We start from the raw sequence: 144,179 nt of genomic DNA, 5'->3' as shown, positions 1-144,179 counted from the left end.
CCATTATTAAGCAGGCCACAGGGAAAGAGTCTCTCTGCTGCCGAGACAAGGTAAGAAAACATTACATATTTCACAAAAACGTAAACGTGATCATCGTATCGTGGAGAGATTTGTGGCTGGTTCAGAGCACAGACGGGTTTGTGCAGATAAAGGCAGAATGAGGAAGGTTTCTGCCAGACACATACATCAGATTAAGAGAGCAGCCTCTTAAACACCATTACAAAGCAGCAAAGCTCTGAAGTTGCTGGAGCCTCTGGAGTCCTGAGAACCTCAATGTGTAGGCTCCTCCAGAAGCTGCATGTCACGCCCTGCCCTGTGAGAGGCCTGAGAAGATCTGACAGACTTGCTACACGTGAGTCTATCTGACAGATTGTTCTGTTTCTCTTTGTTGTGGTTTTGGGCAGGATCCCACCTCCCCAGAGGTTCTGCTCATTAGCTATTTAGTGGTGCTATTTATACCAGCCTCTCACTATAGCCTTTGCGGTTTATACTTGCTTCTGGAATTCTCAGCTGGTGTTTGGTGAATCTCCTGCTCTCCGTCCATCTTAAGCTAAGTCCTACTCCTTTCCTTTTGTTGTGTGTTCTGGCTAGGCCTCAGGAAGACGCTGGTTCCTGCACCTTGCACTAGGAACCGGTTGTCTTATCTCCAGCTCCTTAGCTTAGGGTTTGCTTCAGTTTCCGCTATGCTTAGGTTCCAGCACATGAGCACTTCCACCCTAAGGCAGTCAGGGAAAGGCTCAGGGATTGTCAGGTGGTGACCTTTCCCTGTCCCCAGTCAGGGAATCTTATTAGATTGTATTATTGTCTACGTCCGATCTCATCTGGAGATGAAAATCAAAGAGTGGGGATTATCATTTCTCTGCTAAAAGGTGATGCTCAGCCTTTTCTCTGCCGATCGGTTCGCAATCCCTACGATCGGTGGATGAATTTTTCAGAGCCCTGGGCCTGAGTTATGATGATCTAGACCGGGTCTCTCTGGCTGGAATCTAAGCTGCGTAGCTTGAGTCAGGGAGAACGTTCTGTTGAGCCATATTGTGCTAAATTTAGAAGATGGGCGACTGACTCGGAGTGGAATGACCCAGCTCTCCGTAGTCAGTTATGTCAGGGGCTGTCTGAGAGACTAAAAGACGACCTTGCATTTCATGAAAACCCCGATTCTTTGGAGGCGGCCATGTCCCTAGCCGTGCGGATTGATAGATGCTTAAGGGAGAGGTGCAAGGTTCCCCTCAACCAGGATGCACTGTCATGTGGGGAAACTGTTCCTTCTGTCCCTCAGGGCACAGTGCCACTTGAACCAGTGCCTGGGGATGAACCTATGCAGTTAGGTCAGGTCTCTTCTTGCCTTGGTAATAAGAACTCTAGAGGTCAGAGAAGATTCTGTTTCTTCTGTGGTAAATAAGGACATTTCAATAATGTGTGTCCTTTTAGGAAGCCTCAAAGTGAAAAAAAAGGGGGTTCTTTACAATAAAACGAGTTCCATTACCCTTGGTAACATGAATGGGGAGTCAGAAAAGGTATATTTGTATTCTACCTGCTGTACCCGATTCCTCCTGCCTGCCATGGTGGTGCTAGACTCTGAAAATATTGAGTTAGAAGTATTTGTGGACAGTGGTGCAGGGGTTAACCTTGTTGATGATCAATTTGTTCAGAGTCATGGTCTTATAACAAGCTCATTAAGCAAAGGGATATCAGTATTTGCTATTGATTCCGCTCCTTTCTCGCAAAAGTATCTAACTTATTTGAGGGTGGGTGATTCTCATGTTAAGTCCATTTCTTGTTTTGTTCTGAAAGGTTTGCCTGCTCCTCTGGTACTGGGTTTACCATGGTTGATCAAACATAACCCCACCATTGATTGGCAAACTAGACCAATCAGTAATTGGAGTGATTTTTGTATGGACAACTGTCTCGGCGCATCTATTTCTGTCTTTTCCACTAAGGCGTGACCTTAGTTTTTTTATGGTTTTGCTGACGTTTTCTCTGAGGGTGGAGATCAGGAGTTGCCCCCCCCCCCCCCCCACCCCCACCGAAAGTATGATTGTCCGATCAATCTTATTCCCGGAGCTAAATTGCCAAAATCTCGGCTATATAATCTTTCCCAACCCGAAAGAGCAGCTATGCAGGAGTATAATGCCGACAGTTTGACAAAAGGGCATATTAGGCCATCTAAGTCACCTATGGCAACTGGCTTCTTTTTTGTAAAAAAAAAAAAGACGGGACCCTTAGACCATGTCTAGATGTTCGGGAACTGAATCTTATTACTCTCTGTGATCCTTATCCTCTTCCCTTGATCCCGGATTTATTTTATCAGATTGTCGGAGCCAAGGTGTTTTCTAAGTTGGATTTAAGAGGGGCTTATAATCTGATAAGAATCAGGGAAGGGGGTGAATGGAAGACGGTCTTCAATACCCCTGAGGGTCACTTTGAGAGCCTGGTCATGCCCTTTGGTTTGACTAATGCCCCGGCAGTCTTCCAGCACTTTATCAATGAATTTTTTCATCATTTGGTGGGGAGGTTTGTTGTTATTTACCTCAGCGACATACTAATTTACTCACCCGATATGGAGACTCATCAGGATCATTTAAGATAAGTATTATCGATCCTTTGGGAGAATAAATTGTATGCTAAGTTGGAGAAATGTGTTTGCTGTCCATGAGCTGCAGTTTCTGGGTTACTTACTTTCTACCTCAGGTTTTCGCATGGATCCTGAAAAGGTCTGTGCGGTACTGGAATGGGATCGGCCGGAGAATCAGGAAGCTCTGATGCGGTTTTTGTGTTTTACTTATTACTACAGAAAATGTATCCTGAATTATTCCACTATTGTCAAGCCTTTGACTGATATGACTAGGAAGGGGGTGGACTTCTCAGTCTGGTTACATTACAGGCTTTTTCTGCTATATAGGAATGTTTTGCTTCCGCTCCCATTCTGATGCAACCCGAGGTGTCTCAACCCTTCATTGTGGAGGTTGACGCGTCAGAAGTGGGAATCGGAGCAGTTTTAAATTAAATTGGCCTTTGAGGAGTGGCGTCATTGGATAGAAGGAGCGATTTATCCGATTACGGTAATTGAATCTGGCTTACCTGCAATCAGCAAAGTGTCTGAACCTTAGGCAGGCCAGATGGTCATTGTTTTTTACCAGATTTAATTTTGTAGTCACCTATAGCCCTGGGGTCAAAAACGTCAAAGCGGATGCTTTGTCACGTACTGTAGTTTTCCTGGGGGGAAAAGTTTGGAGGATCCCGCTCCGTTTATGACTGATGGGGTGGTTTTATCCGCTCTTTATCCCGAACTGGAGGCGGAAGTGTTGGGGGAGTGTAAGGGCACCTGATTCCTGTCCTTCAGGGAAGTTGTTTGTTCATTCTGAACTTCGACACAAGGTGTTTAAGGAACATCATGATACTGTCCTTGCGGGACACCCTGGGAGTAGATCCACGGTGGATCTTATTTCCCAGAGATTATGGTGGCCAGGTTTGCGTAAATGTGTTGAGGACTATGTAGCAGCTTGTAAAAACCTGTGCATGTGCTAAGGTGGCTCACATTCGGCCTTCTGGATCTCTTCTTCCTTTGTCCATCCCATCTCGTCCTTGGACGCATTTGTCCATGGACTTCATCACTAATTTACCGAGTTCCTCTGGCAAAATTTAGATTTTAGTGGTGGTGGACCACTTCAGTAAGATGGCTTACTTTGTACTATTGTCAGGTCTGCCGAATGCTAAAACTCTCGCTCAGGTGTTTATTGATAACATTGTGAAATTACACGGCATCCCCTCTGATGTGGTGTCTGATAGGGGGACGCAATTTGTCTCCAGGTTTTGGAAGGCGTTTTGTACTCGTCTGGGTATTCCGCTTTCCATCCTCAGTCGAATGGACAAACTAAGCGCACTAACCAGAACCTGGAGACTTATTTGAGGTGTTTTGTCGCTGAGAATCAGGAAGAGTGGTCTTAGTTTTTGTCCTTGGCTGAGTTTGCCTTGAATAACCATAGACAGGAGTCCACTGATAAGTCACCATTTTTTGGCGCATATGGTTTTCACCCTCAGTTTGGTACTTTTTCTGAGACTTAATCTTCTGGTATATACCTGAAGAGGAGAGATTCTCTTCTTCGTTGTCTTCTATCTGGCGGAAGATTCAAACTAATTTGAAAAAAATGGGTGAAAGATATAATCTAATGGCTGACAAGAGACATATGACTGGTCCAGATCTGTGTGTGGGTGATTTGGTGTGGTTGTCCACTAAGAACATTAAGTTGAAAGTGCCTTCTTGGAAGTTGGGCCCAAGATTTATTAGTCCTTACAAAATCTCGGCCATTGTTAATCCGGTTGCATTTTGTCTGAAACTTCCACAGGCCTGAAAGATCCATAATGTGTTTCACAGGTCTTTGTTGAAGAAGTATGTTGAACCTGCTGAACCATCTCCTTTGCCACCTCCTCCTGTCTTGGTAGATGGTAATCTGGAGTTTCAGATCTCCAGAATACTCAACTTGCGTGTTCTTCGTGGCTCCCTTTAGTACCTTGTGCATTGGAGGGGATACGGCCCTGAGGAAAGAATATGGGTTCCGGCTACCAATGTCAATGCTAGTCACCTTGTGAAGGCCTTTCACAGGGCACACCCGGATAAGGTTGGTCCTGGGTGCCTGGAGGTCACCCGTAGAAGGGGGGTACTGTCACGCCCTGCCCTGTGAGAGGCCTGAAAAGATCTGACAGACTTGCTACACGTGAGTCTATCTGACAGATTGTTCTGTTTCTCTTTGTTGTGGTTTTGGGCAGGATCCCACCTCCCCACAGGTTCTGCTCATTAGATATTTAGTGGTGCTATTTATACCCGTCTTAAGCTAAGTCCTACTCCTTCCCTTTTGTTGTGTGTTCTGGCTAGGCCTCAGGAAGACGCTGGTTCCTGCACCTTGCGTTAGGAACCGGTTGTCTTATCTCCAGCTCCCTAGCTAAGGTTTGTTTCAGTTTCAGCTAGGCTTAGGTTCCAGCGCATTAGCACTTTCACCCTAAGGATTTGCTCATGTTGTCAGCAGTCAGGGAAAGGCTCGGGGATTGTCAGGTGGTGACCTTTCCCTGTTCCCTTGCTTTGGGGCTTAGCCTGGTGTTTAGTTGCTTTTGTTGTATTTGATATGCTTCCCTTCCCTCACCTACCGTGACACTGTAGTTGTGCATAAACCTACTATTCGGCCACCCCCAACCAGTACTCACAAGCAGAATGGCTGCAGTGGGCCCAGACATACATGAAGTCTCATTTTCAAACAGTATTGTTTACTAATGAGTGCCGTGAAACCCTGGATGGCCCAGACGGATGCAATAGTGGATGGTTGGTGGATGGCCCCCATGTCCCAACATCAGCAAGGAAGTGGCGGAGTCATGTTTTGGGACGGAATCATGGGGGGAGAGTCGGTAGGCCCCTTTAGGGTCCCTGAAGGTGTGAAAATGGCCTTGTCAAGGTACTGTATATAGAGTTTCTGACTGACAACTTCCTCCATGGTACAAAAAGAAGAACTATGCCTTCCGTAGCACATTCATCTTCATACTAACAATGTACCATCTCAGGCTGCAAAGATGATCTCTGAGACATTGGCTGCTATGGGCATAAAAGGAGAGAAACTCATGGGGTGGCCACCATCCTCCCCTGATCTCAACCCTATTGAGAATCTTTGGAGTCTCCTCAAGCAAAACCTCTATGAGGGTTGGAGGCAGTTCACATCTAGGAGGATATTCTGACATCCGACAAAGAATTTCAAACAGAAAGTCTCCAAAAACTCACAAACTGAATGGATGCCATAATTGTGAAGGTGATACCAAAGAAGGACTCCTATGTGAACATGTAACTTGGCCTGTTAAGATGTTTTTGATTGAAAAAGCTTTTGGTTTCAGTAAATGTGACCTCTTAATGCTGCAAATTAAACCAATGACCATTTTCAGTTCTTTACAAGCAATAAAATGTTTTGAAATTCTGTTGTGCAGAATAATTTGCATTTAGAGTTTTTTTTTAATCATTGGGAGGTTTGTTCAGTAAAATTTCATTTATACTCTAATTGTTAATGACTTGGAAATTATACTGACCGTCATCTGCATCGACCATTTATGAAAATCAGAGAAAAAGATAATTTGCATAATAATTTGCAGTGTATAGTATCCAAATAATTACTACCACATAGTGCCCACATAATACTGCCATATATTTTACATATACAGTAGTAGTGGCATTCAGTGCCCAAAAAAATCTGCCATTCAGTGTCAAAATACCACCATAATGCCTGTATAATTCTAAAAAGCACTTCTATTGTACTGCTTTTAATTACATATTAAAACAGTGGCTGTTGGAGGTCCAAGCACAGTCACCCCATATAAAGTTTGTCTAGAAGAAGGGTCCACGGCTCAGTTTCTGCATAGTGCCAGTGAAGAGAGGCACTGTGCCACTGAAGAGGGAGGCCACCGCACAGGATCATCTATGGCTGCAGCCTCTTTGCTGTAGATATGGAGGGGCTCCCAGAGGTCAGACCACCAGACATTGCTGGCATTTTGTACCAGAATGTGGTCAATATCTATACTGAGAAGAAACCTTTAACCCTTAGGATACCAGAGGTTTTTTCGTTTTTGCATTTTCATTTTTCTTCTGTCTTCCTGGAGCCATAACTCTTTTATTTTTCCATTGACATATCGATATAAGGGCTTGTTTATTGTGGGCCAAGTTGTACTTTCTAATGTCCCCATTTCATATGGTATACAATGTAGTGGAAAGCAGGAAAAAAATGCAATTCCTCCACAGTTTTACGGGTTTTGTCCTCATGGCATTCCCTAAAACTGACCCTAACCCTGTGCCCTTCATTCTCTGGATGAGGCCTCATGCACACGACCGTTGTGTGCATCCGTGGCCGTTGTTCCGTTTTCCGTGATTTTCTGCGGACCCATTGACTTTCAATGGGTCAGTTGAAAACTCGGAAAATGCACCGTTGTTCATCAGCGGCCGTGATCCGTGTTTCCTGTCCGTCAAAAAAATATGACCTGTCCTATTTTTTGGAAGACAACGGTTCACGGACCCATTCAAGTCAATGGGTCTGTGAAAGAACACGGATGCACACAAGATTGGCATCTGCGTCCGTGATCCGTGGCCGTAGGTTACTTTCATACAGACAGATCCGAAGATCCGTCTGCATAAAAGCTTTTTCAGAGCTGAGTTTTCACTTCGTGAAAACTCAGATCCGACAGTATATTCTAACACAGAGGCGTTCCCATAGTGATGGGGACGCTTCTAGTTAGAATATACTACGAACTGTGTACATGACTGCCCCCTGCTGCCTGGCAGCACCCGATCTCTTACAGGGGGCTGTGATACGCCCAGTTAACCCCTGAGGGGTTAATTGTGCATATCATAGCCCCCTATAAGAGATCAGGGGCTGCCAGGCAGCAGGGGGCAGACCCCCTCCCTCCCCAGTTTTAATTTCATTGGTGGCCAGTGCGGCCCCCCCCCGGCCCCCCCTCCCTCCCTTTATTGTATTAATTTCATTGGTGGCCAGTGCGGCCCCCCCCCCGGACCCCACTCCCTCCCTCTATTGTATTAGTTTCATTGGTGGCCAGTGTGCGGCCCCCCCTCCCTCCCTCTATTGTATTAATTTCATTGGTGGCTAGTGCGGCCCCCCCAGACCCCCCTCCCTCCCTCCCTCTATTGTATTAATTTCATTGGTGACCAGTGTGCGGCCATGTTGCCATTGTTACTTAGCAATATTAGAAGCATCATACTTACCTGCTGGCTGCTGCGATGTCTGTGACCGGCCAGGAGCTCCTCCTACTGGTAAGTGACAGATCATTAAGCAATGCGCCGCACAGACCTGTCACTTACCAGTAGGAGGAGCTCCCGGCCGGTCACAGACAGCGCAGCAGGTACGTATGATGCTTCTAATATTGCTAAGTAACCATGGCAACCAGGACTGCAGTAGCGTCCTGGTTGCCATGGTTACCGATCGGAGCCCCAGCGATTAAACTGGGACTCCAAACGGAACTCTCCGCTGCCACCAATGATCGGGGGGGGGGGGGAGAGAGGAGGCCACACACTGGCCAGCAATGAAACTAATACAATAGAGGGAGGGAGGGGGGGGCCGGGGGGGGGATCCGCACTCTGGCCACCAATGAAATTAATACAATAGAGGGAGGGAGGGGGGGCCGGGGGGGCCGCACACTGGCCACCAATGAAATTAATACAATAGAGGGAGGGAGGGGGGCCGGGGGGCCGCACACTGGCCACCAATGAAACTAATACAGTAGAGGGAGGGAGGGGGGCCGGGGGGGGCCACACTGGCCACCAATGAAATTAAAACTGGGGAGGGAGGGGGGTCTGCCCCCTGCTGCCTGGCAGGCCCTGATCTCTTACAGGGGACTATGATATGCACAATTAACCCCCCTCAGGTGCGGCACCTGAGGGGTTAATTGTGCTGATCACGGCCCCCTGTAAGAGATCGGGTGCTGCCAGGCAGCAGGGGGCAGTCATGTACACAGTTCTTAGTATATTCTAACTTGAAGCGTCCCCATTACCATGGGAACACCTCTGTGTTAGAATATACTGTCGGATCTGAGTTTCACGATATAACTCATATCCGACAGTATATTCTAACATAGAGGCGTTCCCATGGTGATGGGTACGCTTCAGTTAAAATATATCATTGGATTGGAGAAAACTCTGATCCGATGGTATAATAGGGACTCCTGACTTTACATTAAAAGTCAATGGGGGACGGATCCGTTTGCAATTGCACCATATTGTGTCAACGTCAAACGGATCCGTCCCCATTGACTTGCATTGTAAGTCAGGACGGATCCGTTTGGGTCCGCACAGCCAGGCGGACACCAAAACATTTTTTTCTTCATGTCCGTGGATCCTCCAAAAATCAAGGAAGACCCACGGAAAAAAAACGGACACGGATCACGGACCTACGGACCCCATTTTTGCAGACCTTAAAAAAAAAACGGTCGTGTGCATGAGGCCTCAGTATGATCACAACAATACCGCATATGTATAGGTTTCATATGTTTAAATACTGGGGGGGAAAAAATTTAACTTACATCACCATATTCTGACCCCCATAACTTTTTTTTATAGTTGTGCCTATTGAGCTGTGTTAGAGGCTCATTTTTTTGTGGGATGATCTGTAGTTTTTGCGGACCCATTCACTTCTATGGGGCCCTTTTCTTCCATTCCTCGGCTCCGCAAAACAAATGAAACGTCCTATACTTGTAATTGAAAATGAGGACATAGCCCCATTGCAGTCTATGGGTCCGCAAAAATATGGAATGCAATCCATTTTTTTTGCGGACATGCTGAACTGTCCGCAAGAAAAACGGATCTGCATTTTTGCGGACAGCATACGGCCATCTGAGTGAGCCCTTAATGTCAAGACCTTTGGTTGAAATGGGGAGAACAAGGATCCAACTGGTTTTCTTGTCTCATCCTTTTAGTTAATCCAGAGATCAGCAGCGCTGAGTGTCTAATTGCTGCTTATCCCCTCCCCCGATTGAAATGTCACATTTGTTCAAGTTCACATTAGTGCTGGAAATTAAGGCTACTTTCACATTAGCGTTTTTTGCGGATCCGTCAGTTGTCTGAAGTTTAGTTTATCGTCTCCATTGTGTGCAGAATAGTCAGCCATAGATGTAAATCAACCATGACCTCATCTATAAACATTGATCTGCTCATGGCGCGCACTACGAGCTGAGATGAGCCAGGACGTATAGTCCGGACCCATAAACCAGGCACTGGAGAATTATGGAGAATTGAAAGTATGCAGCAGGTTCCTATGGAAAATTCTTCAGCTCCCAGGTGCTTGGAATTCTTCACTGTGCTTGGCTCAGAAGTCTGGTATGACTCTAGCCTGCCACAGAACGCACACTGCCACGTAGAAACCTGCCATGATTAATGGGATGTTTTGCTGGTATCAAGGTGGGGGCAGACGTACAATGAGTCAGGATCATGGAGCTCAGGAAGATTCCTGGGATTTGTGACCTTCCCTGAGCTCACGGATGATCTAATATCTTTCTAGACGATTCACACATGGGGTGCACATTGGGCAGGTCTACCAACCCCCAGAAACTCTCCATTTGGTGCTGTCACACCCCCTAAGCCAAATGAGACACTGAGAAATGAGTCTCCACTAGGGGGAGCTTACAATATAGGAATTGATGCAGCTCCCACTGGGTACGTTCCTCATTATATACCACTATAGGCAGTGGGCTCCCTCTATTTTTTTAAAGTAAAAGAAGTACTGAGTCACCCTCTGGATCCCAACCTATGGCCCAGTTGGATGGTACCTGAGCTTTAGGTTCTCTAGCTTGCTAATTCTAAATGAAAGTGTGCTGTTTCTGTTTGTCTGCCCATGTACCAACCTCTGCCTGCTTTACCGATTCTAACCCTTCACTGCCTAATCCCACCACTGCCAGTTTACAATATTGACCCTTCGCTACCTGCCCCTGACCTTGGTTTAGTTACACTGATACACAAATATTCAGCCTGCCCTGATCTCGGCCTTGTTTCTTAACTATAATTAGTGCCTGACCCCTCGATGCTTCGCACCAGTGTCTCTGGCCTCCATGGATGAGCTGCCAACTGCACCAGGACTACTCCAAGAGGTAGGGGCCTGGTGGATCTCCTGTAGCGCAGTCCAGATCCCCATGTAGGGGTTAAAGAGCGAAGACCAGGGGACCACCAGGATAGCACCCTTAGAATAAGCCCAAAGTCAAACTGGTTGGTTGGCAGAGTGGTTCCAAACTCAAAGTCCATAACACGCAAATGTTCTCCAATCTCCTCCCCATTGTCTTCATGTCTTTCTTCTTCTTACAATCACTTCCTTCCTCACGCAGATCCGCAGAGAAGTTCAGCACAAGGAAAGCACTGAACGTCCTTCAGAAGAGGAAACACAATACTCGCTATTGATTTTGCTACTGACATTTGTTCCAAAGAAAAGTTTAGACTTTCGGACTAATTTCATGACCAAAACTTTTCATTAAAAACATGTGATATTGTGTTGTTGTTGTTTATGGCATCTAATTATTTTTCATAAAAACAAAACAGAAATAGCACAAGACATCCTGAAGAAACAATAGCTTACCGTCAGGGTAAGTGCTTGGGGGATTATGTGCCTTTATCTTAGTACTGAAAATATAGCAGTTGCCTCTGCACGATCCCCAGCGAGGCACATAAGGCATATGTGAGGGAAATCAGCAGAAATTGTTCAATATCTGACAGCTGTCAATGAATAGAGAGTTTACATTTAGAGGGTAAAAGTCATTTCTGAAAACACAGCTTGTTAACCCCTTATTTATACATTATATTAGTGCAGATTTCCCTGTGGTTACCCCACACTGTGAGCGTTCTGCAGAACAGAAATTAACGCCATGCAATGGATGACGCTGCTGTTCATCTGCAGGTACAAACCAAGGATTGCATTTCTATTAGCTGCTGACTTTATCCCTTTCCTCCATCAGGATTAGAGCAGAAAACTGTATTGTGGCGAAACCAACCTCGCCACTGGGTTTTGGAGGGGCCTGGCTACTAGCCTCTTGCCCCAGGATTATGGGCCCTCTCATCAGCCAGGCCTCCTTTGTTCACAAAGGACTTGGACTAACTTGAACCCCTGGTCTAATTCGTGCCATTTTGGGATGTTAAATGTCTATGTGTATTGAAAAGGGTGGGACATTGTATACGTTGAGTAGGGAGGTCTGTTCCATTGTCTCTCTGTGTGTATTGGCAATGTCCTTTGTCCTGAGAGATAATTGAATTACTTCTCGGTTGTCTCCAGGACAGAGGCTATTGTGTATTCGCCTGCCTGTGATGATTGCATCAACCCAGTGTGAGGTAATTCTATCACGGGCAGAGGGGAGGATTTTGTGTGGGAGTGTCTGTGTATTGTACGTGGTTATTGGCTGTTTTTACAAAACCCTGTGGGTGGTAGCCTTGTTGGAAGATGTGTATAAATGCTTGTGTGTTAAAATAAAGAGGCTGCTTTATACCTTCATGAAGTTTGGGCTCATGTTTGGGGAATGCGATAACTACACTCTTGGGGATTGCTATATCACAATACTCCCCTGAGTATAAGCTCTTGTAAGAGCTTGTTCATGGTTCCTGCTCTCTGGATGTAAGAGCTGGTTCACCCACTGGAAGCTGAAGCCCGGTCTTGGGTCCAGCGTGGGTGGAGGACGGTGAGACCCCAACCAAGCTTCGGCGGTTCGTGGGGTCTGCAGTGCGTACGGTGTCAAGTGGAGTGCTTGGAGTCCTCGGAAAGCACTAGGAGCATCTATCGACGGAGGTACCCGGTCGGGGTGCCAGGAGATCCGTTACATATATCATTCACCATTATAGGGCGATCTCTGGGGACATCAGCAATTCATAAACCCCTTTACATGGATCTAGCACATAAAACTTGTACAATAAATCTACAGTCTTTACAGCAGTCTACTCATATTTATATACAGCGCATCTTCCTCTACAGCACATCTTTCTACTTTACAGCACATTTACCTCCTTTACAGCTCATTTACCTCCTTTACAGCTCATTTATCTCCTTTACAGCTCATTTACCTCCTTTACAGCTCATTTATCTCCTTTACAGCGCATCTACCTCCTTTACAGCGCATCTTTCTACATTACAGCGCATCTACCTCCTTTACAGCGCATCTACCTCTACAGCGCATCTACCTCCTTTACAGCGCATCTACCTCCTTTACAGCACATCTTCCTCCTTTACAGCGCATCTACCTCCTTTACAGCACATCTTCCTCCTTTACAGCGCATCTACCTCCATTACAGCGCATCTACCTCCTTTACAGCGCATCTACCTCTACAGCGCATCTACCTCCTTTACAGCGCATCTACCTCCTTTACAGCACATCTTCCTCCTTTACAGCGCATCTACCTCCTTTACAGCACATCTTCCTCCTTTACAGCGCATCTACCTCCTTTACAGCGCATCTACCTCCTTTACAGCACATCTTCCTCCTTTACAGCGCATCTACCTCCTTTACAGCGCATCTTCCTACTTTACAGCACATCTACCCTCTTTACAGCGCATCTTCCTCCTTTACAGCGCATCTACCTCCTTTACAGCACATCTTCCTCCTTTACAGCGCATCTTCCTCCTTTACAGCGCAACTACCTCCTTTACAGCACATCTACCTCCTTTACAGCGCATCTTCCTCCTTTACAGAGCATCTACCTCCTTTACAGCACATCTTCCTCCTTTACAGCGCATCTTCCTCCTTTACAGCGCATCTACCTCCTTTACAGCGCATCTACCTCCTTTACAGCGCATCTTCCTCCTTTACAGCGCATCTTCCTCCTTTACAGCGCATCTACCTCCTTTACAGCACATCTTCCTCCTTTACAGCGCATCTTCCTCCTTTACAGCGCAACTACCTCCTTTACAGCACATCTTCCTCCTTTACAGCGCATCTTCCTCCTTTACAGCGCATCTACCTCCTTTACAGCGCATCTACCCTCTTTACAGCGCATCTACCCTCTTTACAGCGCATCTTCCTCCTTTACAGCGCATCTTCCTCCTTTACAGCGCATCTACCTCCTTTACAGCGCAACTACCTCCTTTACAGCGCATCTAACCTATGTACACAGTGCATTCAACCTGTTTACAGCACAGTTACATCTTTTACAGTACATCTACTCACATCCCCTCTGTAGCATACAATATTTACTCATTATTCTTACTCCATCTACTGTGCATCTACCCCCTTGGAGCATGTCTACTCATGGACACAGCACACCACATTGACTTCCGTTGTGCACTTTTACCCTCTTTGCAGATCACGCTCTGGATGCTGCATCTACCACCCTTTGAACATTAATCTTGGGCTCTTGGTCGCACATTTTCTGCACTTTTGCATCCATTTGCAAAACATCTCCCCCTCCATAGCACATCACCTCCCATTTTATAGCACATACCCCTTCTGGGGACCTAATTTCCCACATATATCAGTGCAGTATTGACTCCTGTGGTTTGCAGTTGTTTATCTAGCCTGAAGACTGCAGACCATTCTCTACATATTTTCTGATGCTTTTTGCAGAAAATATAATTCCTGTATTTACTGTGATTATGGGGTAAAATAGTATCCTTTTGGAACAGTTTCAATTAGTGCCCCTGTGGGTCTGTACGTGGAAGCTGCCGCAGGAATTTCTTGTAGGAATTGGCAGAATTGTGAGGGTCCGGCCACACAGTCAGATTTCTGCATGCATTGGGAGCCAAAACCAGGAGTGCATTCTGATAAAGAGAAGTTGTATGCGTCCTTCATACTTTCCCTCCTTTTATGAACCGCTCCTAATTTTAGCTTCCAAAACTGCATGCAGAAATCTAACTTTGTGGCCCTACCCTAAGCTATAAAGGAGATAGCTAGTTCAGTCATTTACTGTTCAGACATTAGGGGGATGTGATTGTGCAACCTTTTATGGCCCATAATGCATCTAAAATAAAAATAAGAAAAAAGCAGCTTTACAAATATTTTTAATACAAATGTATAAAGACCTATGAAAAGGGAGTTCAGACGACACAGAGTTTGTTTGCAGTCTGTTATTTTGGAGATACATAGCTCTGCATGAGAGCTGTATACCCAAAACGACTTTATGCAAAAGTTGCTTCATGTTTAACTGTAGCTATATTGAAGCAATGACAAAGTTTTAGCAAAAGTGTGCCTACCCTTTAAGCACGAGGCAAAAAATGTTATAAATGGATTTGGAATGGAAAGTATTTCCTACAGACAAATGTGCCACACGTGATCAGATAGATTAGATATTAGATATTATGTATAAACTGAAAGTGAAGACTGAAAACCTTTAATGAATTAATCAATACGTACGGCTCTTATCGTGTGTGATAAATGATAGAAAACTACTCAGTGCAGAATCCATAACACATGAAATCACAACCACAGTGCAGTGGCGGATTACAATAGGGACGTTCGGGTCGGCAGCCCCGGGCCCAGCACCGCTGGGGGGCCCAACGCTAACCCGAACGCCCGCATACTGCGGCGGGGGCACGGGAGCGCATAGCTCCCTGTCCCGTCGCCGATCACCGGCATTCACCGCATAGGCCTCAGGCCTTGTAGGCCTGAGGTCTATGCGGTAGTGAAATCCCGGCGCAGGCGTGCGTGATGACGTCATCGCGCGCCTGTGCCGGGACGCAGCACTGTGATGCGCCTTCCTCTGCGAGCAAGCGCCTGGCCCTGGACATAGGTGAGTATTTATCTTTTAATTTTTTGTTCATTTTTTATTTTTTTATTTCATTTGCCTACTTGGGGGGGGGGGGGGACGACACACAGGAGGACATATTAGGGAAGATAAATCGATTACATGGGGGGGAATGTGGGGGCTGTATGGGGCCAAATTATTATGGGAGGGAATACTATGTGGGGGCAAATTACTAGATGGGGCAGTGTGGGGGCAAATTACTAGATGGGGCAGTGTGGGGGCAAATTACTAGATGGGGCAGTGTGGGGGCAAATTATTATGGGAGGGACTACTACTATGTGGGGGCAAATTTCTATATGGGGGCAGTGTGGGGGAAACTATTGTGTGGGGTAATTTCTATGTGGGGGCAGTGTGGGGTAATTTCTATGTGGGGGCAGTGTGGGGTAATTTCTATGTGGGGGCAGTGTGGGGTAATTTCTATGTGGGGGCAGTGTGGGGTAATTTCTATGTGGGGACAGTGTGGGGTAATTGCTATGTGGGGGCAAATTATTATGTGGGGGCAGTGTGGGGAAAACTATTGTGTGGGGGCAAATTATTATGAGAGGGAATACTATGTGGGGGCAAATTACTAGATTGGGCAGTGTGGGGGCAAATTGCTATGTGGGGGCTGTGTGGGGGCAAATTATTATGAGGGAATACTATGAGGGGGCAAATTACTATGTGGGGGCAAATTATTATGAGAGGGACTACTATGTGGGGGCAAATTTCTATATGGGGCAGTGTGGGGGAAACTATTGTGTGGGGGAAGGGAAATTGCCATGTGGGGACAGTGTGGGGTAATTTCTATGTGGGGACAGTGTAAGGTAATTGCTATGGGGAAATTGCTATGTGGGGGCAGTGTGGGGAAATTGCTATGTGGGGCAAATTACTATGTGGGGGCAGTGTGGAGGAAATTACTATGTGGGGGCAGTGTGGGGCAAATTACTGTGTGGGGGCAAACTACTATATGGGGGCAGTTTGGGGGAAATTACTGTGTGGGGGCAAATTACTATGGGGGGATTACTATGGGGGGGCAGTGAGGTGGAAATTACTATATGGGGGTGTTGCTATTGGGAATGCACTGTAGGGGCAATTCTATTATTTCTGGGGACACTATACAGGGATTATTGCCTGGAGCACAATATAGGGTGGTAAAATTACTGGGGGTCTCTAGGGGACATTATAACTGCTGTAGACACTATAGGAACATTTGGGGTAATTTATCAAACTGGTGTAAAGTAGAACTGGCTTAGTTGCCCATAGCAGCCAATCAGATTCTACCTTTCATATTTGACAGCTCTTTTGGAAATCCAGTTCTACTTTACACCAGTTTGATAAATTACCCCAATTATATCTATCAGGGTCACTATTTTTTCAGCAGTATAGTTCCTGGGGCATTGGGGAGCACAACGGGCACAGTATTGGGGGTAGCTGGATGACACTGTGGGGACACCAAGATGGGGAGGTTGATGGAAAAATTGAGAAATCTAACGTGTCTGTGTTACAAACTGTAGAGACGAGATGCGGCTAAAAGAATTTGCCATGGTGGTCTGGGTCAAATGGAGGAGAAGAGGAAAGAGAAGGTCTACATGACAGGAGATGTCACTGGATGTAACAGGTATGTGGTGCTGTATTCTCCTCCATGTCCATTTTTTTAGTCTGAAGATGTCATATGGCCTAAGAAGAGACTGTGGCGCCCATGAAGCATCGCAGCCTCTTCATACAAAAAAAAAAAAAACTAAACTAAAATGGAGGGGGGGGGGCCCCAAGTTGGGTAGACAGCCCCGGGCCTATCATGCACTTAATCCGCCCCTGCCACAGTGTCTTCCCCATGGAACAAAAATGCTAAGAAATTCTGATGCAAGGTCACAGGAATTTTTTTCTCATGAGCAATAAAACGTAAGTAAATAAATCCCCATGTAAGACTAAATAGAATATTATAATGAGATAAAAAAACTTTAATAGAAAAAAATAATAGCAAAAATATATATGTTATATAGGAATCAAAGTGGATACTGCTACAGTAATACATAATATCACAATAATTTAAAAAAATCTGTGATAAGATTCTTTTGTATAAGCAATAGATTTTAGATACAAATAAATGTAGATAATATTGATGTCGATAATGATAGATAGATATGAGATATAGATAGATATGGGATATAGATAGATAGATAGATAGTAATCTTAAGAGCATGAGTTGTGAATTTGTAGCAGTACTATCTCTGTTAGATGCCGCAGAGCTGAGTTTGTCATTTATTTGTGGTGAGATCATGTTGAGTCTTTTCTGAGTTTTCCTAGAACTGCAGGTAAATTGACTCCATCATCTGGATCCTCGCTCTCCTATATCTGCATTGTATGGTAACTAATCAGCTTGTCGCATGCAGCAGCCAATGACCAAAGGATTTTGCAGTAAAATTGTGCACCCGCTGGCTGTTCCGGGTGGGCATGGCTTGGTCATACTCTTAGTCCCCTGAGTCAGCTCATCTGGTTGGGTTGTTTTATAGACAGAACGCCATAATTTAGTTGTGAGTGAACCAGCTGCTGCAGCGCATCTTCTCAGATCTGTCTGTAGAGAGCTATGGATATGTAGAGGAAACAATGAGCAGCTATTTCCAGGGTGTGACTCTGAAGCCTGATAACTTTCTGATACAGAGCTCCACATCTCCTGCTTGCCCTCAGACAGGCATAGTCATATGATAAAATCCTGGCTGCCACCAACCACTAGGTGGAGCTCCTTGCATACAGATACTGTATACACTGTAAGGCTCATGTGGGGACTGTAGAGGGCACAATCATTCATACTTCAGAGGTCCTATGCAGTCAGTAATGCAGGGGGCAGAGGTTATTTCATGTTAAATATTATGGGACTAGACATTAAGCCCGTTACAATAAAAGGCGCTAGAACAGTAGTGCATATACATTAGTAGGAACAGTCTATATTAAATGGCAAGGGAACTTGACCACACTGACTGGTGGCTGAGGCTGATACTGGTGGCTGAGACTGCTGGCACTGACTGGTGGCTGAGACTGCTGGCACTGACTAGAGGCTGTGGCTGAGACTGCTGGCACTGACTGGTGGCTGTGGCTGAGACTGCTGGAACTGACTTGTGGTTGTGGCTGGTGGCCGAGACTGATGGCTGTGGCTGAGACTGCTGACTGCGGCTGGTGGCTGAGACTGGTGGCACTGACTGGTGGATGTGGCTGAGACTGCTGGCACTGACTGGTGGATGTGGCTGAGACTTCTGGCACTGACTGGTGGCTGTGGCGGAGACTGCTGGCACTGACTGGTGGCTGTGGCGGAGACTGCTGGCTGCGGCTTGTGGCTGAGACTGCTGGAACTGAGTGCTGGCTTTGGCTGAGACTGCTGACTGCGGCTGGTGGCTCAGACTGCTGGCACTGACTTGTGGCTGAGACTGGTGGCTGTGGCTGTTGGCTGAGACTGGTGGCTGCGGCTGAGATTGCTGGCTGTGGCCTGCGGCTGGGACTGCTGGCACTGACTGGTGGCTGTGGCTGAGACTGCTGGCTGCGGCTTGTGACTGAGATTGCTGGCACTGAGTGCTGGCTGAGGCTGAGACTGTTGACTGCGGCTGGTGGCTGAGACTGCTGGCACTGACTGGTGGCTGAGACTGGTGGCTGTGGCACTGACTGGTGGCTGTGGCTGGTGGCACTGACTGGTGGCTGACACTGCTGGTACTGTGAATGGTGGCTGTACGAATGGCACTGACTGCTGGTGCTGAGACTGCTGGTAGCGACTGGTAGGTAAGACTGCTGACAGGGGCTCCTCTCTATATGGCTGATAGTGCAGGGACAGACGAACAGATATGGCGGTTGGGGCTGACGAACAGAAATGGTGGCGCTTCGACCTGCTTGCTGGCACGCAGGTGTGGGTGGTGCAGGGCGCATGTGGAGCGCCGTTCCTGATTGATCGGCGAGCTGGTGTGAGTGGTGTGGGGGGCGTGTTCTTATGAGGATTATTCCTGCAGTATATAAATCTTTTGCTAGAGGTAGTTGTGCATTGTGTGTGTGTATATACAGTCAGGTCCATAAATATTGGGACATCGACACAATTCTAACATTTTTGGCTCTATACATCACCACAATGGATTTGAAATGAAACGAACAAGATGTGCTTTACCTGCAGACTGTCAGCTGTAATTTGAGGGGATTTACATCCAAATCTGGTGAACGGTGCAGGAATTACAGCAGTTTGCATCTGTGCTTCCTACTTGTTAAGGGACCAAAAGTAATGGGACAATTGTCTTCTCAGCTGTTCCATGGCCGGGTGTGTGTTATTCCCTCATTATCCCAATTACAATGAGCAGATAAAAGCTCCAGAGGTCATTTCACGTCTGCTATTTGCCATTTGCATTTGGAATCTGTTGCTGTCAACTCTCAAGATGAGATCCAAAGAGCTGTCACTATCAGTGAAGCCATCATTAGGCTGAAAAAACACAACAAACCCATCAGAGAGATAGCAGAAACATTAGGCCTGGCCAAAACAACTGCTTGGAACATTCTTCAAAAGAAGGAACGCAGCGGTGAGCTCAGCAACACCAAAAGACCCGGAAGACCACGGAAAACAACTGTGGTGGATGACCAAATAATTATTTCCCTGGTGAAGAAAACACCCTTCACAAGAGTTGGCCAGATCAAGAACACTCTCCAGGAGGTAGGTGCATGTGTGTCAAAGTCAACAATCAAGAGAAGACTTCACCAGAGTGAATACAGAGGGTTCACCACAAGATGCAAACCATTGGTGAGCCTCAAAAACAGGGAGGCCAGATTAGAGTTTGCCAAACGACATCTAAAAAAAAAGCCTTCACAGTTCGGGAACAACATCCTATGGACAGATGAGACCAAGATCAACTTGTACCAGAGTGATGGGAATAGAAGAGTATGGAGAAGGAAAGGAACTGCTCATGATCCTAAGCTACCACCTCATCAGTGAAGCATGGTGGTGGTAGTGTCATGGCGTGGGCATGTATGATGCCAATGGAACTGCTTCTCTTGTATTTATTGATGATGTGACTGCTGACAAAAGCAGCAGGATGAATTCTGAAGTGTTTCGGGCAATATTATCTGCTCATATTCAGCCAAATGCTTCAGAACTCATTGGACGGCGCTTCACAGTGCAGATGGACAATGACCCAAAGCATACTGCAAAAGCCACAAAAGAGTTTTTTAAGGGAAAGAAGTGGAATGTTCTGCAATGGCCGAGTCAATCACCGGACCTGAAGCCGATTGAGCATTTCACTTGCTGAAGACAAAACTGAAGGGAAAATGCCCCAAAAACAAGTAGGAACTGCAGACAGTTGCAGTAGAGGCCTGGTAGAGCATCACCAGGGATGAAACCCAGCGTCTGGTGATGTCTATGCGTTCCAGACTTCAGGCTGTAATTGACTGCAAAGGATTTGCAACCAAGTATTAAAAAGTGAAAGTTTGATTTATGATTATTATTCTGTCCCATTACTTTTGGTCCCTTAACAAGTGGGAGGCACAGATGCAAACTGCTGTAATTCCTGCACCGTTCACCTGATTTGGATGTAAATCCCCTCAAATTAAAGCTGACAGTCGGCAGGTAAAGCACATCTTGTTCGTTTCATTTCAAATAAATTGTGGAGGTGTATAGAGCCAAAAATGTTAGAATTGTGTCGATGTCCCAATATTTATGGACCTAACTGTTTATATATATATTACTCTTTTTATGAGGCAAGGTAACAAAAAAATGGCTGTTCTAGCACAGTTTTTATTATTTGTTTTTTTACAATGTTCCCCTGACAGAGTAGATAATGTGATTTTTTTTATAGAGCAGGTCGTAACGATACGGCAATACCTAATAAGTCTATTTGTTTAATTTTACTTTGGATTTACACAATAACATTTTTTGGGGAAAAAATCATGTTTTTGTGTTTCCATTTTCTTAAAAGCCATATTTTTTTTATTTTTTGGGCTTAGGTAGGGTCTCAATTTTTGCTGGAAGAGATGATGGTTTGATTGGTACAATTTTGGGGCACATATTAATTTTTGATCGCTTTTGTGATGTAAGGTAATAAAAAATAGCTTTTTGGCACATTTTTTATTTTATTTTTTTAAGGCGTTCACTAGACGGGTTGGATCACATACTATTTTTATAGAGCAAGTTGTTACGGACACAGCGATGCCTAATATGTACAATTTTTTATTTTATTGTACACAATAAAATAATTTTTGAAAAAAATATCATGTTTTTGTGTTTCTATTTTATGAAAGCCATATGTTTTTAATTTTTTAGGCGATTGTCTTAGGTAGAGTCTCATTTTTTGCGGGATGAGATGACGGTTTGATTGGTACCATTATGGGGCACATATGACTTTTTGATTGCTTGGTATTACACTTTTTGTGATGTAAGGTGCTAAAAATTTTATTTTTTTGGAACATTTTTTTTTTATAGTGTTCACCAGATGGGTTGGATCACTATTTTTATAGAGCAGGTCGTTATGGACATGACGATACCTAATATGTGCATTTTTTCAACTTTATTTTATTCAATAAAAGCATGTTTGTGTCTCCATTTTCTGAAAGCCATATTTTTTTTATTTTTTGGATGATTGGCTTATGTAGGGGCTAATTTTTTGTGGAATGAGGTCACGGTTTGACTGGTGCTAATTTTGGATACATATGACTATTTTGATCACTTTTTATACCATTTTTTGGGAAGTGTGGTGGGCAAAATTGCAATTCCATTATAGTTTTTCATTTTTTTTTTATGGTGTTCACCATGCAGTAAAAGTAAGGCTACTTTCACACTTGCGGCAGTGTGATCCGGCAAGCAGTTCTGTCGTCGGAACTGCCCGCCGTATCCGCCGATCTGGATGTGACTGAAAGCATTTGTGAGACGGATCCAGCACCGATGTTGGCCGTTTCAAGCAGAGTGTTAGCTGTAAATTACAGCTAACACTCTACCAAGCTGCCACTCTGCCATCCTGAAAGGATGCCAGACGCTGGGTTTCATCCCTGGTGATGCTCTGCCCGGCCTCTACTGCAACTGTCTTCAGTTCCTGCTTGTTCTTGGGGCATTTTCCCTTCAGTTTTGTCTTCAGCAAGTGAAATCCATGCTCAATCGGATTCAGGTCTGGTGCTGCGTGCTTTGCATCTTGAAAGGGGGCGGGGGTGTTGTGTGCAGGGGGGGCATTTACCCTTCAAGCATCGGGCCGCTGCCAGGGCAGAGCAGAGGCCCGATGGTTAGCCACTTCCAGACCGCGGCATGGAAGGGATTAAACAGTTATTTGAAGGAGAGTGTCAGCGCCGTGTCCTGATTGGTCGGCGTGATGCTGTGGGCGGTGCGGCTGCATGTGGAGCGCTGTGTCCTGATTGGTTTCCCCGCCGCGCATGCCCAGTCCAAAACTGGTGACACACACATGGACAACAGCGCACTCACACTGCACTTTTATTATATAGGATATGCGGTATATGTACTGGCAGTAAAATCTCACTCTATAAATGAGGGCATCGTGGGTACAGGATGATGTCATCAGCTGTGGCGGAATGTGATGTCATCGAACGGTGAAAAGACTTGCACAATGGGGCCCTGGAGTTTTAGGCTTTCCTTCTGATTAACACCATGTCAAACATTACATAAATGTAGTGTCACTTTTGCAGTGATAGAGAGTGATGTCACCAATGTTGCTAAGACTTTTGCAGTGATAGAGGGTGATGTCACCAATGGTGCTAAGACTTTTGCAGTGATAGAGGGTGATGTCACCAATGGTGCTAAGACTTTTGCAGTGATGGAGAGTGATGTTACTGATGGTGCTAAGACTTTTGCTAGCCTTCTGATCTTCCATGAGCCCGTCCAGCAGTTCCCAGACATAGGCTTTTTTTTCTTGTCCTTTAAGGACGTCCTTATCCTAAACTTAGCAGAGGATGCAGAGGAGCGGCTGACGTCAATGCCAAAGTAAACGGAGGGCTGGATCCTGTATCCCTGGGCTTCTCGCAGACCGTCCTGTCATTTCATCTCCGAACATCTGTGGCCGGGACCGTCTGCACCTGCGGTAAGTGGAGGGAAGATGAGACATGATATCAACGGGTCATCAGTAGAGAGACTATCCTGTATCCTACTGTATCACTCATACAGAGCGGATGTATCTAAGCCTATCATGTATGATACTGTCTGATGAGCTGCTGTATCTAATCCTATCATGTGTGATACTGTCTGCTGAGCTGTGTATCTAATTTTATCATGTGTGATACTATCTGATAAGCCACTGTATCTAAGCCTACCATGTGTGATACCATTCGCTGAGCATTGTATCTAATCCTACCATGTGTGATACTGTCTGCTGAGCTGTGTATCTAATCCTCTCCTGTGTGATACTGTCTGCTGATCTGTGAATCTAAGTCTAGCATGTGTGATACTGACAAGTGGCTAATCCTTTCATACTGTATATGATACTTTCTGCTGAGCCAAAGCCTTTCATGTTTGATACTCACTGAAAAGCCACTGTATCTGAGCCTCTCATAAGTGATACTGTCCAGTGTATGTAAGGCTATCATCTGTCAATACAGTCTTTTGGGTTGGTGTATCTAAACATATCCTAAGTGATACAGAGCACTGACCGCTGTATACTCTGTACCAGCTGCATCCATTGTACAGGGACCTCACTGCTGTAGAGCACTGACCGCTGTATAATCAGCCCCGCTTGCATTGATTTTACAGGGACTGCACTGCTGTGGAGCACTGACCGCTGTATACTCAGCCCCGGCTGCATCCATTGTACAGGGACAGCACTGCTGTGGAGCACTGACCGCTGTATAGTCAGCCCCGGCTGCATCCATTTTACAGGGACTGCACTGCTGTGGAGCACTGACCGCTGTATACTCAGCCCCGGTTGCATCCATTGTACAGGGACAGCACTTCTGTAGAGCACTGACCGCTGTATTTTAAGCACCAGCTGCATCCATTGTACAGGGACCGCACTGCTGTGGAGCACTGACCGCTGTATACTCAGCCCTGGTTGCATTTATTGTACAAGGACTGCACTGCTGTAGAGCACTGACCACGGTATACTATGCACCAACTGCGTCCATTGTACAGGGACAGCACTGCTGTGGAGCACTGACCGCTGTATTTTAAGCACCAGCTGCATCCATTGTACAGGGACCTCACTGCTGTAGAGCACTGACCACGGTATACTATGCACCAATTGCGTCCATTGTACAGGACTGCACTGCTGTAGAGCACTGACCGCTGTATTTTAAACACCAGCTGCATCCATTGTACAGGGATTGCACTGCTGTGGAGCACTGACCGCTGTATTTTAAGCACCAGCTGCATCCATTGTACAGGGACCTCACTGCTGTAGAGCACTGACCGCTATATACTCAGCCCTGGTTGCATTCATTGTACAGGGACAGCACTGCTGTAGAGCACTGACCGCTGTATACTAAGCACCAGCTGCTTCCATTGTACAGGGACTGCACTGCTGTGGAGCACTGACCGCTGAATAGTCAGCACCGGCTGCATCCATTGTACAGGGACAGCACTGCTGTGGAGCACTGACCGCTGTATACTAAGCACCAGCTGCTTCCATTGTACAGGGACTGCACTGCTGTGGAGCACTGACCGCTGTATAGTCAGCAACGGGTGCATCCATTGTACAGGGACAGCACTGCTGTGGAGCACTGACCGCTATATTTTAAGCACCAGCTGCATCCATTGTACAGGGACCTCACTGCTGTAGAGCACTGACCGCTATATACTCAGCCCTGGTTGCATTCATTGTACAGGGACAGCACTGCTGTAGAGCACTGACCGCTGTATACTAAGCACCGGCTGCATCCATTGTACAGGGACCGCACTGCTGTGGAGCACTGACCGCTGTATACTAAGCACCGGCTGCTTCCATTGTACAGGGACTGCACTGCTGTGGAGCACTGACCGCTGTATAGTCAGCAGCGGCTGCATCCATTGTACAGGGACTGCACTGCTGTGGAGCACTGACTGCTGTATACTCAGCACCAGCTGCATCCATTGTAACGGGACTGCACTGCTGTGGAGCACTGACCGCTGTATACTCAGCACTGGCTGCATCCATTGTACAGGGACGACATCTGTCTACATCTATCTTTGTTCTATCTGACTGTATATCATGGCCACTGAGATGTAAAGTAGATCAGTAAGGTTTCTAGTAAATATAATTACGTCAGTGACGATCTCTACCTCTCTCTCTCTCTCCATTTATCCCCCAGGGATTCTCAAGTTTAAATGTCAAATATTTGGAGACAAGATCATAAGAATTCATGAACAGCTGGATGGGATTCACAGCCCTACATGTAAGGTACAAATTTCTGCAATTATACCTGAATTTAAAGAAAAATCTATATTTATATATATATATATAAAATATATGCAGTATATATGTATGCAGTAATCTCCTGAGCTCCCTCTAGTGGTGGCTGTATATATCTGTATGTAGTAATCTCCTGAGCTCCCTCTAGTGGTGGCTGTATATATCTGTATGTAGTAATCTCCTGAGCTCCCTCTAGTGGTGGCTGTATATCTGTATGTAGTAATCTCCTGAGCTCCCTCTAGTAGTGGCTGTATATATCTGTATGCAGTAATCTCCTGAGCTCCCTCTAGTGGTGGCTGTATATATCTGTATGTAGTAATCTCCTGAGCTCCCTCTAGTGATGGCTGTATATATCTGTATGTAGTAATCTCCTGAGCTCCCTCTAGTGGTGGCTGTATATATCTGTATGTAGTAATCTCCTGAGCTCCCTCTAGTGGTGGCTGTATATATCTGTATGCAGTAATCTCCTGAGCTCCCCTAGTGATGGCTGTATATATCTGTATGTAGTAATCTCCTGAGCTCCCTCTAGTGGTGGCAGTATATATCTGTATGCAGTAATCTCCTGAGCTCCCTCTAGTGGTGGCTGTATATATCTGTATGTAGTAATCTCCTGAGCTCCCTCTAGTGGTGGCTGTATATATCTGTATGCAGTAATCTCCTGAGCTCCCCTAGTGATGGCTGTATATATCTGTATGCAGTAATCTCCTGAGCTCCCCTAGTGATGGCTGTATATATCTGTATGTAGTAATCTCCTGAGCTCTCTCTAGTGGTGGCTGTATATATCTGTATGCAGTAATCTCCTGAGCTCCCCTAGTGATGGCTGTATATATCTGTATGTAGTAATCTCCTGAGCTCCCTCTAGTGGTGGCTGTATATATCTGTATGTAGTAATCTCCTGAGCTCTCTCTAGTGGTGGCTGTATATATCTGTATGTAGTAATCTCCTGAGCTCCCTCTAGTGGTGGCTGTATATATCTGTATGTAGTAATCTCCTGAGCTCCCTCTAGTGGTGGCTGTATATATCTGTATGTAGTAATCTCCTGAGCTCTCTCTAGTGGTGGCTGTATATATCTGTATGCAGTAATCTCCTGAGCTCCCCTAGTGATGGCTGTATATATCTGTATGTAGTAATCTCCTGAGCTCTCTCTAGTGGTGGCTGTATATATCTGTATGTAGTAATCTCCTGAGCTCCCTCTAGTGGTGGCTGTATATATCTGTATGTAGTAATCTCCTGAGCTCCCTCTAGTAGTGGCTGTATATATCTGTATGCAGTAATCTCCTGAGCTCCCCTAGTGATGGCTGTATATATCTGTATGTAGTCATCTCCTGAGCTCCCCTAGTGATGGCTGTATATATCTGTATGTAGTAATCTCCTGAGCTCCCTCTAGTAGTGGCTGTATATATCTGTATGCAGTAATCTCCTGAGCTCCCTCTAGTGGTGGCTGTATATATCTGTATGTAGTAATCTCCTGAGCTCCCTCTAGTGATGGCTGTATGAACAGTATGCAGTAATCTTCTGACCTCCCTCTAGTGGTGGCTGTATATATCTGTATGAAGTAGCTCCTGAGCTCCCTCTAGTGGTGGCTGTAAATATCTGTATACAGTAATCTCCTGAGCTCCCTCTAGTGGTGGCTGTATATATTTGTATGCAGAAATCTCCTGAGCTCCCTCTAGTGATGGCTGTATAAATCTGTATGTAGTAATTTCCGGAGCTCCCTCTACTGGTGGCTGTATATATCTGTATGTAGTAATCTCCTGAGCTTCCTCTAGTGGTGGCTGTATATATCTGTATGTAGTAATCTTCTGAGCTTCCTCTAGTGGAGGCTGTATATATCTGTATGTAGTAATCTCCTGAGCTCCCTCTAGTGATGGCTGTATATATCTGTATGCAGTAATCTCCTGAGCTCCCTCTAGTGGAGGCTGTATATATCTGTATGTAGTAATCTCCTGAGCTCCCTCTAGTGCTGGCTGTATATATCTGTATGTAGTAATCTCCTGAGCTCCCTCTAGTGGTGGCTGTATATATCTGTATGTAGTAATCTCCTGAGCTCCCTCTGGTGGTGGCTGTATATATCTGTATATAGTAATCTCCTGAGCTCCCGCTAGAGGTGGCTGTATATATCTGTAAGAAGTAAGATCCTGAGCCACCTCTACTGTATATTTCTGTATATGGTAAGCTCCAGAGTGCCCTCTAGTGGTGGTTGTATATATCTGTATGCTGTTAGCTCCTGAGCGTTCTCTAGTGGTGGCTGTATATATCTGTATGCAGTAATCTCCTGAGCTCCCTCTAGTAGTGGCTGTATAGAGCTGTATGTAGTAATCTCCTGAGCTCCCTCTAGTAGTGGCTGTATGAACAGTATGCAGTAATCTTCTGACCTCCCTCTAGTGGTGGCTGTATATACAGTATGCAGTAAGCTCCTGGGTGCCCTCTAGTGGTGGCTGTATATATCTGTATATGTTAGGCTCCTGAGCTCCCCCTAGTGGTGGTTGCATGCAGCTCAATTTGTATCATTATCTCTATGTCAATACATGGGATTTGGATTGCTGTATCTGAAAACCAGAGCTTAGACCCCTACGAAGATAAGAACTGTTAAGAACAGTTTTTTTGATTTTGATAAATACTATATTTCCTATTGGGGTAGTTTAACCCAATATGAACCTCTAATTAAGTTTCAGAGCTCCACAAGCGTAACTGAAAGCAACGGTCAAACTCTGATTGTGATAAATGTTCTCAGCTCCCCTGCAACACCAAAGATTTCAAGCATTTACTCCACAATTCACCAGCACATATCAGCTGATTGCAATGACTCTGATGCTTTGGTGCAATATATGTGTAGTATGTAGCAGATCTGAGTTTGTCATTCTGTATGACTAAACTGCCATTTACTTGACTTACTCATTCATGCATGGCCACTCCATTAATTTATTTGGGGGTTCCAGAGATAGCAGAGTACAGTGCTCAGCTATCTCTGGAATTTCCATAGAAAAATGTGGCTGCTCCGTTCATTTCAGGGTGGCTGCAGGGGGTGCAGGGCCCCTATTCTTGTGACCCCCCCCCCCCCCCCCCCCCCGATCTAATTGTTATCCCCTATTCTGTGGATAGGGGGTAACTGGAAACAACTGGAATACCCCTTTAAGGATTCTTTAAACATGGTCACTTATCTGTAGACAGATCTGTTGCTGCCTTTTGGACCTCATCAGCGTATTTATGTGAGATAGGTAGGCAATACTTTATGGCAAAGATAGGCAAACTGTTTGCAGCCACATATAGTAGGTGTCTTACACCAAAGGAGTCTTGTTACATGACTTGAGTGTCATCTAATCTAAGATTCCAAACCTGTTCCAGTCTACTTGAGCTCATCAGCACAGAGTAAGACTTTACTAGTCATGTATCAGCTAGATAAGCAAAGAATCACACATATTCTAGCTCCAATCACAAGGTAGGTATAAAGCTTCTTAGGTGACGAATAGGATCCCTGATCTAAGCTCCTGAGATCCAAAAAGTCAGAAACAGATCTGTCAGATAGGAGCCTGTGATTAGCTGATGCTAAAGTCTTGCTCTTCTAAGATTCCTACTGTGAAGGGGCTGGGAGCAGGATTTAGGATAATCTAGGATGGATAGTTTAGATGACGATGGTTTAGAAATGTCGCCAAGATGAAGCACAAAATATTTAAGACCTTGTGTATAGAAGCGTGGAGAGTAATATTGTATACTCTCATCATCCGTGTGAAGTTAATATAAATATTATTACATTTTTCCGGGTTGTAATAGTCTTGAGGATGGGTTCAGATTTATATTTGTTGTATCATTTCTTTTTCTGGTGGCGTTTAGTCTGCAGCTAGGCAATGACTGGTGTCTCCCAGTTCCTGCTCAGTATTTGCTCAGTTTTTCAGCTATACTCATATAGACAGCTTTTGGATGGAAGTCACATTGCAAAATATTTCTTGTGACAGTGGCACTTATAAAGGGGTTAGATGCTTTTTTATATTGATGACCCGTGTGGTTAAGCGCTGCAGTATCTTCAAGCAGCTGATGGGCAGGGGTGTCGGGGGTCGGCTCCCCGCAGATCTGATATAGATTAGCCTTTATGGCTGACATGTTACATTCAGAAGGGTTGGGATATTGTTATTGTATTTGTCGAAAGCATCATTGGCTATGTTTTTCCTCACTGGCGTCTGTATACTTAGAGAGAGAACGTATTATCTATACCTACATCATTTACATGGAGAGACAGGGAGGCAGTACTATCTGTACCTTGATCATTTACAGGGGGGGCTAGGGAGGCAGTACTATCTGTACCTACATCATTTACAGGGAGAGACAGTGAGGCAGTACTATCTGTACCTACATCATTTACATGGAGAGACAGGGAGGCAGTACTATCTGTACCTTGATCATTTACAGGGAGAGACAGTGAGGCAGTACTATCTATACCGACATCATTTACAGGGGGAGCTAGGGAGGCAGTACTATCTGTACCTACGTCATTTACAGGGAGAGACAGGGAGGCAGTACTATCTGTACTGACATCATTTACAGGGGGAGCTAGGGAGGCAGTACTATCTGTACCTACGTCATTTACAGGGAGAGACTGGGAGGCAGTACTATCTGTACCTACATCATTTACAGGGAGACACGGGGAGGCAGTACTATCTGTACTGACATCATTTACAGGGATAGACAGGGAGGCAGTACTATCTGTACCTACATCATTTACAGGTAGAGACAGGGAGGTAGTACTATCTGTACCTGGATCATTTACAGGGAGAGACAGGGAGGCAGTACTATCTGTACCTAAATTATTTATAGTGAGACAGTACTATATGTACCTACAGCATTTACATGGATAGACAGTGAGGCAGTGCTATCTGTACCGACATCATTTACAGGGGGAGACAGGGAGGCAGTACTATCTGTACCTGGATCATTTACAGGGAGAGACAGGGAGGCAGTACTATCTGTACCTAAATTATTTATAGTGAGACAGTACTATATGTACCTACAGCATTTACAGGGAGAGACAGGAAGGCAGTACTATCTGCACCTAAAGCATTTACAGGCGGAAACAGGGAGGCAGTACTATCTGTACCTACATCATGTACAGGAAGAGATGGGGAGGCAGTACTATCTGTACCTACATAATTTACAGGGAGAGACAGGGAGGCAGTACTATCTGCAAGACTGAAGACTCTTGTGTACTATTAGTACTAATAGTTCTAAGTTGCAGTTTTCTCTCAAGACGGTAATTGACAAAACGATTTCATGCTCAAAAAAAAGGTCTCTGATTCAAAACCTAGGAAGATGCTTTTAGGGAGACCACAATGATCTTTATAAAGTCAGAGTTGTCGAGCCAAGGATGTTGCACATAGGGGGTTGTCTGTCACTTTGAAGCCTCAAATGCTGAAACGTCTTTCAACCTCTGCACCCCCTGTAGTTATGACCCTTCCACAGCAGAAAAACCACAAAAAGATACAAGTCCCAATAGCTGCATTTACATGATATAGAGACCTTATTCACAAGGTTCTGAACACAGCAGGAGTGACATCTGCAGGCGGCCTGAGGTACTGCGCCAAGATACAAATTACATCCACCGAGGTTAATCTGGAGCCATAGGGCCTTAGGAGTGATTTTTTATTTATTTCTGCATCGCTCATAACTTTTCCTTATGTTGCATTCTATGTAGCTGTATAGTATATTGCATGGTACACCAGGTATACGGTTTTCACCTCTTTTTTTTTTAAGTGGCATTTTAAAGGGATGTGTAATCAGAAATGTTATCTTAAAAATATTTTACATTTTTTTTATATTTTTTTATTTCACTGTCTATATTAACCCTTTTTGACCAGTCAGCTTTATCCTTTCTGACAAAGACACATTTTCATATCTGACATGAGTTACTTTATGTGGTAATAATAACTTTGGAACCTTTTTAGTTATCTAAGTGATTCTGCAATTGTTCTTATGTGACACATTGTTCCTCACGTTAGTGGTAAAATTTGGATGATGTGTTTTATGCGCGTTTTATAGAAAAAAATGTTAATATTTAATATTTACTGCATGTCTACGTTAAATTTAATTGCACCCACGAGGAAAAAAACTGAACAACTAAACGCAATCGCAGAGAAAACTGAGTGAAGTTGCTTGCAAAATGGTGCGAGTTTCACTGAACGCACCCTGAACGAATCCATATAGTTTGACTGAAAGGGGCCTTAGCAATACCAGGGTCCCGCAGGCTGTTCTGGCAGGGGAACAGCCTTCCGGATCCGTACTAACGCTAGCCCATGTGTGCTGCCGGAAGTCCACTCCAGCCCCGTATACTATGATGGGGACAGGCGGGGGATGCATCCGCAACGCAGCAAACATGCCGAGAAACGACCGGACAAAAACTGAGCTTCTGTGCTGGAACCCTAAAACTGCACTGTTATTTCCAGATAGATAACACAATAGGTTACCCCCCCCCCCCCCCTAAAAAAGACCCTATTTCGGAAACTACACTCCTCAAGGAATTTATCTAGGGGTGTAGTGATCATTTTGACCCCTCAGCTGTTTCATAGAATTTAACAGTGGGCCGTGAAAATTAAAATTTAGATATTTTTCCAGTAATATGATGTTTTATTATGGTAACATTTCTAAGGCTGAAAGAAGCCCTCTGTCCATCCAGTTCGGCCTGTCATCCTGCAAGTTGATCCAGAGGAAGGCAAAAAAAAACGGAGGTAGAAGCCAATTTTCCCTACTTTAGGGGAATAAAAATTCCTTCCCGACTCCAATCAGGCATCAGAATAACTCCCTGGATCAGCGACCCCTCTCTAGTAGCTGTAGCCTGTAATATTATTACGCTCCAGAAATACATCCAGGCCCCTCCTGAATTCCTTTATTGTACTCCCCATCACCACCTCCTCAGGCAGAGAGCTCCATAGTCTCACTGCTCTTACCGTAAAGAATCCTCTTCTATGTTTGTGTACAAACCTTCTTTCCTCCAGACGCACTTACAACACCTTGTTTCGGAAACTACACCCCTCAAAGAATTCATCTAAGAATATAATGATTGTTTGTTTAACCCCCACAGGTGTAAATTATTCACAGTATAACAGGGCATAATATTATTTTGGGTGGAAATGGACATAAAGCAGCAGTTCCACCACTGTTGTTTGGATTTGACTTCTTCTTTATGGCGTTTGCAGCGGTAAAAATTGTGTTTTATTTATTTTTCTTATTTACGTTATTCTACAGGTTGGGACCGAATTTATATAGCTTTTTTTCACCTTTTACTCATTTTATACAATAAAAACATTTTTTTTTTAACTCCTACTTCTGTGTCACCATTTTCTGAAAACTATCATTTGTTTATCTTTCTGTTGATGGAGAGGTGACAGGGCTATGTTTTTGTTGGTTAAGTTGATGATTTCAGTGGCATTATTTTGGGGTGCATGCATCTTTTTGATCGTTGTTATTAATTTTATTTTTTTGAGAGGCGAGGAGAGCAAAAAATGACAGTTCTGTTTTTTTGCTTACTTTTTAAGGATTTCACCCTATGGGTTATATGTTAGATTTTAGAAACTTTTATAGTTCAAATTGTTATGGATGCAGCCATACCAGTTATATATAGTTTTTTGTTTTTTTTCACTATGATGAAAACAATGAAATATTTTTAATTGTAAATTAGTATTCTTTAATTTTTTTGTAATTTTTCTAAAATATCCTAATATTGTTTATTGTTATTTATTATTATTTTTCATTTATATTTTACATAATTCCCACCAGGGTATTCCATCATAAGATTTTGGACCACCCTTATACTGCATCATATTGTATATAATACAGGATAACATCATTTACAATAAGTAATGGCCAGAGCTGATGTAGTCCCCCTCACTGCACAGTGACCTCTGCCCACAGCACTCTTCCATAAATGTATATGTCATCTGCACATATCATTTCTGACAGAGAAGACAGGGAGCTTCGAAATTTAGCTGTCCTTTAAATCATGGAAAGGAAATAGAAAAAAAATCTACAATCATAAAACATAAACAGATTTTTTAGAAATATTTCTGTGTACAGATTTCATTATATAGACAATACATCCTCTGTATAGAGGTATAAATCTATATACGGTATTATTTTTACTAGTGGCAAAATGGTAAAAAATAAATAAATTTGCAATAGAGAACAGATTTACCTTAAATATTTTTTTCTTATTTTCACCAAACATTTACAAATATCTTTGTAACTTTATTGATTTTTATGGTTACATTGTATCAGACCCGTTTCTTTTTTGTATTATTTTGCCTCTTTTTTTTTTAGTGTTTTACAGATTTTTCCTTTTTTATATTGCTTTTCTGCTTTCATCAGTTACTATGACATAGAAAACACATCGATAGGTTCCCCTTTTCACCAGATTGAGGCAACCAAAAGAGTGGCCTTCGTCAAGGTCGCAATATAGTTTGGGGTTTTTGGGTTTCTTTTTTTGTCACAATGTCGAACTTAACAGTATGATAATACAGAGACATACATCAGGAAATCCTGCCTATCTATACGTCTGACATATAGATCAAATGAAATGCGAACCGAGATTTATACACATTCTTGTATATAGTGATATGGAGCATGCTGGTATAACCTGGGTATCTCCTGCATATAATTATATATGTACAGCCGGTATAAGTTATACATCTTCTTGTATATAGTGATATGGAGCATGCTGGTATAACCTGGGTATCTCCTGTATATAATTATATATGTACAGCTGGTATAAGTTATACATCTTCTGTATATAGTGATATGGAGCATGCTGGTATAACCTGGGTATCTTCTGTATATAATTATATATGTACAGCTGGTATAAGTTATACATCTTCTGTATATAGTGATATGGAGCATGCTGGTATAACCTGGGTATCTTCTGTATATAATTATATATGTACAGCTGGTATAAGTTATACATCTTCTGTATATAGTGATATGGAGCATGCTGGTATAACCTGGGTATCTTCTGTATATAATTATATATGTACAGCCGGTATAAGTTATACATCTTCTTGTATATAGTGATATGGAGCATGCTGGTATAACCTGGGCATCTCCTGTATATAACTATATATGTACAGCTGGTATAAGTTATACATCTTCTTGTATATAGTGATATGGACCATGCTGGTATAACCTGGGCATCTCCTGTATATAATTATATATGTACAGCTGGTATAAGTTATACATCTTCTTGTATATAGTGATATGGAGCATGCTGGTATAACCTGGGCATCTCCTGTATATAATTATATACGTACAGCTGGTATAAGTTATAAATCTTCTTGTATATAGTGATATGGACTATGCTGGTATAACCTGGGTATCTCCTGTATATAATTATATATGTACAGCTGGTATAAGTTATACATCTTCTTGTATATAGAGATATGGAGCATGCTGGTATAACGTGGGCATCTCCTGTATATAATTATATACAGTCAGGTCCATAAATATTGGGACATGGACACAATTCTAACATTTTTGGCTCTATACACCACCAGAATGGATTTGAAATGAAACGAACAAGATGTGCTTTACCTGCAGACTGTCAGCTGTAATCTGAGGGGATTTACATCCAAATCAGGTGAACGGTGCAGGAATTACAGCAGTTTGCATCTGTGCCTCCCACTTGTTAAGGGACCAAAAGTAATGGGACAGAATAATAATCATAAATCAAACTTTCACTCTTTAATACTTGGTTGCAAATCCTTTGCAGTCAATTACAGCCTGAAGTCTGGAACGCATAGACATCACCAGACGCTGGTCTCATCCCTGGTGATGCTCTGCCCGGCCTCTACTGCCACTGTCTTCAGTTCCTGCTTGTTCTTGGTGCATTTTCCCTTCAGTTTTGTCTTCAGCAAGTGAAATGCTCAATCGGATTCAGGTCCGGTGATTAACTCGGCCATTGCAGAACATTCCACTTCTTTCCCTTAAAAAACTCTTTGGTTGCTTTTGCAGTATGCTTTGGGTCATTGTCCATCTGCACTGTGAAGAGCCGTCCAATGAGTTCTGAAGCATTTGGCTGAATATGAGCAGATAATATTGCCCGAAACACTTCAGAATTCATCCTGCTGCTTTTGTCAGCAGTCACATCATCAATAAATACAAGAGAAGCAGTTCCATTGGCAGCCATACATGCCCACACCATGACACTACTACCCCCATGCTTCACTGATGAGGTGGTATGCTTAGGACCATGAGCAGTTCCCTTTCTTCTCCATACTCTTCTCTTCCCATCACTCTGGTACAAGTTGATCTTGGTCTCATCTGTCCATAGGATGTTGTTCCAGAACTGTGAAGGCTTTTTTAGATGTCGTTTGGCAAACTCTAATCTGGCCTTCCTGTTTTTGAGGCTCACCAATGGTTTACATCTTGTGGTGAACCCTCTGTATTCACTCTGGTGAAGTCTTCTCCTGATTGTTGACTTTGACACACATGCACCTACCTCCTGGAGAGTGTTCTTGATCTGGCCAACTGTTGTGAAGGATGTTTTCTTCACCAGGGAAAGAATTCTTCGGTCATCCTCCACAGTTGTTTTCCGTGGTCTTCCGGGTCTTTTGGTGTTGCTCAGCTCACCGGTGCGTTCCTTCTTTTTAGGAACGTTCCAAACAGTTGTTTTGGCCAGGCCTAATGTTTTTGCTATCTCTCTGATGGTTTTGTTGTGTTTTTCAGCCTAATGATGGCTTCACTGATAGTGACCGCTCTTTGGATCTCATCTTGAGAGTTGACAGCAACAGATTCCAAATGCAAATAGCAGACTGGAAATGACCTCTGGACCTTTTATCTGCTCATTGTAATTGGGATAATGAGGGAATAACACACACCGGCCATGGAACAGCTGAGAAGCCAATTGTCCCATTACATTTGGTCCCTTAACAAGTGGGAGGCACAGATGCAAACTGCTGTAATTCCTGCACCGTTCACCTGATGTGGATGTAAATACCTCAGATTACAGCTGACAGTCTGCAGGTAAAGCACATCTTGTTTGTTCCATTTCACATCCATTGTGGTGGTGTATAGAGCCAACAATGTTACCATTGTGTCCATGTCCCAATATTTATGGACCTGACTGTACAGCTGAATGAATAACTTATATAGCGCTACAATTGTGAACTAAATCACCTCAAGGTGCTTTTGCAGCCCTTGACCGCCTGTGCTTTCAGAAGAGGTGGGTCTTGAGCTTCTTCCTGAAGGCTGGTATAAGTTATACATTTTTTTGTATATAATAATATGGACCATGCTGGCATAACCTGGGTATCCCCTTAATATAATTCATTATATATGTACAGCTTATGGATCTTCTTCTATACGGTGATATGGAGAACGCTGGTATAACCTGGGCATCTCCTGTATATAATTATATATGTACAGCTGGTAGAAGTTATACATCTTCTTGTATATAGTGATATGGATGTTGCTGGTATAACCTGGATATCTCCTGTATATAATTATATATGTACAGCTGGTATAAGTTATACATCTTCCTGTATATAGTGATATGGAGCATGCTGGTATAACCTGGGTATCTCCTGTATATAATTATATGTGTACAGCTGGTATAAGTTATACATCTTCTTGTATGTAGTGATATGGAGCATGCTGGTATAACCTGGGCATCTCCTGTATATAATTATATATGTACAGCTGGTATAACGTATACATCTTCTTGTATATAGTGATATGGAGCATGCTGGTATAACCTGGGCATCTCCTGTATATAATTATATATGTGCAGCTGGTATAAGTTATACAACATCTTCTATATAATGATATGGATCATGCTGGTATAACCTGGGTATGTCCTGTATATAATTATATATGTACAGCTGGTATAAGTTATACATCATCTTGTATACAGTGATATGGACCATGCTGGTATAACCTGGGCATCTCCTGTATATAATTATATATGTACAGCTGGTATAAGTTATACATCTTCTTGTATACAGTGATATGGACCATGCTGGTATAACCTGAGTATCTCCTGTATATAATTATATATGTACAGCTGGTATACGTTATACATCTTCTTGTATACAGTGATATGGACCATGCTGGTATAACCTGGGCATCTCCTGTGTATAATTATATATGTACAGCTGGTATCAGTTATACATCTACTTGTATATAGTGATATGGACCATGCTGGTATAACCTGGGCATCTCCTGTATATAATTATATATGTACAGCTGGTATAACCTGGGCATCTCCTGTATATAATTATATATGTACAGCTGGTATACGTTATACATCTTCTTGTATATAGTGATATGGACAATGCTGGTATAACCTGGGCATCTCCTGTATATAATTATATATGTACAGCTGGTATAAGTTATACATCTTCTTGTATATAGTGATATGGAGCATGCTGGTATAACCTGGGTATCTCCTGTATATAATTATATATGTGCAGCTGGTATAAGTTATACATCTTCTTGTATATAGTGATATGGAGCATGCTGGTATAACCTGGGTATCTCCTGTATATAATTATATGTGTACAGCTGGTATAAGTTATACATCTTCTTGTATATAGTGATATGGACCATGCTGGTATAACCTGGGCATCCCCTGTATATAATTCTATAGACCAGTTACTCTGGGGTGACTGTTTGCTGAGTAGTACATTCTGTGTTTTTCTTATTATTTGCTTGTCCTCGGTTTACATTAGAGTTATTTTTATACCAGTCATTTTCCTGTAGCGTCTCTCTGCTCTATAGAACTTGTTACACTGGTTTCTTTGTATTGTTATTGTAAATTTTGTTTTGCACTGGTAGAGGATTATTTTTGACAGTTTTTTTCGGAGTACTTTTTATGTTTTTTCTGGTATGGTTGATGTGCACGATGCATCCTATTCTTTCTGTTTACAATTGGTCACATTTCATGGACTGTCTGTGGTGCATACCAGTGGAGAATTACGCTGTGTTACCTGTCACCATTAACGTCTTATAGTCACAGTAATAAATTAGAGAATGATACTCAATGTACTAAGCGATACCGCGCTCTCCCTACAAATATAAATGCGTGCAATACACCCCCCTGTTAGGAGATAGCCCTGGTGATCTGATCAGTCTGAGTTTTATTGATCATGTGGTTTTTAAATGGAAGGGGAGGAGAAAAATTATAGGAATTTTTTAAAGAGTTAAATAAAAATTAATTTTATCTAGAGTTTACACCAAACTACAGTAACAAAGAAATACAGTTTTTGGACTTAACAATATACATTGAGGATGGAAAAATATGTACGAAAACATATAATAAACCCACAGATGCGAATAGTTTCATCTCTAGGGAGAGCTGCTATCTACCCCGCTGGCTAGAAAACGTACCGAGGAGTCCATTTATGTGCATTTAAAGGAACTGTACAAAAACAGAAGATTATGAAAGGGAAGCAGAACTGATGCAAAAGAGATTTGAAACTAAGGGTTACGATCAGGAGAAATTAATACAACAAAAAACAGAAATAGGCCAAATTAACAGACAGATATTACTGGAAGATAGGGAAATTAAAGAAGATAAAATAGAGGAAGAGTTTATAATATCATTATACCATACAATAGTCAGGTATCGCACTTTAAGAAAATAGTTTGTAAGTATCGGGACACTTTAAAGGAGGATAAAATAGTAGTAGAATAGTAGATTTACTTATCGCAAAGCGGACATGCGATTGCATCCACTACTAAATGTATAGCTACTAGCACCACGCAGGCCAAACACCAAAAGAGAAAAGGGTAATTAAAAGGTTTATTCCAGTGCAAAAAATGTGTGGGGTGCAAAAAATCTCAAAAAAAATGGTGTCCAGACGCAAATAAAGAACACGGAGGGAACATATACACAAAATATTAAGGAATTCATGGGTCGGTGAGTAATATATGCTATAACATGCCCTTGTAATAAAACGTATATAGGTCGCACAAAAAAACTGTTGAAAAAAAGAATAGGGGAACATGTATATAATGTTGAAAGAAAATTTGAGGGACATCCATTATCGCGCCACTACAGGGAGAAACATGAAGGAAAATTCTTAGGATCAAAATTCTGTGGGGTAGAAGTGGTAAAGAAAAATAGAAGCGGAGGAGACTTCATTAAGGATATGTCCAGATGGGAAACCAAATATATCTTCAATATGAATACCTTGGTACCATCGGGTTTAAATACTGAGATAGAATTGTTTTGGTTTTTAATAAAATTAGCATAAATATTCAAAAGGATTATAATAAAAATGTGAATTAGTCTACCCCTATTAAACTGATTCTTATGGAATGGCACACAAGAGGTTAATTGGTGAAGGCAGGAGCAAAAGCATATAAGGAGGGTGCTTAGTAAGACCAACTAGTTTTCCTGACGAAGGACAGCGTACTGTCCGAAACGCGTCGTTAGGTATTGTGGTATCTGCAACTATCCGTAGTTGTAGAAGTGACTTCACTGGCCGCTCCGTGCGAGCGCAAACCACGATTTAGGACTAGCGGCAGCCGTGCCACCGGCCGGGGCGCGGCTCCCAAGTCTAGGCACCTAACTTTTATCCGCAATAACCCCATACCTGCGCAATGGAGAAAAGAGGATCCCAGAGGATTTGAAGATATCAGTAAGGTAACTCCGACTGATCAGATCACCAGGGCTATCTCCTAACAGGGGGGTGTTTTTAATGCGTTTATAGGGAGAGCGCGGTATCGCTTAGTACTACATTGTGTATCATTTACTTTAGTGCTGCAGTTTTGTGCAGTTCTGCTGCGATACTGCAGCTGGATCAAGAGGTATAGTGTGTTAGAGCTATTGGAGTTTTTAGAATTTTTGGTGAATAAATTAGAGAAGCAGACCAAGTGTTGGAAGTGATGCTGATCAATAAATATAGGCCAGTGTCAGAATATGTTGGGAGTTGTAGTTTCACAGCAGTTGGAGATACTGTAAACAGTTTGGCAACTACAATGTACTAACATTCCAAGTACAACAAAAGCACTGTCACCTACCAGTACCTACCTATACTGCCTATGGCTTCTCATCTTTCTATATTCTAAGTTGTTCTATGACTGCACGTCTATCTTTCCTGACACATATGCAAAGTATTCTTGAAGGAGTCCTTGAATAAAAAGGGACTCCCAGAAGCACAGAGTATTTCAGAAGAGGATTGTTCAAATTCTGTGGGAGGTCACATATGTTGTGTTACATAGTGGAACAAGCAGGCTACAGAGTATTTCAGGAGGCAAGTGCACTGATTGTCTCAGAGGTCACAGACTAATAGTCCTCCGACATGAGCTGTCACCAGACTGTTAAAATCAATCAAACCCCCAGACCAGAAACCCCTTAAATAAATCAGATCTTTAAACTAATTCTGACCCCCTGAATTACTCAGTCCCCCAATATTAATCTGACACCAGAACCTCAAAATTAAACAGACTCCAGACAGAACAACCTATCTTAAATGGAACCCAGAACCTCAAAGTTATTCAGACCCCAGACTAGAACCCCAAATCAGATATTGTAAGTTGAAAAGACTCTCTAAATTAATCAGATACCAGATTCTCAAAATTAAGCAGATCGCAGACCAGACACCCAAACTTAATCGAACCCCAAGGTTAACCAGAACCCAGGCTACATGAAAAAAGGCCTCCATATAATAACTGATCTTTCCTTCCCAGGTCTCCTCAGCTGCAGACACCATCTGCCACCATGTGTCCTGCCACCATCTAGCACACATTACATGCTGACTCTGGATGGTGTCAGGACACAATGCGGCAGGCAAGGCCTAAAGCGGATGAGGCCCAGGGAGCGAGGAGCACAGAGATATTGCAGATGGTCTCACTATTCCCTTAGTCCAATCTTGGTTTGGAGAGTCACTAAGGAATTCATTGTCTTCCCAAAGGATCCACCCTCCCTAGGCAGAGCCAAGGGGAGGATCCGCCAAAAAAGTGGAATATATTCATATTTTTTTACAATTGCCATTGCCGTTCTCCATATAGCCCCACCACAGGCATTGGACCTCCAGTGCCTAGGAAAAAATATGACCCTGATCATAAGTATTGTCAATATATGATGTGATGTTGTGCTTATTTGACGGTTCCTCAGTGGGCCGAGGAGTAGAGGGGCAGTACTTTTAGTTTTTTTTTGTGTTGTATTTTAAAGAGGTATTCTCATCTGAGACAATGGGGGCCTATCGGTAGGATATCTATATTGAGAACGAAGTGGGGAAAGTGGTGGCTGGAGGACTCCAGTCCGGTCACCACCAAGCACTCTACCCATAGAAGTGAATGGGAGTGCACTCGGCTATTTTCCGACGGGCCTATAGAAATGAATAGAGGGCGGCTGTGCATGCGCAGTGCGCCCTCAACCACTTTCAGGGCTGCGTTTAGGACCCGCACCTATCGGACAATGGGGGCATACCCTAACAATAGGCCCCCATTGTCTCAGATGAGACAACCCCTTTAACTTAAATCTTTCAAAAACATTCTAAAACCCAAAAAGTAACAATGTAACACTTGGCGTGTTAGTGGCTGTGTTCTCAGTGATCAGCCCCATGATATGTAACCGCACATTCTGTCCCTTCCCTGCTAATTACTGCAGTACCAGACACATGGGGTGGCACTGTCTTTTTTTAATTTCCTGAACCCTTTTTGCTTACGAGGCAGTTCCCTAATCTACAAACTAAGTCAACTCCCAACTGCAACTATACATAAAAAGGGTTTAGTGAATCTTAAAAATAGATGTTCTGAGCCTGTACACATTCTGGACAGGAAGGTGGAACAAAAACACCGGAGCTGTGATTGTTCTGTTTACTGCAATTTGCAAAAGAAAGAGAAAGGATTGATGTTCGGAGCTGCAGTATTTTTCCTTCCAGGGATATGTCGTCTCCCAGATAAGACACGAGTGCCCGGCCCATCCTGTGGGCAGCTCGCATCCCAGGGCAATGTTTAGAAGGATGAGAAATGTATCTGGTGGCTTCCGGCCAAAAATTCTTCACGGGAGCTGAGCCTTTGGGTAAAAAAAAATTATAATAAAATTGTGTTGGTTTTGAGAAGTCTCTAGTTTCCCGTGACATTGTCTGGAAAGATAGACTTAGACTGGAGCTTCTCAGCCCAGACATCAGTGCAAAGCTGACATTTGTCATATGGCTTCATTCTCATTTAAGATCAATGGAAAAAAAACAGCAACGTTCTGGGAGAAGATTGGGTGAAAAAAACTATAATCGGCCTGAAAACACTAAAAATATATTGGGGAGAGCAGAAGAGTCACATTCAGTCATGACAGGACTTTCTAGTTTCTCATACTACTACTAGGATGAGGTTTCCATCTACTTATCTTTCAGAAAGTCTTAAGAGCAAATTCCCATGTAATAAAGGGGACGTCAAAAATATCTGATGGGGGGACCAGCTCTTCTGATGAGAATGAGGGTTCACCTGGTGCATGGAGATGGGGCAATGCGTGTGTGCCTCTCTTTATTGGAGTCTATGGGAGCTATGGAAAGAAGTCATTTTTAATTGATCAAAATGACATAAAGAACCCCTGATGGCCGCAGGAAGGAGATTGGGGGGGTTTCTACATTCACTTTCTTCAGTTGTTTTTTTTTTGTTCTTTTCTCTTTTAATATTTTCTTTTTTTCCGTCTTTAATCATTATTATTATTATCATTTATTATATAAAATTAACACACCATAACATTTTAATAAATGCAATGATAATAATACAATTTCCTATTAATTATTTTAATATGTAATACAATATCAGCGATAGATAGATAGAAGGATAGATAATACACAGACAGTATTATTGCAGTTATATTCGTGTACACAGAAGATAGTATTATAGTAGTTATATTCTTGTACAAAGGAGGCAGTATTATAGTAGTTATATTTTTGTACATAGGAGCAGTATTATAGTAGTTATATTCTTGTACATAGGGGCAGTATTATAGTAGTTATATTCTTGTACATAGGAGGCAGTATTATAGTAGTTATATACTTGTACATAGGAGCAGTATTATAGTAGTTATATTCTTGTACATAGGAGGCAGTATTATAGTAGTTATATTCTTGTACATAGGAGGCAGTATTATAGTAGTTATATTCTTGTACATAGGAGGCAGTATTATAGTAGTTATATTCCTGTACATAGGAGCAGTATTATAGTAGTTATATTCTTGTACATAGGAGCAGTATTATAGTAGTTATATTCTTGTACAAAGGAGGCAGTATTATAGTAGTTATATTCTTGTACATAGCAGCAGTATTATAGTAGTTATATTCTTGTACATAGGAGCAGTATTATAGTAGTTATAGTCTTGTATATAGGAGCAGTTTATAGTAGTTTATATTCTTGTACTATAGGAGGCAGTATTATAGTAGTTTATATTCTTGTACAAGGAGCAGTATTATAGTAGTTATATTCTTGTACATAGGAGCAGTATTATAGTAGTATATTCTTGTATATAGGAGGCAGTATATAGTAGTTATATTCCTGTACATAGGAGCAGTATTATAGTAGTTATATTCCTTGTATATAGGAGCAGTATTATAGGTAGTTAGATTCTTGTACATAGAGCAGTATTATAGTAGTTATATTCTTGTACATAGGAGCAGTATTATAGTAGTTAGATTCTTGTACATAGGAGGCAGTATTATAGTAGTTATATTCGTGTACATAGGAGCAGTATTATAGTAGTTATATTCTTGTACATAGGAGCAGTATTATAGTAGTTTATATTCTGTACAAAGGAGGCAGTATTATAGTAGTTATATTCTTGTACATAGCAGCAGTATTATAGTAGTTATATTCTTGTACATAGGAGGCAGTATTATAGTAGTTATATTCCTTGTACATAGGAGCAGTATTATAGTAGTTATATTCTTGTACATAGGAGGCAGTATTATAGTAGTTATATTCTTGTACATAGGAGCAGTATTATAGTAGTTATATTCTTGTACATAGGAGCAGTATTATAGTAGTTATATTCTTGTACATAGGAGGCAGTATTATAGTAGTTATATTCTTGTACATAGGAGCAGTATTATAGTAGTTATATTCTTGTACATAGGAGCAGTATTATAGTAGTTATATTCTTGTACATAGGAGCAGTATTATAGTAGTTATATTCTTGTACATAGGAGGCAGTATTATAGTAGTTATATTCTTGTACATAGGAGCAGTATTATAGTAGTTATATTCTTGTACATAGGAGCAGTATTATAGTAGTTATATTCTGGTACATAGGAGCAGTATTATAGTAGTTATATTCTTGTACATAGGAGCAGTATTATAGTAGTTATATTCTTGTACATAGGAGCAGTATTATAGTAGTTATATTCTTGTACATAGGAGCAGTATTATAGTAGTTATATTCTTGTACATAGGAGCAGTATTATAGTAGTTATATTCTTGTACATAGGAGCAGTATTATAGTAGTTATATTCTTGTACATAGGAGCAGTATTATAGTAGTTATATTCTTGTACATAGGAGCAGTATTATAGTAGTTATATTCTTGTACATAGGAGCAGTATTATAGTAGTTATATTCTTGTACATAGGAGCAGTATTATAGTAGTTATATTCTTGTACATGAGCAGTATTATAGTAGTTATATTCTTGTACATAGGAGTATATTATAGTAGTTATATTCTTGTACATAGGAGCAGTATTATAGTAGTTATATTCTTGTACATAGGAGCAGTATTATAGTAGTTATATTCTTGTACATAGGAGCAGTATTATAGTAGTTATATTCTTGTACATAGGAGCAGTATTATAGTAGTTATATTCTTGTACATAGGAGCAGTATTATAGTAGTTATTATTCTTGTACATAGGAGGCAGTATTATAGTAGTTATATCCTTGTACATAGGAGGCAGTATTATAGTAGTTATATTCTTGTACATAGGAGCAGTATTATAGTAGTATATTCTTGTACATAGGAGCAGTATTATAGTAGTTATATTCTTGTACATAGGAGCAGTATTATAGTAGTTATATTTCTTGTACATAGGAGCAGTATTATAGTAGTTATATTCTTGTACATAGGAGCAGTATATTAGTAGTTATATTCTTGTACATAGGCGCAGTATTATAGTAGTTATATTCTTGTACATAGGAGCAGTATTATAGTAGTATATTCTTGTACCATAGGAGCAGTATTATAGTAGTTATATTCTTTGTACATAGGAGCAGTATTATAGTAGTATATTCTTGTACATAGGAGCAGTATTATAGTAGTATATTCTTGTACATAGGGCAGTATATAGTAGTTTATATTCTTGTACATAGGAGCAGTATTAAGTAGTTATATTCTTGTACATAGGAGCAGTATTATAGTAGTATATTCTTGTACATAGGAGCAGTATTTATAGTAGTTATATTCTTGTACATAGGAGCAGTATTATAGTAGCTATATCTTGTACATAGGAGCAGTATTATAGTAGTTATATTCTGTACATAGGAGCAGTATTATAGTAGTTATATTCTGTACATAGGAGCAGTATTATAGTAGTTATATTCTTGTACATAGGAGCAGTATTTTAGTAGTATATTCTTGTACATAGAGCAGTTATAGTAGTTATATTCTTGCACATAGGGCAGTATTATAGTAGTTATATTCTGTACATAGGAGCAGTATTTAGTAGTTATATTCTTGTACATAGGAGCAGTTTTATAGTAGTTATATTCTTGTACATAGGAGCAGTATTATAGTAGTTATATTCTTGTACATAGGAGCAAGTATTATAGGAGTTATATTCTTGCACATAGGAGCAGTATTATAGTAGTTATATTCTTGTACATAGGAGCAGTTTTATAGTAGTTATATTCTTGTACATAGGAGCAGTATTATAGTAGTATATTCTTGTACATAGGAGCGTATTATAGTAGGTATATTCTGTACATAGGAGCAGGTATTATAGTAGTTACTATTCTGTACATAGGAGCAGTATTATAGTAGTTATATTCTTGTACATAGGAGCAGTATTATAGTAGTTATATTCTTGTACATAGGAGCAGTATTATAGTAGTTATATTCTTGTACATAGGAGCAGTATTATAGTAGTTATATTCTTGTACATAGGAGCAGTATTATAGTAGTTATATTCTTGTACATAGGAGCAGTATTATAGTATTATTTTTACATAGGGCAGTATTATAGTAGTTATATTCTTGTACATAGGAGCAGTATTTAGTAGTTATATTCTTGTACATAGGAGCAGTATTATAGTAGTTATATTCTTGTACATAGGAGCAGTATTATAGTAGTTATATTCTTGTACATAGGAGCAGTATTATAGTAGTTATATTCTTGTACATAGGAGCAGTATTATAGTAGTTATATTCTTGTACATAGGAGCAGTATTATAGTAGTTATATCTTGTACATAGGAGCAGTATTATAGTAGTTATATTCTTGTACATAGGAGGCAGTATTATAGTAGTTATATTCTTGTACACAGGAGCAGTATTATAGTAGTTATATTCTTGTACATAGGAGGCAGTATTATAGTAGTTATATCTTGTACATAGGAGCAGTATTATAGTAGTTATATTCTTGTACATAGGATGTAGTATTATAGTAGTTATATTCTTGTACATAGGAGGCAGTATTATAGTAGTTATATTCTTGTACATAGGAGGCAGTATTATAGTAGTTATATTCTTGTACATAGGAGCAGTATTATAGTAGTTATATTCTTGTAAATAGGAGCAGTATTATAGTAGTTATATTCTTGTACATAGTAGACAGTATTATAGTAGTTATAGTCATATACATAAGAGCGGTATTATAGTATATTATAAAAGTGTAAATACAGGGTGATTTAAGGTTGGTGCAAAAGTAAAGGCCTGTAGTTAAGGTAAACAAAATCTGCTCTTGGAAAAAAGGAAAGCTGTACTGTTTTCTGCCCCTTTAGATTAGTTTAAACCTGTACACAAAGGGGCAGGTTTAATATGGTGACATCACAGCAAGAAAAAGTGTTTTACATGTTGGAATTTGCATGAACCACTCTTAAAAGGTCTAACATTGACTTATAGGATAGCTGCCTTACATCTGGTGGCATTAGACTAAAAGCTTGTTAATAGCTCCTTTGCATACCTTCTTACTCAGAAAACCCACATGTCCTGATCAAGGGACTCACTCAAAGTAAATGTGTTCTATGCAATGAGCAGGCGCAAAGTCTACGGTCCCTTCTTTTCTGCCGAGGATCCTGTCTACGGCTGCTACAACCTGGAGATGTTAAGGGATTGGCTTATAACACAGATAGAGGGAGATCTGCCAAACATGGATACTCCTCCTCATTTCTACTTGGATGTTCGCTGTTACCTGAATGAAACTATGAATGCAAGGCTAGAAGTTTTCACCATTCTTTTCGGATCACCCTGTATTACAGTCATTCAGACCGATGTATTACATGGGTTAGCCATGATTGATGTAAAAAATGAAAATCACACATCATACAGTAATACATTTCAAACAAATCTAGAACCAGTCCTGGGATACCAAATCAGACAAAAAATTTACCCTGACATATGTAAAGGCGCTTAAATGTATATGTACTGTGGGGACTCGCTCTGGTAGACAGGATTAGCGGACGCAGTATAGAGGCAACAACAAGTTCTTTGGATCAAACAGTTCAGTGTTTTATTCACACTTTAGGCAAGTGACAAAACAAGCAGTCATAATCAAACAAAAAGTCACCTTGCGGTGTGGGACGTGATTCACACCATGCGGCAATTCTGCCTCAAAGAATCCTTGCTGATAGCGGCACCAACCTGTTTTCACGCCAAACAGGTAGCAAGCCTTCATCCAGACACAAGGCTCCCAGCTCCCAACACAGAGACATGGATTCTGAGCCCAGCTGCATATTTAAGGACAGCCAGGTGCTGCCAAAACCTGGACCCGCACTTAAAATCCGGTCTGGTATTTGACCTCACCTGGCTCTAAATCAGCCCGGCAGCACATGCCTCTCACTGTGTCACAGTACATATAGTCCTCAGACTATTATTGCCTTATCTTAACACGTGTCTTATAACCCCATAAAATTTAACTTTTATTACAGCTTTAACAACTTTTGCTGACCATTAAACTATGACCTCCACTGCTACCCGTAGCGTACCAACGGTGACGTCACCAGCTCAGACGTGAGCTTTAATCCAAAACAGGTAACGGGCATATTTTGCTACCGGCCGGGGCGAATTATCGCCCAATACCTTAATAATAAAAAGCCGACGCCACAGCCATCCTTCCCTGGATCCACGTCCCCTGCCCTGCTTTAAACACAGAACAGACACGTGGACCATCACGGAACACCACATCGCGGCAGATACATCTGAGTAAAGGTAGGACGAACGCACAGATTTACTGCCTTTAGTGGAAAAGTACGTGATAAGGAGGAGGGCGCTCTGTTTAACTTTTGGCATCACTTCTACCATAGCGCGCGGTGTAACATTATTGTTTCTATGCATTAAAACCATCAGTTGTGTAGCCCATTTTTGTCATTGTGTCCTAAACGTCTTGCTCTCACACTACTGCTAAAGTATAATAAGGGTCTTGCAGCCGCGCGCTGGCTCCAGGCTCCCGACTGTCCTAACTATACCTAGCGGCCAGTTGCTCTTGAATTATTAGACATTTGGGCTACACTTCTGTCCTAAAATTCAACCCTCAATGACTGCCCCCGACATGTTTTGTCAGCTACCCTGGTGTCCTCAGGGGAGAGGGCTACACACCTGATGGTTTTAATGCATAGTTTAATAATAAACTATAATAAAAGTTAAGTTTTATGGGGTTATAAGACATACGTCAAGATAAGGCAATAATAGTCTGAGGACTCTATGTAGATATAAAAGTCCTGGGATACCACACATGGGTTGAGAGATTTCCATATTTACTGCTGCAATTGCTCTACTAATTTCTGTTCGGCCTGGAAGCTCAGAAGGCGTATCCTTTCTGCTGAATCTCTCTCCCTATCACAGTTCAGAGAGCGTGTCCTGTGTGCTACAGATCTCTCCCTATCACAGCTCAAGCGGCGGGGGGCCTTTCTGCTGCAGCTCTCTCCCTGTAACTGCAAGAAGGTTTAAACTGAGCACGTCCGACCAACTCAGTGAGGCGGACAAGAAACGAGAAAAAGAACAAACAGCAGGTGGCGCCATACAGATATATTTTATTGAATAACTCAGTGGCTACACTAAATGTTTTATTACATTCAATTACAAAAGTATTTAGATCCAGGATTGAAAAATGTAGAATATGTGTTGTGAAACATCCCCTTTAAAAATATCAAGAGATTATTATTATGTAGTATCTTGGCCTACAATATCCTGCTAATACATCTGTATAATCACTTGTGTTTTCTGCCATCTCTGAAGCCTCCCATACAGAAGCACTGAGAACTTACTATGGACTTGGTATTATAAAGTTTCCCCGGAATCTGTCGGTTACGCTGAGCCCCTCGTGTCTCATGAAACCCTGGACCTTCGCCATCGCTTATTAATTGCACAAGGAAAAGATATTAGAACAACATTTTCTCCTTAAGATCCTTGTTCCCAGACAGCCGCCTGCTCCTTTTATTGCTCTCTTGCCCTCAACCTTCCTCCACGCAACGTTTCTATTATTAAAAGACGAAGACAAGTGTTTTCCCAGAAAATAATTTTATTATCCTAATTTATGATATGTGGCTCATTCACAGCAGACAATCAACACTTGAAGATATGGCTGATTTTCGGTTGGTTTTCCTGCTCTTTTCCTTGAGGATGTACATTCCGGGTTCAGGGTATTTTTACTTAACAACATGAGAAACAATTTAAGGTTTTCCATTTGGCCAATCCTATAAAAACAAGCATTTATTTTTGGCCGGGACGTCTTGGTACAAATCATATTTGATCTACCACTAGGTCCTGGAGGCCACAGTTCTGTTTATCTTAGCAGGACCTTTCCCTCCAAACGATTTCATAGGGAAGATACAGTTCAGTTGTTTACATTGTAGCATGCTGAGTTACATAGTTTCAGCTGCGGTGCTACATGCTTCTTAAAGGGTTCAGAGGATAATACAGGTGAGTAGCCTGCGAGGGTGTGCTCTACAATGTGCCAAGCAATTTTAGTTTTTTTTGCAGGGATTGTCTGTCAAAATGTGCCTTAAAGGGGAGGGGCTAATGCAAAAATGGCTGAGTGGACATTTCTGTGTGGATTGAAAGCAGGACTAATAATTTCCTAAAAATTAGTAAAAATGCTGGGCGGTATGGTCATCTAGGATGGTCTGATATGCAAATTATTTCCTCCATCTCCTGTAAGCGCCCTGTTGGTGCAGGGTGGCAGAATCGGGACAAGGTGTATATTAGAAATAACTAATCTCTTTCAAAGCACTAGGGTATGAAAGGGGGTCATCAATTTTAGAAAACCCTTTGTCAAATGAATCAAAAAAAGTCAATGGAGGTGGGACATCTATTAGCCTTGGTGGAGACCACCCCCAAAGAACACTTTGTGATCTGGAGGAACCAGAATGTCTGTGTATTACCTGGAAAGCCCACTGATTTCAATGAGGATTATGTAATGCTTCACTTATCCTATGGGGGCACTGCAGAAAATTGAGCACTTTCTTCCAAGTTCCTGCAGAAATTACAGCAGAGGTTTAGTAGGAGACCAGACGAAAGGAGATTATACTGGTTACAATGTCTTTCTCCATTATTGTTTTATGGGTTCACTTTAGGATTACCTATACATCCATTTTATATTAGATCAGGGGTCTTTAAAGACTATGGACACCTTTGGGACAATTTTTCATGTTTGCATTTTACTCATTTTGGGATACAAATTATTTTTTCAGTTGGTCTGTAACAAAAATGTTCAGCCGTTTTTGAGATACAGGGGTTAAAATTCAGTCTGTTTACAAAATATCACCTTTCAGCCTATCAGGCTCCTGTGAAGCCTTATCTCTGATCTCCTGACCTCATAAACACTTACTTAAGTAATTTTCTTATCAGTTTGATAAGAGTTTAGCTATAATGAATGTTTATGACGTCAGGAGGTCAGAGATGAGGCTTCATATGAGCCTGATGGACTGAGATTTTAACCCCCGTCTCTCAAAAACATAAGTAAAAAGTAATCATAAAAAAATTGGCCAAAAGGTGTCCATAGCCTAAAGTTCTGCCAGGGCCAAATATAAATCATCCTAAATTTTCTTCACGAGAATGGGAAATCCTTACAGCTAAGCAGTTCTTATCAGGGAGGAAGAGGTATCAGTTGTACCACAACCCTGAGGACATGCTAAATATAAAAATATTGGATTTTCTTCGAGGAAGTATTGCTAGTTTTCCAAATATTGCTTGTTGCTTTTATCGCCGTTGGATCCGTCGCTCTACTTGTAAATGCAATAACATAAGACAACTTTTGACCCTCATCTGTGAGATTTCCGTATAAACATCTCATAATCACTATGTCTTATACTGAACATGACGGTTTGTGTTGGGAACGACTAAATATGACAATGAATCCCAACTTTCATCATATGGAGACTAACACAAAGTCTCATGTATCACAATGTATCTCATTCCCTAAATTACTGTGGTCTAGCAGAAAATAAATCAATATACTGCTTACATACTTCTTACAGAATTTGGCTTTGGGCTGTCCAGAGGTCCATAGTTACACGACCCAAAATCTAGATCATGACCTGATGGTGAGAGTTGCCACTTTCCCCAAGGCGACGATTATTAATGTGATTTGGAATAAACTCTTAAAGTGATATTGTCATTATTGGTGAGAAAGCAATAACGCTGAAGGGTGTTCTCTAATAATCAGTATGTTGAATCTAAGGGAAATCGGTGACAACAGAGATACCAGTAATGCAATGTTAGATTGAGACCATAAGCAATCAATATTGAAGTGTGAGTGGTTCCTATGTAGAAATAACTACCGGTACTTACATAGTATGATACGGAAATCCAGCTTTATTGTTTACTAAAATGTGAAAAACAGTAGTCTAAATGCCAGCCATAAGCAACGGCTTCAACTGTCTCCTTTTACATGTTTTACACTGAACCACTACTAATAAACATTCATGCACTTTAGGTAAACTAAGGTTTAGGTCACTTTCAAATCACACTGAACAGCTATCTCTGAATATTGTGTCTATATCAGTGCATACAACTACACTGCTGCCTCTACATACATGAATTACTATAATACTGCTCCTACAGCATGTACAAGAAAAAAACTACACTAATACTGCCTCCTATGTACAAGAATATAACTACTATAATACTGCCTCCTATGTACAAGAATATAACTACTATAATACTGCTCCTATGTACAAGAATATAACTACTATAATACTGCTCCTATGTACAAGAATATAACTACTATAATACTGCTCCTATGTACAAGAATATAACTACTATAATACTGCCTCCTATGTACAAGAATATAACTACTATAATACTGCTCCTATGTACAAGAATATAACTACTATAATACTGCTCCAATGTACAAGAATATAACTACTATAATACTGCTCCTATGTACAAGAATATAACTACTATAATACTGCTCCTATGTACAAGAATATAACTACTATAATACTGCTCCTATGTACAAGAATATAACTACTATAATACTACTCTTATGTACAAGAATATAACTACTATAATACTGCTCCTATGTACAACAATATAACTACTATAATACTGCTCCTATGTACAAGAATATAACTACTATAATACTGCTCCGATGTACAACAATCTAACTACTATAATACTGTTCCTATGCACAAGAATATAACTACTATAATACTGCCTCCTATGTACAAGAATATAACTACTATAATACTGCCTCCTATGTACAAGAATATAACTACTATAATACTGTTCCTATGCACAAGAATATAACTACTATAATACTGCTCCTATGTACAAGAATATAACTACTATAATACTACCTCCTATGTACAAGAATATAACTACTATAATACTGCCTCCTATGTACAAGAATATAACTACTATAATACTGCCTCCTATGTACAAGAATATAACTACTATAATACTGCCTCATATGTACAAGAATATAACTACTATAATACAGTTCCTATGCACAAGAACATAACTACTATAATACTGCCTCCTATGTACAAGAATATAATTACAATAATACTGCCTCCTATGTACAAGAATATAACTACTATAATACTACCTCCTATGTACAAGAATATAACTACTATAATACTGCCTCCTATGTACAAGAATATAACTACTATAATACTGCCTCCTATGTACAAGAATATAACTACTATAATACTGCTCCTATGTACAAGAATATAATTACTATAATACTGCTCCTATGTACAAGAATATAACTACTATAATACTGCCTCCTATGCACAAGAATATAACTACTATAATACTGCCTCCTATGCACAAGAATATAACTACTATAATACTGCTCCTATGTACAAGAATATAACTACTATAATACTGCCTCCTATGTATAAGAATATAACTACTATAATACTGCCTCCTATGTACAAGAATATAACTACTATAATACTGCCCCTTATAGACAAAAATACGGTACAGGAAAGCTGTTCCCCCCGATGTCACCTGTGTGAAGGTCAGTATATAGGAGATTTCTAATATTTATGTTATTTGTAGTTGTAACTTAAACTGAATTAGCAACTATGTACAGTATCAACTGTAAGATTTTAATTAATAAACTATTCCAACAAAAACATCCACCCCACTGTACAGGATATTGTATGATACAAGGTTTCCCATGGTCATATCTATAACCGGAACATTCCTGATTAGTTCCAGATAGCTATTTCATTCAGATACTATGTTGCCCCCTACCCACCCACTTGCTAACCAGAGGAAACATGATATTAATATTAAATGCTGCTGGTATACTCTTTGCCTGTTGTGACCGCTGATATAATCACAGTGTGAGTGCTTTTCTGGTATCATCCTTCTGTGATGTCATAATCATGTGTCGTACCATTGTACCATTGTGTGATGACACTTTTTCTTTCTACGATGTCTCTGTTGGTGCAATAATTAATGTCATTATTGAAGCAATCAATGTGAAATCCCCGCTGGCATAATCGGTGTATAATCCAATATAATCACGTTCATCATAATCATTTTGTGATGTCACCATGTAGACAGGTCTTGTGTGATGTCACTGCTGGTACATCATAATGTTGTGCCTCTTCACTTTGTGTTTACTTACTGTGTGATGTCACTATTACAGTCATCATTGCTACTACTGGTATAATTAGAGCTGGAAGGATTATTCAGTTATATCACTGCATATATAATAATTATGTCATCAGAGAGAGTAAAAAAAAAAGTAAAGAGGGAGTATAGGGCGCTGCACTGGATAGTAAAATAATGTATTAAAAATAAATAAAAACAAATATAGTTTATAAGCATGCTACGCGTTTCAGTGCCAGACAACTGGTACGTCCTGTGTATTTCCAATCACCGCCGCACGGCGGGCGTTGATCGGAACAAGGTGCCTGCTCAAATCATTGAGCAGGCACCTTTGCTAAATGCGCAGAGGGTCCTGTGACCCCGCCCCGTATCGGCGATCTCCGCAAACCGCAGGTCAATTCAGACCTGTGGTTTGCGGCTCTCATCTGGTGCGGCGGCAGCGGGCAGCGGTGCCATCGGGTCCCCATGCAGCTGTAGGGGGGACCCGATGGCATGGAAGGCAGCGCGCTGCCTTCCGGTGACGAGCCTGTGAGATCCAGCCACCTGGATCTCACAGGCCGGAAGCTGTATGAGTAATACACACAGTATTACTCATACAGCCAATGCATTCCAATACAGAAGTATTGGAATGCATTGTAAAGGATTAGACCCCCAAAAGTTGAAGTCCCAAAGTGGGACAAAAAATTAAGTGAAAAAAAGCAGAAAAAAATTTAAAGTAAAAATAAACAAAAACGTAATTTTCCCCAAATTAAGTAAAAAAAAATTGCTAAAAAATAGAGGGGAAAAAATTATTAGGTATCCATATTAGGTATCGCCGTGTCCGTATCGACCGGCTCCATAAACATATCACAAGACCTAACCCCTCAGGTGAACACTGTAAAAAATAAAAATTATGCTAAATAAACAATTTTTTTGTCACCTTACATCACAAAAAGTACAACAGCAAGCGATCAAAAAGGCATATGCCCACCAATATAGTGCCAATCTAACCGTCAACTCATCCCGCAAAAAATGAGCCCCTACCTGAGACAATCGCCCAAAAAATAAAAAAAACTATGGCTCAGAATATGGAGACACTAAAACATGATTTTTTTTTTGTTTCAAAAATGATATTATTGTGTAAAACTTACATAAATAAAAAATAAAGTATACATATTAGGTATCGCCACGTCCGTATTGACCGGCTCTATAAAAATATCACATTACCTAACCCCTCAGATGAACACCGTAAAAAAAAAACAAAAAAAAACTGTGCTAAATAAACCATTTTTTGTCACCTTACATCACAAAAAGTGTAATAGCAAGCGATCAAAAAGTCATACGCACCCCAAAATAGTTCCACTCAAACTGTCATCTCATCCCGCAAAAATCATACCCTATCGAAGATAATCGCCCAAAAACTGAAAAAAACTATGGCTCTCAGACTATTGAAACACTAAAACATGATTTTTTTTGTTTCAAAAAATAGAAATCATTGTGTAAAACTTACATAAATAAAAAAAAGTATACATATTAGGTATCAACACGTCCGTAAGAACTTGCTCTATAAAAATATCACATGACCTAACCCTTCAGGTGAATACCGTAAAAAAATATAAATAAAAACAGTGTAAAGAAAGCAATTATTTTGTCACCTTACATCACAAAAAGTGTAATAGCAAGCGATCAAAAAGCCAGACGCACCCCAAAATAGTGCCAATCAAACCATCATCTCATCCCGCAAAAATCATACCCTAGCCAAGATAATTGCCCAAAAACTGAAAAAAAAAAAACTATTGTTCTCAGACTATGGAAACACTAAAACATGATTTTTTTTGTTTCAAAAATGAAACCATTGTGTAAAACTTACATAAATAAAGAAAAAGTATACATATTAGGTATCGCCGCGTCCGTGACAACCTGGTCTATAAAAATACCACATGATCTAACCTGTCAGATGAATGTTGTAAAGAAAAAAAAGAAAAACGGTGCCAAAATAGCTATTCCTTGTTACCTTGCCTCACAAAAAGTGTAATAATATAGAGCAACCAAAAACCATATGTACCCTAAAATAGTACCAACAAAACTGCCACCCTATCCCGTAGTTTCAAAAATAGGGTCACTTTTTTGGAGTTTCTACTCTAGGGGTGCATCAGGGGGGCTTCAAATGGGACATGGTGTCAAAAAACCAGTCCAGCAAAATCTGCCTTCCAAAAACCGTATGGCATTCCTTTCCTTCTGCGCCCTGCCGTGTGCCCGTACAGCGGTTTACGACCACATATGGGGTGTTTCTGTAAACTAAAGAATCAGAGCCATAAATATTGAGTTTGGTTTGGCTGTTAACCCTTGCTTTGTAACTGGAAAAAAAAATATTAAAATGGAAAATCTGCCAAAAAAGTTAAATTTTAAAATTGTATCTCTATTTTCCACCTAAAGGGTTAACAAAGTTTGTAAAATTAGTTTTGAATACCCTGAGGGGTGTGGTTTCTAGAATGGGGTCATTTTTGAGTGGTTTATATTTTGTAAGCCTCACAAAGTGACTTCAGATCTGAACTGGTCCTTGAAAAGTGGGTTTTTTGAAAAATTTCTGAAAAATTTCAAGATTTGCTTCTAAACTTCTAAGCCTTGTAACATCCCCAAAAAATAAAATGTCATTCCCAAAATGATCTAAACATGAAGTAGACATATGGGAAATGTAAAGTAATAACTATTTTTGTAGGTATTACTATGTATTATACAAGTAGAGAAATTGAAAATTGGAGGTTAAGGTGAAAATGAGCCCTGTCCTTAAAGGGAACCTGTCATGTGGATATTTGATTATAATCTAACTAATTATATACAATCATTAACTACTAAAAAGTGCCTAAGATGTATTCACTTACTGGTGACAGATGGTTACCTCATAATATTCACACAAAGATGCCGCATGCTAATGAGCTGATTCGAGTCCAGCGTGATGTCATTGAGTCCAGCGTATATTTAATTCAGAGCTATAGCCACTCCCCTGCCCACCTGCTGCTGATTCATATGGAAACAAACTGTCATTCAGCAGCAGGTGGGCGGGGAGAGTCAGGAGCTCATGAATATTTATGACTCATCATTATCAGCTGGAGCTTTTCAATTCAAGATGTTGGCAGATTGACTGGGTCAATTAAAGAAAGTGACCCAGTATTTTGCGAAAAGAATCAGTCACTTATTTATGTTGCCCTTAGTTAGGACATCATAAAACTGGTGATTTAATGTGTGATTTCCCTATTGATATAACCATGCAGTGGTGTCACAAATGACTAGTATAATTATTGTGTGAGGTCACTGCAGGCTAAATCATTGTGTTATTTCACTGCAGGTATAATCATAGTGGAATCTCAGTACTTTTATAATCATTGAGTGATGTTGGTATTATTATTTGAAAAAAGCAAACTGTTTGGGGCACTAAGTGGTTAGAAAATTTTTGATTTCCATATTAGAAGGCTTCTTGACGGTAAAAGCAGCAAAATTCTGGTTTACAGTAGAAGATAGTTGTAGAAAAAGGTTACATTTGTGGATGAAGGAGACTGTCCACCTGCCTTGGTTAGATTATGAAGGAATTTCTTAAGGAAAGATGTCTGCCAGTTCCCAGCACTGAAGAGAGGGATACAAGCTTTATATAGATGGGGTTTTTTTGTTCCTTTTTTAGGGGGGTGGTATCTTCTCCACCGGATGGAAAGGAAGCTGATCAGAGAGACCTTATTCCCCTACCAGTGGTTTTCTGTAAAATACTGGAACAGTCACAGTAGGCTGGCATTTCGTATCTCATATTTATATAAAAATGAGTTTCTGTCTGTCTGTCTGTTCTTTATGCACGACCAAACGACTGGACCGATCTTCACCCAATTTGGCACACAGGTACATCAGGTGTCCGGGAAGGTTTTAGACCGGGTCTCAGCTCTCTAGGGCTTACCGTTCCTGAGATTAGAGATGGCTTAATGACCCGGCGGTCATTTCGCGGAGAACTTTGTGTGCTTGCGATTTGCTGAACATGCGAACATATGGAGAAATTCGCGCCCGCCATATTCTTTTACATGGTGAAGAACTTTGACCTATGACACATCCATCAGGTGGTACAGGACAGCCAACTGAGACGTTTCAGCACATGGACATACCCCCTACCTTATAAATAAACCTGATCTGGCCGCCATTTTACATTCAGTGTTTTGCCAGTGTAGGGAGAGGTTGCTGTGTGGAGCAGGGACAGGCTGTTAGGGACACCAAACGCTAGCTAATAGGGCCACAAAAGTCATTTTAAGCACTAGTATAGGTGTGCTATCGATATGTGTGATACCCAGAGGGGTGTGATATACTTATAATATACTTTTATAATGAGTCAAAAACACATAGCTCTATAAAGTGATCACCTGAATATTACAGGGCTATCCAGGGAGTGAGGTGTTTGGAATGGATTAGGAACTCAGAGAACAGACTGGATACCTTAGCAGAGGCAGGAGACTCGAGAATTCCTTTGAGGTCCTTTCTTCTCTCGCCCCCTAAAGATATGCCTCAACAGATCAGGTCACTTAGCGACATGACAAAAAATACATTGAAATTATGGCATTCTGAGCTTTCTAAAAGGCTGTTGTCAGACCACGAGGTGTCGCCTGTGATACAGGTGAGGGATGTTCTGTGGAGTTCTGGGGGAATCTTCGGATCTACCTTGCCCGTAGGAATTAGAGATCTGTCCCTTCCGTTAGTAGACTTAATGGACCCCTCGGGGATACTAAAAGAAGGGTGGGATAATCACCCTAAATTGCTAACTTTGTCTTTTATTCACAAACTATTCATTAAGCAATATTTGGGGAAAAAGACAGTCTCTCCAATAGCTTCTACGACGCAATTTGAAAAGATGACACTTTCCAAGGTGCCACCTAGGAAAAAAGTGGCACAACTATACTCTGTGCTTGTTTCCCAGACCAGACCTGACTCATATAGCTTCGTCCGTAAGTGGGAAAAGGAACTGGGAGTTCAGTTCTCAGGTAGGGAAGTGGCGCGCATATGCTCTAACGCTCCCAGGGTTTCTAGATGTGTGAAGTTGCAAGAAAACCTATACAAAGTCATCACTAGGTGGTACTACACGCCCCAGAAACTGCATCTTATTTACCCAAATAGTGACTCTTCATGCTGGAGGTGTCTTAAGGCTGAAGGATCCATGTTACATATATGGTGGACTTGCCCTACTATAGTTGAGTATTGGACACGGGTCTGTTTAATTTGCTCACAAGTCAGTGGGGTACACTTTACGCCCTCAGCTAAAAGTTGTCTATTAGGTTTATTGGAAAAGGATAACGGAAACAGATATATTATCTCCTTATTGAGTCAGCTACTCGCGGCTGCGAGAGTTCTGATAGCATTCTTGTGGAAAAGTCGTAGGGCCCCGACCGTCTCTCGGTGGATTACAAAGTGTGATGCACTTTATAGGTTGGAACAGATAGCAGGGTGGGAGTCCAAAAGAACACAGGTGTTTGAAGCCACATGGTCCCCATGGAAACAATATAGGAATTTCTCCTCATAATGGTGGATAGAACTTAGTAACTTAGTGTTTGGTAATAAAGGAGAAGTAGGACCCCCCCCCCCTCCCTTCTCTCTTCTTTTCTTCCCCCCCCCCTCTTCCTCATTACGGCAGGTACTTGAAAATGTTTGTATTTCATTGTACGAATTGGAAATGTGTACCCTGTTGTGGGGATATTTTATCTTCTGTATTTTCTGCTTAAGATTTGGAATAAAGTATTTTCAAAAAAAAAAAAAAAAAAAAAAAAAAATATATAAAGTGATCACCTGAAAGTCAGGGGCCTAGGGGCTAGGGGCTTGCCGCCGAGCACCTGATTTAGTGCCGCCTACCACATCTATGCTTTTTAGTTAACTTTAATAATTTAATATATTTTAATTTTGAGGGATATTTTTTCCATTCACATGTCTGCAAAATGGGTCCGCATCTGTTCCGCAATTTTGCCGAATGGGTGCAGACCCATTAATTTTCATGAATGCATTTGCGGATCCACATCTGCATTTGCGGATCCGCACTTCCGCATCTGTGCTTCCGTTTCCGTAATTGCAGACAAGATTAGGCATTTTCCATTATAGTGCCAGCGTTGTGTGGTCCACAAATTGCGGAATGCACATTGCCGATGTCCGTGTTTTGCGGATCCATCACTACCTGAGATATTCCCCCAAAATTTCCCACATTAGCCAATACAAGCCTGCAAAGTCTTTCTCTTCAAATCCCAACTGCCATAAACACAGTATTACTCCAGGTTTCCATAACAACCCTGCCATTTTTATTTACTGCTTAAAGGGGCGGGCAATGAGGAGGTCACTGTTTTTTAAGGGGCGGGCACAGTGGAGGTCACTGTTATTAAAGGGGTGGGCACAGTGGAGTTCACTGTTATTAAATGGGCGGGCACTGTGGAGGTCACTGTTATTAAAGGGATGGGCGCTATGAAGGTCCCTGTTAACCTCTTCAGGACACAGGGCATACCGGTACGCCCTGATGTCCTGGTACTTAAGGACACAGGGCGTACGGGTACATCCTGTGTATTTCCGATCACCGCCGCCCGGCGAGCGATGATCGGAACCCGGTGCCTGCTCAAATCATTGAGCAGGCACCTTGGCTAAATGCGCGGGGGGGGGGGGGTCACGTGGTGACCTGCGGTTTGCTGCGGCAATCGGCGGTGCCATCGGGTCCCCATGCGGCTGTAGGGGGGACCCGATGGCATGGAAGGCATCACGATGCCTTCCGGTGACGAGCCTGTGAGATCCAGCCACCTGGATCTCACAGGCCGGAAGCTGTATGAGTAATACACACTGTATTACTCATACAGCCAATGCATTCCAATACAGAAGTATTGGAATGCATTGTAAAGGATTAGACCCCCAAAAGGTCAAGTCCCAAAGTAGGAGAAAAAATAGTGAAAAAAAGTTGGAAAAATAAAGTTTTCCCCCCAAAAAATGTAAAGTTTCAAGTAAAAATAAACAAAAACGTCATTTTCCCCAAATAAAGCTAAAAATAATTGGTCAAAAATAGGGGGAAAGAAAAAAGTATACATATTAGGTATCGCCGCGTCCATATCGACCGGCTCTAAAAACATATCACATGACCTAACCCCTCAGATGAACACCGTAAAAAAATTAAAATAAATTTTTTTTTTGTCACCTTACATCACAAAAAGTACAACAGCAAGTGATCAAAAAGGCGTTTGCCCACCAAAATAGTACCAATCTAACTGTCACCTAATCCTGCAAAAAATGAGCCCCTGCCTGAGACAATCGCCCAAAAAGTAAAAAAAACTATGGAGACACTAAAACATATTTTTTTTTGTTTTAAAAAAGCTGTTATTGTGTAAAACTTACATAAATACCCTAAATAAAAAGTATACATATTAGGTATTGCCGCGTCCGTATCGACCGGCTCTATAAAAATATCACATGATCTAACCCCTCAGATAAACACCGTAAAAAAATAAAAAATAAAAACTGTGCTAAATAAACAATTTTTTGTCACCTTATATCACAAACAGTGTAATAGCAATCGATCAAAAAGTCCTATGCACCCCAAAATAGTGCCAATCAAACCGTCATCTCATCCTGCAAAAATCATACCCTACCCAAGGTAATCGCCTAAAAACTGAAAAAATTTGGGCTCTCAGACTATGGAAACACTAAAACATGTTTTCTTTTGCTTAAAAAAATGAAATCATTGTGTAAAACTTACATAAATAAAAAAAAGTATACATATTAGGTATTGCAGCGTCCGTAATAACTCGCTCTATAAAAATATCACATGACCTAACCCCTCAGGTGAATACCGTTAAAAAATTTAAATAAAAACTGTGTAAAAAAAGCTATTTTTTGTTACCTTACTTCACAAAAAGTATAATAGCAAGCGATCAAAAAGTCACACGCACCCCAAAATAGTGCCAAAAAAACCCGTCATCTCATCCTGCAAAAATTATACCCTACCCAAGGTAATCGCCAAAAAGCTGAAAAAATTATGGCTCTCAGACTATGGAAACACTAAAACATGATTTTTTTTGTTTAGAAAAAGAAATCATTGTGTAAAACTTACATAAATAAAAGAAAGTATACATATTAGGTATCGCCGTATCTGTGACAACCTGGTCTATAAAAATATCACATTATCTAACCTGTCAGATGAATGCTGTAAGTAACAAAAAATAAAAACGGTGCCAAAACAGCTATTTCTTGTTACCTTGCCTCACAAAAAGTGTAATATAGAGCAACCAAAAATCATATTTACCCTAAACTAGTACCAACAATACTGCCACCCTATCCCGTAGTTTCTAAAATGGGGTCTTTTTTTTGGAGTTTCTACTCTAGGGGTGCATCAGGGGGGGCTTCAAATGGGACATGGTGTAAAAAAAAACAGTCCAGCAAAATCTGCCTTCCAAAAACCGTATGGCATTCCTTTCCTTCTGCGCCCTGCCGTGTGCCCGTACAGCTGTTTACAACCACATATGGGGTGTTTCTGTAAACTACAGAATCAGGGCCATAAATATTGAGTTTTGTTTGGCTGTTAACCCTTGCTTTGTTACTGGGAAAAATTGATTAAAATTTGCAAAAAAGTTTAAATTCTGAAATTTCATCTCCATTTGCCAAAAACTCTTGCAGAACACCTAAAGGGTTAACCACATTTGTAAAATCTGCTTTGAATACCTTGAGGGGTGTAGTTTCTTAGATGTGGTCACTTTTATGGAGTTTATACTTTAGGGGTGCATCAGGGGGGCTTCAAATGGGACATGGTTTCAAAAAAAACAGTCCAGTAAAATCATATGGCATTCCTTTCCTTCTGCGCCCTGCCGTGTGCCCGTACAGCAGTTTACGACCATATATCGGGTGTTTCTGTAAACTACAGAATCAGGGCCATAAATATTGAGTTTTGTTTGGCTGTTAACCCTTGCTTTGTTACTGGCAAAAATGGATTAAAATGGAAAATTTTCCCAAAAATGTTAATTCTGAAATTTCATCTCCATTTGCCAAAAACTCTTGTGGAACACCTAAAGGGTTAACGACGTTTGTAAAATCTGTTTTGAATACCTTGAGGGGTGTAGTTTCTTAGATGGGGTCACTTGCCTTCCAAACACTGTATGGCATTCCTTTCCTTCTGCGCCCTGTCGTGTGCCTGTACAGCGGTTTACGACCACATATGGGGCGTTTCTGTAAACTACAGAATCAGGGCCATAAATATTGAGTTTGGTTTGGCTGTTAACCCTGTTATTAAAATGGAAAATCTGCCAAAAAAGTGAAATTTTGAAATTGTATTTCTATTTTCCATTAATTCTTGTGGAACTCCTAAAGGGTTAACAAAGTTTGTAAAATGAGTTTTGAATACCTTGAGGGGTGTAATTTATAGAATGGGGTCATTTTTGGATGGTTTCTATTATGTAAGCCTCGCAAATTTCAAGATTTGCTTCTAAATTTCTAAGCCTTATAACATCCCCAAAAAATAAAATATCATTCCCAAAATGATCCAAACATGAAGTAGACATATGAGGAATGTAAAGTAATAACTATTTTTGGAGGTATTACTATGTATTATAGAAGTAGAGAAATTGAGACTTGGAAATTTGCAATTTTTAAATTTTTTTGGGTAAATTTGGTATTTTTTATAAATAAAAATAAATTATTTTTTACTTCATGTTACCAGTGTCATGAAGTACAATATGTGAAGAAAAAACAATCTCAGAATGGCCTGGATAAGTCAAAGCGTTTTAAAGTTATCAGCACTTAAAGTGACACTGGTCAGATTTGCAAAAAATGGGCTGGTTCTTAAGGTGAAATAGGGCTGTTGTCACGGATGGTGTAACAGAAAACAAGAAGTTACAAATAAGGATGCGACTGGCTTGATCCGAAACTAAGGAACAAAAGGGTGACCCCTATTTAAGCCCTGAAACTCTCCCTGTCTTCTCAGCCCATGCAAAGATCTCTATGATAGAAAATTGCATGCCCTCGTGCCTCGACTGTATGACACCTGAACACCCTATAATAGTGAGGGGACACGACCACCGGCTCCCTACACTTAATACGGAGGGAGTCAGGGTCACCTAGGATCAAGCAAACAGGAAAACACAAATCAATTAACAGACTTACCTGTAGAAGCCTCAGTTGTAGCATCCAGCATGCACACACTCCAGGAGGTTGTATAAACCGCAAAGTGATGCAGTATGGGAGGGGATTTAAAGGGATGCAATCAGTGCAACTAGATGACAGCTGAGAGAGGGAAACGAGATGACAAAACGAAAGCAAAACAAAAGAACCTCAAGCAGGAGGTTCTGAAGAACGTCTGTCAGAGCTTCTCAGATGTCTGGCGGTGACAGCTGTGTCCTGAAGGGTTTAAAGGGGCGGGCACTGTGAAAGTCACTGTTAAAGGGGTGGTCACTGTGAAAGTCACTGTTAAAGGGGCGGTCACTGTGAAAGTCACTGTTAAAGGGGCGGTTTGTGTGAAAGTCACTTTTAAAGGGGCAGGCGCTATGAAGGTCCCTGTTAAAGGGGGGAGCACTGTGGAGGTCACTGTTAAAGGGGCGGTCATTGTGAAAGTCACTGTTAAAGGGGCGGTCACTGTGAAAGTCACTGTTAAAGGGGCAGTCACTGTGAAAGTCATTGTTAAAGGGGCAGTCACTGTGAAAGTCACTGTTAAAAGGGCGGTCACTGTGAAAGTCACTGTTAAAGGGGCGGCCACTGTGAAAGTCACTGTTAAAGGGGTGGTCACTGTGGAAGTCACTTTTAAAGGGGCGGTCACTGTGAAAGTCACTTTTAAAGGGGCGGTCACTGTGAAAGTCACTGTTAAATGTGCGGTCACTGTGAAAGTCACAGTTAAAGGGGCGGTCACTGTGAAAGTCACTGTTAAAGGGGCGGTTTACTGTGAAAGTTACTGTTAAAGGGGCGGTCACTGTTAAAGGAGCAGTCACTGTGGAAGTCACTATTAAAGGGGCGGGCACTGTGTAGGTCACTGTTAAAGGTGAGGCCACTATGAAGGTCATTGTTAAATGGGTGGTAAATGCTAAAGGGGCGGTCACTATTAAAGGGGCGGGCACTGTTGAGGTCACTGTTTAAGAGGCAGGCACTGTTAAAGGGGCTGGCACTGTAAAGGTCAATTTTAAAGGGGCAGCCACTGTGTAGGTCAATGTTAAAGGGGCATGCACTGTGGTGGTCATTGTTAAAGGGGCGGGTACTGTAGAGGTCACTGTTATGGGGGAAACTGTCAATATCTTTTTACGACACATGGAAACATAAAATTAAATAGATGAAATATACCCATGCAAAGCCGGGTCCTTCTGCTAGTATTTTATAAATCACTTGTCAGCTTTGCTGTATAGACAGGGATATGATAAGCAGAGTCACTTCATTATCATTATACTGCAGATGATAGCAGTACTGCTCGAAGACTAGAGAAGGAAGGATGGCAACATTACAGACACACAGATAATACTCAGCAGCGAGCTCCTCCTCTGGAGGCAGTAAAACTCTTATGACAGAGGTGGGCAACCTCAGGCACGCCAGCTGTTGCGAAACTACAACTCCCAGCATGCATACTTGCTGTGCTCTTCTCAAGCTGACCCCTGCATTATGACATTTCTATGGCAATCGACTCCTGCTTGTTGCAGCTGCACTATCTATACAGAAAACATAGGAATAAAGTGTGTGTCTACAACATGACCGTGCCAGTGATGTTTGTTTTTTAGTTTTTTTTTTACATAAAAATAACTGACCTAATACATATTTCTTATGTGAAAACTGCCTTATGATGAACAATACTAAAAATGACACACATGAGACATTCCCTTTAAACAAGCCTCACAGCCTGGTCTTCAACAGTGCAGTCTACTTCTGCTGTATGCCCTTCATCTCCTGTAACAGAACACACTAAGTATTTGCTTAAAATACCTAATAAAACTGCTCATAAATTCCACCTTTTCCATTGGCTGCTGCTGACGGCGAGAATTCCACTTTCCTTTATGCCTGGATTTATATCTCTGCAGGGTCTCGTTTATAGCCAGGATCACAAAGTTTCACTTGTATCTAATTGCACTGATTCTACTTCTCACATCTACATAAACTGAGTGTATATCACTGCCCGACGCCTGCACAGTCTCTGAATATATGATGTATGTACGGGCTGATGTATATACAGCGATCAGCTGTGACATGGAACCCACCTGCCCAGGGGCGTACCTAGAGCATTTGGCACCCGGGGCGAACCCTTTGTTTGGCACCCCCCAAGAAAGTTAAGAAAACATGCACAAACTTTTTTCAATGTTTTCAATAATATTTATTACAAATTACACCCCCTCCCTCCCCACCTTAATTACACCCCCTCCCTCCCCACCTTAATTACACCCCCTCCCTTAATAACACCCCCCCTTAATTACACCCCCTCCCTCCCCACCTTAATTACACCCCCCCTTAATTACACATTTACCCCCTTAATTACACCCCCTCTCTTCCCCCCTTAATTACACCTCCTCCCTTAATTACACCCCCCCTTAATTACACCCCCTCCCTCCCCACCTTAATTACACCCCCCCTTAATTACACACTCCCCCCCTTAATTACACCCCTCCCTCCCCACCTTACCCCTCCCTTAATTACACACACACATCCCTTAATTCAACCCCCTCTTAATTACAAACCCCCACTTAATTACGCACACACACACCCCTTAATTACACAATTATTTACTCACATTTTGATGATGCCTCAGGCTCTGTCCGACCGCTGGTAATGGATCCTTCCGCTTCTTTAAAAGATCCGTGAAGGCGGCGCGGCGTCAGCGTCGTGACGTCATGTTGCGCGCCGCCGCAATAATCCTTCCACAGAAGCCGGCGCCTGGCGGAGTCGCGTCGCGGTGCAGCAGTGGATGGAGGGGTGACTCCGTCATGGCACCCCCCTTGTGAGTGGCACCCGGGGCGGGCCGCCCCCCCCCCCCGCCCCCCCTTGGTACGCCACTGCACCTGCCTAATATTATGTAGGTTTCCCCTTGTGACACCAAAAAACCTCTAACCCATTGAGGCGTGGACTCCACAAGATCTCTAGGGTGTCCTGCAAGTTTCTCAGTTTGGCCTCCACGGATCGGATTGAGACGTGGGAATTTGGAGAGAAGTCATCAACTTTGTCTCTTTGTCAGGTTCCTCATCCCTGGATAGTTTTTGCAGTCTGGCCAGGGCATTATCGTGCTGCAAGAGACCTCTTCCAATAGGGAGCACAGCTTCCATGAGAGGGGTTCTTGTCTGTACAGTGGATAGGTAGGTAGTACGAGTCACATCCAAATTATGCCAGGATCCAAGGTTTCCCAACAGAACATTGCCCACAGCCTCACACTTCATCTTGTCTTCTTCCCATAGTGCACCTGGTGCCATCCCTGATGCACATACATTTGGCTGTCAACATGATGCCAATTAAAGATAAGTGAATTGAAGTTGACGAATTGGAATTCGATCTGAATTTCAGGAAAAATTCAATTTGCACAAAATCCAAATTTCCTCACGCTTCGTGGTAACAAATTTTTCCTAAAAAAGTGGGGACATGGAGCAAGGAACTCTTGGAAGGCAGGATCACCCATAATGCCATGCATGCAGCCAATTAGCAGCCAGCCAGCCCTGTGATGTCACAGCCTTAAAAATAGCCTCAGACATCTTGGATTCTGCCATTTTCCAGTGCACTTAGTGCAGGAAGAGACGTCAGCAGGCGCTAGGAACAGTGCTAGGAAAGACTTCATTGTGTTGAAAAAATGATTTACAAGTTCAGGGAAAGATTATTCAAAGTGTAGGGAAAGGATAGGGAGGAATCATTCCACAGCATTTCTGTGAAACAGGGTTCAGAATAGGAACAATCCTATTACACCTTGCTGCACTGACTGGGGACCCAAATTGCCATTATACAGCTCTGTAATTCCAGCAAACCATTCTTGTCATTGGGGTGCAAGTGCTGTGTGATACAGCCATTAGCAGGGTTTATTACAAGGAAATATTTCTACGTCTTATTTGCCCTTGTGTGGTGCAGTTATATGTTCTAAAGCCCTTTTTGTCGTGTATTAGTGGGAAAAAAGAAAAAGGGCTTATTAGGGTACTTTAACATTAGCGGCAGGCTGTTCCGGCGGGTAAACAGCCTGTCAGATCCGTCCTGCCACTAGTTCACGTGTGCCCCCGGACTGCCACTCCGTCCCCATTGACTATAATGGGGGCCGGATGGAGTTTCAGCGGCAGCAAGGCAGCGCATGGCGAGAGGCAATCGGACTAAAAGTACGACATGCCGTACTTTTAGTCCGGCTGCCTCTCGCCGTGCACTGCCGTGCTGCCGCCGGTACTCTACTCTTGCCCCCATTATAGTCAATGGGGACAGAGCGGCAGTCTGGGGGCACACATGAACTAGCAGCAGGATGGATCCGACAGGCTGTTCACCCGCCGCAACAGCCTGCCGGACTCCCCTGCTGCTAGTGTGAAACTAGCCTTAGCCGTTGTGTGTTGAAGTGAGAAAATTACAGCCCTTTTTGGTGTGTATTAGTGACAAAAAATTTTACAAATTGTCATTCAGCGGTGAAGTTCTATTGTACTACAGCCAAGAGAGACAAGAGAATGCCAAGAGTGTGCAAAGCAGTAATCAAAGCAAAAGGTGGCTACTTTGACGAACCTAGAATATGACATATTTTCAGTTGTTTCACACTTTTTTGTTATGTATATAATTCCACATGTGTTAATTCATAGATTTGATGCCTTCAGTGTGAATCTACAATTTTCATAGTCATGAAAATAAAGAAAACTCTTTGAATGAGAAGGTGTGTCCAAACTTTTGGTCTGTACTGTATATCAGCAGCAGCCCACCCAACCTGGCTATGTAATGTCCCTACGAGACGTATTATGGCCAATAGAGGGGTAGATATACCAGGGGTTAAATTGCCGAAAAAGGGTACAGTGGGCAAGGAACCTCAGGGTTACGGGGAATGCAAGGGGTATAGGCTGGGGTCTGTAAACTAAGGGTACAGGGCAGCAGGGGTCAATATGGTTGGGCAGGTATACGGATCTATAGAGCAGTGGGTATTGCAGGGGTTAATGCAGAATATGGTTGGGGCAAGAGTTAATGGTGGTATAGGGAGGTAATGCAGGGCAGCAGTGAAGGGGTTGGGGTAAAGGGTTACTCAGTTAGTTTTCCATGTGTTTCTCTGTTTATGGTCATGAAAGCCCCCCCTCCCCTAGTCCCAAATGCTGGACTATTTATCTATCATAGGTAGGGGGGAAGATCTTTGGCCATGGGGCAGAGGTGTAGAGGTGTGGATAACCCATGCTATAAAAACAGGTTTAGCATGTCTTGATTGGGGTCTGACTAGGTCTCTGGTTAGGAAGCCCCCTGCTGACAAAAGGTGGCAGATAGTCTGCACTCTCCTGTCATGAGGTGACCAGCAAACGGGCCCATTCTCGTTAGCATCTCTATGCTAAATACCCCAGGGAGCTTGGCTGTTTCCCAGGTACTAGGCAGACAGCTCGACTCTCTATGCAGCCTTAAATCAATTATCCCCAACATGGCTGCTGGCCTTGTATCAGCGATTATAAACCTAACAATGCAAGGCAGGGCCTACAGGCCAAACATAGACCTGTATCAACTAGTGGGCTGAAGATACATATCCCACTTGGCCATTCAGGGCCAATATATATACATACATATGTATAGATATATACATATCAAACATATATATATACGCCTACCTGGCACTTCCCTCTACACCCAACATAGGCTGATATGCGACGTTTCCACCCGTTGGAATTCCACCCTCCATATGTTGTACAGACTATACGAACAGAGAAAGGCCATAAACGATTTCTTGATGATCCAAGCAGACAGGAGTACTCCCTTGTGTAACTTCGATGTCAGCCAGTGGCAGCTCATGCATGACACCTGCCGTTTGCTCAGGCCCTTTGAGGAGGCCACGTTATTTGTCAGTCGCCAGGAGTACGGGATGAACAGCGTCATTCCACTGCTTCATGTCCTGGAACAGATGCTGGTAAATCTGGCTGGTCAGGGGACTGGAGACGTGGCGCCTAGAAAGATGGTGGCAGAGTTCGATACATTTGTCTGTCAAGATCTCTGTTTACAGTCAGTGAACGGGAACATCATTTATCTCAAGGATATGCAAACACCTACCGATGGGGTGTTAACCCCCAGAAGTAGGTCATCGCACGAAGGAGCAGTCATTTTCACATTTCGAGATATCCTCCCGAAAGCTTGACCTCTGCACGTCCACGGTCTCCATTGCGAAGCTTGTCTAAAGGAAAAATTGTGCAGTGCACCCCCTTGAAGGAAACTCTTGATCCGACACAGGCTGCTTGTTCAAAACAGTGGACTCTGTACAGCGTGACACCGATGTATAATTTCTCATACACCAGACTGAAAGAGTATTCCAAGCACCTGTCTGCCCACATAGCTGCCGAGAAGCAGAAGGGCCTTGCCATTGCGGTGGGCTCAGAGCTGAACCTAAAAGCCAAATTTTCTTGTATACCTGGACTCAAAGGAAAGGACAGAGATCCACTGGCTGTGCTCATACAGATTTCATCCAAGTCTCCACTCACCAAGGCAAGCACAGAGGACTGGATTGTGTTGGTTCTGCGGGACTTACACAAAGGATGATGTATTGGAGGTGTTACCAGAGACATTTACTTGCCTCCCGCTCTTCCTGTATAATGGCTCCGAGGTGCTCACGGCTATCGTAGGGATGTGGTTCCAAAGAAACTTTGACTGTTGTTTCAGTAAGCTGGTGATCAGTTCTCAGGACCTTATGTGGCTAGCAGCGATGTGGTATGACGTGTCTGGATCAGTGTCAGCCACAGAGCTTGTTTTCTCTGTGCCGGTCGAACCTCGCATGGACACTTCATGACTTTATATTCACAAATTAAAGGACAAGGTCACGTTGGAGGAAGTAGAAAATGTATTCCTATGTCTTTACTCGCATTTCTTCAGACACTTTAGAATCCACTTATCAGCAACCCATCTCGTCAAGGTGACGGCATCTGTGGCATTAGTGCATTGTGAAGGAAAAGAAGTTCCTCAGTAAGGACTACCTAATCCGAGTGCTGGGATTCATCACAGGGCTGGCCATCAATAACATCCAGTATTGAACACATGGACGATTCTCATCTCGGACCTTGTCCAAAATGTTCGGGACCCCCCCCCCCCCCGCCCGGACGTCTTACATGTCTTAGACATGATCCCTGCAGTGCTTACTACATGTTATACCACTTCTTACCATTCTGTTACAGTGGCTGTGAGACCTGCACATACTAAGACTTATTTATGAAGGTTTTCGGCGTTGCCTGTACCGACCAGTTACCTTCCAGCTGTGATTGTGTAGCCTGCACTGTAGAAATGAGCTGGAGTCGTCGTGTTTGCTGGACTGTCCTCCAGTTATCAGCCATAACCCCATACATTTCATGATCAATATGCATTACCATCGTGGTCACCCCGACACTGGTCGTCAATCCATTCTTGTTGAGGAAGAACTTTTTTTTTTCAGTTTGTCTTTTAAATCTTGTGTTTTTGCCCCTTCTGTGCCTGCTGTGTCCTGTTTGTGAAATAAACGTGTTTTTTTTTATCCCCCGTTCAAAAAACTAAAAAATTGGCTTGTGATTTGGTAGCCAAAAGCAGGAGTGGGTACAAAACACAGAAGACATCCAAATATTCCATTCACGTGTCATCTCTGTTTTGTATACACTCCTGTTTTTTTTTTACTTTAGCAATACTGATGGATTACTGACCAAATGCTGAACGAGTGAAGGCGGATGCTCCACAGACAGGATTCGTTTTTTTGGGGGTTATTGTTCTGACGGATCAGAGGAAGGGCAAAATAATCAGTGACGTCAACACAAACTTACTGCTGACCCCCTCTCCACTCTGTCGGGGGCTCTACTTGTATAAGTGTTTAATAGAACAGGTTCTGTAGACATCTGTGGAATCAGCTGACGACGGTGTAAAAGGAGTGCGCTTCTTCTTGGTGCTAACATTGATCTGTAAGGCTGAGTTCACACTTGAGTAATTTGGTCAGTTTTGGCCCCGTGACTGCCCAAATAAGTGAAGTGTGCAGTGATTCTAAGAGCGACGCCTGTCATCTGCATGTCATACTGACTCACAGTATTATTTCACTAACACAGCAGACTCCCTATGCGTGTTACTGCAAAGTACAGAGTTCTACACTACTATAAAAGCTCTCTGCAGCTAGAAAATAGCCCTTTTTTCACGCGATTTGCCACAAATAAATTTGGATCGAAGCAAATTTTTGCAAAAAATTCGGCGAACTGGCCCAATCGAATTTTTATAAAATTTGCTTATCTCTAATGCCAATGTTACGTGTCAGGCTCGGGAAGATATGTGATGTTACTGGGGCTCAAGGGATTGCACCTTCATTATTAATTAATTGATATAGAGCATAACTTATGATCTCACATCATCAATTCCCTGTTCCTTTTCTTCAAGATCTCTGTAAATGGTCAGAATCCTCCCCAGACCCCCAAAGTTCTGTCTATTATGAAATAGTAAATACAATACAGGGAGGAGGAGGAAGATGCAGCTGCAGTATCACTAACTCGTTGCGTCTGTGGAACTGCAAGCTGTAACCTCAGAGGGGGAGAAATGGCATTAAGACATCTGATTGGCTCACAGCACACAGCAGACCACTCCCACGAAGAGCCTTCCCACACAGACATCATGGAGAAAAGAGTCCTAAATATAATAAATCCTAAAGTATACCTAGGGTACTGCTAATAACAGGGTGATATTATGTGCCATGGTTCTCACAGGTTTCTGTACACTATATATGAGGCTAATATTCTGAATATGTGTGATAATGTATTGTGATCCACTACAGCCATACAATGTGATAACTATGCTGCAAAATCTCTCCCTAAATCCTGGACATACAGGGGAACTCCTCCCCAATAGACCTCAAACATAAGGCCATATTTACAGATCGGTGTAGGATGGATCCATAATAAAGCACTCATAAAAATATATGAACCTATACCATACCTTTGATTTCGTAGGGAGTTTTTTTCTCATAGATTCATGCTGCAGTGTAATATGGGCAATATATGAAGATGGAAAAGTCAAGTGCACAAAAAGACTTCTGAGAACTGAGCTCTGTGTTCACTTACTGTAGTGTCTGAGTCTTACTCTCTCATGCCTACAGCGGTGGCTTATCCCTTTATGCAGCCATATTTGGTGAACGGAGCAAAAGTTTTAACAGGATATGATCGGATATATGGAGAGCTCTCAAGGAGGTGACTCACGAGAATTTAACTGTTTTATGGAAAAGGGGAAGAGGTTGGAGAATGACTGAGCGAGCAATTCAACATAATGAAAAATATCACCAAAAAAAGATAGAGACAAATATGCTACAATAATACTGCCCCTATCTACAAGAATATAACTACTATAATACTGCCCATATGTACAAGAATATAACTACTATAATACTGCTCCTATGTACAAGAATATAACTACTATAATACTGCCTCCTATGTACAAGAGTATAACTACTATGATACTGCGCCTATGTACAAGAATATAACTACTATAATACTGCTCCTATGTACAAGAATATAACTACTATAATACTGCTCCTATGTACAAGAATATAACTACTATAATACTGCTCCTATGTACAAGAATATAACTACTATAATACTGCTCCCTATGTACAAGAATATAACTACTATAATACTGCCTCCTATGTGCAAGAATATAACTACTATAATACTGCCTCCTATGTATGAGACTATTACTGCTATAATACTGCCTCCTATGTACAAGAATATAACTACTATAATACTGCTCCTATATACAATAATATAACTACTATAATACTGCTCCTATGTACAAGAATATAACTATTGTTATACTGCCTCCTATGTACAAGAATATAAATATTATTATACTGCTCCTATGTACAAGAATATAACTACTATAATACTGCTCCTATGTACAAGAATATAACTGCTATAATACTGCTCCTATGTACTAGAATATAACTACTATAATACTGCCTCCTATATACACTTGCCATAATAAGGTTAACTGTTGACCTTCTTTGGTTTCAGGTATATCCAGCCCTTGATGAGGACCCTATTATTATCTTCATGAAGGTTCCACGGTGCTGCTCTCTGCTGCCTGATTTCATCTACAGCAACTTACCGTATGTGTGATAACGAACCTCCACTGACTGCATAACTCATAAGGTACGTGTCACGTCAATAGAGTAGATATGGACAAGGGCAGCGAGGCCCTGGACTGAAGCCCCCCACTGTCCCTAGCTACTTGCAGTACAAGCCCTAGATGGCTAGACTGCAACTGGTCGACGGTCCCCACACTACAGACATGTGCAGTGACAGACAGACAAAATAGCAATGTCATCACAAACGGGTCAGAATCAGATGGGCTATTCAGTACCAGAACAGAATACAGAGAGTGGTCAGAAGACAAGCTGAGGTTCGAAGCACAGGATATCAATAAGCAAAATGGTAACAAGGAACCTAGCTGGTGAGCCAAACAAAACTATCACTGGCACTAGTGTATGTCCAGGAGGGGATTTAAACAGAGTGCCAAGTCCAAGCGGAGAAGACATATATGTTTGAGAGGTATTCTGGCAACAAAAGTTATCCCCTATCCTGAGTATAGAGTGGTGGGGATCCAATGGCTGGGACTCCCACCAATCATGAGAAAGTTGGTCCTGTGTCCCCTGTTTGAATTGAGCAATGGTCAAGCATGCACACTGCCCTATATTCATCTCTATGAAACAGAGACACTGGACACCCCATTCTCATGATCAGTGGAGGACCCAGCAATTAGACCACTACCGATTTAACAACTATCCACTGGATAGAGGATAACTTCTTGTTACCGGAATACCCCTTTAAGAAGTAAAGTGCAGCGGGAGAAAATACTTTGTGTGTACAGGTTAGGAGACCAATGAACTAGAGAAAGTCCCCTTAGGATCCAAAATGAGTGACTATGGTTACAGCTTCCTCTCCCATATTAGTATGGCAAGTGCAGCTCTGGAGCACAAACAGATGAAATATGGCACAGAATAAGACACCAGGAGCATTCATGGACAGCCATGAATGTAAGTCATCACTCCCATCCAACCTAGGTCAGAACATTCGAGAACCTTCCACCAGCATAGCATGGCTTGATCGACTGACCAGTTCTCCCTCATGAGTTTGCTTGTAAAATTGGGGGAGGGGCTGTTAAGGTTCTGTCCATCCATAGAAAAGGGATAGAACCCACTCTGTGAAACGTAAGAACTCTTCAATCTAGACTCCAATGCCAGGCAGGTATATTGAATAATGTTATATAGGCTAAGATTAGTTCTACCTGCAAAAATTGTCTCTGCAATGCGACCTATAGGTGACTCTTCTGTTAGTCTGACCCCTTAAAGAACCAGTACCAACTTGTACAGTACCAGAGATGTTAAGGCGTCAGGAGCCTTTGACATACATGGTAGCTCACTCCTCAGCCTTCTAATTTCTCTGGAACAAGAAATTCAGATACCAAAATACTTCTGGGGTGGGGATGAGCCCAAAACTTCAAGTTAAAGGTTATTTAGTGTAAATGTAGGGGATACTGAAGTAAACCAGCCTAACTCTTGTTCCATCTTCTTTTTTTAGGTTGGTTTGGGGGACTGACCATGGAGTGCCTACTCAGCCAAAAATCCAACAACACAACGGGTGACCATGGACTGAACACATCTCTTGCCAACACGCTCAAAACCCAAGTGAACCAACTGGCAGACTTAGATGAGACATTACACACCAAATTTTATGGACTCTGGGTGGCCCTGCTGATCATTAACACCCTCATTTTCCTCATTGGGATAATATTAAACAGCTTGGCCATTTATGTGTTTTGCTTCCGAACCAAAGCCAAGACCACGTCAGTCATCTACACCATCAACCTGATAGTGACGGACCTCCTGGTGGGGCTCTCTCTGCCGACCCGCATTGTCATGTACTACAGCGCTGAGGCTTGTCCAACCTGTTCATTTGTCCACAGCTTCACCTACTTTGTAAACATGTACTGTAGTATACTCTTCTTGACTTGTATATGTGTTGACCGCTATATGGCCATCGTGCAGGTTGAGGCATCACGAAAGTGGAGGAATCCCAACTATGCCAAATGCTTCTGTATTTTTATATGGATATTTGCTGTGGTGGTGACCTTCACCATCTTGACCACGACCATTAGTCACCCGTCGTGTTGCTATTTTCAGCTCTTTACTCTGACTATCTTCGAATACTTTGTGCCTCTTATCATCATCACTTTCTACACCCTTAGGATCATGTGGGCCCTGTCCAGGTCAACCCTCATGAACCAAAGTCGGGAGAGGCGCATGAAGGCCGTACAGCTTCTCATCACCGTGCTCATCATATTCACGGTGTGCTTCACGCCCATACACGTCAGCCAAGTGGTCTTCTGTGCCAGTCTAAACATGCCTCGGGATGTCATACTTATCGTCTACCATGTCACAGTGACGCTGAGTAGCCTTAATAGTTGTATGGACCCTATAGTCTACTGTTTTGTCACCAACAACTTCCAGTCCACCATGAAGAGCATCTTCAGGAAGCATCGACCAGAACGGAAAAGCATGGACATTGTGAGTCTACACAAAAACTCAAAGGGTTCAGGGACAATCACAGCTATTTCTAACGCAATAGTAAGCTTGCCGTTACAGAATAGCAATCTTATATAGTGTGGTCAATGTGGTCACGTGACTCTGGACAATGAATCGAGCATTCTACAATAGACACTGTATCACTAGATACATAGGACTGGTGATAAAGACCAGAAACAAAGACAAGATGCATTCCAAAGACGACCTATTGCTCATGGAGATGTAAAGCGGGAATTCAGTTGTACTGTAGTTTTTTATAACTTTTCATGATTTTTTTTCTTTTCTAATGAAAAACAATTTATCCACAGGCCAATCTGATGTGTGTAAACCAACCTGCAATAAATTATTTTTCTTCTTTCAGATGGAAGATGATGTTTTTTTCAAACAATGGGCCTAGATCAGTGCAGACAACCCCACCGATAAAGTAGGCACAATGTTATCTGTCAGATCACTCGCAATAGATGAGTTTCCATCCCACAAACACATCATGAGAATATTCAACTCAGTATAAATGAGATAACCCAACTAGTTAAGATTTTACTTAGTGACCAGAGCTCTACTAGTCAAGATGATTACTACTCAGTTTCTCTGTAGATAGCCCTGTGAAGATAATACTCAATGTTGAGTGCCGTACTAGTTAAATAGTATAGATAGCCCTATAGTCAAGTGGATTCTAAATGTAGAGAGTTCTACTAGTCAAGGTGATACTCAATATAGATAGCCCTACTAGTCAAGATGAAACTCAGTTTAGAGAGCTCTAACAGTCAAGATTATACTCAATGTACAACCCTACTAGTCAAGGTAGCAATGTAAATGGATCTACTAGCTAATGTGATGCAATGTGATGTACAGAGCCCTACTAGTCAAGATGGAACTCAATGTAGATAGCTCTATTACACAAGTTGAAAGCTAAAGTTGATAATCTACTAGTCAATGTCAAAATGAATGTAGATGACCCTTCTAGTCAAGATGAAACTCAATGTAGATAGCTCCAGTCAATATCATTACTCAATGTATAAAGCCATGACCAGTAAATTTGAAAGTCAATAAAGAGAACTCTACCAGTCAAGTTGAATACAAGGTTTATAGATCTACTAGTCAATATCAAAATGAATGCAGAAAACCCTACTAGTCAATATGAAACTAAATGTAGATAACCCTACTAGTCAAGATAAAACTCCATGGTCATAGCTCTACTTGTCAAAAACATTATAGGTAACCCAACTAGTCAAGGTGAAACTAAATTCAGGTAGCCCTACTAGTCAAGAGCTGACTCAAAGTGGAGAGCTCTACTATTCAAGATGAATATCAATGTGAATAGCCCTGACAGTCAAGATAATATTGACTGTTGACTGAAGACAATATTTAGTGTATAAATAGTCGAGAGTAAATGTCTAGTGATGAAAGGGGTAAGAACAACCATTACTGTTCCTTTAGCTAGTTAGTAGAATCATCTTTTAAGTGGTTCTCTCAGTTGTTATGTCTGCAACCTTTGGATTAAGATGATGGATAAGAGAATGTTCTTCTTAATTCTGAGCTTTTATCCACATCTTCTCATCTTGTCCATGGCTCTCCTCATGCCACAGCTCTAATCCTCTCACGACGCCCATATCCAGGTGAGACGAAGACGTGAAGACTTTTGCTTCTATTGTTTCAAAGTTTCACTGTTTGGCCAAATGATTGAGCATTTATCACCCGCAAGCGCTGAAAGTGAGAGGAGCGAAGACAAATATTTATTACCCGTGTTTAGCTTTTGTTCCATTAATAGTTGGAAATTAAACAACGGGAACATTATCTGTTCTTCACTTTTTGACATCCAAGAGCTGCTCTGGAAAATCTCTAGCTCTAAGAAGTCTGAAAAATTACCACAGTAAAATTAAATAAGAGTCCTCCATCAATGACTACCTGAAAAGTAGATACCTGAATACAAATGTAGCATTTCAACCTTTGTTTTATTATATTTTTGTATTTTATTCTTTCTTTTTTTTATGAATGTTACTTAAATTTATTTTTATATTTTATCTTTTTTTATTCTATTTATTTTATATATTTCACTTACTGTATTTTTTGTTTAATTGCTTTATTTATTTTTGGCTTTTATTTTGATTTTTTTCAATTATATGTACAGTTTTTCGTATTTTACTTAAATTTTTTTTGTTTTATATTTTATATTCTTTTTCTTTCTATTTCATTTATTTATTTATTTCTATTTTTAGGTTATTATTGTATTGTTAGGCTTTGAGCCACTCCCAAATATCTAGGAATAGGACACTGTAATGACCTACATAGAAAAATGACAGCAGAAGTCATACATTTAAAAAACAAAAACACCCCCAGCCCACAGAAGTATCCTGTGGAGAAAAGCATTGGACCTTATGTCTTAATCATTGACTTCAGGTTTTTCAGTCAGTTCTATTTCCCCAGGTGCATAACATCCAGTCCCCGGCAATGCAGTCTACCATTGTCACAGGTGTATAACATCCAGCCCCCAGCCATGCAGTCTACTATTATCACTGGTGCATAACATCCAGCCCTTGGCCATTTCGTCTACCATTACCACAAGTGTATAACATTCAGCCCTTGGCCATTTTGTCTACCATTACCACAAGTGTATAACATCCAGCCCTTGACCATTTTGTCTACCATTACCACAAGTGTATAACATCCAGCCCTTGGCCATTTTGTCTACCATTACCACAAGTGTATAACATCCAGCCCTTGGCCATTCGTCTACCATTACCACAAGTGTATAACATTCAGCCCTTGGCCATTTTGTCTACCATTACCACAAGTGTATAACATCCATCCCCTGGCCATGTAGTCTACCATTACCACAGGTACATAACATCCAGCCTTTAGACATGCAGTCATCATTACAGACATTTGTGAAAGAAAGGCTCATTGTAAGGAGCTCTGTGAATTTCAACATAGTCCTTTAATAGGATGTCACTGCTGCCACAAGTTATTTCCATCCTAGATATTCCACCATCATCTGTGAGTGGTTTAATTGTAAAGTGGAAAGAACCAGTTACAGAGCGGAGTTCTGAGGAGCATAAGAGTCCAGACCTTCTCTGCCCTTAACATCAGCACAGAAACTGTGCTGTGTCGGGAGCTTCAAGGCATGGGCTTCCATGGCCGAGCAGCTGCAAGCAAGCTTTACATCACCAAGCACAATGCCAAACATCAGATGGAGTGGTGTAAAGCATGCAGCCACTGGACTCTGGAGCAGTGGAAATGTCTTCTGTGCAGTGACCAATCATGCTTCTCTAACTGGTGGTCTGATGGATGAGTCTGGGTTTGGTAATGCAAAGGGAACGTTACCTACCTGTCTGCATTGTGCCATCAGTAAAGTAAAGGAAATTTTAATGCTTCAGCAGACCAGCCTTGTGGCAATAGTTTGGGGAAGGGCTGCTGCAGTTATCTGGTTTGGGGTGGCCCCAATGCTATGCTGGGACCCCCAGACACCATCAAGGTATCACCAGATGTTGCTGCTCTCTGGAAGGGATTTTAAGTAGGGTGAACCCCAATGGGAAATAATTCCAGAGAGTCAGGGTTTGTAGTAAACCAGTGTGCTTCTTTACTGGAGGGATTCAGGTACAAAACATTACAGGTGAGGCACTGATCTGGCTTCTCCAGTCTCCTCCCTGGCAGAAGAAGGGTTTGATGCTGAGGATAGACCTGAGCTAGCTGTCCCTCTCTCTCTCTCTCTCTCTCTCTCTCTCAGAAGGCTGGTATCCTGGTCAAAGGCTGGAGGCCCACAGTCTATAGCTCTGTAGTCCAGATGGAAAGAATAGCTATTAGAAGGATTTTGAGCTTTATTCACTTTTTTAAACACACTGCTATTATTTTGAACACAACTGTACACATCAAATTTAATTACACAGTATCAAATAGTGCAAGTTAACCATTTCAAGTAAAGTAAGAAGTTGCTGACTTGCAAATGTCCAGACTTCAAAGTACCCCTGGTACTACCTGGTACACAGTGCACTACAACTTTTCTGTCCCAGCATGACTGCGACCCAGTGCACGAAGCAAGCTCCATGATGGCATGGTTGGGGGAGTTTGGTGTGGAAGAACTTGACTGGCCGCACAGAATCCTGACTTCAACCCCATCCAACACTTGATCTAACGACCAGACTGCGAGACAGACCCTCTCTCCAACATTAGTGTCTGACCTCACAAATGCTCTTCTGGATGAAGGGCAAAACTTCCCAGAGACATATTCCATGGTCTTGTAGATATCCTTCCGAGAGAAGCAAAGGGGGGAACCAGCTCCATATTAATGCCTATGGATGCAGAGTGAGATGTCATAAAAGCTCCTGGAAGTGGAATGTGTATGTGTCCAATACTTTTCTCCATATAGTTCATTTTCCAATGTGCTATTAAATGTTCCCGATCATGCAATAAGCCAATGTTATGAGGCAATTGGTGGAGCAACAGTGGAACCAGCAGGTGAGAGCCTAATGGGCTAATTGATGGTGAGGACCAATTTAGGAACAAGGCCCTCACCACCCAAAAAAAGAGTAACCTTACTCTTTAAATTTAGAAAGAACATGGCTTTCCTTGCAGCAAGAGCAGTCATAGCAATTGAAGAGGTCAATCTGTTGCATGGAATGATCTGCTTGAGAGAAGGCTTAAAAGATGACATTCAGGATTCCTGCAGCCACCACTAGGGGGAGCTCACAGCATACAGAATGATATCGCCACCAGTAGAGGGAGCTCACTGCAGACAGATTCATATAGCCACCAGTAGAGGGAGCTCACTGCAGGCAGCTTTATACAGCCACCACTAGGGGGAGCTCACTGCATACAGCTTTATACAGTCACCACTAGGGGGAGCTCCCTGCATACAGCTTTATACAGTCACCACTAGGGGGAGCTCACTGCATACAGCTTTATACAGTCACCACTAGGGGGAGCTCACTGCATACAGCTTTATACAGTCACCACTAGGGGGAGCTCACTGCATACAGCTTTATACAGTCACCACTAGGGGGAGCTCACAGCATACACATTTATACAGTCACCACTAGGGGCAGCTCACAGCATACACATTTATACAGTCACCACTAGCGGAGGCCTCACAGCATACTAATTTATATAGGCACCACTAGGGGGAGCTCACAGCATACAGAATGATATAGCCACCAGTAGAGTGAGCTCACTGCATGCAGCTTTATACAGTCACCACTAGGGGGAGCTCAGAGCATACACATTTATAAAGTCACCACTAGGGGGAGCTCACAGCATACAGAATGATATAGCCACCAGTAGAGGGAGCTCACTGCATACAGCTTTATACAGCCACCACTAGGGGGAGCTCACAGCATACAGATTTATACAGTCACCACTAGAGGGAGCTCACTACATACAGATTTATACAGTCACCACTAGAGGGAGCTCACTGCATACAGATTTATACAGCATACAGATTATTTTTATTTATTTTTTTTATTTTTTTTGCCTTCCTTTGGATCAACTTGCAGGATGACAGGCCGAACTGGATGGACAAATGTCTTTTTTCGGCCTTATGTACTATGTTACTATGTTACCACTATGGGGAGCTCACAGCATACACATTTATACAGTCACCACTAGCGGAGGCCTCACAGCATACTCATTTATATAGGCACCACTAGGGGGAGCTCACAGCATACAGAATGATATAGCCACCACTAGAGGGAGCTCACTGCAGACAGATTTATACAGGCACCACCAGGGGGAGCTCACAGCATACACATTTATACAGTCACCACCAGGGGGAGCTCACAGCATACACATTTATACAGTCACCACCAGGGGGAGCTCACAGTATACACATTTATACAATCACCACTAGCGGGGGCCTCATAGCATACACATTTATACAGGAACCACTAGGGGGAGCTCACAGCATACACATTTATACAGGCACCACTATGGGGAGCTAAAAGCATATAGATTTATAAATTCAACACTGGGGGGTAATAATGGCATACAGATTTATACAGCCACCACTAGTGGAAGCTTACTGTGCATGTACAGCCTGCAGCTCCATCAGGATGGGGGAACAGGACTCCAGTTCTTGGGATTGGTAGTGAGAGTTCATTATCCTCTCTTCTATGGATAGGGGATTACTTGAAAACTTGTTAAAACCCCTTTAAAACACGTGATTATTAAATTCCTTTACCATAGACTACAATAGCTTGAGCGTGCGCCATCTTTAAAGACCTTATATCCACCATACATATATGCTGGGAAGGGGCTAATACATTCATAAGGGTTAAATGGTAAAATTATTTCTGCCTGCATGGGCCACTAGGGGGCGCTCACTGCATACAGATCTATAAGGCTTTCAGTGACCTGAATAATATTATACATCTGACTTCAGTCAGCGCCCCCTGGTAATTTAATTTAATGATAGTGGGAAATGGGCAGGATAAAGGGTCCAATGTGGGAATAGTCCATGGGAATGGTCCACCTGCCCCGCGGTGATGAAGGCCCTGACCAGAGATATCACTGGGAATGCTGACACTAAACCCCCTAGTGGCGCAAGTGATGTATTACATATAAAAAATGAAATCAGCATAATGGGGTGGGCAGCAGTTTTCACGGTGGGCACCAAAAAACCCACCACTTTTAGAAATTTTGGGACCATTAACAACAATTGATGGGTAATAATATCACTGACTCTTGTTAACGTTAAGTTTTCCTCCAGTCACATCCAGAGCTGCGGTCACAGTGACGCACAATGGTTTGTTCTGAGCGCAGTGCATTGTGGGAGCTCAGATGAATGTCCTACTGTTAGGACTAAACCATTAGATCACATTTCTAACCGCAGAGCGCGCATAACTTGCCGTCTGTGATCAGTAAATGCAGCTTTGGATGTGATTGGAGTATAATGTACATGATAAGTAAAGTGTTGCGGATATCGTGCATGTGTTCTCAATGGGGAGAGGGGGATAAGTGTCAGCCGGACTCCCCTGGTGGCAGCTGATCTCCTGCTGAAATCCAACATGTCTGATCCTTCTTACTCATGTCAGGTGTCATCGAGGCAGAGCCTGCACACCAGACGGCTCCCATGTGTCTGTGCGCCTTAAAGGCATATCCCTCATCACCCCACCCCACAGTGACCATCTTCTGGGGCTCCTTAGCTGAGATCTTCTAGTCTTCTGTACTATAAATAGAGGGAGGTCATGGCGGCCTGATAATGGATGGATTTACATAGCGCTGTCACCGAGGGCTTATGATGTTCAATGCCGGAGATCAGCGGCGATTACAGAGATCAGCAGCATCAAAGAATCCAAAATCTGGCATCTTCCCCCAGAATTAAAAATAAAAATTTAATACGGGAACCGCGCTGTATTTCTGACAGTCTATGAGAGTAGTTGGAATGAAGAACCATAAACGTGGGGAACTGAGTTCATATCCAGCTGTCGGAAGTGGCAATCACAAGTCCGTACTTCACATACAATGAACCTGCTCTCCACCTCCAGCCGGTCGTCAGATCTCGCCTGAGCCACCGACCGCCCACTCCAAACCGGGTCAGGATTACCTTCACAAAAGGACAGAGAGATGGTGCAATACCCTCAGCAATCGGAGGTGACCAGGTTTCATTGTACTCACATATTCCAGAGTTTTCACATGCGTATAAGAATGCCCGACCCGGGTTTCGCAATTAGCTTCGTCAGGGGCTGCGGTACAAACGCCGCTATAATCCACGAGTATATAACAGCCTTTTACCCCGGAACAGAAACGGACTTCCGTTGTCCGGCGGCATGTCAAACAATCGCATGCTGAAATTACTAAAAACGTATACAAACTTACAGTATATTCAATTACACAAACGCACAAATCAATATTTCAAGATATCATTAGAAATTATACTGAAATATAAAGATTAATAAATATAAAAATATAATAAATATATAAAATTACAGATATATTCAAACAATGTATATTCAGGAAGATCCCACCATGCAGACCGACTTTATGTCCCATTCAATATTACGTCCTTGTGGCTGCAGTGTGTTCATTTCATAGATCCATTGCGCCTCCTTTTTATTAATTTGTGTAGCGGGATTACCTCCTCGCCAGTGGCGCTTCACAAGTTCCACGCCACAAAATTTGAGACCAATGGGGTCCTTCTGGTGGAATTTCTTGTAATGTGCCGAGACGCTATGGGTCTCCAGACCCTTTTTGATGTTCCTGAGAAAAAAAAAGTTAGAGGGAATATTTTGTGTGAGTCTATGGGGGTCATTTATATACTTGAGTGCCTGTGTGGACTCCAGTATATCGGTAGAACACTGAGGAAGCTGAAGGTCCGAGTTGCAGAACATATCAGGAACATTAAAAAGGGGCTGGAGACCCACAGCGTCTCGGCACATTACAAGAAATTCCACCAGAAGGACCCCATTGGTCTCAAATTTTGTGGCGTGGAACTGGCGAGGAGGTAATCCCGCGACACAAATTAATAAAAAGGAGGCGCAATGGATCTATGAAATGAACACACTGCAGCCACAAGGACGTAATATTGAATGGGACATAAATCGGTCTGCATGGTGGGATCTTCCTGAATATACATTGTTTGAATATATCTGTAATTTATATATTTATTATATTTTATATTTATTAATCTTTATATTTCAGTATAATTTCTAATGATATCTTGAAATATTGATTTGTGCGTTTGTGTAATTGAATATACTGTAAGTTTGTATACGTTTTTAGTAATTTCAGCATGCGATTGTTTAAAATGCTGCCGGACAACGGAAGTCCGTTTCTGTTCCGGGGTAAAAGGCTGTTATATACTCGTGGATTATAGCGGCGTTTGTACCGCAGCCCCTGACGAAGCTAACTGCGAAACCCGGGTCGGGCATTCTTATACGCATGTGAAAACTCTGGAATATGTGAGTACAATAAAACGTGGTCACCTCCGATTGCTGAGGGTATTGCACCATCTCTCTGTCCTTTTGTGAAGGTAATCCTGACCCGGTTTGGAGTGGGCGGTCGGTGGCTCAGGGCGAGATCTGACGACCGGCTGGAGGTGGAGAGCAGGTTCATTGTATGTGAAGTACGGACTTGTGATTGCCACTTCCGACAGCTGGATATGAACTCAGTTCCCCACGTTTATGGTTCTTCATTCCAACTACTCTCATAGACTGTCAAAAATACAGCGCGGTTCCCGTATTAAATTTTTACTTTGTACTAAGGAGATTGAACCCACCCTATTAGGGGCACCGCTGCGTTGTCCAGTATTTCACACTAAATATCATTTGTTTCCCCCAGAATTAGCGTGTGAGCCCCGGACGTACACACCAGATTAGGACTGGTGCTAACCATCAGTCATATGTCAGGTCAGTGCTATATAGGACCCCCCTCTCGGACCTGGATCCCCCATAGAACAGATCACCGTACCAGTGCAGGGCTTTCTACATTGAAGTCTATGGGACATCCCAAAACAGCCATTACTATACTTACCTGTGGCCTCAGGGAACCAAGCCTTGCTGGATCCGGCAGGGTTCAGCAAAAACACTTCCGTTACTGATAATACAACCGTCTGCATCCGTTATGAACAGATCCGGTTGTATTATCTGTAACATCGCCGAGATGGATCCGTCATGAACTCCACTGAAAGTCAATGGGGGACGGATCCGTTTTCTATTGTATCAGATTGTGTCAGAGAAAACGGATCCGTTTGCATTGACTTGCATTGTGGGTCATGGCGGATCCGTCTTGCTCCGCATCCCAGGACGGAAAGCAAACCGCAGCGTGCTGCTCTCCGGTATGGAACGGAACCAATCGGAACGGAATACATTTTGGAGCGCTCCGTTCTGTTCAGTTACATTTTGTCCCCCATTGACAATGAATGGGGACAAAACAGAAGCGTTTTTTTTTTTACGGTATTGACACCCTATGACGGATCTCAATACCCGAAAACAGAAATGCAAGTGTGAAAGTAGCCTGACCGCCCCACACACGTACGCCTTAGCACTACAGGCATCCCAGGTGCCGAATGTCTTGTCCTAATGTCGTCTCTGCTGTGGCATTTAATAAGCTGTGCAGAGTATTTCAGGAGAAGAGCTGATCTTATGGGAGGTCATAGACTGAGAGTTACATAGTGGACGGAGCAGGGCCCCCAGCAGCACAGAGGATTTCAGAAGAGGAATGGGTTAATCTTGTGGAGGTCACAGGCTGAGAAGAGTTACATAGTGGAAGGAGCAGGGTCCACAGCAGCACAGAGGATTTCAGGACAGAAGTGTGTTGATTTTGTGGCAGGTCACAGATTTAGATAGGTATAGTGGAGGAAAGAGAGTCCCCAGCAGCACAGAGTATTTCAGGAGAAGAGCTGATCTTGTGAGGAAGACACAGAGACTGAGAGTTACATAGTGGACGGAGCAGGGCCCCCAGCAGTACAGAGTATTTCAGGAGAGGAGTGCGCTGATCTTGTGGGGGTTCACAGGCTAATAGTTACATATGCAGTGTCCCACTCAGTGATGGTCGTGGGCACGTCAAACTTTTGTATCAAATGTATTTCTGTATGTACCTGTAATTCCTATTAGCAGGCTGTTAGAAGTCATTACATCTGTCCGCCCCTAGGTGGTGCTGGCGCCGCTTATGTATATATTCTGGGGTTTGCTAATAAGGGCTGCGGATAGAATGAATTGTCTGTGATAAGGAGAAGGCAGGAAGTTAATGGAGGAGCAGGTCAGGCCTAGTCCTCACTGTCGCTGATCAAGCTGAGGGGGTGTAGAGAACAGCATTCCAGCAGCAGAGCACGGACCAGGGAGTCTACGTCTGATATAGAGAAAGTCTGGTGGAGGTGAGAGCTGACATCAGCCAATGGACTTCACAAGCTCCAGTGACCGGGAGGAACCTACAAGTACCTGGACACAGCCGGATGATTAATGCGCAGAATTCTCCGTTACCACACGCCTCTACGGACATAGCGGAGCGTAATTCTTCAGTGAGCATCCAGCACAAAGAATGGAGCAGAAGACGGATGCCGTTAGGGAGAGCGCCCCGTGGACTGCTGCTGACCAGTAAGAGTTATTATATCCAGTACCTGAGTACTAGAGAGTGGACAAGGCAGAGACAGATATAGAGGGAAGGAAAACTCCTCAACTTACAACTGCCAAGCCTGTTACAATCAGAATCATATCGGTATGCCACATAAATGTACTGACTGCCTGGAGACACGTGATTTAAAGGGAACCTGTCATGTGGATATTTGATTATAATCTAACTAATTATATACAATCATTACCTACTTTTTAGGTACCTTAGATGTATTCACTTACTGGTGTGAGAGATGGTTACCTCATAATATACACAAAGATGCCACATGCTAATGAGCTGATTTGAGTCCAGCATGATGTAATTGAGTCCAGCATATATTTAATTCAGAGCTATAGCCACTCCCCTGCCCATCTGCTGCTGATTCCTATGGAAACAAACTGTCATTCAGCAGCAGGTGGGCGGGGAGAGTCAGGAGCTCATGAATATTCATGACTCATCATTATCAGCTGGAGCTTCTTAATATAAGATGTTGGCAGATTGACTGGGTCAATTAAAGAAAGTGACCCAGCATTTTGCTAAGCAAATCAGTCACTTATTTATGTTGCCCTTTAGTTAGGACACCATAAAACTGGTGACAGGTTCCCTTTAAGTAAAAGTTCACTGTTTTACTACAACCGACTCCTCATCTTTTCCACCACCAACCTTTGAACCTAACGGTGCTGGCCAGTGTTGAGCGAACTTGTGTTTTAAGTTCGGCGTCTAAAGTTCGGGTTATCGAAGAATCGCGTTATGGATTCCGCTATCACGGACCATAACGGAATTTAGAATCCATAACGCGATTCTTCGATAACCCGAACTTTAGATGCTGAACTTAAAACACAAGTTCGCTCAACACTAGTGCTGGCGTCACGAACACCAGGGTTCCAGCCTCCAAAGCACCCTAAACACCTACTCCACCTCGACTACCATCTGGTTGGTGAGCCCTGTACTAGAGAGCGCCCCCGAGGATTTAGTGCTGTCTTCCCCATCACTGCACGCCGGCCCAGGGAGGCTCTGCTAACCGTGAGTAAACTACTACTACCCCCTTCAGCCCACCGTCGCTGCACATAGTGGAAGGAGCAGGATCCCAGCAGAACAGAGGATTTCAGGAGAGGAGTGTGCTGATCTTGTGGGGAGGGCACGGACAGAGAGTTAGGGCTCATGAACAAAAACATATTCCGTTTTGTTTTTGCGGCCCGTATGCAGAACCATTCACTTCAATAGGATCACTGAAAAAACGGAAATGACTCCATGTGCAATCTGTGTCCGTTTTATCCACATGCCTGTTATACAAAAAAATAAAGCACGTCCTATAATTGTCTGCGATACGGACAAGGATAGGACTGTTCTATTAAGGTCCGGCCGTTCCGTTCTGAAAAATGCTGAATGCGCACGGACGTCATCCGTGTTTTCCGGATCCACAATTTGCAGGACCACAAAACAACAACGGTTGTGTGCATGAGCCCTTACATAGAGGACAGAGTCCCCAACAGCACAGAGTATTTCAGGACAAGAGTGTGTTGATTCTGTGGTAGGTCACAGATTCAGTTAAGTAGAGTGGAGGAAGGAGAGTCCCCAGCAGCACAGAGTATTTCAGGAGAGCAGAGAGCTACAGCAAAAATCAACTCTCCCGCTCCCAGTTTGTCCATGTGTTACACAGTGCGGGGCTTCAGAATCCTTTGTAACAGATTAGAATAGGAATCTCCAGTCTTTTCTAGAAAAAGAGAAGGAATAAAACCTACGACCTTCCCAGTGTGAACCGAGGGAGAGAAAATGATGGAAGAAACCTGCCGCATCCAGGGAAAGCGGAACCTGCATCCTGCAGAAGGGGGAAAAGGTCTACTCTGGCGCCATCTGGTGCAGGATTGAGAAATGAGCAGGTCCAGGACTAAATCCAAAGCTTGGACTGTCACTGCGGAGCATGATGGGAGTTGTAGTTTTACAACAGCTGGAGAGTCACAGGTTAAGGAACCCTGGTGTAATGTCTACTAAACTCCAAGTATCATGGACTTCAGTGCTTTGCCTCTTCATTCGGAGGTTTTTAGGTGACCGCTCATATTAAAGCTTTTATAGACAAGAGTGTGTAAATATAGCAGAGCCGAGTTTGTCATATGGCACATTCCTGGTGATATCACAATGTGGAACCCGTGGATTTACACAAGACAGTGACTGTCACTCAAGACCCCAAATCACAAAAGGCAAAAATGAAAATTCTCCATATTTCTCAGGGACAGGCAGAGTTTTTGTAGGGGGAGATTAGAATTCTGCAGAAATGGCATGATGCATTCCCATTACGCTGATGTGTATGTACTACGTCACATTTTTACCATCTCACTAGCGCCGCCTTCTGGAAGTACATAAATAAAAAACTGCAGTAGAAGATCTGTCACATGTCCACTAGATGGCGCCATAGCATAACTATTCCCTCATTATACAGCACAGCCGCCACTGTAGTATGTGTAAAAAGTGGCAAATCTTAGGCCTGCAATTCAGTGTGCCGCCCAGTGCTCCAGATGTAGCAGAGCTGTATTTGTAACTTAAAAGTGTCTGATCTGATGATTATGCTAAAAATAATACAGCATTTTAACAATTACATTTTTAGGAATGATGTATTTTATGTTTTTGTCATTGGATATAAAGTAACACTTTGCAAGATGTTTTAAATTAGAAATCTTTCCCATCCGTGTTTTCTCTTCTGTCGTGGGTTCTGTACGCAGAGCGCTGTTCTAGAAAATGACAGACCTTGTTTACAGTCCGTGGACCCATCAGGTGCCGCTTGTGTCCATCATACCCCGATCCAGCACTTCCGTTATTTCCAGGAATAACAGCGCAGATGTCAATGAAGCCTTAGATCACTCATCCCAGTGGGGTGTATTCACACAGTGCGGACATAATGGAAAAAATGCACTCTGTAGATCCACCCTGTGTCCACCCTGCCGTAGTATAGTTTCTCCCGCACTTCGGTCATGCACTTGTTTCCTCTCCTTCGCTACAATAATGTAAACGGACCGTGTGAAGGCCAAATGATCACCAGAAGAAAGACAACTTCTCCGCAGACAAGAGTCTGAATTTCCTGATGAGATATGTCTGTTCTGTGGAGATCTGGATTGCACCAATCGGTAGCCCCATAACAATGTCACCCAAAGACCCCTATAATAGTGCGTCATCCACAGATCCCCATAACAGCGCGTCATCCACAGATCCACCATAACAGTGCGTCATCCACAGATCCACCATAACAGCGCGTCATCCACAGATCCCACATAACAGTGTTACAAAAGAGACCCCCATAATAGTGCGTCATCCACAGATCCCCCATAACAGCGCGTCATCCACAGATCCACCATAACAGTGCGTCATCCACAGATCCACCATAACAGCGCGTCATCCACAGATCCCACATAACAGTGTTACAAAAGAGACCCCCATAAAAGTGTGTCATCCACAGATCCCCCATAACGGTGTCACAAAAGAGACCCCCATAACAGTGTGTCATCCACAGATTCTCCATAACAGTGTGTCATCCACAGATCCCACATAACAGTGTCATCCACAGATCCACCATAACAGTGTGTCATCCACAGATCCACCATAACAGTGTGTCATCCACAGATCCCACATAATAGTGTCATCCACAGATCCACCATAACAGTGTGTCATCCACAGATCCCACATAACAGTGTCATCCACAGATCCACCATAACAGTGTGTCATCCACAGATCCCCCCCCATAACAGTGTAATCCACAGATCCCCCATAACAGAGTGTCACCCACAGATCCCCCATAATAGAGTGTCACCCACAGATCCCACATAACAGTGTCATCCACAGATCCACCATAACAGTGTGTCATCCACAGATCCCCCATAACAGTGTCATCCACAGATCCCCCTATAACAGTGTAATCCACAGATCCCCCATAACAATGCATCATCCCATCCACAGATGCCCCCAAAATAGTGTCATCCACAGATCTCCCATACAGTGTGTTCTCCACAGATCCCCCATAACAGTGTGTCATCCACAGATCCCCATAACAGTGTGTCATCCACAGATCCCCCATAACAGTGTGTCTTCCACAGATACCCTCATAACAGTGTCATCAACAGATCCCCCATAAAAGAGTCATCCTCAGATACTCCATAACAGTGTGTCCTCAACAGATCCCTCATAACAGTGTCATCCACAGATCCCCATAACCGTGTGTCATCCACAGATCTTCCATAACAGTGTGTCATTCACATATCCACAATAACAGTGTGTCATCCACAGATCCTCCATAACAGTGTGTCATCCACGGATCTTCCATAACAGTGTGTCATCCACATATCCACAATAACAGTGTGTCATCCACAGATCCTCCATAACCGTGTGTCATCCACGGATCTTCCATAACAGTGTGTCATCCACAGATTCCCCAATAACAGTGTCATCCACAGATTCCCCCATAACAGTGAGTCATCCACAGATCTTCCATAACAGTGTGTCATTCACATATCCACAATAACAGTGTGTCATCCACAGATCCTCCATAACAGTGTGTCATCCACGGATCTTCCATAACAGTGTGTCATCCACATATCCACAATAACAGTGTGTCATCCACAGATCCACCATAACAGTGTGTCATCCACAGATCCCCCCCCCATAACAGTGTAATCCACAGATCCCCATAACAGAGTGTCACCCACAGATCCCCCATAATAGAGTGTCATCCACAGATCCCACATAACAGTGTCATCCACAGATCCACAATAACAGTGTGTCATCCACAGATCCCCCCATAACAGTGTCATCCACAGATCCCCCTATAACAGTGTAATCCACAGATCCCCCATAACAATGCATCATCCCATCCACAGATGCCCCCAAAATAGTGTCATCCACAGATCTCCCATACAGTGTGTTCTCCACAGATCCCCCATAACAGTGTGTCATCCACAGATCCCCATAACAGTGTGTCATCCACAGATCCCCCCATAACAGTGTGTCTTCCACAGATACCCTCATAACAGTGTCATCAACAGATCCCCCATAAAAGAGTCATCCTCAGATACTCCATAACAGTGTGTCCTCAACAGATCCCTCATAACAGTGTCATCCACAGATCCCCATAACCGTGTGTCATCCACGGATCTTCCATAACAGTGTGTCATCCACATATCCACAATAACAGTGTGTCATCCACAGATCCTCCATAACAGTGTGTCATTCACAGATCCCCCATAACAGTGTGTCATCCACAGATTCCCCAATAACAGTGTCATCCACAGATTCCCCCATAACAGTGAGTCATCCACAGATCCCCTATAACAGTGTCATCCACAGATCCCCCATAACAGTGTCATCCACAGATCCCCCATAACAGTGTCATCCACAGATCCCCATTACAGTGTGTCATCCACAGATCCTCCATAACAGTGTGTCATCCACAGATCCCTCATAACAGTGTCATCCACAGATCCTACATAACAGTGTGTCATCCACAGAACCACCATAACACTGTGTCATCCGCACATCCCCCCATAACAGTGTATCATCCACAGATCCCCCATAACAGTGTCATCCACAGATCTCCCAAAACAGTATGTCATCCACAGATCCCCCATAATAGTGTGCCATCCACAGATCCCCGTAACAGTGTGTCATCCAAAGATCGCCCTTAGCAGTGTGTCATCCACAGATCCCCCATAAAAGTATGTGATCCACAGATCCCCCATAAAAGTATGTGATCCACAGATCCCCCATAACAGTGTGTCATCCACAGATCCTCCATAACAGTGTGTCATCCACAGATTTCCCATAACAGTGTGTCATCCACAGATCTTCAATAACAGTGTGTCATCCACAGATCCTCCATAACAGTGTGTCATCCACAGATCCTCAATAACAGTGTGTCATCCACAGATCCCCCATAACAGTGTAATCCACAGATCCCCCATAACAGAGTGTCATCCACAGATCCCACATAACAGTGTCATCCACAGATCCCCCATAACAATGCATCATCCACAGATGCCCCCAAAATAGTGCCATCCACAGATCTCCCATACAGTGTGTTCTCCACAGATCCCCCATAACAGTGTCATCCACAGATCCCCATAACAGTGTGTCATCCACAGATCCCCCATAACAGTGTGTCTTCTACAGATACCCTCATAACAGTGTCATCAACAGATCCCCCATAAAATAGTCATCCTCAGATCCTCCATAACAGTGTATCCTCAACAGATCCCTCATAACAGTGTCATCCACAGATCCCCCATAACCGTGTGTCATCCACGGATCTTCCATAACAGTGTGTCATCCACATATCCTCCATAACAGTGTCATCCAAAGATCGCCCTTAGCAGTGTGTCATCCACAGATCCCCCATAAAAGTATGTGATCCACAGATCCCCCATAACAGTGTGTCATCCACAGATCCTCCATAACAGTGTCATCCAAAGATCGCCCTTAGCAGTGTGTCATCCACAGATCCCCCATAAAAGTATGTGATCCACAGATCCCCCATAACAGTGTGTCATCCACAGATCCTCCATAACAGTGTGTCATCCATAGATCCCTCATAACAGTGTCATCCACAGATCCCCCATAACCGTGTGTCATCCACGGATCTTCCATAACAGTGTGTCATCCACATATCCACAATAACAGTGTGTCATCCACATATCCACAATAACAGTGTGTCATCCACAGATCCTCCATAACAGTGTGTCATCCACAGATTCCCCAATAACAGTGTGTCATCCACAGATTCCCCCATAACAGTGAGTCATCCACAGATCCCCATAACAGTGTATCATCCACAGATTCCCCCATAACAGTGTGTCATCCACAGATTCCCCAATGACAGTGTGTCATCCACAGATTCCCCCATAACAGTGAGTCATCCACAGATCCCCATAACAGTGTGTCTTCCACAGATACCCTCAAAACAGTGTCATCAACAGATCCCCCATAAAAGAGACATCCTCAGATCCTCCATAACAGTGTGTCCTCAACAGATCCCTCATAACAGTGTCATTCACAGATCCCCCATAACTGTGTGTCATCCACGGATCCTCCATAACAGTGTGTCATCCACATATCCACAATAACAGTGTGTCACCCACAGATCCTCCATAACAGTGTGTCATCCACAGATCCCCCATAACAGTGTGTCATCCACAGATTCCCCCATAACAGTGTGTCATCCACAGATTCCCCCATAACAGTGTGTCATCCACAGATTCCCCCATAACAGTGAGTCATCCACGGATCCCTTATAACAGTGTCACCCACAGATCCCCCATAACAGTGTCATCCACAGATCCCCATTACAGTGTGTCATCCACAGATCCTCCATAACAGAGTGTCATCCACAGATCCCCCATAACAGTGTGTCATCCACAGATCCCCCATAACAGTGTCATCCACAGATCCTCAATAACAGTGTGTCATCCACAGAACCACCATAACACTGTGTCATCCACACATCCCCCCATAATAGTGTGTCATTCACAGATCCCCCATAACAGTATTGTCCACAGATCTCCCAAAACAGTGTGTCATCCACAGATCCCCATAATAGTGTGCCATCCACAGATCTCCCGTAACAGTGTGTCATCCACAGATCCTCCATAACAGTGTCATCCAAAGATCGCCCTTAGCAGTGTGTCATCCACAGATCCCCCATAAAAGTATGTGATCCACAGATCCCCCATAACAGTGTGTCATTCACAGATCCTATAAAAGTGTGTCATCCACAGATCCTCCATAACAGTGTGTCATCCACAGATTTCCCATAACAGTGTGTCATCCACAGATCCTCAATAACAGTGTGTCATCCACAGATCCTCAATAACAGTGTGTTATCCACAGATCCTCCATAACAGTGTGTCATCCACAGATCCTCAATAACAGTGTGTCATCCACAGATCCTCAATAACAGTGTGTTATCCACAGATCCTCCATAACAGTGTGTCATCCACAGATCCTCAATAATAGTGTGTCATCCACAGATCCTCAATAACAGTGTGTCATCCACAGATCCTCCATAACAGTGTGTCATCCACAGATTCTCCATAACAGTGTGTCATCCACAAATCCCCCATAACAGTGTGTAATCCACAGATCCTATAAAAGTGTGTCATCCACAGATCCCCCCATAACAGTGTGTCATCCACAGATCCTCCATAACAGTGTTTCCTCCACAGATCCCCCATAACAGTGTGTCATCCACAGATCCTATAAAAGCGTGTCATCCACAGATCCTCCATAACAGTGTGTCATCCACAGATCCTCCATAAGGCCTCATGCACACGACAGTGCTGTTTTTTGCGGACCGCAAACTGCGGATCTGCAAAAAACAAAAGCCGCCCGTGTGCCTTCCGCAATTTGCAAGACAGAACGGGCGGCCCATTGTAGACATGCCTATTATTGTCCGCAAAACGGACAAAAATAGGACAGGCTATATTTTTTTTGCGGGGCCTCGGAACAGAGCAACAGATGCGGACAGCAAACAAAGTGCTGTCCGCATCTTTTGCGGCCCAATCGAAGTGAATGGGTCCGTACCCGAGCCGCAAAAACTGCGGCTCGGATGCAGACCCGAAAAACGGTCGTGTGCATGAGGCCTAAGGGTACTTACACACTTGTGGCAGAGAGATCCAATAAGCAGTTCCGTCGCCGGAACTGCCTGCCAGATCAGGCAAAACGTATGCCAACTGATGGCATTAGTAAGACTGATCAGGAAAATGCATTGAAATGCCGGATCCGTGTTTCCGGTGTCATCCAGCAAAACGGATCTGGCATTTATTTTTTTCACCTTTTTTCAGTCTGCGCATGCGCAGACCGGAAGGACGTATCTGACACTCCGGTATTCTGAATGCCACTAATACATTCCTAGGAGAAAAAAATGCCGGATCCGGTATTCAGGCAAGTCTTCAGTTTTTTTCGCCGGAGATAAAACAGTAGCATGCTGCGGTTTTATCTTTTGCCTCATCAGTCAAAATGACTGAACTGAAGACATCCTGATGCATCCTGAACGGTTTACTCTCCATTCAGAATGCATGCGGATATGCCTGATCAGTTCTTTTTCCGGTATAGAGCCCTGTGACGGAACTCTATGGCCTCTTTCACACTTGCGTTCTCCGGATCCGGCGTGTACTCCACTTGCCGGAATTACACGCCGGATCCGGAAAAACGCAAGTGTACTGAAAGCATTTGAAGACGGATCCGTCTTCAAAATGCGTTCAGTGTTACTATGGCACCCAGGACGCTATTGAAGTCCTGGTTGCCATAGTAGTAGTGGGGAGCGGGGGAGCGGTATATTTACAGTCCGCGCGGCTCCCGGGGTGCTCCAGAGTGACGTCAGAGCGCCCCATGCGCATGGATGACGTGCCATGCGATCACGTGATCCATGCGCTTGGGGCGCCCTGACGTCACTCAGGAGCGCCCCGGGAGCCGCACGGATGGTAAGTATGCTGCTCCCCACTACACTTTACCATGGCTGCCAGGACTTTAGCGTCCCGGCAGCCATGGTAACCATTCAGAAAAAGCTAAACGTCGGATCCGGCAATGCGCCGAAACGACGTTTAGCTTAAGGCCGGATCCGGATCAATGCCTTTCAATGGGCATTAATTCCGGATCCGGCCTTGCGGCAAGTGTTCAGGATTTTTGGCCGGAGCAAAAAGCGCAGCATGCTGCGGTATTTTCTCCGGCCAAAAAACGTTCCGTTCCGGAACTGAAGACATCCTGATGCATCCTGAACGGATTTCACTCCATTCAGAATGCATTAGGATAAGGCCTCATGCACACGACCGTTGTGTGCATCCGTGGCCGTTGTGCCGTTTTCCGTTTTTTTTCGCGGACCCATTGACTTTCAATGGGTCCGTGGAAAAATCGGAAAATGCACCGTTTTGCAGCCGAGGCCATGATCCGTGTATCCTGTCCGTCAAAAAAATATGACCTGTCCTATTTTTTGGACCGACAACGGTTCACGGATCCATTCAAGTCAATGGGTCCGTGAAAGAACACGGATGCACACAAGATTGGCATCCGTGTCCGTGATCCGTGGCCGTAGGTTGCTTTCATACAGACGGATCCGAAGATCCGTCTGCATAAAAGCTTTTTCAGATCTAAGTTTTCACTTCGTGAAAACTCATATCCGACAGTATATTCTAACACAGAGGCGTTCCCATGGTGATGGGGACGCTTCTAGTTAGAATACACTACAAACTGTGTACAAGACTGCCCGCTGCTGCCTGGCAGCACCCGATCTCTTACAGGGGGCCGTGATCAGCACAATTAACCCCTTCAGGTGCGGCACCTGAAGGGGTTAATTGTACTATCATATCCCCCTGTAAGAGATCAGGGCTGCCAGGCAGCAGGGGAAAGACCCCCCCCTCCCCAGTTTGAATATCATTGGTGGCCAGTGCGGCCCCCCCCCCCCTCCCTCCCTCTATTGTAATGATAGCTTCGTGGCCAGTGTGCGGCCCCCCGGCCCCCTCCTCTCTTCCTCCCTCTATTGTAATAAATCGTTGGTGGCACAGTGTGCGCCCCCCATCGGCCCTTCCCTTCCTCCCTCTATTGTAATACATCGTTGGTGGCACAGTGTGCGCCCCCCATCGGCCCCCCCTCCCTATATAGCATTACCAACATTGGTGGCCAGTGTGCGGCCTCATATCCCCCCCCCCCCCCCCCCGATCATTGGTGGCAGCGGAGTTCCGATCGGAGTCCCAGTTTAATCGCTGGGGCTCCGATCGGTAACCATGGCAACCAGGACGCTACTGCAGTCCTGGTTGCCATGGTTACTTAGCAATAGTACAATAGTAGAAGATTCATAGTTACCTGCTGGCTGCTGCGATGTTCGTGTCCGGCCCGGAGCTCCACGTACTGGTAAGTGACAGGTCTGTGCGGCGCATTGCTAAATGAACTGTCACTTACCAGTAGGAGGAGCTCCCAGCCGGTCACAGACATCGCAGCAGCCAGCAGGTAAGTATGAATCTTCTACTATTGTACTATTGCTAAGTAACCATGGCAACCAGGGCTGCAGTAGCTTCCTGGTTGCCATGGTTACCGATCGGAGCCCCAGCGATTAAACTGGGACTCCGATCGGAACTCCGCTGCCACCAATGATCGGGGGGGGGAGATAAGAGGCCGCACACTGGCCACCAATGTTGTTACTGCTATAGAGGGAGGGGGGGGGCCGCCTCTGTGTTAGAATATACTGTCGGAAATGAGTTTTCACGATGTAACTTATATCCGACAGTATATTCTAACATAGAGGCGTTCCCATGGTGATGGGGACGCTTCAAGTTAAAATATACCATCGGATTGGAGAAAACTCAGATCCGATGATATAAAAGGGACTCCAGACTTTACACTGAAAGTCAATGGGGACGGATCCGTTTGAAATGGCACCATATTGTGTCAACATCAAACGGATCCGTCCCCATTGACTTGCATTGTAATTCAGGACGGATCCGTTTGGCTCCGCACGACCAGGCGGACACCATGTCCGTGGATCCTCCAAAAATCAAGGAAGACCCACGGACAAAAAAACGGTCACGGATCACGGACCTACGGACCCCGTTTTTGCGGACCGTGAAAAAATACTGTTGTGTGCATGAGGCCTAAAACTGATCAGGATTCTTCCGGCATAGAGCCCCGACGACGGAACTCTATGCCGGAAGAAAAGAACGCAGATGTGAAAGAGCCCTATGCCGGAAAAGAAAAACGGAAGTGTGAAAGTACCCTAACAGTGTGTCATCCACAGATCCTCCATAACAGTATGTCATCCACAGATCCTCCATAACAGTGTGTCATCCAGAGATCATCCATAACAGTGTGTCCTCCACAGATCATCCATAACAGTGTGTCCTCCACAGATCATCCATAACAGTGTGTCATCCACAGATCCAAAATAACAGTGTGTCATCCACAGATCCAAAATAACAGTGTGTCATCCACAGATCCCCCATAACAGTGTGTCTTCCACAGATCCCTCATAACAGTGTCATCCACAGATCCCCCATAACAGACTCATTGTCAGATCCTCCATAACAATGTTTCCTCCACAGATCCAACATAACAGTGTCATCCACAGATCTTCCATAACATTATGTCATCCATATATACTCCAGAACAGTGTGTCCTCCACAGATCCCCCATAACAGTGTCATCCACAGATCCCTCATAACAGTGTTTCTTCCACAGATCCGCCGTAACAGTGTTTACTCCCCAGATCCCCCATAACAGTGTTTCCTCCACAGTTCCCCCATAACAGTGTCTCATCCACAGTTTCCCCATAACAGTGTCATTCACAGATCCTCCATAACAGTGTGTCATCCAGAGACTATATTATTATTATTACTATTAGGCTCCATTCACACGTCCGTAACCTGTTTTGCAGATCCAGAAATTCGCGTATCCGCAAAACACAGATAGCAGCAATGTGCCTTCCACATTTCGCGGACCGCACATTGCCGGCACCAATAGAATTTGCCTATTCTTGTCCCCAATTGCGGACAAGAATAGGAAATGTTCTATTTTTTTCGGGAATGGAAATGCGGACCCGGAAGTGCGGGTTCGCATTTCCGCAGCCGGGTCGCACATCGAAATAGAAATGAATTGGTCCGCAATTCTGTTCCGCAAAATGCGGAACGAAATTGCTGTCGTGTGAATGGGGCCTTATGGTAGCATATAATAGGTATCGCATATTGTATAATAAAGATAGGATAGGGACAGGAGGAACAATGTAAAATTAAAACTTTATAGATGTTTCTGTGTGTTGGGGGTGGGGCATACAAGTGTTTGCTGTGACTTATTTTATGCCCTGATCAGGATACTGGTAAACTCTGGGTCATAAGGTCGATACATGGTATAATTTGGCGGTGACAGATTTCTCTGTATACATAGACATAGAGGGAAGGCTGTCAGTCACTGATAAGAACTCCTCCTAATAGAGGGAAGGCTGTCAATCACTAATAGGACCGTCTCCTTATAGAGGGAAGGCTGTCAGTCACTGATGGGACCTCCTCCTCATAGAGGGAAGGCTGTCAGTCACTGATAGGACCGTCTCCTTATAGAGGGAAGGCTGTCAGTCACTGATAGGACCTCCTCCTCATAGAGTGAAGGCTGTCAGTCACTGATAGGACCGTCTCCTTATAGAGGGAAGGCTGTCAGTCACTGATAGGACCGTCTCCTTATAGAGGGAAGGCTGTCAGTCACTGATAGTACCTCCTCCTCATAGTGGGAAGGCTGTGAGTCACTGATAGGACCTCCTCCTAATAGAGGGAAGGCTGTCAATCACTGATAGGACCTCCTCCTCACAGAGGGAAGGGTGTCGGTCACTGATAGGGCCTCCTCCTAATAGAGGGAAGGCTGTCAATCACTGATAGTACCTCCTCCTCATAGAGGGAAGGCTGTCGGTCACTGATAGGACCTCCTCCCCATAGAGGGAATGCTGTCAGTCACTGATAGGGCCTCCTCCTAATAGAGGGAAGGCTGTCAATCACTGATAGAACCTCCTCCTCATAGAGGGAGGACTGTCAATCACTGATAGTACCTCCTCCTCATAGAGGGAAGGCTGTCGGTCACTGATAGGACCTCCTCCTCATAGAGGGAAGGCTGTCAGTCACTGATATGACCTCCTCCTAATAAAGGGAAGGCTTTCAATCACTGATAGGACCTCCTCCTCATAGAGGAAAGGATGTCAGTCACTGATAGGACCTCTTCCTAATAAAGGGAAGGATGTCAGTCACTGATAGGACCTCCTCCTAATAGAGGGAAGGCTGTCAGTCACTAATAGGACCTCCTCCTCATAGAGGGAAGGCTGTCAATCATTGATAGGACCTCCTCCTAATAGAGGGAAGCTTGTCAGTCACTGAAAGGACCTCCTCCTCATAGAGGAAAGGATGTCAGTCACTGATAGGACCTCTTCCTAATAAAGGGAAGGATGTCAGTCACTGATAGGACCTCCTCCTAATAGAGAGAAGGCTGTCAGTCACTAATAGGACCTCCTCCTCATAGAGGGAAGGCTGTCAATCATTGATAGGACCTCCTCCTAATAGAGGGAAGCTTGTCAGTCACTGAAAGGACCTCCTCCTCATAGAGGGAAGGCTGTCAGTCACTGATATGAACTCCTCCTCGTAGAGGGAAGGCTGTCAGTCACTGATAGGACCCCTTCCTCATAGTGAGAAGGCTTTCAATCACTAATAGGACCGTCTCCTCATAGAATGAAGGCTGTCAGTTACTGATAGGACCCCCTTCTCATAGAGGGAAGGCTGTCAGTCAGTGATAGGGCCTCCTCCTAATAGAGGGAAGGCTGTCAATCACTAATAGGACCGTCTCCTTATAGAGGGAAGGCTGTCAGTCACTGATGGGACCTCCTCCTCATAGAGGGAAGGCTGTCAGTCACTGATAGGACCGTCTCCTTATAGAGGGAAGGCTGTCAGTCACTGATAGGACCTCCTCCTCATAGAGAAAAGGCTGTCAGTCACTGATAGGACCGTCTCCTTATAGAGGGAAGGCTGTCAGTCACTGATAGGACCGTCTCCTTATAGAGGGAAGGCTGTCAGTCACTGATAGGACATCCTCCTCATAGTGGGAAGGCTGTGAGTCACTGATAGGACCTCCTCCTAATAGAGGGAAGACTGTCAATCACTGATAGGACCTCCTCCTCACAGAGGGAAGGGTGTCGGTCACTGATAGGGCCTCCTCCTAATAGAGGGAAGGCTGTCAATCACTGATAGTACCTCCTCCTCATAGAGGGAAGGCTGTCGGTCACTGATAGGACCTCCTCCCCATAGAGGGAATGCTGTCAGTCACTGATAGGGCCTCCTCCTAATAGAGGGAAGGCTGTCAATCACTGATAGTACCTCCTCCTCATAGAGGGAGGACTGTCAATCACTGATAGTACCTCCTCCTCATAGAGGGAAGGCTGTCGGTCACTGATAGGACCTCCTCCTCATAGAGGGAAGGCTGTCAGTCACTGATATGACCTCCTCCTAATAAAGGGAAGGCTTTCAATCACTGATAGGACCTCCTCCTCATAGAGGAAAGGATGTCAGTCACTGATAGGACCTCTTCCTAATAAAGGGAAGGATGTCAGTCACTGATAGGACCTCCTCCTAATAGAGAGAAGGCTGTCAGTCACTAATAGGACCTCCTCCTCATAGAGGGAAGGCTGTCAATCATTGATAGGACCTCCTCCTAATAGAGGGAAGCTTGTCAGTCACTGAAAGGACCTCCTCCTCATAGAGGAAAGGATGTCAGTCACTGATAGGACCTCTTCCTAATAAAGGGAAGGATGTCAGTCACTGATAGGACCTCCTCCTAATAGAGAGAAGGCTGTCAGTCACTAATAGGACCTCCTCCTCATAGAGGGAAGGCTGTCAATCATTGATAGGACCTCCTCCTAATAGAGGGAAGCTTGTCAGTCACTGAAAGGACCTCCTCCTCATAGAGGGAAGGCTGTCAGTCACTGATATGAACTCCTCCTCGTAGAGGGAAGGCTGTCAGTCACTGATAGGACCCCTTCCTCATAGTGAGAAGGCTTTCAATCACTAATAGGACCGTCTCCTCATAGAATGAAGGCTGTCAGTTACTGATAGGACCCCCTTCTCATAGAGGGAAGGCTGTCAGTCAGTGATAGGGCCTCCTCCTAATAGAGGGAAGGCTGTCAATCACTAATAGGACCGTATCCTTATAGAGGGAAGGCTGTCAGTTACTGATAGGACCTCCTCCTCATAGAGGGAAGGCTGTCAGTCTTTGATACAGTCCTGATCAAAAGTTTAAGACCACTTGAAAAATGGCAAAAAATCTTATTTAGCATGGCTGGATCTTAACAAGGTTCCAAGTAGAGCTTCAACATGCAAGAAGAAATGAGAGTGAGACAAAAAAAATTTGGAGCATTCAATTAATTGAAAATAACGATTAAACTGAAACAGGCTGTTTTTCAGCTGATCCAAATTTTAGGACCACATGCCTTTAAAAGGCCAAATCTGTGCGAAGATGTGGATTAATTGTCATTTTCTGTCAGGTAGTCACACGTTGTGATGGCAAAGGCAAAAAACACAGCGCGCCATCGCTGCTGAGGTGGGACGCAGTAAGACAATCTTAAATGATCCTGAGGGTTATGGAACAAAAAAGTCAAGTGGAAGACCCAAAAAAATGTCATCAGCACTAAGCCGGAGGATCCAATTGGCTGTCCGTCAAGACACTGGACGATCCTCGACCCAAATTAAGGCCCTTACTGGTGCTGACTGCAGCCCCATAACCATCAGACCACATTTGAGACTGAAGGGCTTCAAAAACAAAATACGTCTTCAAAGACTTCGTCTCCTTAAACGCCACAGAACTGCTCGTTTGGACTTTGCAAGAGGGCACCAAACATGGGACATTCAAAGGTGGAAGAAAGCTTTATTTTTTGATGAGAAAAAATTTAACCTTGATGGTCCTGATGGTTTCCAACGTTACTGGCATAACAAGCAGATCCCACCTGAGATGTTTTCTATGCGCCACAGTGGAGGGGGCGCAATAATGGTCTGGGGTGATTTTTCCTTTAGTGGAAAAATGGAGCTTCAGGAAGTGCAGGGGCGTCAAACGGCCGCTGGCTATGTCCAGATGTTGCAGAGAGCATTTGTAACGGGGTGCACTTGGTCTCCCATCAGCCGCAGACCTGCTGCCTAGCTTCAGGAGCGAGGATCTGTGTTTGACCTCGTTCCCAGGGTGGCTTTGCTAGCTGGGAGGCTCCCTGCTCCTAGGTCTGCCTTGAGCGCCGAGCCGATCACTCGGTGCTTGATTGGTCGGTCATGTGACGCTGGCCACGTCACATGACCCTCACTCCCCACTATAAATACAGGCAGCCTGCTGGCCACAGGTTGCCTGTTAATTTAGGTTCCTGGCGTTTGTTGGATACCTGTATACTTACCTGATCCTGTTCCCTGACGATCCTTTGCCTGCTCCTCCTGTACTGCGCATCCCTCCTGGTATTTTGACCTCGGCTTCCACCTGACTATTCTTTGCGGACTCCTTTGGTACTTCTCGACTCTCCTGGTATTTATGACCCCGACTTCTCCTGACCATTCTTTGCTTATCCGTCTGTACTGCGTTGTCCTCTTGGTTTTGACCCGGTCCGTTCACTATCCGTTATTTGTCTTGTCTGTCCTTCCTGCACGTATCCTAGGCAAGTAGGCAGGGCCAGGGGTGAGGGTGGAGTGCAGTGGTCACTATCCTCTCCCCTGTGTGTGTGTGTGTGTGTGTGTGTACGTGACCGTTACATGGACTCTGGGTCAGCCGGTAACTTCAGTCAACAAGCACTGGTCCATTAGTATTGGCTTCCCACCACCCGACTGGAGAGGCCTTTGTCTAGAGCTTCCATAAATGGACTACTGCTTCCTGAACCAGTACTCATGGTTACTGTGCCCCCTTAAGTTTCAAATTGGGGTTCGGCACACAGAGCCGATCTCTTTCTATGTGCTGTCAGTCTCTGTGAATCCGATTATTCTCTGGGAAGAATTCTCATACAACAACCACACTAGTGAGTATACTAGATCCTAGCCATTCTTTGTCATCTATGGTCAACACCCTCGTAATCCTCTTCCTGTTCCTGCATCTTCCGGGGTACCAGCTGCAGACTCTTCCTTTAGAGATTTTTTGAAGATTTGGAGTGACACCAAGGTCTGTATCGACAAAGCGGTGATCCGCATGAAGACCAATGCGGATAAGAGAAGAAGGAGGCCACCCCAGTTCTCGTCTGGGGAGAAGGTATGGCTTTCCTCCAAAAACATCCGCTTAAGGCCCCATGCACACGGCCGTTGTTCACAGCCGTGTGCGGGCCGTGGAACCGCGGCCTGGATCCCTCCTGAGAGCAGGAGCGCATGGCGTCACTGGTTGCTATGACGCCGTGCGCTCCCTGCTGCCGGCACAGTACAGTAATACACTGGTATAGATCATACCAGTGTATTACTGTACTGTGCCGGCAGCAGGGAGCGCACGGCGTCATAGCAACCAGTGACGCCGTGCGCTCCTGCTCTCAGGAGGGATCCAGGCCGCGGTTCCACGGCCCGCACACGGCCGTGAACAACGGCCGTGTGCATGGGGCCTAAGAGTCCCCAGTTTTTAGTTTGCTCCTAGATTCCTTGGACCCTTTGAAGTGTTGAAGAGGATCAACGAGGTTATGTACAAGTTACAGTCATGTGAAAAAATTAGGACACCCTTTGAAAGCATGTGGTTTTTTGTAACATTTTTAATAAAAGGTTATTTCATCTCCGTTTCAACAATACAGAGAGATTAAAGTAATCCGACTAAACAAAGAAAACTGAAGAAAAGTCTTTTCAAGATCTTCTGTAAATGTCATTCTACAAAAATGCCTATTCTAACTGAGGAAAAAGATAGGACACCCTTGCCCCTAATAGCGAGTGTTACCTCCTTTGGCTGAAATAACTGCAGTGAGACGGTTCTTGTAGCCATCTACCAGTCTTCGACATCGGTCTGAGGAAATTTTACCCCACTCCTCAATGCAGAACTTTTTCAGCTGTGAGATGTTTGAGGGGTTTCTTGCACGTACAGCCCTTTTCAAGTCACCCCACAGCATCTCAATGGGATTCAAATCTGGACTTTGACTTGGCCATTCCAGGACTCTCCATTTCTTCTTTTTCAGCCAATCTTTGGTTGATTTACTAGTATGTTTTGGGTCATTGTCATGTTGCATGGTCCAGTTCCGCTTCAGCTTTAATTTTCTAACTGATGGTCTCACATGTTCTTCAAGCACCTTCTGATACACAGTAGAATTCATCGTGGATTCTATGATGGTGAGCTGACCAGGTCCTGCTGCAGCAAAGCAGCCCCAAACCATGACACTTCCACCTCCATGCTTCACAGTTGGTATGAGGTTCTTTTCTTGGAATGCTGTGTTTGGTTTACGCCAAACATGTCCTCTGCTGTTGTGTCCAAATAATTCAATTTTGGACTCATCTGTCCAAAGAACATTATTCCAGAAGTCCTGGTCTTTGTCAACTTTATCTCTGGCAAATGTCAGTCTGGCCTCGATGTTTCTCTTGGAAAGCAAAGGTTTCCTCCTTGCACACCTCCCATGCAAGTTAAACTTGTACAGTCTCTTTCTGATTGTAGAGGCATGTACTTCTACATCAACAGTAGCCAGAGCCTGCTGTAGTTCTCGAGATGACACTTTAGGGTTTTTGGAGACCTCTTTTAGCATCTTGCGGTCTGCTCTTGGGGTGAACTTGCTGGGGCGACCAGTCCTGGGCATGTTGGCAGTTGTTTTGAAAGCCCTTTACTTGTAGACTATCTTCCGGACAGTGGAATGGCTGATTTCAAAATCTTTTGAGATCTTTTTAAATCCCTTCCCAGACTCATAGGCTGCTACAATCTTTTTTCTGAAGTCCTCTGACAGCTCTTTTGCTCTCACCATGGTGCTCACTCTCACTTCAACAGTCAGGAGCACACCAAACTAAATGTCTGAGGTTTAAATAGGGCAAGCCTCATTCAACATGCAGAGTAACGATCTACTAATTATGTGCACCTGGTGTGATATACCTGTGTGAGATCTGAGCCAATTTAAGAGGGAATACATGTGAGGGTGTCCTATCTTTTTCCTCAGTTAGAATAGGCATTTTTGTAGAATGACATTTACAGAAGATCTTGAAAAGACTTTTCTTCAGTTTTCTTTGTTTAGTTGGATTACTTTAATCTCTCTGTATTGTTGAAACGGAGATGAAATAACCTTTTATTAAAAATGTTACAAAAAACCACATGCTTTCAAAGGGTGTCCTAATTTTTTCACATGACTGTATGTGTGACTTCCTCTCTGTGCATTCCCAATGCCTTCCACGTATCTTTGCTTAAACCAGTGGTCCTTAACCATTTCTCAAAGGCTCCTTCTACTCCTACTCCAGTGTCTGAAAATACTGACGAGGTCTTTGAAGTCAAGGACATCCTGGATGTCAAGAAGCGGGGCAGGAAGACCTATCATCTCGTGGACTGGAAAGGATTTGCTCCAGAAGAGAGGTCCTGGGAGCCGCAGGAGAACATTCATGCTCCGGATCTTATCAAGCGCTTTCTGTCTCGCCATGGACTCAAGAAGAGGGGGCGTAAGAGGGGGGGTATTGTAACAGCGTCCTGTACGACGCTGTCCCCCTGCTTAACGCCGCGGTTCCGTGCTCATCTGTGATCGTAGTCTGTGCTTCCCTGTCTCTGCTGCAGCTTTGGGTTCTGCCTGTGTGATTAGTATTACCTTTGAAGATTCCGCTCCACAACTTCCATTCAACCTGAACACTGCTTAAACTGTGCTTCGGTTGTAGCAGTACGCATCACTCCCTGGGCGGGGCTGAGTTGTGTCAGGTGATCTCGTTAACCTATCCTGGCTCTCCTGCAGGTACTTTAGTTGCTCAGCCCTCTAGCCAGACGCCTCAGTGTCAAGGTCCTAATCTTGTGCTAAAGAGCTTGCTTACCACTCGTGTTCCTGACTTTCTGCTTCGTTCCTGGACTTTGTTTATCTCCTATCCCAGGCTGCTTGCATCGTCTCTCCTGTTGCTGACCCGGATTGTCTGACCTTGCTCAGTACCTGACAGGTGCAGAGGTGACTGTGATGACAGACAACAACCCGTTAGCACATCTGGAGAATGCCAAGCTCTGTGCAATTGGTTGGCTCTCCTTTCTAAGTACCGATACCGCATCAAGTTCCGGTCAGGTAGGGAGAGCGAAGACGCCGATGCACTCTCCTGAGTCCCTGTAGGGTTGTCAGTTCAGAGTGCCGATGAAGAGCTAGAGGACACTGAAACTCCTGACCTTGGTTGTTTACCCATGTTTCAGGACGTGATACATTCAAGTGGGGTGGTGCCCGGGATACCAATGGTGCTGGGAAAGACGTTGGCTGATTGGTAGAGGGTCCAGAATGATTGCCCGGACCTGTGGAAAATGAAAGAGTGGGTCCGGACCAAGATCTGGCTTCGGCAAGAAGAGCGGGCCTGTCTGACTCCAGAGGGCCAAAAGTTGTTGAGGCAGTGGGATAAGCTGACTGTTACACAGGGCCTCCTGTGTCAGACCATATACTTGCAATCAGTTGCAGTATCGGTGACAGATTATCATCCCTATGTCATTGGGACCAGAGGCTGCCCGGTAAGCCCAAGAGAATTTTGGGAGCGATAAAACGTTCAAGTGGCTCCAACGACTGATATACTGTCCAGATTTGGCAGACATGGTGGCCGAGACATGTCTTAAGTGTCAGCCCTGCGGGCTGAGTAAGGCTACTTTGACACTTGCGGCAGGACGGATCCGACAGGCTGTTAACCCTGTCGGATCCATCCTTCCTCTATTTCGCCGTGCCGCCGCTCCATCCCTATTGACTATAATGGAGACGGGGGCGGAGCTCCGTCAAGCACGGCAGTGCACGGCGATAGGCCGCCAGACCTGCATGTCCGACTTTTTAGTCCGGCGGCCTCTCACAGCGAACTGCCGTACTGCGCCAGGGCTCCGCCCGTCCCCATTATAGTCAATAGGGACAGAGTGGCGGTCCGGCGGCACAGCGAAGAAGCGGAAGGACGGATCCGACAGGGTGAACAGCCTGTCGGATCCGTCCTGCCGCAAGTGTGAAAGTACCCTAAGAGTACTGAACAGCGGGCTCCTGTCGAGGCCATCCAGACCTCAGGGCCCCTAGAGCTCCTTATGATCGATTATGTACAGATTGGGTACTCTACCTCAGGACACTCGTACTGTTTTGTCATGACTAATCATTTCACAAACTATACAGTGGCTGTACCCACCAGAGACCAGACAGCAGAGTCGGCCGCTAAAGCGGTCTTCAAACACTTTATACAGGTGTTCGGGTGTCCACGGAGGATACATTCGGACCAGGGGGCATGTTTTCAGGGTACTGAATGAACTGTACCAACTGTATGGGATTGAATATTTCAGCACCACCCCGTACCACCCCCAGGGTTCAACTGCACCTTGCTCCAGATGCTGTAGACTCTGGAGGACAGCCAAAAGGCTCGTGGCCCGAGTACCTACCTGAACTGATGTTGGCCTATAACAACACGGTACACAGTACCACCGGATACTCCGCACATATGTTTGGGAGAGCCGGACGGGAGAGCAACCAACGAGAAAGGTTGTGGGGGAGCGCCTGGGATAAGTCAAACACTTTAACCCAAGACCAGTGCAGAGGGTTGGGTATGCCCCGGGTGATCGAGTGATGGTCAAAGCCAAGCGGCCGTCTGGGAAGTTGGATGTGCGGTGAGAGGCGGTCCCATGCATAGTGAAGAGGAGGGTAGACCCTGCCATCCTGGTCTATGAGGTAGAGCAAATAGGGACTGGGGGGCCCTCATGAAACTTGCACTGTAATATGTTGAGGCGTTGTAATTTTGATGAGCCAGTGTGCGTGGAGGAGATGCCTCCTCCTGCTTAGAGTACAGAGGAAATCCCCTTAGAGGAGGATGAATGGTGAGTTGTCCCTGCCCTGGTACCCACAGAGGCTCCAGCCGTGGCAAGTTTTCCACCCTGGGAAAGTGTTGAGCGGTCAGCAGCTCCTCTCTCATTAAATGTGCCTGATGTCCCTAGTGCTTCTGAGCCTATCACTCTATGATGGTCAACGAGGCCCAATGCTGGTGTGCTCCCACAACGCTATGCCCAGGATGAGTTTGCATGGGGAGGGTTGCCGAAGAAGAAAACCTCTAGTGGGGTAGCATGTGATATGGGGAAACAGCTCTCCTTGTCTGAACACTGTTTGTGTAGATTAAATTAAATGTTCTGGACTGACATTCTGCTGTTGGCCATAAGATGCCACTTTTTCATAAACGCAGCTACAAACTGCACATCTATTTATGAGAGAGGTTTACACGGAGTCTGGAGAGAAGGAGAGAGCAGCCATCTTGGGGTGAGGTGAAACTAAGGAACTGTGTAAGCAGAGACTCTGACGGCATCCAGGTGTGAGAGCATCCCTCCGCGACCAGAGCTGCAGCTAAGTGAAGCTGATCATGTCCAAGAACCTAATTCTGTCCAGACTCACAAACTTAAGCCAGGCTGGTGATTTTGCTCAGGAGGAATACTCAGGCACCTGCTACAGGGCCAGTTGTAGGAGGGGGAATACTGTAGAACTTGGTAAGATTGTAAGCTGTTGTGCTGCACCGCAGGATAGCCCATAACACACACCCATACAGTGGTTCTTGTTTTTAGGGTAATAACAGGTAAGGTGTGGCAGTTTAGTTGTGCTTGTCAGTAGGTAAATTATTACACTTTCTTCCTACATCCATCGCAGGGTGCCGTGCTGTGCAGCACAAGGGTCTCAGCCTTCGGGCTGGGTGTACAGTATGTAAATTTATTGTATGTTCTCAACATGTGTGGTTGTGTTTATTGCCACATTTAAGTAAAATTCTGTTTTGGCAAAAGCTGGTGTTGGGGTTGCTTTCCTCGTTCATGACTTCACTGTATGCTGGGGAGCCCACCCCGATACACGGCTTACAACTGCACCATAGAAAAAGTATGCAGATTGTCTCATTACAGCCAAACCAGAGAATCCTCCAAAAGGAAGAGCCGACCCATGGGGTTTGATCTTCCTTTTGAAGGGGTCTCTGCTTTGACTGATGTAAGGTGATTTTGTGCTGATTAGCTATAAAAAACTAATATTTTTTCTTTTTTTACCTTCTGTCTGCAACATCTTTGCTCAACCGCGTAGCCATGTCTATTTTTTGGACCACTGCACCCCTGTAACAGGGGAATTTTAAATGCAGCTTTAAATGTGACTAGAGTATGATATGAGCAAAGTGAATTTTGAAAATCTGCTAAATATTACCAAAATTAACCTGTAAAGTAGCTTTAAAATCTTGTTTACAACCGGTGTGCTTCTTTAAGGAGGAGTCTTGAGGCATTTTGGACTGCAGCCCATAAACCTGCCCTTAATATTTGTGCAGACGTCTTGTGTCAGGGCACACCTAGCCAGGACGATGAGCTGATGTTAGCAGAACCGTCTTACAACATGTTTATCTTTGTGATCACGTCCCTGGCAGCTCTATGACTGACAAGTTTTAAACCAAAAGAACCAGTATTAGTCATACTGCACGCGACAGCATGTAATAACGGAAGTCACCAGCAGTAAATGGGTTAACGGCCCATGGGCATGTGGCACGCTTGCACTAAGGGCTGCAGGTCGTAGAGTAATGTGCAGCACGACTGGGAACCGCATGATTCTCCACCGACATTCCATCACTGACTGATATGTCACTGCCACAGACACAACCCTAATGTGCATCTGAGCTGCCGTGACTCACCCGGCGCAGGTGCCTGCCGCCAGCTACCACCTATTATGTCCTGACACGAAGGTGTGTTAGGAATAACAATTATAGAGTGGAACACAATTTTCAGCGTCCATTGAATAATATTTATTAGCCTAATTATTGAGCTGGACTCCAGTCAAATACGATATGAAAACTTGTCTCTATCATCACATTCTCGTACTGACTGTGGCCTAGCTGCGCTGTCTGTTGGAGTCTATAGTAGTCTGGGTCTTTTAGTTCTTCTCCATTAGAACACAGCTGTGATATGTCTCCAGTCTGGTCAGAGACTATGAAGAAACCATATCATATGTTACTCTCTTCCATCTTTCCTCCACTATACGACCTGCAACACTGTATGGACACCTGACCCTCACACCTATGGGCATTTGGGTAGGTAACATTCTTCAGGCGTCCGCTAAACCCAGATTCATCCATCACACTGGCAGACGGGGTGAGAGGAGATTCATCACTCAACACATTTCCACTGCTCGAGAGTCCAGTGACAATCTGCAATACACCACTCCAGCTGACGCCCCGCAATGTGCATGCTGATCTTAGGCTTGTGTGCACTCCTCGACCATGGAAATCCAATTTAGTGAAACTCCTGAAAGTTCTTCTGATGATGTAATTTCAATTTTGAAATCTGTTGGGTTTATCAACCCCTTGACAACGTCATCTCTTTAAACATGGTGCCAGTTCCGGAGCAGAGTGAGCGCCATAGTTGCGGGTGCCTGCTGTTTCACACAAGAGACACCTGAGTGAATGTCTTTGATCGCAATAACACTGATCGCAGACATTAACTCCTTAGATGGCATGGTCAAATGTGACAATGGCATCTGAACGCTGAAAACCTGGATCAACTGCATTCCTGGGGCTGGAACATCTCCCACTAGAGCAGTCAAGGGAGCTGTTGATCCCCTGTAGCAGGCCTGGTCCTGCTGAAACTATGGGCCAGATTTATCATTACTCTGACAGCTCACTCCACTTTCACATATGGCTAAAGTCAGTTTTAGCCAAGTCAGATTTATGATCGGCCCTTTAAGACTGTAATAAATGTGGTTAAGGGCTCTTTCACACTTGCGTTGTTCTTTTCTTCCGGCATTGAGTTCCGTCGTCGGGGCTCTATGCCGGAAGAATCCTGATCAGTTTTATCCTAATGCATTCTGAATGGAGAGAAATCCGTTCAGGATGCATCAGGATGTCTTCAGTTCTGGACCGAAACGTTTTTTGGCCGGAGAAAATACCGCAGCATGCTGCGCTTTTTGCTCCGGCCAAAAATCCTGAACACTTGCCGCAAGGCCGGACCCGGAATTAATGCCCATTGAAAGGCATTGATCCGGATCCGGCCTTAAGCTAAACGTCGTTTCGGCGCATTGCCGGATCCAACGTTTAGCTTTTTCTGAATGGTTACCATGGCTGCCGGGACGCTAAAGTCCTGGCAGCCATGGTAAAGTGTAGTGGGGAGCGGGGAGCAGCATACTTACCATCCGTGCGGCTCCCGGGGCGCTCCAGAGTGACGTCAGGGCGCCCCACGCGCATGGATGACGTGATCGCATGGCACGTCATCCATGCGCATGGGGCGCTCTGACGTCACTCTGGAGCGCCCCGGGAGCCGCGCGGACTGTAAGTATACCGCTCCCCCGCTCCCCACTACTACTATGGCAACCAGGACTTTAATAGCGTCCTGGCTGCCATAGTAACACTGAACGCATCTTGAAGACGGATCCGTCTTCAAATGCTTTCAGTTCACTTGCGTTTTTCCGGATCCGGCGTGTAATTCCGGCAAATGGAGTACACGCCGGATCCGGACAACGCAAGTGTGAAAGAGGCCTAAATAAAGGTAGCAGTTTATCCATCAGTAAGCAGCTTTACAAAAAGTCGCACATCTTTACGAAAAAGTTGCATTTTCTATTAAAAATTCTTATAAGATAAGCATGGTCCTCACTGGAGTGAAATTGTGCATTTTTTTGCGACTAAATAGTCGCAATAGTAAATATGTCTAGAGATTCATTTACATAACAAAAACACACCCACTTTCAGAAAACTGGCGAGCATAGTGCAGAGCAGAAAAAAATCACAAGTTTTTGCGCAGTTTTAGCGATTGTGCAAAAAATTTGCAACTTTTTCACTCCATTATTCTGACTTGAGCTAATGATAAATCTGGCCCTATGTTCCTATGGATATCCTGCTTGTGGCAGGGCTCCACAGGAACATTACAAATTTCTGAAAGACATCAATGCTAATTGCTTGTTCAAGTTTCCTAGGAGAACTTTTAAAAAGTGTAAAAAAAATAATAAATAGCTAAAAAAAATATAACCTCATCCCCTTTCCCCATCATATAAATAAATGAACAGTAAAAAATAAACATCATGGGCCTCACTATGTCCAAAAATGTCCATCCTATTAAAATATAACAATATTTATCCCATATGGTGAGCGGCGTAACAAAAAAAAATCGAAATGGCCAATTTGCCATATTTTCATTGTTTCACCTCCCCCCAATTTTTTTTTTCATGAAAAGTGATCAAAATGTCATACACATCCCAATGAAAAGTGCAGATCGCCCTGTAAAAAATGAGTCCACACACAGCTTTGTAGATGTAGAAATAAAAAAGTTATGGGGTCAGAATATGGGGATGAAAAATACATGTTTTTCCAAAGTTTTTATTTTTTTAAGTATTAATACACAAGAAAAACTATATAAGGCTACTTTCACACTGGCGTTTGGTTTCCGTTTGTGAGATCCGTTCAGGGATCTCACAAGCGATCCAAAACGGATCAGTTTTGCCCTTAATGCATTCTGAATGGATAAGGATCCGCTCAGAATGCATCAGTTTGACTCAGTTGACTTTCAATGGTGTTCAAGACAGATCCGTTTTGGCTATGTTAAAGATAATACAAACGGATCCGCACCAAACGCAAGTGTTAAAGTAGCCTAAGTGGTATCTCTGTAACCACACTGACCCAGAGAATGAATGGCACAACTCAGTTTTATCGCATAAGGAACGCCGTAGAAACAAACTTCATAAAACTGTTTTCCAATTCCACCTCATTTGGAATCTTTTTCCAGCTTCCCAATACATTGTATGCAATGTTAAGTGGTGCCATTAGAAAGTGCAACTTGTCCTGTAAAACCTGGCTATGTGAATGGAAAACTAAAAAAAAAATATAGCTCTAGGAAGACAAGGAGTAAAAAACGGAAATGCAAAAACTGAAAACTGTCGTGTCTGCAGCATCCCACTTATGTGTGTATAAGTGGTCCCCTTAAATTTCAGTATATGTATTTTAATGTATTGCAATTCCTAAGTTCAGGCTGGCATTGTCATTGCATTTATTCGCCCCTAGGTGGTGCTGGCGCCACATACTATATATAGCTTGGGGTTTGCTGACCCAGTGTGGAGGAAGTGCTGAAGCAGAAGGGAGTAATGTAGGAAGCCGAGAGGAGAAGAAAGTGTATGGAGGAGCAGGCTCAGTCCAAGATGTAGCTGCCTTTTCACCCTCTGGGCCCTGATCAAGCCTGGAGAGGGCTGACCAAGCACAGACAAGTGAGTCTATTTACGAATATAGAGAAAGACTAGTGAAGATTAGAGCTAAAATTAGCCAATGGACTTCATAAACACCATTGACCGGGAGAGACTTTACAGTACCTGGACACAACCATATGATTAAATGGCACCTAATTATCCTTTTTCACTACATGCCTTCTGGGACACAGTGAACCTGAATACTTCAGGAGAGCATCCTGCATAAAATAATGTAGCAGAGAGTTTGCCTGCCGTGAGGGAGAACGCCCTTATTGGATTGCTCAATATAAAGTAAGGAAACCATTATATTCCATACCTGAGTGCTAGAGATTGGACTTAAAGTAGAACTATCTAAGTAGAGAACTTTTGTCTTGCCTGTAAAGTAACAGCATTAGGAAAACTCCTAAATTGATAATTGCCAGACCTGCTGTAAGGATTACAGCTAAACTAATTTCTCAATCCTCCTTTATGCCATATAAGTGCACTGTATTGATGAACTGTACCAACGGTCCTGAGACATTTGATTTAAGTAAACGTTCAACATTTTTATTACCACCGACTCCTCATCTCTTCCATCACCAACTGTCTCGGGAGCCAGGAAACCAGACCACATGCAAATGCAGGTAAAATAAAGTTGTTTATTTAAAGGAACATAAATAAACATTCATCAGGGATAGCGAGGTTAGGAAGAAGCCAGTCAAGTCTAATGCAGGTAGTCGTCCAAGCCGGAATCAGGTCCAAAGCGGGTAGGCGTCCAAGCCGGGGTCAAGTCCAAAGCGGGTAGACGTCCAAAGCGGGTACGTCTTCCCATGTGAGAGCCAGAGGAAACGTCAGCCAGGCCGGATCATACACAGTAACACACAAGGAGCTCAGACTGCCAGAGATGCACCTTGGAGAACAAACGCAAGGGCAATAAACCTGAAGCCTGAGTAGACTGATATAGTCAGGTGTTGCCACATCATCACTGTGCGACGCCCAGGCAGCAGGCAAGTGATGATGCACTCAGCGGTTATAAGAGACTGCAGTCGGCACATGTCCAAAATGGTGCCACCATGAGGACAAGGTAAGACCTTGACACCAACATTTGTACCTTAGGGTGCTGGCATCACAAACAACACAGGGGCCCAGCCACAAAAGCACCCTAATCATACCTACTACCATCAAGGGCACCTCAACCAACATCTGGCTGGTGTTCCCTGCAACAGAGAGTGCCCCAGAGGAATTAGTGCTGACCTCCCTTCCACTGCACGCTGGCCCAGGGAGCTGAAGAAAAGTAAGTACGACTACTACCTCCATTCGGCATACCACCGTAACACTCACTGTAGCCTGTGGCCCAGACGTCGCATGTCCTCAAAGGGTTTAAAGGGGTTGTCTGATCTCAGACATTGATGGCATATGGCTAGGATATGCCATCAGTGTCAGATAGTTATGGGTCCCACCTCTTGGACCTACTCCTATCTGCACAATGCCCCCCCCCAAGTGAAGCACACCTCACAGGCGCAGCCGACCTTTCACAGCTATGGGAGTTCCAAAAGTATCCAAATGCTGGCTGGACTATTTGCGGCAGTCCCATAGTGCTGAATGGAGAGGTACAGTAGCCGTGAAGGCGGCAAAAGACATTAAACCTGACATGTTGCAGTATATGAGATAGCTCCACCGACAATGATGACATCATATATCTCCTACTACTAATCCATGTTGTATTTTTCTGACCATCCGATAGTCCAGAATATTTTATAATGGTAAAGGAATTGCACTGTAACAAAAAATCTAAGTCACAGCTCCTTCCAGGATCCTTCTCCTTCGGCTTTGAGATGACATTACGCAGAAGATATGTAGCTCCCTTGTGGCTGGTGGGCCCCAGGGCCCCCAGGGATCTGCTTGCATTTGCTTTTAGGCAGGAGGCAGTGAAATGTAATGTTTTGGGAACATTTTATGGACACCTAATTTGATTAATCTCTCGTCTCGGCTGCTCTGTCAGTTCTCCAGCTGCTGATAACAGGGGCGCAGAGTACATGAGGCCGCATGAGGACGCTCATGTTACCCAGCTTTGCTAGAATCCTAAGCAGAAGTTTTGCAGTAGCAGTTTTTGCCGTTCAGGATCCTAGGAAAGCACAGAAAATACAGATCTGGTACCAGTGTGACACGACCCTAGACTGCAGGCCACAACTCCCATGTATTCCAAAACCTGAAGCTGCACTACTGAATCACGTCCACGTCAATGTCCCTTATTATACCTATAAATGACACTACTGAAGCCAGGCAGGATGTAGTTCTTGATGTGGATGGTTCTTCTTTAGCCCTTCTTGACTTTTTGATCTCCTCCACTGCTGTGTGACAACCATTAACGACAGCTACATGTCTCCAACTGCTCTTTCTGTGTAAATGTCAGTCTTATCGTCATTTGTCTGGCCCATTGAGGTGGACGCACATGCTCTGTTTCATCCTTCAACTGCCTCCTGAGCCGTAATAGGGAGAGAGCTGTAGCAGAAAGGACACTCTCCTTAAAGGGAACCTGTCACCGGGATTTTGTGTATAGAGCTGAGTACATGGGTTGCTAGATGGCCGCTAGCACATCCGCAATACCCAGTCCCTATAGCTCTGTGTGCTTTTATTGTATAAAAAAAACAATTTGATACATATGCAAATTAACCTGAGATGAGTCCTGCCCCTGACTCATCTCACATACAGGACCCATCTCAGGATAATTTGCATATGTATCAAATAGTTTTTTGTACACAATAAAAGCACACAGAGCTATGGGGACTAGGTATTGCAGATGTGCTAGTGGCCATCTAGCAACCCATGTCCTCAGCTCTATACACACAATCCCGGTGACAGGTTCCCTTTAAGCTGTCAGCTTGATATAAGTCCAGCAGAGTAATTGGAGCAATGAATGTGGAGATCTCTGGATCCATGTGAGGTGCAGGGCTGGTTCTAGGTTTGTTGGAAAGAGATTGTCATGTATTATAGGATGTCTGAATTTTTTTTTTTTTATATTAATCATAGGGTAACCCCTTTAAATTCATAAAATATTTTACCAAAATGTTCGGATGTTTGTGTGTTGTTTTTTTTTACAACTATCCTTTTCATTGCTCTGATGCATCTAATGTGCCAAAAAAAGTAAGTATGCCAATAGCCCTATCGTTTTATGTCAACAGCTCCTATGCAGATCTATGCATCTCTGGTTTACTCCACTGACTTGTGACTGCGGGGTCAGGCTACACAAGTTTTTTTTGTAGTCTGTTACCATAGGTCTGTGTAAGAGCTGCATACTCAAAACAGTTTTTTTTTTAACCCCTTAAGGACGCAGGGCGTACCGGTACGTCCTAACTTTAAATAGGCATTCCGGCGCCCCAGGGGTTAATCTGAACAGGATGCCGGCTGAAATCATTCAGCCGGCATCCTGTCACAACGCCAGGGGGGGGTCATGTGACAAAGCCCCCCCCCCCGTGTCGGCGATCGCAGCAAACCGCAGGTCAATTCAGACCTGCGGTTTGCTGCGCTTTTTGCAGTTTCTGATCAGAAACTTTAGAGTGCCTAAAATCAAGATTTTGCACCTGCACCCCTGCACGATTTGATGCCGGCGGGTGGTGCAGGGGGGGTGTCGCAGGCGGTGGGGGCGTTGCGGGAGGCGGGCGGTGCGGCAGGCGGGATCGCAATCGCCCGCCCGCCTCCCCTTGAAAATTCGTTGGCTTCTAGTGGGTATACCAGAGTGTCAGCACGGATCGCGGTATAGAAAAGGTTAACTGTCAGGGTCAAGGGGCTCCCTCCCTCTCCCATTGGGGGGCTGCTGTGCCTTTGCAGCCCCCCGATGGAGAGGGAGAGAGCCCCCCGTCAGCCCCCCGCAGCCCCGTGCTTACCCTTCCCCGTCTGCGAAGTTGTGGCAGACGGGGAAGGTTCCCATGGCAACAGGATGCCTTCTCAGGCGTCCTGCTGTCCATGGTGCTGAACAGATCTATGCTAAAAGCATAGATCTGTTCAAAGTGTAAGTAAAATACAGTACAGTACAATATATATTGTACTGTACTGTATTATACAGACATCAGACCCACTGGATTTTCAAGAACCAAGTGGGTCTGGGTAAAAAAAATGTAAAAAAAAAAAGTGAAAAAAGTTAAGATAAAATAAAAAAAACATTTATCACTGAATAAAAAAAAAAAAAAAAAAATACACTACATATATTAGGTATCGCCGCGTCCGTAACGACCTGATCTATAAAACTGTCATTTTACTTTCCCCGCACGGTGAACGCCATAAAAATCAAAAAATTCAAACTATGAGAAAATTGAAATTTTGCCCACCTTACTTCCTAAAAAAGGTAATAAAAGTAATCAAAAAAGTCGCATGTACGCCAAAATAGTACCAATCAAACCGTCATCTCATCCCGCAAAAAATGAGACCCTACTCAAGATGATCGCCCAAAAACTGAAAAAACTATGGCTCTTAGACTATGGAAACACTAAAACATTATTTTTTTTGTTTCAAAAATGAAATCATTGTGTAAAACTTACATAAATAAAATAAAAGTATACATATTAGGTATCGCCGCGTCCATATCGAGCGGCTATATAAAAATATGACATGACCTAACCCCTCAGGTGACCACCGTAAAAAAAAAAAAAAACGGTGTATAAAAAGCAATTTTTTGTCATCTTACATCACAAAAAGTGTAATAGCAAACAATCAAAAAGTCATATGCACCCCAAAATAGTGCCAATCAAACCGTCATCTCATCCCGCAAAAAATGAGACCCTACTCAAGATAATCGCCCAAAAACTGAAAAAACTATGGCTCTTAGACTATGGAGACACTAAAAAAATTTTGGGTTTTAAAAATGAAGTTATTGTAAAAAACTTGCATAAATAAAAAAAATTGTATACATATTAGGTATCGCCGCGTCCATGACAACCTGTTCTATAAAATTACCACATGATCTAACCTGTCAGATGAATGTTGTAAATAACAAACAAAAAAAAGCTTTTTCTTGTTACCTTGCCGCACAAAAAGTGTAATATAGAGCAACCAAAAATCATATGTACCCTAAACTAGTACCAACAATACTGCCACCCTATTCCGTACTTTCTAAAATGGGGTCACTTTTTGGGAGTTTCTACTCTAGGGGTGTCAAAAAAAACAGTCCAGCAAAATCTGCCTTCCAAAAACCATATGGCATTCCTTTCCTTCTGCGCCCTGCCGTGTGCCCGTACAGCAGTTTACGACCACATATGAGGTGTTTCTGTAAACTACAGAATTAGGGCCATAAATAATGAGTTTTGTTTGGCTGTTAACCCTTGCTTTGTAACTGGAAAAAAAATATTAAAATGGAAAATCTGCCAAAAAAGTGAAATTTTGAAATTGTATCTCTATTTTCCATTAAATGTTGTGCAACACCTAAACGGTTAACAGTTTGTAAAATCAGTTTTGAATACCTTGAGGGGTGTAGTTTCTTAGATGGGGTCACTTTTATGGCGTTTCTACTCTAGGGGTGCATCAGGGGGCTTCAAATGGGACATGGTGTCAAAAAAACAGTCCAGCAAAATCTGGCTTCCAAAAACCATACGGCGCACCTTTCACTCTACGCCCCGCTGTGTGGCCGTACAGTAGTTCACGGCCACATATGGGGTGTTTCTGTAAACGGCAGAGTCAGGGCAATAAAGATACAGTCTTGTTTGGCTGTTAACCCTTGCTTTGTTAGTGGAAAAAATGGGTTAAAATTGAAAATTAGGCAAAAAAATGAAATTCTCAAATTTCATCCTCATTTGCCAATAACTCTTGTGCAACACCTAAAGGGTTAACGAAGTTTGTAAAATCAGTTTTGAATACCTTGAGGGGTGTAGTTTATAGAATGGGGTCATTTTTGGGCGGTTTCTATTATGTAAGCCTCGCAAAGTGACTTCAGACCTGTGATTTGCTTCTAAGATTTGCTTCTAAACTTCTAAGCCTTGTAACATCCCCAAAAAATAAAATATCATTCCCCAAATAATTTAAACATGAAGTAGACATATGGGGAATGTTAAGTCATCACAATTTTTGGGGGTATTACTATGTATTACAGAAGTAGAGAAACTGAAACTTTGAAATTTGCAAATTTTTCCAAATTTTTGGTAAATTAGGTATTTTATTATGCAAAAAAATTAATTTTTTTTACTTCATTTTACCAGTGTCATGAAGTACAATATGTGACGAAAAAACAATCTCAGAACGGCCTGGATAAGTCAAAGGGCCAGATTTATCATGCCTCTGACAGCTCACTCCACTTTCACATATGGCTAAAGTCAGTTTTAGGCAAGTCAGATTTATGAACGGCCCTTTAAGACTGTAATAAATGTGGTTTGACGGTAGCAGTTTATCCGTCAGTATGCAGCTTTACAAAAGTCGCACATCTTTACGAAAAAGTCGCACGATTTATGAAAAAGTCACATGTTCTATTAAAAAGTCTCATAAGATAAGCATGGTCCTCACTGGAGTGAAATTGCGACTTTTTTGCGACTTTTTTGCGACTTTTTAAATAGTCCCAAAAGTAAATCTGTCTAGAGATTCATTTACATAAGAAAACACGCCCACTTTCAGAAAACTGGAGAGCATAGTGCAAAGCAGAAAAAAGTCGCAAATTTGTGCGCAGTTTTAGCGTTTGGGACTTTTTTGGGACTTTTTCACTCCATTATTCTGACCTGAGCTAATGATAAATCTGGCCCAAAGTGTTTTAACCTCCTCCCGTCACACTAACGCCGAAAGGCGTCATCTCTGCGGCGCTCCCAGGTCACACTAACGCCAATAGGCGTCATCTCGCGAGACGCGAGATTTCCTGTGAACGCGCGCACACAGGCGCGCGCGCTCACAGGAACGGAAGGTAAGCGAGTGGATCTCCAGCATGCCAGCGGCGATCGTTCGCTGGCAGGCTGGAGATCCGAATTTTTTAACCCCTAACAGGTATATTAGACGCTGTTTTCATAACAGCGTCTAATATACCTCCTACCTGGTCCTCTGGTGGTCCCTTTTGTTAGGATCGACCACCAGAGGACACAGGTAGGTCAGTAAAGTCGCACCAAACACTACACTACACTACACACCCCCCCCCGTCACTTATTAACCCCTTATAAACCCCTGATCACCCATGATCACCCCATATAAACTCCCTGATCACCCCCCTGTCATTGATCACCCCCCTGTCAGGCTCCGTTCAGACGTCCGTATGATTTTTACGGATCCACGGATACATGGATCGGATCCGCAAAAAGCATACGGACGTCTGAATGGAGCCTTACAGGGGGGTGATCAATGACAGGCGGGTGATCACCTATATACACTCCCTGATCACCCCCTGTCATTGATCACCCCCCTGTCATTGATCACTCCCCTGTAAGGCTCCATTCAGACGTCCGCATGATTTTTACGGATCCATGGATACATGGATCGGATCCGCAAAACACATGCGGACGTCTGAATGGAGCCTTACAGGGGGTGATCAATGACAGGCGGGTGATCACCCATATACACTCCCTGATCACCCCCCTGTCATTGATAACCCCCCTGTAAGGCTCCATTCAGACGTCCGCATGCGTTTTGTGGATCCGATCCATGTATCCATGGATCCGTAAAAAATCATGCGGATGTCTGAATGGAGCCTTACAGGGGGGGTGATCAGTGACAGGGGGGTGATTACCCTGATTACCCTGATCACCCCCTGTCATTGATAACCCCCCTGTAAGGACTCCATTCAGACGTCAGCATGCGTTTTGTGGATCCGATCCATGGATCCGTAAAAAATCATGCGGATGTCTGAATGGAGCCTTACAGGGGGGGTGATCAGTGACAGGGGGGTGATTACCCTGATCACCCCCTGTCATTGATAACCCCCCTGTAAGGCTCCATTCAGACGTCCGCATGCGTTTTGTGGATCCGATCCATGTATCCATGGATCCGTAAAAAATCATGCGGATGTCTGAATGGAGCCTTACAGGGGGGGTGATCAGTGACAGGGGGGTGATTACCCTGATCACCCCCTGTCATTGATAACCCCCCTGTAAGGCTCCATTCAGACGTCAGCATGCGTTTTGTGGATCCGATCCATGGATCCGTAAAAAATCATGCGGATGTCTGAATGGAGCCTTACAGGGGGGGTGATCAGTGACAGGGGGGTGATTACCCTGATCACCCCCTGTCATTGATAACCCCCCTGTAAGGCTCCATTCAGACGTCCGCATGCGTTTTGTGGATCCGATCCATGTATCCATGGATCCGTAAAAAATCATGCGGATGTCTGAATGGAGCCTTACAGGGGGGGTGATCAGTGACAGGGGAGTGATCACCCTGATTACCCTGATCACCCCTGTCATTGATAACCCCCCTGTAAGGCTCCATTCAGACGTCCGCATGCGTTTTGTGGATCCGATACATGTATCCATGGATCCGTAAAAAATCATGCGGATGTCTGAATGGAGCCTTACAGGGGGGGTGATCAGTGACAGGGGGGTGATCACCCTGATTACCCTGATCACCCCCTGTCATTGATAACCCCCCTGTAAGGCTCCATTCAGACGTCCGCATGCGTTCTGTGGATCCGATACATGTATCCATGGATCCGTAAAAAATCATGCGGATGTCTGAATGGAGCCTTACAGGGGGGGTGATCAATGACAGGGGGGTGATCAGGGAGTCTATATGGGTGATCACCCCCCTGTCATTGATCCCCCCCCTGTCATTGATCCCCCCCCTGTCATTGATCACCCCCCCTGTCATTGATCACCCCCCCCCTGGTAAGGCTCCATTCAGACATTTTTTTTTGGCACAAGTTAGCGGAAATTTTTTGTTTGTTTTTGTTTTTGTTTTTTCTTACTAAGTCTCATATTCCACTAACTTGTGTCAAAAAATAAAATCTCACATGGACGCACCATACCCCTCACGGAATCCAAATGCGTAAACATTTTTAGACATTTATATTCCAGACTTCTTCTCACGCTTTAGGGCCCCTAAAAAGCCAGGGCAGTATAAATACCCCACATGTGACCCCATTTCGGAAAGAAGACACCCCAAGGTATTCCGTGAGGGGCATATTGAGCCCATGAAAGATTGAAATTTTTGTCCTAAGTTAGCGGAAAGTGAGACTTTGTGAGAAAAAAACAAAAAAAAATCAATATCCGCTAACTTATGCAAAAAAAAAAAAAATTCTAGGAACTCGCCATGCCCCTCATTGAATACCTTGGGGTGTCTTCTTTCCAAAGTGGGGTCACATGTGGGGTATTTATACTGCCCTGGCTTTTTAGGGGCCCGAAAGTGTGAGAAGAAGTCTGGGATCCAAATGTCTAAAAATGCCCTCCTAAAAGGAATTTGGGCCCCTTTGCGCATCTAGGCTGCAAAAAAGTGTCACACATGTGGTATCGCCGTACTCAGGAGAAGTTGGGGAATGTGTTTTGGGGTGTCATTTTACATATACCCATGCTGGGTGAGAAAAATATCTTGGTCAAATGCCAACTTTGTATAAAAAAATTGGAAAAGTTGTCTTTTGCCAAGATATTTCTCTCACCCAGCATGGGTATATGTAAAATGACACCCCAAAACACATTGCCCAACTTCTCCTGAGTACGGCGATACCAGATGTGTGACACTTTTTTGCAGCCAAGGTGGGCAAAGGGGCACACATTCCAAAGAGCACCTTTCGGATTTCGCAGGCCATTTTTTACACATTTTGATTGCAAGGTACTTCTTACACATTTGGGCCCCTAAATTGCCAGGGCAGTATAACTACGCCACAAGTGACCCCATTTTGGAAAGAAGACACCCCAAGGTATTCCGTGAGGGGCATGGCAAGTTTTTAGAATTTTTTATTTTTTGTCGCAAGTTAGTGGAATATGAGACTTTGTAAGAAAAAATAAAAAAAATAAAATCATCATCATTTTCCGCTAACTTGTGACAAAAAATAAAAAGTTCTATGAACTCACTATGCCCATCAGTGAATACCTTAGGGTGTCTACTTTCCGAAATGGGGTCATTTGTGGGGTTTTTCTACTGTTTGGGCATTGTAGAACCTCAGAAAACATGACAAGTGCTCAGAAAGTCAGAGCTGCTTCAAAAAGCGGAAATTCACATTTTTGTACCATAGTTTGTAAATGCTATAACTTTTACCCAAACCATTTTTTTTTTTGCCCAAACATTTTTTTTTTATCAAAGACATGTAGAACAATAAATTTGGCGAAAAATGTATATATGGATGTCGTTTTTTTTGCAAAATTTTACAGCTGAAAGTGAAAAATGTCATTTTTTTGCAAAAAAAATCGTTAAATTTCGATTAATAACAAAAAAAGTAAAAATGTCAGCGGCAATGAAATACCACCAAATGAAAGCTCTATTAGTGAGAAGAAAAGGAGGTAAAATTCATTTGGGTGGTAAGTTGCATGACCGAGCAATAAACCGCTAAAGTTGTGGAGTGCCGATTTGTAAAAAAGGGCCTGGTCACTAGGGGGGTATAAAACTGTGGTCCTTAAGTGGTTAAAGTTATCAGCACTTAAAGTGACACTGGTCGGATTTGCAAAAAATGGCCAAGTCCTTAAGGTGAAATAGGGCTGAGTCCTTAAGGGGTTAATGAAGACCATCGGCAAAGTTTTCTCATTTCTGATTTTATATAGAATAGAACAATAAAAAGTGGTTACAAAAGTATACACACCCTTTAAATGAAGGAGATACATTTGGAGGAAATTAGAAAGTTCTTTTCTGTCCATTTCAGGCAAAGTAAACCTGACTTGTTCCCTGATATGGGCTGAAGTTGGAAGGTGGATGGTAAATCCCTCTCTGCCTCCAGGATCTTTGTTAATCATAGATTAATGAGCGGCAGAATGTGGAAAATGCGAAGAAACAAAGAATATTGCCCCTTAAAGCGGTGGCCGGTGCGACTGTTGCCATAGGAACACGTTGTTAGCTTCTGATTAGGATTAAGGCCGCTCTGCAAGTAGCAGAAGATAATCTTTTTTATTTTGGTTTTCACTATCCCAGTTAAGGAGGTGACACAAAGGTCGACGCGGCCAAACTTCTCAGGTCTGTGGCCTCTGAGTCCCTGAGCTCTGGACATTCATTAAATCCAAGAACAGAGTTTTTCTGTTGTAGCAGGTCCAATATAGTATATGTTTCAAGGTCTGGGGCCCTAATTCCAGGTCTTGTTTGGTGACACTGTTCCTGGTATCCTGTGGTTTGTTGCCATTGTCCCTGGTGTCCTGTGATTTAGTGCTGCTGTCCCTGGTGTCCTGTGATTTAGTGCTGCTGTCCCTGGTGTCCTGTCATTTAGTGCTGCTGTCCCTGGTGTCCTGTGATTTGTTACTGGTGTCCTGTGATTTAGCCTTGTTGTCCGTGCTGACCTGTGTCATACCTTTGTCCCTGGTGTCCTGTAGTTTAAGGCTGCTGTGTTCTGTGGTTTGGTGACACTGTGCCTGGGGTCCTGCGATTTGTTACTAGTGCCCTGTGATTGGGTGCTTCTCATCCTGGTGTCCTGTGATATGGTGCTGCTGTCCCTGGTGTTCTGTGGTTTCGTGCCACTGTCCCTGGTGTCTTGTGGTTTAGTGTTGCTGTCCCTGGTGTCCTGTGATGTGGTGCCACTGTGCCTGGTGTACTATGATATGGTGCTGCTGTCCCAGGTGTTCTGGGATTGGGTGATGCAGTCGCTGGTGTCCTATGATGCGGTGCTGTTGTCTTTGGGGTCTTTTGATTTGTTGCTGGTGTCCTGTGATTGAGTGATGCTGACCCTGATGTCCTGTGGTTTAGTGCCACTGCCCCTGGTGTCCTATGACACTGGTGCCCAGCCATTTTTCGTCTGAGGGCCGCACTAGCCATGGTATAAATTTTGTGGGCCAGAACCAGGTAGCTTTGCCAGAAAGAAATGCAAACACTGTGAGGAGCACCTGTGAGCATTACTGCTGTAAAGGGGCAAATATCTGGGCATTTTTTATGTAAAGGGGCACATCTGGGCATTTTTTTACCATGAAGGGGGCACATGTGAGCATTATTTCTGTGAAGGGGGTAAATTTGAGCATTACTACTGTAAAGGGGCACATGTGAGCATTACTGCTGTGTAGGGGGCACATGTGAGCATTATTACTGTGAAGGGGGCACATGTGAGCATTACTACTGTGAAAGAGGCACATTTGAGCATTACTACTGTGGAGGAGGCACATGTGACTGAGCATTACTACTGTGAGGAGGGCACATGTGAGCATTACTACTGTGAAGAGGGCACATTTGAGCACTATTTCTGTGAAGGGGCACATGTGAGCATTACTATTGTAAAGGGGACACATTTGAGCATTACTACTGTGAAGGGGGCACATGTGAGCATTACTGCTGTGAAGAGGGCACATGTGAGCATGATTACTGTGAAGGGGGCACATGTGAGCATTATTACTGTGAAGGGGGCAGATGTGAGCATTACTACTGTGAAGGGGGCACATTTGAGCATTATTTATGTGAAGGGGGCACATGTGAGCATTACTACTGTGAAGGGGGCACATTTGAGCATTATTTATGTGAAGGAGGCACATGTGAGCATTACTGCTGTGAAGGGCCACATGTGAGCATTACTACTGTGAAGGAGGCACATTTGAGCATTACTACTGTGAAGGGGGCACATGTGAGCATTACTACTGTGAAGGGGGCACATGTGAGCATTACTGCTGTGAAGGGGACACATGTGAGCATGATTACTGTGAAGGGGGCACATGTAAGCATTATTACTGTGAAGGGGGCACATGTAAGCATTACTACTGTGAAGGGGGCACATTTGAGCATTACTACTGTGAAGGGGGCACATTTGAGCATTACTACTGTGAAGGGGGCACATTTGAGCATTACTTCTGTGAAGGGGGCACATTTGAGCCTTACTTCTGTGAAGGGGGCACATTTGAGCATTACTTCTGTGAAGGGGGCACATTTGAGCATTACTACTGTGAAGGGGGCACATTTGAGCATTACTACTGTGAAGGGGGCACATTTGAGCCTTACTTCTGTGAAGGGGGCACATTTGAGCATTACTTCTGTGAAGGGGGCACATTTGAGCATTACTACTGTGATGGGGCACATGTGAGCATTGCTACTGTGAAGGGGGCACATTTGAGCATTACTACTGTGAAAGGGCCACTCTCTCTACTACCAGCCACAGCGCAGATCACCGCTACCAGTGTCACAATTCTAACCAAGACTAATGAACACCACTCTAATTGTACCAGATTTGACATGAAACCATGGGGCATAGATAGGACAAAGTGCACTGCCCCGCATTATGCTGTGGGTAACTCATCTGCCTGCTGCACACCATATTCTCCAGCTGCAGATCAGTGACAGGTTTCACAAGGGGCACAGATTTGGGTCCTGATATCCAGCCTGTAAGGATAGGACCTGCTATCCCCTTATGGGTGTCATCATGGTTACAAGCCAGTCACTGGGATACATGGAGGTTATTTTGGGGCAGATCAGAGTGTAACCCTCCTAGTAACCTGTATGTACATGGTGAGGTGCAGTGCGGATATGGGACGGAGGCTATCGTGCCGTTAGCGGCAGCCAGGCCTGCTCCAGTGTAGGGTTGTGTGGCCAATGGAGCCTCGTCCCGCTCGCACACACAATACTCCACTTACTCTGTACTGCGCTGGGGTCGCTTCCTCGGAGTACACGTAGCGCCGGATCAGGATCTGATGGCTCTCACGTGTGCACTGTTCCCCGTGGGGAAGGGGGTTGGGAGCGTGAGTCGTGGCCTGAGTCCGCCAGCTTTCTTCCCACTGAAGGCAGTAAACCTTTGCTGCTGTGCGTCCGGGAACAGGTGGGTCGTAGCTGATCGTGTCAGCACTACGCTACTGCAGCCGCCCAGGCGCGTCCCTTCATCCTCCACTATGTGCAAGCTCCATCACTGTGCGGGCCACATGACTCAGCCTCGCCGGCCGGATGTGGCCTTCGGGCCGTAGGTTGGGCATCACTGTCCTATGATATGGTGATGCTGTCCCTGGTGTGCTGTGTTCTGTAATTGGGTGATGCTGTCCCTGGTTTGGTGCCATTGTACCTGGTGTCCTGTGATTTGTTGCTGGCGACCTGTGATTGGGTGATGCTGTCCCTAGTGTTCTGTGGTTTGGTGCTGCTGTCCCTGATGTTCTGTGGTTTAGAGCCACTGTCCTTGGTGTCCTGGAATTGGGTGATGCTGTCCCTGGTGTCTTGTGGTTTAGTGCTGCTGTCCCTGGTGTCCTAAGTTATGGTGCTGCTGTTCCAGGTGCCCTGTGATTGGGTGATGCTGTTGCTGGTGTCTTATGATGTGGTGCTGTTGTCCTTGGTGCCTGTTGCTGGTGCCCTGTGCTTGGGTGCTGCTGTCCATGGTGTCTTGTGATTTAGTTCACTGTACTTGCCCTCTGTTATCTCCGGCAGTCCCATAGAGTTGAATAGAGTGGAAAGCAGCCTTTGGCTTCAGCGGTCGTGTGTGCAAGAACAGCGTTAGACCACTGGGCCTCTGCGGTGACGTGCCATTTTGCACATGTGACTAAGGCCAGTGATTGGCTACTATGGTCAAGTGGATTGGAACAGCATGTCATTAGCTCGGGTCTGGTAGGTACTGGAACCAGTGGGCTTTTCATAAAGTGAGTGACTCTCCCACCCAACACCATCTCTATTTGTCACAGTTGTTACCTCTGGCTGTGACCTTCTGTCTATTCTCTCGCTGTAGCTCCGTTCCTGTGTGTTTGTGGTTCTTTATGGGTTAACTCCCCTGTGTGCCTATTAGGAGATAATCCTCTGTCTGCTCCATGGGTGTGGCCTCTCTGCTGCACCCATGGAACCTGTATATAAGGCCTCATGCACACGACCGTTGTGTGCATCCGTGGCCGTTGTGCCGTTTTCCGTTTTTTTTTCGCTGACCCATTGACTTTCAATGGGTCCGTGGAAAAATCGGAAAATGCACCGTTTTGCAGCCGAGGCCGTGATCCGTGTATCCTGTCCGTCAAAAAAATATGACCTGTCCTATTTTTTTGACGGACAATGGTTCACGGACCCATTCAAGTCAATGGGTCCGTGAAAGAACACGGATGCACACAAGATTGGCATCCGTGTCCGTGATCCGTGGCCATAGGTTGCTTTCATACAGACGGATTCGTGAAAACTCATATCCGACAGTATATTCTAACACAGAAGAGTTCCCATGGTGATGGGGACGCTTCTAGTTAGAATACACTACAAACTGTGTACAAGACTGCCCCCTGCTGCCTGGCAGCACCCGATCTCTTACAGGGGGCCGTGATCAGGACAATTAACCCCTTCAGGTGCGGCACCTGAAGGGGTTAATTGTACTATCATATCCCCCTGTAAGAGCTCAGGGCTGCCAGGCAGCAGGGGGCAGACCCCCCCTCCCCAGTTTGAATATCATTGGTGGCCAGTGTGGCCCCCCTCCCTCCCACTATTGTAATAAATCGTTGGTGGCCAGTGTGCGCCCCCCATCGGCCCCCCCTCCCTCCCTCTATTGTAATAAATCGTTGGTGGCACAGTGTGCGCCCCCCGTCGCCCCCCCCTCCCTCCCACTATTGTAATAAATCGTTGGTGGCCATTGTGCGCCCCCCATCGGCCCCCCCCTCCCTCCCTCTATTGTAATAAATCGTTGGTGGCACAGTGTGCGCCCCCCGTCGCCCCCCCTCCCTCCCACTATTGTAATAAATCGTTGGTGGCCAGTGTGCGCCCCCCATCGGCCCCCCCCTCCCTCCCTCTATTGTAATAAATCGTTGGTGGCACAGTGTGCGCCCCCCATCGGCCCCCCTCGCTCTATAGCAGCCTCCCATCTCTACCCCCCCCCCCCCCCGATCATTGGTGGCAGCGGAGTTCCGATCGGAGTCCCAGTTTAATCGCTGGGGCTCCGATCGGTAACCATGGCAACCAGGACGCTACTGCAGTCCTGGTTGCCATGGTTACTTAGCAATAGTACAATAGTAGAAGATTCATAGTTACCTGCTTGCTGCTGCGATGTTCGTGTCCGGCCGGGAGCTCCACCTACTGGTAAGTGACAGGTCTGTGCGGCGCATTGCTAAAGAACTGTCACTTACCAGTAGGAGGAGCTCCCGGCCGGTCACAGACATCGCAGCAGCAAGCAGGTAAGTATGAATCTTCTACTATTGTACTATTGCTAAGTAACCATGGCAACCAGGGCTGCAGTAGCTTCCTGGTTGCCATGGTTACCGATCGGAGCCCCAGCGATTAAACTGGGACTCCAATCGGAACTCCGCTGCCACCAATGATCGGGGGGGGGGGAGATGGGAGGCCGCACACTGCCACCAATGCTGTTACTGCTATAGAGGGAGGGGGGGCCGATGGGGGGCGGCACCTGAGGAGTTAATTGTGCTGATCACGGCCCCCTGTAAGAGATCGGGTGCTGGCAGGCAGCAGGGGGCAGTCATGTACACAGTTTTTCAGTATATTCTAACCTGAAGCGTCCTCATCACCATGGGAACGCCTCTGTGTTAGAATATACTGTCGGATCTGAGTTTCACGATGTAGCTCATATCCGACAGTATATTCTAACATAGAGGCGTTCCCATGGTGATGGGGACGCTTCAAGTTATGTTCGGGTGTCCGCCTGGCCGTGCGGAGGCAAGCGGATCCGTCCAGACTTACAATGTAAGTCAATGGGGACGGATCCGTTTGAAGATGACACACTGTGGCTCAATTTTCAAACGGATCCGTCCCCCATTGACTTTCAATGTAAAGTCTGGACGGATCCGTCTGAGGCTACTTTCACACTTAGAAATGTTTTAACAATATAATGCAGACGGATCCGCTCTGAACGGAGCCACCGTCTGCATTATATGAACGCAAGTGTGAAAGTAAAGGGACTCCTGACTTTACATTGAAAGTCAATGGGGACGGATCCGTTTGCAATTGCACCATATTGTGTCAACATCAAACGGATCCGTCCCCATTGACTTGCATTGTAATTCAGGACGGATCCGTTTGGCTCCGCACGGCCAGGCGGACACCAAAACGACTTTTTTTTCATGTCCGTGGATCCTCCAAAAATCAAGGAAGACCCACGGACGAAAAAACGGTCACGGATCACGGACCTACGGACCCCGTTTTTGCGGACCGTGAAAATAAACTGTCGTGTGCATGAGGCCAAAGGCTGAGGTTTCCTCAGTTCTGGGTCAGCTCTCCTGGTGTGTGTTGTCTTGTCCTGCTCCTAGTTTGTACTCACTCTCCCATGCTGCTGACCCATGGGATCCGTGTCTGTCTGTCTGTGCTCTGTGGGTTTCCTACTTGTTCATTCCTGTCCTCTTTCCTGTGTTTTGTTATCTGTTCTGCCAGTTATGTTTTAGTCACCTAGTTTGTATTCATATGTCTCTGTTCAGCAAGCCCTTGCTGCACCTTTCTTTGCAGCAGAGTGCCATGGGCAAGGCCATGCAGTTTACTACTGGTGGAGCTAGTCCTTCTCTGCTCATTGTCACTCCTGTTTCCTTGCTATAAACTCCTGCTTGTGTTTTTAGTTGCCTGCTTGTATTTGCCTGTTTGTTATGTTTGCCTATGTACCGTCGGTACCTTCTGGTACCTGTTGTCCGTTTGCTCCTGTTGTCACTGTCTAGTTCACGCTCCAGAGTGGACCCTGGCAACTTCCTGCTGCAAAGCCTAACCCTACCATCTGGGGCCCTAGTGAATACCAGGAGTTGCTTAGTCACGCCCCTCTGGAGTATTACTGGAGTATTACTTAGTGGCGCAGTGGGGGTTTTCCTACCACTGTGCGGACGGTATATAGAGCTCTCTATTTCCCTGTGTTTTCCTCCTTTGATTCTGTTTGTGCAATAAACTCTGTTGTGTCTGTACCTGATTTCCGTTTGTTTACTGCTTGACCACGCTGAGGTCTTTCGCTGGATCTCTAACTCGTGACACTATTTAATCTCACTTTCTGGTTGGAGACAACCCTTTTAAGGATTAACGCAGTTGGCAGAGAGGGCGTATTTATGTAATATTCTGGCTCTAGTACAAGACATGAGCGGCTCGCCTCCTAGGAGATGGTTTATGGCCTGATATGCACCTGAGAGGCACATGTCAGTGCGAGGATGCTGCACGTGTGTCAGAAGTGTGCATTCATAATGCTATATACCTGTGCTACCTGCCATTTACTCTGGTCTAACGTCCTTCATGCACAGCTCTAAAACTCATACTCCAAATCAGCATAGAAAGGGGCTATTAGGCCTTTATAGTGGAGGAGGAGGCAACTATATGTGAGTGCCCCGCTGCAGAGAACAACATTACATAGAACACATTAAAGGGGTTCTCTCACTTCAGTAAGTTGCATTTATCATGTAGAGGAAGTTAATACAAGCCACTTACTAATGTATTGTTATTATCCATATTGCCTCCTTTTCTGGCTGGATTAATTTTTCCATCACATTATACATTGCTCGTTTCCATTGTTACAGACCACCCTGCAATCCATCAGTGGTGGTCATGCTTGCACACTATAGAAAAAAGCATCAGCCTCTCTGGTGGCCGGGACCATGGGAGCGCACATAGGCTAGTGCTTTTTCCTATAGTGTGCAAGCCCGACCACCACTGACCACTCTACTAAGCCACTGAAGAAGGAGCAAGTGCCCCGAAACGCGTATGGCAATATACCTATACACAACTTTATGGTCCGGATCCAAGGTGTATAAAGCAACACTCGTCTTGGAGCAAACTCACCATTGCTGGGAGAAGAAGCGCATTACAACTGAATATGAATCACCGCTCGAAATTTCGCAACTCAGTAGCCTGCTGCCACTATAGAGATCTACATAAGGTACCAAAAGAACCCAGCGTTATTAAGAGAGGAGGAGGGGTAAGTGTGTAGTGTACAGGAGCGAAAGCCCGTCACTACAGAAGGGTCACTTGTGTGCTGTCGTTCCCCCTTATGTATGGGGAGGTTGGTATCAAATCATCTTGCTAATGTAATGCTATGTACTTCCCTGTTACTGTGAAATGTGCATGTGCAGGCCGGCTAGGGGTGTTATTCCAGCTCTAAGTCACTAGAGGGAGCTAGGGAACCCTGGTATATATAAGGCCCAGTCAGGGAGTAGAGAGGCAGGAGACAGTGGGAGAAGGAGTAAGAGATGAGACTGTGTCTGAGTTAAGGCCAGGCCATGGGCCTGTGAGAGTAGAGCAGGCCTGGAGCCTGCAGACTAGGAGAGGGTAGTGTAGGCCCTGTAACCGGGTTCCGGATCCAAGGAGAAGGTTCCCCTCCTAAGTCTTAGCTGTCCGAGCAGAAACGTCATATTCAACCAGCCTGGACACAGCACGAAACAGGGGCAATCCTGATAAAGCAAGAGGTACTCAAAGCAACAGAGGAGGTACTTGATAAGGACATACTCAAGGATACGCCAGAGATAGGGCATCAGACCTTGGGGAATAAGTTCCATATTTTCAGGATCAGTCAGGAATAGAGTGCAAGCCGCCTGTACTGTAACTCCTGTGTTTAACCCTCTGAAACCCACCTTGCTACAACCGGCCTGTCTGTAACGTACATAAACCAACTGTCTTCAATGGAACTGCGCTTCCAATTATGTCCATGCATGACGATTACAGAATACCAGTAAAGTTCCAGTTTTGGTTGGCTATCACGTGGCTTCTGCGTTATTCTTCCTGTCACTACACGGTGTGCCACCGTTCAATTGGCACTGGCGTCACGACTTTCACCACCTGCCTGTTCCAGTGCTGACCCGTTTGAAGACGACAGTGAGTCCCAGGTTAGTGGGTTACCCTGCACTACAAAGCCCAGCATACCTAAGTTACACTACTGACCCCCTGGGACACTGCATCGCTCTTTTTGGCGTCACGAACAGGATCCGCATACTTCTGGAGTGCAGAGAAGTGTGAACTGTGTGCTTTAACTATTCCACCACCGTATTGCAAGGACTGTACCCTTTATTCCCAAGTCGGTGGATTACAATTGTGCCTGGGAGGAATCGGAGGCGCTGTGCTGCGTTGCGCTACCCCCAGAGAGAAAATCGTGCTTGTGGACTGTGATTTATTGGACTTTTCATCATCCTGCTTGCTGTCACTGAATAGCGGCATCAGGACACCCAAAATGGCCGCCGACGCCATGGAGCTTCTTACTGCGCCATCACGGTATGCAGTGGCGCGAAGATTTGGCGCCAAAACCCTCCAAGAGGGAGGAGAAGAATGCCCTGGAGCGCCACCCACCTTTGAATCATGATGCGGCTGCGGTCCCTAGGGTGTTACGCCTAGGAGGCGGGCCTGTGACGGAAGGAGACCTGCCCAGTTTGAGGGAGGAGCCAGAGTGGGAGCTGAGAGCAGCGGAAGAAGAGATGGCGATGTCGGACGCTGAAAGGCCCGAGCTTGAACCCACGTGTGAGTGGGGTGCCACTCCACCGGACTCCCCTACTTCGGAGGCATGGGACCCTCTGGCCTGGACGGCCAGTTCCGGAGAGCCAGCCGTGGATCTGAGAGTGACCCGTCGCCGGCCCGCACAATGGTCGAGACTGATGGCGGAATTACGAGCCGTGGTAGCGAGGAAAACCACTACCAGGAAAAAACGGTTCGAAGAGATGGCCAAGTCGATACAGGGGGATTCATTCCCAGGTAAACCCCAGCTGGAACGGCGCCGCGGGATCGTGGTGGCCTTCGACAAAGAACGGGGGTTTGGCTTCATACAAGAGCTGGGGACCGGCCGGGACTTTTTTGTCAATAGGCGTTCCGTGAAGCGCCATTATCTACCGGAGCACCTCCACAATCTTGTGTTGGGGGAAATAGTGGAGTATACCCCAGCGGAGAGCTTAAGGGGACCCTACGCCCCCGCAGTCATCCGCCCCAGGGTGCAGCCTGAGACCTGGGAGAAAGAGAAGGAGGGTGCTGACCCGAACCAAAGAAAAGAGCCGAGATCTGAACCGCCCCGGTCCACTCACCTGCACAGCCAGATCTTCTTTGGGCCCGATGTATTCTGGGAGCCCATAGTCCTGCAGGGGCCTGCTGAGCGGTATCCCCCTCCCGAAGCAGTGAAGCGGGAGGTTGAGAAGGAGATACAGGACAGTTGCCGGAGGTCGGAGGACTGTGCTGAGGCCCGGCGTTTGGCGGCAGTTACCGCATCTACACTGGAGGCAGCAGTCACCGCGCCTCCACTGGAATCACCTACCAGTGAGTTTATGGATATAGAATCCCTGCGGAAGAAGATTTACCTGGTAGAAGACCTTGGATATGCGGGATGTGTCAATGGATCCCGTTCCCCAGAACCCAAGCTGAGGTGGAAGCAATGCTGGATAGGCCCCCTCCAGTGAAAATTGTACGAGGGGATGGATTCCAGATATGGCCTGCTAGGCCAGAACAATTGTTGAAGGAACCCGTTGATGATTCCTCCTCTGAAGAAGAATACGACACACGTCTGTGAGTAGGCCTGCCAGGCCTTATTGTACGTCCCCACAGAAACGTTTCTATTATGGCTGGAGTTGTTCCCTTATGTTTGCAGGGCTGGTGAAGCTTGCTGCCAGTTATACACGGCCGGTGGCGTTATAGCAAAGTGAAGTTGCCACTGTGAACCATTGCTCCCAGCCTGCCCATGTTGTTTTTGGGATACCCTGCCTGCTGCTAAATATCCCAGTTGTGCCTTAAGTTTGGCACCGTTTTCCCTTTTAACCCCCATTTCAGGTTGAAAAAGCTCTTTTAGGTCAGCACTATTTTAAAGAGTAAGCAGGACTTGCCAGGATAACATGGCCCTGGTATTGTCAGAGTCCTGTATTGTCATTTTATATATGTGCTGCTGACTGTATTTAATAACCGTTTTTTATTCACGTCTATGTGCCCAGAGATGGACTTCCTATGTGCAAGCCTCTGAGAGGTTGATTTTATTATGGACTTATTTATTGTCATGGACTATCCTGGTTCTTTAACATCCGCTGTGCCAGGTCAGCGCCCCCGTTCCACTCACTATCCTGAGAGAAGAGAACGACGCCCCTTGTCACCGCACTTCACCTTTGCCAATTGGGTCTGATAAGAGTATAAATGACATATCTGTATGCATGCATGTGTCTTTCTCTATTTCAGGTAATGATTCCAGTTGGGCGGGCCCTGATGGAGTACGAGGTCGTACTCAGCTTAAAGCAGCGGGGTATGTAGTGTACAGGAGCGAAAGCCCGTCACTACAGAAGGGTCACTTGTGTGCTGTCGTTCCCCCTTATGTATCAAATCATCTTGCTAATGTAATGCTATGTACTTCCCTGTTACTGTGAAATGTGCATGTGCAGGCCGGCTAGGGGTGTTATTCCAGCTCTAAGTCACTAGAGGGAGCTAGGGAACCCTGGTATATATAAGGCCCAGTCAGGGAGTAGAGAGGCAGGAGACAGTGGGAGAAGGAGTAGGAGATGAGACTGTGTCTGAGTTAAGGCCAGGCCATGGGCCTGTGAGAGTAGAGCAGGCCTGGAGCCTGCAGACTAGGAGAGGGTAGTGTAGGCCTTGTAACCGGGTTCCGGATCCAAGGAGAAGGTTCCCCTCCTAAGTCTTAGCTGTCCGAGCAGAAACGTCATATTCAACCAGCCTGGACACAGCACGAAACAGGGGCAATCCTGATAAAGCAAGAGGTACTCAAAGCAACAGAGGAGGTACTTGATAAGGACATACTCAAGGATACGCCAGAGATAGGGCATCAGACCTTGGGGAATAAGTTCCATATTTTCAGGATCAGTCAGGAATAGAGTGCAAGCCGCCTGTACTGTAACTCCTGTGTTTAACCCTCTGAAACCCACCTTGCTACAACCGGCCTGTCTGTAACGTACATAAACCAACTGTCTTCAATGGAACTGCGCTTCCAATTATGTCCATGCATGACGATTACAGAATACCAGTAAAGTTCCAGTTTTGGTTGGCTATCACATGGCTTCTGCGTTATTCTTCCTGTCACTACACGGTGTGCCACCGTTCAATTGGCACTGGCGTCACGACTTTCACCACCTGCCTGTTCCAGTGCTGACCTGTTTGAAGACGACAGTGAGTCCCAGGTTAGTGGGTTACCCTGCACTACAAAGCCCAGCATACCTAAGTTACACTACTGACCCCCTGGGACACTGCAAGTGCACTAATTCAAAACCCGTACCCTCAGGACTGACTAGCGCCGCTCCAAGTAAGTGACAGTTAGGCCTCTTGCACACGAACATATTTTCTTTTCGTGTCCGTTGATCTATATGAGTGTATTGCTGTACTGCGGCGACGACGCAAAGCGCACTGCGTCATAGCAACCAATGACGCCGTGCCCTCCTGCACTAAGCAGGATGCCAGTCCGGTATCTCACGGACCGTGTTCCACGGACGTGTGAATGAAGCCTAAGTCAGATAAGACACGTGCGTCCAGCCTGTTATTTGCTCTGCTGTTTGTTTCTATCCAGTGACTGCAGTAGGACATTCATATTCAATACGCTGATAATGATCAACTGATCTCTTGCTCTACAAATTAGGCAAGATACATGTGCTGGACTTGCCAACTAATTCAGCGCTATCCACCACAAAGGAACTTTGCTTTATGGAATAATGTGGAATGATTGTTATGAGAGTCAATAGACATGAATTAGCTTTTTTACCTGCGGTATTTGTGTATGATTAATAAGTCTGGTTATTTATATAACAGGGAATTACTGCTATGAACCTGTGTTGAATACTACTAAATATTGAGGGGCAGTAACCTAATATATATTGTAAGGGGTAGCTCTCTTTCAAGGGGTCACACTCACAGACATCTTCACAGACACCAGGATTTAAGGGCCAAAACTGTGTTTTATTGCGGCACGTCCGCGTAAACATAAACAGTTATACAAAATAAACTCCTGCCCGTCTGGGCTCTACCTAAACATATAGGTTTCCCTGACTCACCTCTAAGTACCGTTTAGTGTCAGGGTCTCAGGCTCCAAGCCTTAGCAGGTTCTACTCATCAAGCATCAGTCCACACAGGGGAGAGATCAGGCTTCGCATCGCCTTGTGGCCCATCAGTCCTCCTGACTGAGACCACACACAGAGCCTCTGCTCCAGTATCACAGACACTTCTCCCTCTCCCAGACTGACCTACTCTGAGAGTTTTATGCCAGCCTGATTACAGCAGGCCTCACCTGCGATCACCTCAGGTAGAAAGGAAAACCCGTACTGGAAGGGTGTGGACTGGCAACTCCCTCTACCAAGCCTAGCCACCAGTCCAAGTAAAATCCAGCCCAGAAAATGTATACAAAAATGTCTCAGCAAACTATGCTTTGCTGAGACTACTGCCACTCTCTGGATTTTATCTGTCTCACCCATCTGAGGTACCTGAAGTGGGACAACACACCTTCCAGCACTGTTCACCTTACCACATATACCCCCCCCCCCCCTCTTCTTTAGACCGGAGGTGTCACGGACGGTGTACAGGAAACAAGGCAAAGCAACATGTATAAATGACTCGCTGGATCCAAAAGCTAAGGAACCAAGGGAGACCCCTGCAGAAGACCTGGCACTTTCCCTGGCTGCTCAGCCTATGCAAAGATCCTAATGGTGGAGGTTTGCATATCCAGGAACCTTGACTATAAAGCCCTGAGCACCCTACAATAGTGAGGGGACACGACCACCGGCTCCCTACACAAGATACGGAGGGAGTCAGGGTCACCTGGGATCCAGCAAACAGAAAATAACAGATAAAGGTACAACACTTAGCTTTGAAGCAAACAGTAGAACAAAGTCAGCATGCACACACACTCCAGGAAGTAGTATAAGCCGCCCAGAAAAGCATTCTGGGGAGGAATTTAAAGGGAAGCAATTAGTCCAACACATGACAGCTGAGAGAGGCTAACGATAGGAGGAACTGAATACCACAACACAGAAACTCAAGGAGGAGGTTCTGAAAGGCCTCTGTCAGAGCTTCTCAGCTGTCTGGTTGTGACAGGAGGTCTGGGGATTTTCCCACATCGTACCATGCCCTCTGGAAGATGTGGTCAGTGTCACATATTTCTCTCTATTCTGCCACCCCCAGGCTAGCAGAGCTTGGTTTTTCATAAACACTGACTTTCTACCTAACAGACATTGTCTAATGGACTCCTCCTTCTCCTCTTTGTTGGAGAACTTTTTCTTAGCTTTCTGGCTTGCTCCTTTTCCAGATTTCTTCTTAGGTCCACGACCTCTAACTTCCGCAATCTTTACAGCCGTGTTTTCCATGGGGAGCTCCCGCCTCCTCCTTTTGTTGGAGATCCAGATGGTCAGTTTTATACCACCCTTTAGCCGCTCTGGTGTTCACACTCGCTTTGTTTCTTTCTTCTATCAACAGATAGCGCTTCTCTTTTTTTTTTCTCCCCACAGGGTTTAGCTCAGGTTTGGCTTCAGTTTCAGTGTCTTCTGCTTCTTCAGAAGCTCTGCCAACTTCGGCCGACTCTTCTTCCGCCTTATCTTTGGTCTCTGGAGCATCCGAGAATCTCTCCCACTCCAACTCATCGAGCTTAGCTTCTTCAGCCTTTGAGTCTTTATTCAGTTTGTTAGCCTTCTCATCCTCCTCAGACACGACATCATATACTTGCATTCTTAACCCCTAATTTTTCTCATCAAGGTTGGAGGTACTGGAAACACCGGGGTCCTCATCAGACTCTTAATCTTCTGGCATTCCCTCCAGAGGGTCACCCAGGACATTGTTCTCCTCTCGGGCAGGCTCTAGGAGAGCCATCTTACAGTAGTAGACAACATCTGCATGCTGGCCGTCTGTCTCCTCATATTTCTTCCCCAGCAGACCGCTGGCTTTCTGGAAGGCATTGACGGCAGAGGGGACATCTTTCATGACCCGGTCCTGGCTACTCATTGCTATGAGTCTCTTGACTTCTGCCTCCATATTAGCTTCATCAACTTGTTCAGAAGAAACTTCCTCCATCTTCTCTGCCTCGGCCAGCAGTGCAGTACCACCATCTTCAGGCCCATTCTTAACAGGCCCTGACTTCTTGGCATCTTTCAGAGGCTGCTCCTCTTCAGGTTTCTCATTTTCCTTTGATTGAGCCAACCTGTCATTTAGAGAAGCTCTTGCCTCTTACCCTTCAAGCTTAGTCTTCTCCAACTCATAGACATTCTTCCCGATGTCATCGTTTGAGCTCATGAGATACTCCATCTCTGCTCTGGGTTGCTTGTTAGGCCTCTCACCTTCACCTCGCTCCTCAAGTGCTTCTTCAAGGGCTCTAACTAGGGAGAGGATCCCGAGCATCAGCTTCAGCTCAGTCACGTTCTTCGGCATATCGGGCCAAGCCGTATTTCTCTATATGAGACATAATTTGCCTCTGGTGGTCCAGGTCCACCATCAGATCATCCAATTCTCGCTGAAGTTTGTTCTTGGTTTTGCGCACAAACGTGATAGAAGCACCCCGCTCTTTGGCCTCCTGTTCCAGCTGCTCCCCTCTTTGCTCTGCTGCAGCAGCAGATGTAGGACTATCACCATTCTATTTTGGACACCCTGTGGGGGTTCTACCCAGAGTCTCTTTAAGCACATTGACCGTGTCTACCGCAGTTTTCTGTGTTTCTTTGGAGCCTTTATTCTTCACCTGGATATCAGGCAGTAGATCCTTCAGCGCACTCATCTCTTTCTGATTGCAGCTGTACTGACACGTCTGGTCATCTACCAATGCCTGGGTATAGGTCTCAGTCATTAGGGTGACGTCTCCCCACTTAACTCTCGTCACGTCAGGTATAACTGTTGTCTGCTCGCTACTAGCAACTACTTTAATTTCGCAAGACCTTGACCTGGTAGCTTCTTTCTCTGAGTCGCTATCGGTCACAGCACATACAGTACAGACCAAAAGTTTGGACACCTTCTCATTCAAAGAGTTTTCTTTATTTTCATGACTATGAAAATTGTAGATTCACACTGAAGGCATCAAAACTATGAATTAACACATGTGGAATTATATACATAACAAACAAGTGTGAAACAACTAAAATTATGTCATATTCTAGGTTCTTCAAAGTAGCCACCTTTTGCTTTGATTACTGCTTTGCACACTCTTGGCATTCTCTTGATGAGCTTCAAGAGGTAGTCCCCTGAAATGGTTTTCACTTCACAGGTGTGCCCTGTCAGGTTTAATAAGTGGGATTTCTTGCCTTATAAATGGGGTTGGGACCATCAGTTGCGTTGAGGAGAAGTCAGGTGGATACACAGCTGATAGTCCTACTGAATAGACTGTTAGATTTTGTATTATGGCAAGAAAAAAGCAACTAAGTAAAGAAAAACGAGTGGCCATCATTACTTTAAGAAATGAAGGTCAGTCAGTCAGCCGAAAAATTGGGAAAACTTTGAAAGTAAGGCTTATTTGACTATGAAGGAGAGTGATGGGGTGCTGCGCCAGATGACCTGGCCTCCACAGTCACCGGACCTGAACCCAATCGAGATGGTTTGGGGTGAGCTGGACTGCAGAGTGAAGGCAAAAGGGCCAACAAGTGCTAAGCATCTCTGAGAACTCCTTCAAGACTGTTGGAAGACCATTTCAGGTGACTACCTCTTGAAGCTCATCATGAGAATGCCAAGAGTGTGCAAAGCAGTAATCAAAGCAAAAGGTGGCTACTTTGAAGAACCTAGAATATGACATATTTTCAGTTGTTTCACACTTGTTTGTTATGTATATAATTTCACATGTGTTAATTCATAGTTTTGATGCCTTCACTGTGAATCTACAATTTTCATAGTCATGAAAATAAAGAAAACTCTTTGAATGAGAAGGTGTGTCCAAACTTTTGGTCTGTACTGTACGTCATATATACTGCTCGGGTCATTATCAATCCTGATCTCTAGGGGCACCGATGAGCTAACCCCCACCTGGGACACTTCCTTAGTAACAAAAAAACACTGTGGAGACTGCATATCCACCTCTGGTACGTGCGGTACACCCTCTAGCCCTATCATATTCTCCTGCACATTCAAACACTGAGTTGAAGCTGTGCTTTGCTCCACACTACTTATATGCATTTCTTCAAATCT

At 44.1% G+C, this 144,179-nt stretch overlaps 1 protein-coding gene and 1 pseudogene across 2 annotated transcripts; both read left to right on the top strand.

The window, feature by feature from the left end:
* Window positions 1–23,148: 23,148 nt before the first annotated feature.
* Window positions 23,149–77,772, top strand: GPR20 (G protein-coupled receptor 20). Of its 2 annotated transcripts, none has more exons than XM_044294539.1 (4): window positions 23,149–23,250; window positions 25,448–25,531; window positions 74,841–74,978; window positions 76,407–77,772. In XM_044294539.1, the coding sequence occupies exon 4, from the start codon at window positions 76,427–76,429 to the stop codon at window positions 77,486–77,488; it is 1,062 nt and encodes a 353-aa protein (XP_044150474.1). In that variant the 5' UTR covers window positions 23,149–23,250; window positions 25,448–25,531; window positions 74,841–74,978; window positions 76,407–76,426; the 3' UTR covers window positions 77,489–77,772. The 2 variants fall into 2 exon arrangements, with proteins under 2 accessions (XP_044150474.1, XP_044150473.1); XM_044294538.1 differs by having other exon boundaries at window positions 25,448–25,536.
* LOC122938776 lies at window positions 70,883–71,867 on the top strand (annotated as a pseudogene).
* Window positions 77,773–144,179: the final 66,407 nt, after the last annotated feature.

Source organism: Bufo gargarizans, chromosome 5, assembly GCF_014858855.1.
Source record: "Bufo gargarizans isolate SCDJY-AF-19 chromosome 5, ASM1485885v1, whole genome shotgun sequence".
In the NCBI taxonomy this organism is placed as follows: domain Eukaryota; kingdom Metazoa; phylum Chordata; class Amphibia; order Anura; family Bufonidae; genus Bufo; species Bufo gargarizans.
Note: the sequence above shows the minus strand (reverse complement) of the source record. Positions and strands in the feature narration are given on the sequence as shown.

Excerpts from the sequence above, each read along its gene's own strand:
- GPR20 (XM_044294539.1), top strand. The coding sequence starts at position 76,427 with ATGGAGTGCCTACTCAGCCAAAAATCCAACAACACAACGGGTGACCAT.